General features: G+C 43.8%; 1 protein-coding gene across 2 annotated transcripts; it reads right to left on the bottom strand.

Moving 5' to 3' along the window:
• Window positions 1-45,934: 45,934 nt before the first annotated feature.
• LY86 (lymphocyte antigen 86) lies at window positions 45,935-107,315 on the bottom strand. 2 transcript variants are annotated; one of them, XM_026511434.4, is made up of 5 exons: window positions 107,004-107,315; window positions 72,292-72,378; window positions 70,234-70,362; window positions 50,218-50,270; window positions 45,935-46,329 (listed from the first exon to the last, which is right to left on the bottom strand). In XM_026511434.4, the coding sequence occupies exons 1-5, from the start codon at window positions 107,125-107,127 to the stop codon at window positions 46,246-46,248; spliced, it is 477 nt and encodes a 158-aa protein (XP_026367219.1). In that variant the 5' UTR covers window positions 107,128-107,315; the 3' UTR covers window positions 45,935-46,245. The 2 variants fall into 2 exon arrangements, with proteins under 2 accessions (XP_026367219.1, XP_048081791.1); XM_048225834.2 differs by lacking the exon at window positions 72,292-72,378.
• Window positions 107,316-124,073: the final 16,758 nt, after the last annotated feature.

Genomic DNA, 124,073 nt, shown 5'->3' with positions numbered 1-124,073 from the left:
GAAAAACAATTTTTATAACTATGTACAGTGAAAAAATATATTTATTACTGAAAAAAGGTGAATTTTATAGTATAAAGGTAGAGAACACATCTTCCAACCGTCTCTTCTCTGAACTCCTTCTATTATAATCCTACATTCTTGAAGTGTGTTCTCTTCCTATGTTGACTCCATCCCTGCCTTCCACATACCTCTACCAATGGGGAGGACAGACCAGGGCCCCTGGTGCAACAACCAGAGTGTCCTGTTCAGCAAGGAATGTCTAACCCTCCACAGTCTGAGCCCCTGGAGAGCATGACATCATCACATTGACGGGAGTCAAGAGCAGGCCTGGATTGGAAGGGCCCATTGGCAAGGCAGAGTGTCAGCTAGAAAGTCCTCAGAGGCCTTTCCAGAGCCCCCAGGAGACTGCCTGACGTGAACATGGGGAAGGGGGAGCTGTTATGCGGGCCACCAATGCTGCTCAAGCCAAGGGTTTGTGATAGATGGATGTTTGCTCAGACCGCTGAACTCCTTTCATATCTGGTATGAGAGAGCATCATCCAAACTCAGCATCTGAGCATTACCCTGATGGCTCAATTTCATGCAATCCAGAAGAACTACCATGGAGGCCAGCTGGAGCCTGCTCAGGCAATTCCCTTGCTGGAACTGGGGCCTGAGATAAGGGCCTCAGAGCAACCCCAAAGGCACAAGTCTAAGAGGTCTTCACAGCATTTGCTCGAACCTGTGCACAGGCTGGGGGTTGAAGAACATTTCGAAGGGGGAGATGGAGACTGGCACACACCCAGGTCTCAGTCAGGCTGGAATCCCACCTGAGTGGTACTATCAGCCTGGGCAATTCCAGGCACCAGAGAGGGGCTTGGAAAGTTTGGGGAAGGCTCTCCAAAGCACAGTGCCCCCTGAGGCATGGCACCCAGGCTCAGGACTCTCTAAGGGGCAGTAGTCGATGACCCAGGTGTCAGTTTAAGTTCCCCAAGAAGGAAGGATATCAAGATGAGATTAGATGTGCAAGAAACACACTCAGGGCACATGCTGGTGGGAGAAAGTGGGAAGTATGTAGCCTGGATAATGCCACAAAGATGTCTACGTCCTGCTCCCCAGAACTTGTGAATATGTTACCACATGGGACAAAAAGCACTTTGGAGATGTGATCAAGTTAAGAATCGAGAGATGGGGAGATTATCCTGGATCGTCAGGATGGGCCCGCTGAGATCACAGATTCTATAATATAAGAGGGCGTCAGGGGGGCAGAGTCCTAGAAGGAGTCGTGATGATAGAAGCAGAGGTCTGAGTGATGTGAGGAAGGGGCCAGGAGCCAAGGACTGTGGACCGCCTCTAGAAGCTATGCAAGGCAGGGGATAAATTCTGTCTTAGAGCCTGCGGAATGAATGCAGCCCCGAGGGGCTGTTTCAGACCCCTGATCTCCAGGACTGTAAGATAATGAATTTGTGTTGTTTTGAGCCCATAAGCCGTGGTGATTTGTTGCCACAGCCACAGGAAGCTAAGATGGGGAGGAAGCCACAGGAGGCTGGGAGTTGTCGGGAAGCAGTCTAGCCTTTCCAAGAAGAGAGGGAAGGCTGGAGGGCTGGGAGGAAACAGTTTCAAGGAAGTTTTGGCAGGCCGATGACAGGCCCTTGAGCCCAAGTTGCTTGACAGAGGAGCCCTGACTGCTGTCCCTGCTGTGCTGTCCCTGGCTGGGAGAGGCAGATTTCAGAGGGCTGGGGCTGGCCCGTGGCCCCCATGCTGTGCAATTTATTTATTTCGTGTAGATTTTGGGAATAGTTCCTCGGGAGGGTAGGTCACATGGCCTCTTCTCCAGAGGGGGCACTTAGAGGAGGGGGGCTAGGGGCAGAGGGGCCATGAATCCCATTCATTCTCTTTCTCCTCCACTCTCCTTCTGATTGTCCCCCTCACCGTTATCTCTCATCTTGGCAGATCGTGGTGGCTTACCCGGTGGTGTGACCCAGACCTTATACCTGGAGGGACCTCAACCCCTTTTCAGTGTGGGATTGCTGGGAGTGCCTATTCACAGTTACTATGGGGGAGGGGCTGCCCAGAGCCACCCAAGGGGACCCCTGGGCTCCATACAAATTTTTCCTGCCCCTTGTGTAAAAGGAGCCCTTCCCCTTCCTGCTGGTCAGGGTCACTAGCTACTACCCAGATGGCAGGTCCCTAAAACTTCATAGGGACCTTCTTTACCTCCTATCCTCTCTAGTGCATGTATCTTACCAAGTTCTCCAGTGAACTATCCACCTACTATTTCTTCTGTCCCATCACCATGATATCATTATGTTCTGTAGGATGTTCGGATGGTCCACATATCTTCAGACCACATTATGACAGAAGACAGAAGAATCCATCTAGCCCTGAGGCAAAGTTTTAATGGAATACTGTTTTCCATCCTACATTAATACGAACTGTTTCTAATCCTCTTTCTTGTTTGTAATGGAAAAGAATGCATCTGCCAGGTCAGTGACTGCATGCCATGGACCACGTCCAGCACAGCACCTGCGATCAGGGTTACTATTTGTCTAATTTTTTGTAGATTCTAGTCCTTCCCTAAGATCTAGTCAGTTTCTGCAGGGGCCAGACTGAATTAAATGGAGATGTGATTGGTACTATGACTTTGTATTCTTGAGGACTTTAACGGTGGTACAAATTTCCACCACCTTTTCCAGAATACCATATTGTTTTTGACTTACCACTGTGGCTGGTGGAGGTATTTTCAGATGTGGTGTTATGCAGTGAAAGGTTTTGTCCCAAGGGCCAATGTTGAAGCTGACCCAATTCCTGAATATGCCAATTACAATTGTGCACTTAGGAAACAAGGAAGTGACCACAGGCATGTCAATGGAGTGAGCAGGACCACTGTGAGCTGGACATTAACCAGAACTCCACTTACTATTTGGACTTGTAGGTCCCTATTCTAACGGGGAGGAGGGGGGTGGCATGATGACGCTTCAGTTCTCCAGGTATCAATGTCAACTCAAACCCTGTGTCCAGTAGTCCTTGAACAGTTTGGGTTTTTTCCTTTCCCCAGCGATTGGTCACCTAGTACATGACCTTTGGGGGAGGATTATTGTTATGAGTTGAATTGTGTCCCCCCGAAAGAAGATATGTTGAAACCCCATCCCCATATCTGGGAATGTGAGCTTACTTAAAAATAGGACCTTTGCAGATTTATCCACGTTAGGATGAGTTTAGTTCATTAGGGTGGACCTTAATCCAACATGACTGAAGTCTTTAGAAAACAGGGAAATTTGAACACAGAGAGAGGCACAGAAGACGACACGGGGCGAAGATAGCCATGTGAAGCCAGCATCGGAGTGACACATCTACCAGCCAAGAAACACCAGAGATTGCAACAACCCCCAGCCACGAGGAGGAGGCAAAGAAGGATTGCCTTCCAGGTTTTGGAGGAAGCGTGGCACTGCCAACACCTTGATTTCAGACTTCTGGATTCCAGAACTATGAGAGACTAAATTTCTGTTGAGGTAAGCCACCTACTCTTTACACTTTGTTACGGCAGCCCCAGGAAACTGATCCGACTATCTTCACAGTACAGCTTGCCATGGCATTGCGGGGTTCTGCGTCTTTGGTGAATGGATTCCAAATCCGGAAGTTGGCTCAGATCTAAAAGCTAAGTAATGAGGCAGCCCCACAGCCCCCCACCCCCGCATTTGTACGTTTGTTATTATAGACCTTAAGCAGCACCCTTCTTGGTTGCCTGCTTATTTTGCCCTTTGGACACCACATTGTGCTAACCAGCTCCCCGATGGGCACGCCTCTTTGGCTGCTTCTCTGACCTTACCACTCAGTAAGGTGGTTGTGGTCCCCTGGCTTCTGGTTAAGCACAGACTCCTGGTTGCTAGTGCTTCCAGGCCCTCCCTCATTCTAACCATGGATATTCATAAACCCAGCTCTGCACCCACGCCGCCTGTGCTCAGCCCTGGCCTGCAGAGCAGAGCCACCACTGAGCACATTGGTGATGCTGGTGTCCCTCACGCGCACAGCTCCAATGGCTTTGATGAAAGGTGTGTCATCTATGCCTTCTTTGGAACGTCATCCTCTGGTGGGTCTTTTGCCTCACCTAACACACCCATTCCAACATGCCCACTGCTTCTTCATCCCTCCCTTGGCCACCTGTCAGAAAAGCTTGGGCATTTCTACTCCATCCAGCATTGCCCATCAGTTTCTCCGGCAGAAACTTTGTCCATCCTCTGCGTTCCTTGCCAGGATGTTAAATCCTGACTCTGGAGAAACTTGCCTTTCAGTCAATGAATCCTGTTTTGTCTAGTCTTATACTCTGATCCCTCTGATCAAGCCCCTAGCTCTTGCCAGTAAATTGGCTAATTCTTACAGGAACTTTGGTGCGTAATTTCGTTGTTTCCTTATCAGGCTCAGCATATCCCCAACCAGGTTATGCTGGACTTGACGGTAGTTATCACCTAGGAGGGAAGGGGAGAGGTGGGGAGTACCCGAAGGGCACCGATTACCTGCGAGAGAGAGCAGGAGAAACTCTGGATGAGATGCAGGTGTAACCCTGGTGAAAGGCAGAAGGAAGGAAAGCACCAGTGGTGCAGGTCTAAGAAAGCTCTGGCAGGGCCAGCGGGGAGTCTCAAGATCAAAGTCATTCATTAGAAATAGGGGACTCCACACCGCCCCCAAACAAGGCATCCTCCCCACTTCCGAGTGCAAGCCACTCGGATGCCTTGTTTATTAAATGAGACTGACATTTATTGTACAGGAAACTGTGAGGATGGAGTAAAACAATGCCTGAGATGTACCCCATTTAGGATGGCAAATATGGGCCCCTCCCCTTTCCACGCCCAAGGCAGATGTCACAAATCCTTGCTAGCATTTTTTCCCCAGGGGGCCTGGTTCAGCTCCTGAAACATTCTCAATATGATGTAGCAAGTGGTTGCTGAAACAAAGTCTTGTTCCCAAGCAAGACCTCGGCACTGGCCTGACTCTCTGTCCCTAGAAAACTCTTCATTGGGAGTCCTAAGACGTTTCTAGGGCTTATTAACTGGTAGCTATGTTTAAAGAGTGTATTCTGTAACTTCCAGGTATTCTGTTAGAATACTATTATCCAAACAGTGCACAGCAAAACTCTGGCTCGTTGGGAGGACATTCATTTCCTTGGGTTCTTTGCCAATTTTCGATTTAGGGAAGTTGAGGGTGGAGGCTCCCGTAACCATGGTGAAGAGAGGAGGGAAGACAGCTGGATGTGTGAGTATGCAGAAATAGAGTAGGTGGGGCTTGAGGGGGAGCTTGTGAAGGGCGAACTTCTCTATGGGGTGTGGGTGAAGGCGTGTGCTTCTCCAAGGGCCCCCACGGGGTCACAGGTCTGTGTGAACTGAATGACAGGAAATATCGTATCATGGTGTTCGACTCCAAAGTCTCCTGTACTTAGGAGCAGAGGGAAGAGCGATGATGGGTCTGCTCCTTTCTCTTTCACTCTCCCAACTAATCAGACTTGCCTTGGGCAGCTCTGGGTGGAATGGAAATGGAGTCTCCTTAAAGCAGCTGTGTTGGGTTCTACTGAGACATACACTCACACGCGTGCCTTTAATGGTGTTCACACAAGAGGTGTTGCTACAAGGAGATGGTACATATTTCTGTGGTCAGCAAAGCTCCAGGCCGTGATATGTGCTGATAGCTTACCAGCCAATACGCACGCTCAGTGTCACCATCTTCTCAGTGTCCTATTTAATTTTTTTCTTTTTGACTGAGGTAGGAAATGGGCCACGTTCTCTTCCCTTTTCTTTCCTCTAATTGCTGTCTACATGTATATTTTTTTCTATTGAACTCCTTGGTATCAAGGAAAGAGAATTTTCATATGTTTAAAGCATATATACTTCTGTCTCTAGGCCTGTTGCCCTTGCAAAAGAATCCTACTTTCCTTTGGATAGCCTATGAAAGTCTCTTGTGGGCCCTCATGCATCCCTCTGAGGGAGAATTTGTTATGGATGCCTCGTTAATGTAGACGATAAGAGAGCAAGATGGTTATTTGTTCAACCTTAGGATTTCCATATTTTCCTTATGCTTCTTTTTCCCCCTTGCTCCCTTGTGCATTATCCTTGATTTTTGATGATTATTTCAGATAAGGGTCCTTCTGTATGTAAAGAGGGACTTGTTTTGCATGTGCGTGCAACACATGTGTTTGTGTGTGTGTTGGAAAGGGAAAGGAAGAAAGAAGGGAGAGAAAGGAGAGCAAATATAGGGCAAGGAATATGGCACAATCCCTGCTGGGCTGTTAACTTCTGGTACTGTTATGGATGAAGAAACGTGGGCAGGATTTTCTAAGGCAAAGTTTGTCGGAATAGACTGGTAAGGCTGTTTGGCTATGTGAAGAGTAGAGTTGTCCAATTACAGAGGACTCCGAATGGCAGGATGAAAGGTTTGCATTTAATGGATCGTGAAGAGCAATTGAAGGTTTGCGTGCCAGGGAGAGCCGTGTGCAGCCTGGACCAGAGCAGGAGGAGCCCGGGTGTGGGAGGTGCATGGGTGGCTGTTGGCATTCCGCACTCAGAGGAAGACAGGCTTGTACTGTGGGTGGGGGGACAGCAGGAATGCAGCATTTCAGATAGAGGGGAAGGACACTTGGGAGGTCTGTGCACAGCCCCTGATTGGACCAGGAGTCAAGGAAAAGGAAAGAGACACAGATGGACCCTCTGGAGTCAGGAGGGTGAGGTCTGGAAGGTGGCAGGGCCTTGGGGAAGGAGGAAGGTCATGGGGAAGAAGGTATTTTGTGCGGTTGGGGCTGAGTTTTGTTTTGGACACACAGAGTTGAGAGTGCCTGCAGAATGCCTGGGAGGAAACATTCAGTCTGTCATGGCTAATGGGGTCAGACCTTCAGCAGAGAGATTTAGATCTAACATGCACATACATGGGACATCTGCTTAGAGGGAAGGCGATGATTGTGAGAGGGAATGAGGGCCTTGAGGGATCACGATTAATTACAAAATTTAGATCTCTGAAATCTGTCTTGACATTTTCATTTGCGGTACATAGATCTGTGTCCTAAGCTACAGATTTCATTTTTTGGATATCTCTATCTATCCTATCTATCTATCTATCTATCTATCTATCTATCTATCTATCTATCATCTATCTATCATCTATCATCTATCACCTGTCTACATCTGCTATGAGCTGAATTGTGTCCCCCATCAAATTCATATGTTGGACTCCTAACCCCTACAACCTCTGAATGTGACTGTGTTTAGAGTTGGGGTCCTAAAGACATGCTTAAATTAATGGGAAGCTGTTAGAGTGGGTCCCAATCTAGATTACTTATGTCTTTATGAGAAAGGAAACTTTGGATGCCCAACGAGCCAGCAGGGGCACACTGCACAGAGGGAAGACTGCATGAGGACACAGGAAGAAGGTGGCATCTGCAAACCAAGGAGAGGGGCCTCAGAAGACACCAGCCCTGCCCACACCTTGACCTTGGACTCCCAGTCTCCAGAACTGTAAGGAAATAAGCATTTTTAGGCCGCTCAGTCTGTGGTGTTTGTTACAGTCACCTGAGAAGATGAATGCCATAGCCATATCCATACATATCCATATACAAGTGTGCGTGTATGCACATATGTAGAAAATCTTTTTGCCTACAACAAAACAAAAACCGCCTAGTAGTATAGTTGGAAAGGACACTAAATAGCACAGTCTGGAGGGACTGCAGGGAGGCAAGTGACTTAACGAGGACCCATCATATTAGCACTGATGATTTTCTTTTTCTAAGATTTTATTTATTTATTTATTTATTTATTTATTTATTTATTTATTTAGCTCTCGAACAGGGGAAAGGGGCAGAGGGAGAGGTAGGGAGACTCTCAAGCAGATTCCTCATCAAGCGTGGAGCCCAACATGGGGCTTGATCTCAAGACCCTGAGATCATGACCTGAGCCGAAATCTAGAGTCAGACTGAGCCACCCAGGCGCCCCATCACTGATGATTTTCTGAATACAAAGGAAGTTGAGATGACCCATTGATAGTTTTCACACCCAAGTACTTCCCTAAGGCCTAATGAACAGATTAGAAAGTGTGGTAGACATATCTCCTTATGCAACAATTCACCCCCTGAAGTGCCCTCATGAAATTAGATAAACAGGGAAAGACACGAATTATACCTGCCTAGTGTTCGTGTTAGAAAACTCTGAATGCTTGTACCTGATGTGATGATGAAAAAGCAGTGGTTGCCATCTTCCCTCCTTGTCCTGATGGGGACTGCTGTGGCAAGTGCCCATCCATACTGCCCTGACTTGCACCTCCTGGGGCCATGCCTTGGGGGCCTGTAAGTGTGGAAAGGAAAGATGGGTGCTGCGCTACTGGCCAGGCCTATCTTGACACATGAACGCATGGCGCTGTGCGTGTGCAGACACTGAGCTCAAAAGGGTAACATCTTCATTGTCCCTAGGGGCCTCACGGCTCCTCCTTGTCCTCTGAGCCATCAGAGCTCATCCTAGGTCCTTGGAAAATTCCACCAGTGCTGAGGTTCGTAGGAGGCAAGGCACGGTAAGAGAGGGACTTAGTGCAGTGGCCAGCACACAGGGAGCAGTCAGTGCACATTAGCACTAACCATTTTTGTTATATTCTTGCCACCCCTCTTACTCAGCTGCAAGCTGTACGAGGGAAAGCTAGCCGTCACCCTGGTGTTTGGGTCCCTTACACGATTCAATCATGGTAGGTTTGTCAAATGATGAAGAGTAGAGCCACATGAATTTTCTTCTTAACATCAGAGCTTTACATGTAGTCTTTGTTTTGCACAAGAGTGTGGGACTGTAGAAATGACCAAGCAAGCTGACAACTGTGTGAAGCAATCTCAGTGATCAATGAGGATAATCAACAATCAATAATCAATGAGATTGTTTCATGACCTGCAAAATTTTTGTCCAAACATTAAGGACTCCTTACTGTTGGTTGTAAATGTAAAAGAAAATTTTAAACGTAGCAAAACTAATATTTAGCATACTATAATTAAAAATATTAGAAATATTGGGAAATAATGTTTGATTTCTTTATATGCATTTTTTAAAAAGAGTTTTCAATAGAGAGAAATGGACCAAGCATCTATTTTATGCCTTGTTGAATTATACTCCTTTCTAAATCTGGCTCATCTTCTAACATTCTGTCTTTTACCTTGAATGCTGTGAAATAGCCCCAAGAGTTCCCCAAAGATGGCTTTTTTGGCCAGCATTTTCATTTTTCTTCCCACAATCATTTTCCTTGTTTATTTCAACAGGTTAGCAAATGTCTCAAGCAACAGCAGCGCCATCTTTCCCATCCTTCCCACCCAGCACCCTTCAGGTGTTGCTTCCATAACTCTGCTTACGTCTGCTTAAAATTTACTTCCCACATCACCACTTTCTGTTTCTTTGCTACACTTTCAATTTTGTTGGCTAATTCTCTTTAAGGAGTCCCCATTTCTGTAAAATGTCCATTGGGTTTACCCCTGGGAGATAAGGAGGCCACACAACTGCAGCCTTGCTGTGTGTGCATGAACTGATGCCAGACGCAGAGTGACCAGTCACCGGCAGGCTGTGAAGGGAGTGACATGGTGGGTTCCCCGATCATGACACACATCTGTAATTTATGTAGTGCTCTGTGGACGGAAGCACAAACAGCAGTTTGTACGTGGCACAATTACTCACAGTTACTAAACTGTGGTGACTAAAATTGGAACTGTGCTTTTGGGGGCTGGCGTTAGTTAATTTTGGTTACTACAGGGTAACTGGAATTCGTGCATACGGGAAATATGCAAGGGGGGGGGCTGCCTGCATAGTCCCTATTGTGACCTGTGCCTGATAATATAGGCGTAACTGTCACTGAGTGGTTTTGTTATTCCTGAACATTAATTTACAGAGGCTGTTGTTGAAGGTATCAGGTTGCTCATGTGTGAGTGAGCTTTCCTCCTCCAAGAAATGGCATTCCCAGTTTTCCTCTTTGAATCCATCGCTCCACATGTATTTGAGGGAAATTTGCTTGACGCTTTCTAGAGTGGCTTCCATGCTGTGGTACCCAGATCGTGGTGATCAAGGACAGGAACAAGAGTTGGCGTTCAAGAAGTTGCAGGCTTTCTCAGAGAATTTAATACATTCATGCGTGTTGTGAATCTCTACATAAATCATATTTCCTGTATTCAGAACTGCTATGATTTAAAAGTCATTGGGTTAATAACAACTTTCTAGAAAGTGTCTTGGCTTGCTAGAGTTACTATAGTAACGTTACCCAGATTGGGTGAGTTAAACAACAGAAGTTTATTTTTCAACAGTTCTGGAAGCTCAAAGTCCAAGCTCCAGGTGTCGATGAGGTTGGTTCCTACCGAGGCCTCTGTTCTTGGCTTGAAGATGGTGCCTGCTTCCTGTGTGCTTGCGTGGTTTTCCTTTGTGCACCCACATTTCTTCGTAGGTCCAAATGTCTTATTCTTACAAAGACACGAAGCCTATTGTATTAGAGCCCACACAAACAGCCGCATTTTAACTTAATCAGCTCTGTAAAGGTCCTGTCTCCGAACTGAGCCACATTCTGACGTACTGGGGATTAGGGCTTCAACATATGAATTTCACTGAATGAAATTCAGTCCATAAGAGGATGTAAGGAAATGCTGCACATTAATTATGAGATGAATTCTGAGTTCAGAAATGTGGAAAAGTTGGTAAAAGTGAGTGTTAGAATCAAGGAAATGTGTATACAGTATTTGTCAAATTTATTTGACACTGGCACGGTTGGTTCTTTCATTAATCATCTCATTGAGGTTGTATTCTCTTGATCCCGCTTAATACAAAATGTGAAAATGGGCTGGTAAAGAGACAGTAGGAAACAACTCACGCATTTTTGTATGATACAGAGAAAGGTATCTACTAAAAGGTTTTGTTTTGGATTTCCTGACTGTCTAAATATGTGTACAGAAAATTTACCACAATCATCAGAGATTTAAACTCTTGGCCTCCAAGTGCAAGTTTAAGAGGGTCTCCTTAGTTGCTGTCAATTACAAAATGGTGCTTTCCAAAGGGGGTGAGCCCTTCCTCTTGTGATGTTCCTTATTCTGCAGGGCTCCTTGGTGTTAAATCTCTACTCCATCTCTAAGGATCCTTTGGGTGGCACGTGTGCCTCGTCTCAGCTTTGGATGCCTCTAGCTTCCCATTACAGTTCTAAACCCTGGTGAGGGACGTCTGCAGGACCTCCCCCAACACTCACATATGCTCAGCCTGGAAATAGAGGCCAGTGGAGCTGGGGGCAGAGGCCACGGGATAAATGCTCTTGTCCCTCTTCCCTCAGGTAGATGATTCCGAGATGTCCTGTATAGACTGCTCCAAAACCCCTAGCAAGATCTTTCTCCAGGCATCCATCTTTGGGGTTAACTTAATAACACATCCTTGCATTGACATTTCCTCCTTCCCTCATTCCTGCTCCCTGGACCCTCTTTGCATGTAATTGCATGTAATGCTCTGCTTTCAGGAAAACCCAGGCTAAGGCAGATGGGGTCTTCTATCTAGCCAGAGCCGAGTCCTGGGTCTTTGCTTGGGACCCCAAATAGCAGTGGGATGGGATAGGATGTGGTACAGAGGTGGGGAGAGTGCAGGTGCCCAATGGAAAGGAGTGTTGTTTCCAAAAGCAGGGAGGAAATAAGTTGCAGAGACCAAAAACAGGTAAAAGAGAGAGCGAAAGAGAGAATTATCCACTATCTATATCATGGCCTTGAGCAACAGTAGAAACCAGACTTTCAGAAATACAGTTTAGTAAATGGTTAGTCTGGAAGTTTATTCACAGGAATCCCCTAGTGGTAGTTAACATTCCCTCTATGTTCTCCCCATTAGAAGAGACAAAACAGTCACGTTTCCCAAATTCTTAGTTATCAGAACATATCTATAGAGGAGGTAAGGCTATCATTCTCATTATACAGATGGGAAACCAAGGCAAAATGATTAATTATCTCCCAAAGCCATAAAAGAAGCTGCGGCTGAGTTTGGGATTACGTTTTGGGTTTCCTGCCCATGGAAGTTGAGCCCCACCTTTTACTGGAACCAGCCCCAGGGAAGAAGGTTTGCTGGGTTTCCTGGAAGGCAGAGGTTAGCATTTGCATGCCCTGTGCTGGGGCTTTTGACTGGGCGCAGCCCGGAGAATGTCGCAGTTGGTATGCCTATGGAAAGGGAGGGGAGAGAAAGCATTCTGAGCAAGCCAGCCTTGGGGTTGGGCTGTGTCATCGCCAGCCGTCTGCCCATGACTGGACTTGCCAGTTACTGCAAAGAGTCTCTCTGATTCCATCCATGGACACCCAAGGACAGAACAGAACTCATTTCTCTACAGACTTGAGTCATGCCAACAGGTATTCTTTGAAAGATCACCATTTGTAATTGAAGGCAAAAAAAGTAATAATAATTGCCCCCAATATTTCACTGTTCTTTTCATGTGCTGGTGAAAAAATATGATTTTCAGGAGAAATGATCTCCACTATATTTCTCAGTTGAAATACAGGCAAAGACATGTTTCAACTTTGGTTTTTGTTTTTGTTTTTAATGGTGATTCTCATTTATTTTCAGCTTTGGGGGTGTTTCTTGGGTCTGTATGTTAAGGGAGGGATAAATGAGGGGGACCAAAACATACTTGGCATTTATTAATGGCATTTACATAGGTTACTCTATTTACTCCTTATGACAGACTACGAGACATGTACTATGTATGATTATTCTTTTTACAAAGGAGCACCCTGGAGCTCAGAGAGGTCCCATGACATGAACATCACTGGCCAGGTTAAATGAGAAAACCAGCACCCATGCCTGGCCGTGCCTCGCTCCAAAGCCTGTGCTGTTTTTACGACACACAGCCTAGCTTCCTGCAGACCTCATTCACGGTGCGGACGAGCTGGAGGCATTCTGGAAAGCCCACTGACACAGTAATCCCAAATCCTGGGTTTGTCATGTTTTTTTTCAACTGTAGTTTTTCCTGCTTTTTATTATGGATGTCAGATTTTCCTCCCTGCCTAAAAGTTATCTACACACACACACACACACACACACACACACACACCCTGTATCTGGGTAGGGGGGAGTGGAGATGGGAGACAGCAAAAGTACATGTTAAGTTTGAGTATGTCTTAGTCAGTTAGTGTTTCCAGAACAAAGTGTCACACGCTGGGTGGCTTATAAATAACAGATATTTATCTCTCACAGTTCAGAAGCCCACAGTCAAGACACCAGCAGATTTGATGTCTGGTGAGAGTCCATTTCCTGACCAGGCTTACCCAGCCATCTCCTCGCCGAATCCTCACCTGATGGAAGGAGTGAGGGACTCTCTGGGGTCCCTATTATAAGGGCACTAACCCCATTCAAGAGGGCTACACCCTCATGTCCTATCACCTCCTAGAGGCCCACTTCCTAATGCCAGCCCCTTGGGGGTTAGATTTCACACATGAATTGCGGGGGGACATAGGCACCCCATTTCATTGATTCTAAGATGAGCACTTTCTCATGCGTGAGCCACTCTGAAAGCCCCATGCCTAATGCTCACTGTTGGCCAGGCAGCGTGTGGCCCAGTTCTCATTGCCAGTGTCTGCGCATCAAAGCTCGGACAGCAGGTGTCCAAGGCTTAGAGGAAAATCCCAGACAATCGCGGAGCACTTTTAGAAGAAATATAGCCTTAACCAGAACCTTCCTGAAAGCTCTGGATGCTCATAGGACAACCGTGGGTGGGAAAATGGGGAATTCCAAAGTCCTGCATCAAAGAGTGATTCCAAAGAGGTAGATTCTGTCTGTGGAAAAAGTTTTAGGCGTAACTTAAATCAATTTATTTAGCTTATATTTCCCTTTTTGTGTATGCAGAAGAGTGATCCAAGATTTTAAAAATCCTATGTCCAAAGAGTTCTAGAAGGACTTTTAAAAATTTGTTTAAAATAAAAACTCATAAGTGCTAAGAAAGCCTTGTGACACATAGATATGAGTGTTTTTCCTTTCTGGGTGCTTCATTAAGTGTGTTATGCCAACGAAGTTTCAGATTCCATGGTATACGGTAGTGTTTATATTTTATATTTTAATATCCATCAATCTGTTTCTAATGTATTCATGGAAAAATATGCGAACCATCTTGCCATTAAGCTATTTTTGAAATCTCATGGAAACCTGCCAATATTTTCACTATTTAGCTAAGAAACTCTTTTGCTTTTGGAAGGGGGGACGTTCCAGTATGGTAGGGCTATGTTTCTAGATATATTTTTGGTCAGGTTTTTGTTAATCCTGGCATTTTTCTAAAGCAAAAAAAAAAAAAAAATCATCATAATACATGAAGATGAGAAACACCAAAATGGTTTCATTATACAAAATATGCAATCTGGAGAATACAAAGTCAGTTGTTGGACTGTATAAAAGTCGCTGTGGATTGTATAAAAACATTTCATTTCAGAAGGCTTGCTTATTTGTTCCTGCATTGGCTCCCTATGATTAGGGATATGTGTGCCCTTGAGTTCCCTTGGTGGTGCCCCATGAATTTATTTATTGGTATGTTTAAATCGAAAAATGTGACCTTATCATTGGTGCTGCAGGTGTATTTATTTATATTATCTTGCTTTTAGAAAAACACTATTATATCATAAAATATTTAAACCTTAAATTACTTCCCACAAGCCTCGAGTTTCATGCAGTTCCTATCTGGGCATAAAAAGAAATCAACAGACGCTGGTTTGAAGGGCAGTGGACTTTGGTTCTTGCCACACTTTCAGATAACAAATGCTTCACAGAAAGTAGGTCCAGTCTTTCCCATTTCGCGCTGTTCCTTCCGTCCTGGCGCTGCCGTGCCGTCACGTCTGGGCTGCTAGCACTTTCTAGGGTTGGAGGAAATTGCATTTCCAAGAAAGCAGAATGCAGACATCCCCTGGTTATGTACACCTGCATTAAATGTAGCACTCGCCCCCAGCACCAGCCCCCGATTCGGGATTTGGTGCCCTGTTAGCCTTTTGAAGGAACAATCCTTCTCCCTCTCCGTGTCCCCTGATGCTGAAGCCAAGATCCTCAGTGTCCCCCTGCCTGCTCACCGTGGTGAGGGTCCAGCTTATTCCTTCCACACATGCTCTCCAACGTGGAGTCCCGGAGCCTCTGTGGCTCCAGAGCCGGGGCCAGAATTTGCTCCCACGGTCCCAATATCCTGAGAGGGAGAAGGGTTGCAGCTCTTCTGATCAGGTGGAACCCTGTTTAAAACCTTTGGATGGTGCCCCATCGTCTTTGGGGTAAAATCCAAACTCCTAAAGTGCCTTCTAAAATCCTTCAGCATCTCCTGGACGTCAGGGCACTCTCCATCGTGTCGCCCTGCATTCCTGGCTCTCCACCCCAGTGCTCCCCGACTCTGACTTGTTCCAGTACCCCCCTAGCTTGCCATACTTTCCCTGGCTCCCTGGTCTCTGCACAAGGCCTAGAGTGGGTTTGACTGGTTGTAGGGAGTCTATGCACTGCCGAGAGTCTCCTTGTTTTCATGGGAAAACACATTCCAAACCAACTTGGAAACCAATGTGTGGAACACGGCTGACTGCAAGCGGGGGCTGCACAGGCTTTGTTAGCCAAGCAAGTTACATTAGAAGAGGTGGGCCTGGGGGCTAACCCCCTCCTTCAGTAAGAAGCCCTTTTAGAGCTTTGGAAACTTCCACTTGGAAGGCTGACCCATTTGGTCCCTGCCCTGTGTGGCATGTAAGGGCGCCTGGAATAGAACTGGCTAGAATGGAGTGCTGGGCACTAAGGCATCTCTGATAAAATAGTCCAGGTGCGCAGGGGACTATGGGGCCAGGAGAACCGCGCCCGACGGTGTCACCACAGTGGGAAGGGACACACGTACTTAGCTCACTTGCAAAAGGTACCTGGGGCTACTGCGAGCTCATTCTCAGGGGTTAACAGGTGTGAAATCAGTATTTATCGCAGCGGCTTTTCCTGGTGTGACTTCTATGAGTTCTCGTCTTCTTTCTAACCTCAGCAGGACACCTTCCCTTCCCTAGAGTTCAACTAGGTGCCAGTGTTTGGCTTGGTGTCAAGGTTTCTGATGCCGTATCAGCAAACATTTCTGTTATTCTTATCAAAACCAGCAGGTGACTTTTCTCTGGCCACGGTGAAAGCAGAGGCCTGCTCAGGTAAGCCCTGGGGGGTGGGCCGGGGATGCAGAATCAGAGGGGGCCTTATGGAAGTATTTTCATGCAGGTGGAGAAAGGAAAAAACTTCAGGGCATCGTGGCTGAAGAAAGCAGTGTCTCTAGGCAGACGTGTGTGTGTGTGTGTACACGCGTGCGTGCAAGGACCTTTATAGATTGTTGGATATGGTGAACCTCAGAGCTTGCTAGCATCTGCTGGTAAGCAAGCTGGCTCTACTTCGTGACCATTCCCCAGGCCAGTTATCTGTCCATGGTAACTACTGCACATCAAGGACTTAACCACCATAGCTCAAGCAGGGTCCCCAGGATTTGCATATGTGCCCTCATTTCATCCTGGTAACAGTCCTGGCAGTATTATTATCCCTGTTTAGCACACGAGGAAGTAAGTTGGAGAGCTTGCACTGCTTTTCCAAATCTGGAAGCTGGGTCCCTCTGATACCACGGCCGATGAGCTCTTCTGCCATCCTTTGTCTCTTGGGGGATGATACAGACATGGGCACCGCTTGGCTTCCAAGGATGCAGTAGAGATAGGAGATTATGACCTCATTGCCTGACTTTTTCCTCAACATTCTTCAAAATGTGATCTCAGAAATACAATAAAAAATAGCTGGATGTTGAGATTCAGGGACACAAAACCTATTTTCTGGCTTCTTACTGGCTTCTTTTTGTTGCTACTTCTAAAGTCAGTAAGTCACCCTCCTGCCCTGCTTAAGAACTTTGAAAGGCACCTGTTGCCCTTGGGGTCAGATCTGAAGCCCTTAAGTGGCTTCCCAAGTCCTTGGTTAGGTGAGCATGTGCACTATGGTCTGTACCTTACAAGGGCACAAAAAAGCCATTTCAATTAACCATCTCATCGGAAAACTATCAGACCCGTGTTTGTACAAGAAAGACACCTGGGTGTTACTGGTGGGAAAACCCTCCGTGTGAGTGACTCAGAACTTGGAAACGGCACTCCTACTTTAACAGAATAGTTCTTCAACTTCTGGTTATTTCCTCCAAAATCCCTTCTGCCGGCTCGGCCTGCCTGGAGCTGGAATGTGTCCTGCTGCTTGGCTGGGTCCTCCTCTTCATGCACCTTGCCACCACCCAGGGGGCCGATCTGATAAGGATTGGGGCTTCAGGGCTGCCTGTGTCCCTCTCCGCTTCCTAAAACGCACAGCTGCCTTTTGCTGCTGGGAAAATATTTATTGAAGGTCTGGCTGTAGCTGAGAGAGTTTGACAACTCATAAGGCACAAACATTCTTTATCTGCAGGATGAGGTTAGTTTCTTTTGGGCCTGGTGTTTTGTAAGAAGGAAATCGCTTTCATAAGCATCAGATTAGATCCAGGAAGCATCCACAGGACAATGAAAAGCTTGTAGAGGCCCTGCGTCAGGATTTTTCTCATTGGTCACTACTGCCACCTTCTGGCGGATCTTGTGAACTACATACTATGGACTGTATTACGAAAGTTTCCTTACCCCAGGATTCTTCGTTTTTATAAGCTCCCGTGTGGTGCAAAGGGGAAATAGAAGAATTATTTTTTAAATAAAGTATTTATCAGTATATTTCATATTAGCAAGAATGATAAAGCAGACAGAAGAATGGCATGAAAATAAAAAATATAGTGGACTGTTTGCTTTTGAGGCAATAGGGAAAGGAATCTGTAAGAGCAATTTTTATACCTTCTGACTCAGCATTCATTAGGTTTGACCAAAATAGGTGTTTATACCTTATCTGAGTTTCTAAGACCTCCTGCCCACTCTCTAGATCTGATTTCTTAGCAAACATATGTTAATCTATCAATCATTTTGGAAAATCAGTACAAAATTAGGGTATTAAATGAAAATTGCTACCTACAAAAAAATTATTGCATGTAAGACACGTCTTCAATTATGCAATAACAAACATCAGTCTTTTTAAAGTTCTTATTTTAATGTCAGTGCTCATCACGACAAGTGCACTCGGTAGACCCCATCACCTATTTAACCCATTCCCCACCCACCTCCTCTCTGGTCACCATCAGTTTGTTCTCTATAGTTAAGAATCTGTTTCTTAGTTTGCCTCTCTTTCTGTCTTTCCCCCCTTTGCTCATTTGCTTTGTTTCATTTCACAGATGAGTGAAGTCGTATGGTATTTGTCTTTCTCTGACTTATTTTATTGAGCATTATACCCTCTAGCTCCATCCACGTTATTGCAAGTGGCAAGATTTCATTCTTTTTGATGGCTGAGTAATATTTGATCATATATACTCCATCTTCTTTACCCATTCATCCATCAATGGACATCTGGGCTCTTTCCATATTTTGGCTATTGTGGACATTGCTGCTATAAACATAGGGGTGCATGTATCCCTTTGAATTAGTGTTTTTGTATTCTTTGGGTAAATACTCCGTAATGCGATTGTGGGATTGTAGGGTAGCTCTATTTTTAACTTTTTGAGAAACCTCCATACAGTTTTCCATAGTGGCTGCACCAGTTTGCAATCCCACCAACAGTGCAAGAGGGTTGCTTGTTCTCCACATCCTTGCCAATACCTTTTGTTTCTTATGTTTTTTATTTTAGCTGTTCTGACAGGTGTGAGGTGGTATCTCATTACAGTGTTGATTTTCATTTCCCTGATGATCAGTGATGTTGAGCGTCTTTTCGTGTGGCCGTTGGCCATCTGAATGTCTTTAGAGAAATGTCTGTTCATTTCTTATGCCCATTTTTACATTGGAGTATTTGTTTTTGGGGTGTTGATTTGTATAAGTTCTTTATATATTTGGGAAAATAACCCTTTGTCAGATATGTCATTTGCAAATACCTTCTCCCATTCTGTAGGTTGCCTTTTACTTTTATGGTCTCCTTTGCTGTGCAGAAGCTTTTTATTTTGATATAGTCCCCATAGTTTATTTTTGCTTTCGTTTCCCTTGCCTCAGGGGACCTATCCAGAAAAAAGTTGCTATGGCCCATGTCAGAGAAATTACTGCCTGTGCTCTTCTCTAAGATTTTTATGGTTTCAGGTCTCACATTTAGGTCTTTAATCCATTTCAAATTTATTTTTTTATGTAGTATAAGAAGTGGTCCAGTTTCTTTACTTTGCATGTTGCTATCCAGTTTTCCCAATACCATTTGTTGAAGACACTGCTTTTTTCATTGGATGTTCTTTCCTACTTTGTCAAAAATTAATTTACCATATAATTATGAATTTATTTCTGGATTTTCTATTCTATTCTGGATTTTCTATTTCTATTCCTGTTCTATTGATCTATGTGTCTGTTTTTGTGCTGGTACCATACTGTTTTTATTACTACAGCTTTGTGATATAACTTGAAGTCTGGAACTGTGATGCCTCCAGCTTTGCTTTTCTTTTTCAAGATTGCTTCGGCTCTTCAGGGTCTTTTGTGGTCCCATACAAATTTCAAGATTGTTTGTTCTAGTTCTGTGAAATATGCTGTTGATACTTTGATAGGGATTGCATTAAATGTATAGATTGCTTTGGATAGTATAAACATTTTAACAATATTTGTTCTTTCAATCCATAAGTATGGAATGTCCATTTTTTTTGTGTCATGTTCAATTTCTTTTTTTTTTTTTTTAAGATTTTATTTATTTATTTGATGGAGAGAGAGACAGCCAGCGAGAGAGGGAACACAAGCAGGGGGAGTGGGAGAGGAAGAAGCAGGCTCCCGGTGGAGCAGGGAGCCTGATGCGGGGCTCGATCCCAGGACCCTGGGATCACGTCCTGAGCCGAAGGCAGACGCTCAATGACTGAGCCACCCAGGCGCCCCAACATCTTCAATTTCTTTTGTCAGTGTTTTATAGTTTTCAGAGTATATGTCTTTCACCTCTTTGGTTGGATTTATTCCTAGGTATCTTATTATTTTTGGTGCGATTATAAATGAGATTGTTTTCTTAATTTCTCTTTCTACTTCATTATTGGTGTGTAGAGATGCAACAGATTTCTGTGCATTGATTTTGCATCCTGTGTTTACCGAATTCGTTGAGCAGTTCTAATAGTTTTTTGGTGGAGTCTTTTGGGTTTTCTATATATGATATCATGTCATCTGCAAATAGGAAAAGTTTTACTTCTTCTTTACAGACTTGGATGCCTTTTATTTCTTTTTGTTGTCTGACTGCTGTGCCTAGGACTTCCAGTGATGTGTTGAGTGAAAGTGATGAGAGTGGACATCCTTGTCTTGTTCTTGACCTTGAGGGAAAGGCTCTCAGTTTTTTCCCATTGAGGATGATGTTATCTGTGGGTTTTTCATATATGGCCTTTATTATGTTGAGGTATGCTCCTTCTAAACCTACTTTGTTGATGGTTTTTGTCATGAATGGGCGTCATAATTTGTCAAATGTTTTTTCTGTGTCTACTAAAATGATTGTATGGTTGTTATCCTATCTCTTATTGATGCGATGTATCACATTGATTGATTTGTTAATATTGAACCACCTTTGCAACCCAGGAACGAATCCCACTTGTTTGTGGTGAATGATTTTTTAAAAATATATTGTTGGATTTGGTTTGCTAGTATTTTGTTGAGGATTTTTGCATCTCTGTTCCTCAGAGATACTGGCCTATAGTTCTCTCTCTCTTTCCTTTTTTGTAGTGTGTTTATCTGGTTTTGGTATTAGGGTAATGCTGTCCTCATAGAATGAATTTGGAACTTTTCTTCCTCTTCTATTTTTTGTAATAGTTTGAGAAGAATAGGTATTAATTATTCTTTAAATATTTGGTAGAATTTTCCTGTGAAGCCATCTATTCCTGGACTTTTCTTTGTTGGGAGTTTTTTAAATCACTGATTCAATTTCTTTCCTGTAATCAGTCTGTTCAAGTTTTCTATTTCTTCCTGTTTCAGTTTTGGGAGTTTATGTGTTTCTGGGAATTTATCCATTTTTTCTAGGTTGTCCAATTTGTTGGCGGCTAGTTTTTCACGATATTCTCCTATAACTGTTTGTATTTCTGTGATGTCGGTTATTTCTCCTCTCTTATTTGTGATTTTATTTATTTAGGTACTCTCTCTTATTTTTCTTGTTAAGTCTGGCTAGAGGCTTATCAATTTTATTGACTTTTTTCAAAGGAACAGCTCCTGGTTTCATTGATCTGTCTTATTGTGTTTGTTTGTTTGTTTCTGTATCATTTATTTCTGCTCTATTCTTTATTATTTCCTTCCTTCGGTGGGCTTTAGCTTTTGTTTGTTGTTCTTTTTCTAGCTCCATTAGGTGTAAGGTTAGGTTGTTTGAGATTTTCCTTGCTTCTCGGGGTGGGCCTGTATTGCTGTACACTTCCTTCCTAGAATGCTTTTGGGGCATCCCAAAGGTTTTGAACCATTGTGTTTTCACTTTTATTTATTTCCATGTACTTTTTAATTTCTTCTTTTGTTGTTTGGTTGGCCCATTCATTGCTTCATAGCATGTTACCGAACCTCCATGTATTTGTGGTCTTTCCAGATATTTTCTTGTTGTCAATTTCTAGTTTCATAACATTGTGGTCAGAAAAGATGCATGGTATGATCTTGATCTTTTTAAAATTTATCAAGGCTTATTTTGTGGCCTAAAATGTGATCTATTCTGGAGAATGTTCCATGTGCACTTGAAAAGAATGTATATTCTGCTGTTTTAGGATGGAATGCTCTGAATGTATCTGTTAAATTCATCTGATCCAGTGTGTCATTCAAAACCATCATTTCCTTGTTGATCTTCTCTTTAGAAGATCTGTCCATTGATGTAGGTGGGGTGCTGAAGTCCCCTACCATTATTGTATTATTATTTATTAGTTCCTTTATTTTTGTTATGAACTGTTTTATGTATTGGGGTGCACCCATGTTGGCTGCATAAATATTTGCAATGGTTATATCTTCTTGTTGGATTGTCCCTTCTGTTATTATATAGTGTCTTTGTCTTTTGCTACAGTCTTTGCTTCAAAGTCTATTTTGTCGGTTATAAGTATTGCTATCTGTCTTTCTTTTGACATTCATTTGCATGCTAGATGGTTTTCCGTCCTCTCACTTTCAATCTGCAGGTGATTTTAGGTCTAAAGTGAGACTCTTGTAGGTAGCACGTAGATGGGTCTTGTTTTTTTAATCCATTCTGTCACCCAATGTCTTTTGTATGGAGTGTTTAATCCATTTAATCCAAAGTAATTATCAAAACATATGTATCTATTGCCATTTTATTACATGTTTTGTGGTTGTTTCTGAAGATTTTCTCTGATCCTTTCTTGTCTTTCCTTCTTTCATGGCTTGCTGGGTTTTTAAATGATGTATTTAGAATTCTTCCTCTTTTTTTCTTTGTAAATTTATTAGTGGTTTGTAAATTTGTGGCTACCATTAGGCTTGTATATAAACTCTTCTGCATGTAGCAGTCTATATTAAGTTGATGGTCATTTAAGTTTGAACCCATCTTTACTCCTCTCCTCCCCACATTTATGTATATGGAGTCATATTTTACATTATTTTATTTTGTGAGTTCCTTGACTGATTTTTTTTACAGAATTATTCATTTTTACTGCCTTTGTGTTTCTTACCTTCATACTGTCATTTTTGGTCTTTCTTTTCCACTCAAAAGATCTCCTTTAATATTTTTTTGTAGGGCTGGCTAGTGGTCATGATCTCCTTTAGTTTTTATTTGTCTGGGAAACTCTTTATCTCTCCTTCCATTCTGAATGATAGCCTTGCTGGATAGAGTAATCATGGCTGCAAGTTTTTCCTTTGAATTCAGCCCTTTAAATACATCATACCACTCCTTTCTGGCTTGGAAAGTTGCTGCTGAAAAATCCCCTGATGGCTTATGGTTTTTCCTTTGTATATAACTGCCTTTTTTTTGTCTTGCTGCTTCTAATGTTTTTCCTATATCACTACATTTTGCCATTTCATTTATTTATTTATTTTAATTTTTAAAGATTTTTACTTATTTATTTGACAGAGAGAGAGACAGACAGCCAGCGAGAGAGAGAACACAGCAGGGGGAGTGGGAGAGGAAGAAGCAGGCTCCCAGCGGAGGAGCCTGACATGGGGCTCAATCCCAGAACGCCAGGATCACGCCCTGAGCCCAAGGCAGACGCTTAACGACTGAGCCACCCAGGCGCCCCTACATTTTGCCATTTTAATTACAATATGTCTTGGTGTGGATCTGCTCTTGCTGACTTTATTGGGGTTCTCTGTGCCTCCTGGATCTGGATATCTGTATCCTTCCCCAGATTAGGGAAGTTTTCACCTATTATTTCTTGAAATAAATTCTCTGCCCTCTCTTCTGTCTCTTCTCTTCTGGGCTCCTATAGTACAAATGTTATTACATTTGATGGAGTCACTGAGTTCCCCAAGTCTATTCTCATCTTGCATAGTTCTTTTTTTACTCTTTTCTTCAGTTTGATTCCTTTTCATTACTCTGTCTTCTCGGTCATCAACTCATTCCTCTGCTTCTTCCAGCCTGCTGTTCATTCCATAACCTGTGTTTCTCATTTTGTTTATTGAGCCTTTTATCTCTGTTATGTTATTCCTTGTCTCTGTGTTAATGGTCTTACTGACGTCCTCCACTCTTTTCTCAAATCCACTGAGTATCCTTATGTTCATTGCTATAAAATCTCCATCAGGCACATTACTTACATCTGTTTCACTCAGATTTCTGGCCATGGCCTTGCTCTGTTCTTTCATTTGGGATAAATGCCTCTGTGTTCTCATTTTGTCTAAGTCTCTGTGCCTGTTTCTATGTGTTAGGAAAGTCAGCTATGTCTCCTCTTCTTGAGGGTGATGGCTTTATGAAGAAGAGTTCCTGTAGTACTCTACAATGTACTGTCTCCTGTTCCTCAGGTTGCAAGAACTCACAAAATTCAGGCCCTCTCTCTTTCTAAGCCAGTCACTATTGGGGATTCATTTTCCTGTGTGCTGTCCTGTGTGTTAGTCTGTGTCTGGTCCTCCTGTGTGACTGCAGCTCCCTCCCCACCACGACAGCCATGATGGATTTTAGAGTGCAGCAGCTGGGGCCCTCAGACAATTATACTTCTTGCCATCGGGGATCCAAGAGGCACATTCTCATTGCTGCTTCAGACACCTAGAGCAAAGATTACACTTCTCATCCTCTCTTGAATTTGATGGCCTTGTGTTGAGTTCTGACCAATATGATATATGTGTAAGCTGCATAAACAATGTTCAGAAATGGCTCTCAAAAGAAGAGGACTGTGCACTCCTTCCCTGACCTTTCTCCTCTCTTGCTGGCTGGATTATGATGAGATGACTAGACCTGAACAGCCATTTGGGGCTGCAGAAGCCTTCTGTGGGAGGATGATGAAGCCTCAAAATTAAACAAACCCAAGCCCCATTGATCATGGAAAGCCTAGGTCCATGGGAGAGAAAGACAAACTTCTAACTTGTGTAAAGTACTGTTTGATTTTCTGTCCCTCAAAACAGAACTTAAATGTAACTGAAAAAAAAAAAAAGTCTACATTTTGTATGTAAAGACTGAAGGTTAAAGGAGTAAATATGTCCCATGGGATAAATGATGGCACAAAGAAAATCTTAATCACCCAGGACAGTGACTGGGAGATGCTATTTATCCCATAGCCTGAGGATACTAGCAGATCCCACCTTCCTGTTGCTAAGATGGCATTCCTCTTAGTTAACAAGGGCAAGAGAAGGAAACCACTGATGTTCTGCATGGAGGAGTCTTTGAAAACAGCATGTGAGAAAGCAGCTTAAACCCCCCCACTGTGTGCCAGGTTCACAGAGTTTGCTGAATGAAGGGACCAAGAAGAAAACCAGCTTGATTTTAATTGTCTGTCAAATCCTTTGAAAATTAACTTTTTCTAAACTAATTCCTTTTGAAGCATTCAAAGCTTGAGAACGTAATAAATGTTAACTTTTGTCGGGGTTGTCATTTATTCAACCCAGTACCATTCTTTGACCATGGCATGCAGGCTGTTTTCTGGAAGGATACGACTGTTCTCTCTGATGACTTTCAAAACATGAATTTACCCATCTAAACTTTTTAGCAATGTTACCTGTATAGTTTTTAACCCTTATGTGTATTTTCAACATGTGGTGACTGAAGGTTAGCAACTCCTGTTTACTAAGGCCCTTAGGAGGCACCAGAAAAGGGGTTAGCACATAGGCCTGGAGATACACCAGTCTGAGTCTAGCATTGGCTCTGCCACTGAATCACTGGTGTCACCTTGGGTCTAATTTCTGAGATGGTTCCTCATTTGCGATCGTCCCTGGTTTATGGTATTGCTGTCAGAATTAAATTAGATAATGCATGAAAAATCTTAGAGGCTCAGTATAGGGTGCTGGTCATGTTGTAAGTACACAGTAAGCATTAGCTATTGCTAGCAATTTAATGCCCAGTCCAGTATAGGTTGTCCAGTATAACATCCACTGGTCACATGTACCCATTAAGCACTCAAAAGGAGGCTCTCCCAAATTGAGATGTGCTGTGAGTATAAAATACAAACGAGATTTTGAAGTCTTAGTATGAACACAAGAATGTAAAATATTTTCTGGATAATTTTAGAAGTATCAATTACATGTTGTAATGATAAATTTGGGATATATTGTGTTAATAAAATTTATTATTCAAGGTAATTTCACCTGTTTCTTTTTCCTTTTTTAAAATGCGGCTACTGGAAAATTTAAAATTATACCTATGGCTTGCACATCGGATTTCTTTTGTTTGGTGCAGGTCTAGGTAGGCAGAGGGGTGTGATGGTAAAGTGAACCCCCAAATCCTGGTCCATGTGGTTAGCATCTGGTGGCTAATAGGGGCTCTAACAAAGGTCCGGTGGAGGAAATCTACTTCCTAGGGCATGGTGAATACTTACACTAATCAATTCTATAGATACTGACTGAGGTCAAGGGGTTATCACCTGAGTGAGCAACACTCAGTCACCCTAGTCTAAAGATACGCCCAAGAATCTGGGGGTTCAGACAATGGAAGTTTGGAGAGGTGCAACCCAGGATCTGGGATGGAGTCTAAGATCCAAGGTGAAGCATAGTGTAGACAGAGCACCAAATGGCAAGGAGTGGTCAGGGGCCTGAACCAAGGAAGTAGCAGTTCAGGGGTGGAAAATCCACTTCACAGGGGCATTGTTGGTCTGGACACAATTCAGTTTCACAGATATTGATTAGAACCAGCTGTGTGCCAGACCTTTTATTAGAAACTCGTGAAAGACTATACTTGCTTGCAAGGTGCTTACAGTCTGGTGGGAAAGACAAATGAATAAAAAGATAACTGTAGTATACAGTGGTGAAATACCATGACAAAATACATGGTAGCTCATTGTAGAGAAAACTAATCCATTCTTGTGGGTAAGAGACATTTTTCCAGAAACAGCAACATTTCAACTAAGACTTATGGGGAAGTAGCCAGGAAAGAAGGGGTAAGCACATTCTAGGTACGGGAGCAGCATGGGCAAAGGCTAGGAGGTCAGGAAAGCACTGTGCACTCCAGGAGTTGCAAGTGCTCAGTTGCCTCAGAGTAGTTTGAAAGGTAGGAGTGGCTGGAAGCTGGAGAGAGGAGAAGGGGCCAGATCACAGATTGGATGGCATCGCAGATGAAGGGCTTTGAGGGCACAAGCCTGGGGGCTTTATAGAACTTGAAGCACAGGAGTGATGTGGCCAGATTTGTGCTTTAGAGAGATTTCTCTGACTACATTGTGAGGGTCCTAGTTCTGGATAGGATGAATTAAACACACCCCATCCAGTCTCTCGCCCTTAAATCAGGTATAAAACCTGGACAGAATGCATGGGCAGCTGTTTAAGGACTCTGGAGGTAAAGTAACAAATGGATCAGAGAAGCTCAACAGTTGAAGTACCACTAAGCCAGTGGTGAGTTTACAATTTTTTCTCTTCCAATATTTCCTGGACTCAGCACAGCCTGAAACCTGGAAGGTGGCACGAACGCAAAGAACGATCCAGGAGAAGCTCTCTGGTTCAGACTCAAGGAGTGGATAAGAGATCTCCTACTATTAATAGAAAGTGGGAAAATCCCCATTTTCCCTCCTTTCTCCACTCTCTTTCATTTCAGCCCCTAAACAATCCTTTGGTGGCAGCAGGAACGGTGGCAGCAATGGGGGCCCCAAAACTGTGAGGGAGGGGAAACTTCCTCACTGATTGGTAAAGCTGTGGTCCCAAGAAAATGGACTGAACCCTTATTGTTTTTTAAACCTTCATTCATTGCTTGGTCCCAGGCATGGACTCGGTTGCACCAAATGTGTGTCAGATTGAGAAAACAAGTCCCCACATTTTGTCTGGAGACTGAAAAGACCAGAAAATATTGGGGAAATCATGGAGAGGGAGGAGCTCAGGAAAGCAATCTTATAAAGTTGTTTTTGAACAGCTGGGCTCACCCCTGAGCTGCACATGAATGGATCTGAGCCTAAACAGAATGTCATAGACTTTGAGAACTGGTCCATCAGATAGATCACAGCCCAGGACCCAGAATGCCCACTGGGTGGCACACATGTGGGACACATCTGAATAATGCTGCAAAGGCTTTGACAATGGTACTGATATTTAAACCACATGGGCAGAGAGCTGTTCCAGATTTGCAGCCTGAACCCAACAGAGTCTGCTAAACAAAGCAGTTTCCCTGTCTCAACAAAACCATCAACATTCCGCATAGGTTTGAAATAAGACTTGGAGACTTGTAATATCCAAAACATCCAGGAAATAATCTAAAATTACTTAGCATACAAAGGACCAGGAAAATTTTAACTTGCATGGAAAAATATCCAACACATGCCAAAGCCATGATATTACAGATGTTGGAATTATCTGACAGACTTTAAAGCAGTAATTATAAGAATGCTCCAAGAAGTAACAGTAAACCCTCTTGAAATGAACGAGAGGATTGAAAGTTTCAGCAAAAAATACTAAATGGTGAAAAGAACCAAATGGGAATTGCAAAAGTGAAAAATACAGTAACCAAAATTTTAAAACCTGAGTGGACTTCGTGGAAATGATAGAGAAAAGAACCAATGAACTTGAAGATAGATTGTTAGAAATGATCTAATATGAATAAGATATCATTCTTATTTTGAAGAATTATCTTATTCTGAATAAGCTTCTGACATTCGAAATTGATTTCTCCAGCCTGACAATAGGTTTTGGTAAAGGAACACATGTTATAATATTTTTACCTCTTATTTGACATCTCAAGAACCATGCCGGGGCGGGGAGGGGTTCCATTCATTCCATAGTATAGAGAGGATGCCCTAGCTGTGCAGCTTGCTGCTCTGGGTAGCCAAAAGAGGGAAAATCCACCCCTTTCCATCCTGGGAGATGATGAGAGGAAAAAAAGTGAAAAAGAGGCAGGAGAGGTAGCTGGTTGGAAGTGTGTGGCAATTTTCTCTACTTATGCTGAGGAAGGTTGAGAGCATAAGAGTGTCAGAGGTGTGTTGGAGTTGGCTTGTATCAGCTCTTTGGGGCTAACTGTTAAAATATCAGGAATTTTGCAAGCTGATTGTTAAAATAGTTTGCAGCTTGAAATTGGACATGGTGGGGATATTTGCGCAATGATAACTGGCAAACACTTAGAACTCCTGAAAAGCCTGTTGTTAAATTACCAGCGTAGTACTATAACAGATAGATCTAAGGGAACATGGGGAGAGGGGCGGCCTGCTTTCCTTCTTCGCTATTTGGAACCCTGGAGGACAATGCTATGCAGGGACAATACGAGCAAGGTGTGATCCAGCATGGTGGTATGACATGGTTGGACAGAGAGCAAATCTGATTAACACTCTCAACCTTACCTAGTTTCTCAAATAGCATAAATGCTGGACTGAAAACCATGGGCCCGCTGTGCTAAGGTGAAGATCCCTGCCACAGAGTCCAGTCAAGGAACTCAGATCCAGCTGTCTTTTGACCAGTTAAGAGCTGAAAGAAGGCTGAGTCAGTGGGAGGATTCACAGGAATGGAACTGGCCACAGGGTCATGAAGCACAGATACCATCAGCAGACTGGTGGATCCAGCAGACAAGATCAGACCACCTTGGTGTCAGATTGACCAAGATAAGGCGGGGCTGCGGATAGTTCCTGGGTCCCCAAATCCATTTATTATACCATCATGAAGTCACAGGAGGCTTCCTCCCCCACATACCACGTACCACTGGGAAGAGGTGGGCTTGGAAGTAAGGGGACTGAGATATGATTCCCCCATACATGAGTACCAAAAGGCCTATTTAAGTCACTACATCTAACTAAGATGGGAAATCAGTCTATAATTAATTATCTTTTCTCTGCTACATGATAGTGGGAGCTCAGGAGGAAAACAGAATCCAGTGTAGATCCGAACTAAACAGACCACATTTTTTTCTTCCTAGTTGACTGGCAGTGTAAACCTGCTACCCAGCAACACTTGGAAAATAAATAAATAGCATAGCTTGTGTTTATCCAAATGTATAATTCATGATTTTTTTTTTTTTAAAGCTCAATCATTCTTTGCAAACAGAGGTTTCACTTTGCCCTTATTGGACAGATGGAAAAGAGGCTGGAGCATATTACAGTTGAGGGATTTGAAGACAGAAAGACCACATCTTGGATGCCTCTCCATGATGTGGGCCTTTGCTGTCAGGCTGGTAAGTCCAGAAACTAAATTTTTATCATTTATCCCTGGAATAACCAGGACCAGAGGAAGTGGCTCATTTTAAACTCAGGAGAGGTGAATTGATAAAGAATACCGAGTTTATTTAGTTACCTTGGAAAATGACACTGCCAGTGGGCTGGAAAGCTCAAACATATAGGATGTTAGGGCCAAAAAGTTAGCTGAAATCATTTAGTCCGGGCAACTGAGACCCGGGCAGGTGAAAACGCATACTCAAAGTTAGGCAGTTCGCCCATCGTTCGTGGCTGAGTGGGAACTCAGACGCTGACCCCACTCCCATTTCAAGTAAGGACTCTAGGATTCCACCCTACAACTACCTTTGCAGAAGAGTCTCTGTGAGGAACCGCATCACAGCTGGAAGGCTGCTTAACAGTCCTGCAGTTAAAACAACAGCTTCATTCCACTTGCCAAACGCACGGGAATCTCCCGCGGGCCCATCCTTCAGATACGCAGATGCTGATTCTCTACTTCTTTCCTCTTTTTTTTCTAAACTCCATGAGGAAAGACCCCTGAGTCTTTCCTCAGGCCATACACAGTTAGTTAGGGCAGATTATATTTGAGTGACACGCTAAGCCCAATACGCGGTTTTGATTGGATCAAAATGTGTCCCAAGTTATGTAGTAATAATAATAGCGGGTGGTGGTCTTGTTATTGGGCGTTTGCTCTGTATATGTCACGTATTGGCACTGAGCACTTTACATGTGTTACCTTTTTATGGACAGACTGAAAAACATCTCTAAGGGTCTCCTAGTTTCTACTTCAGAATGTATTTTTTTCCTCCACGTGGGCCTCCATGGGCTGTGCAGGCCTCCATGTTCTGTGTGGAACTTTGTGGCTGATGGGCCACATCAGCGGCCATGCTTCATGTGCCTGCCTCAAAACGCCATCTTTCGTCTCTTACTCCCCGGAGACCCCACACGCCTGTGTCCTGGAGGCCTCTGAGACCCTTGGGAACTCTTGGGGGGCAGACCTGGGCTCTGTCAAGCATATACTTTCTCTGTTACCTGGGCTTGAATCTCCGTGTTGACTTATGTGCAAGGTTGGTGAGCTGCTCGAGAGAGACTTGTGCTGTTTTCCACAAGAAGGGAAGAGTAAAGGCACTGGCTGAAAATTGGAAGCGTTTCAGAGAAATGTAATTTTCCAGAGATACAAACAGAGTACAGAGAAGTGCATGTAAGTGGTTGAGCTTCACGGTCTATACCCGTGTGGTCCCTTCGCAAGAACAAATGGCAGGCGAATCCCCTTGTGTGGCCCTAGACTCAGGGAGGCAGGCTGGTGGTGTGGAAAAGCTATAGCAACGGATACTTGGGGGCGGCCAGCCCTCAAAGAGCTCCTGACAAGCTGACTGAAATGGGAGACAGGAATACAACAAAATAAAAAAGGACATCCTAGATCGGACTCCAAGGCAGAGGACGGCATGCTGGGAACAGCCTGGCCCTTCTGTGCCATCTCGACTGGGCCTGACCGTTTAGGTCAATAAAAAGTTGGGGAGTAGAAGAGCTGATAAATACAAAGAATTGAGCAAAACACCGTACGCGTCATCAAAGCTTCTCTGGTTGGTATTTCCGTTTCATTTTTTAATGATCAGAACTTTAGAAGAGTCCACAAAGACCTTTGTTTTAAATTGGGATTAAATATACATAACATAAAATGTATCCCCTTAACTACCTATTCAATGGCATTAAGTTCCTTCACACTCTCGTGCCGCCATCACCACCGCCCATCTCCGGAACTTCGTCACCTTCCCTGAAACTGAAACTCATTAAACACTAACTCCTCATTTCACTCACCACCAGCTCCTGGCAACGACCGTTCCACTTTCTGTCTCTATGAGTTTGATGACTCTAAGCACTGCGAATGAGTGGAATCATGCAATGCTCATCCTTTTGTGACTGGCTTATTTCACTTCACATATCTTCAGGGTTCATCTGTGTAATAGCCTGTGTCAGGATTCCCTTCTTTCTGAGGTTGAATAACATTCCAGTGTATGCATAGACCACATTTTTTCATCCAGTGATCCATCAGTGGACACTTGGGTTTTTTCTACCTTTCGGCTCTTGTGAATAATGCTGCTGTGAACATGGGTGTACAAATATCCGTTTGAGTCCCTGCTTTCAATTTTTTTTTTCAATGCACATCTAGGAAGGAAATTGCTGGATCATGTGGTAATTCTGTTTTTAATTTTTTGAGGAACTGCTCCAATGTGTACAAATGCTTTTTCACTGAGTCTGCTAGCTCAGACAAACCCATTATCTCTCTGTAACTATGAATGATTCAAGATTAGTAGGGGTTTGCTGTTCCTTCGTAGCACTTGGTTTGAATATTTTGATTTAGCAAGGGGTTTCTTTCTTTCTTTCTTTCTTTCTTTCTTTCTTTCTTTCTTTCTTTTTTTCTAATAGAAAGGGTCTTTCCGAAGTCAGACCCTCCTTTGGGAACCTGGGTGTGTCCCTCATTCTGGTTTGATGAGGAAGACAGAATAAAGGCCCCCAACGATGTCTCTGTCTTAATCCCCAGGACCTGTTGTGTAATACGGTAAAAAGGACTTTGCAGGTGTGATTAAGGACCTTGAGATGTGGAGCTCATCCTGGATTATCCTGGTGGGCCCCATGTAATCCCAAGAGTCCAAGGTGGCTGAGGGAAGCAGGAAAGACTCCAAGGAAGTTGTGACTCTGGACAAAAGACACAGAGACAACATTTTGAAGATGGAGGGAAAGACCGTGAACCAGAGAATGTGGGTGGCTGAAGAGCAAGATGATAGATTCTTCTCTAGAACCTGCAGAAGGAGCACAATTCTGTCTTCACCTTGGTTTGACACCGGGAGGCCTTCTGACACTTCTGACCTCCAGAACTGGAAGATAATACATTTGTGTTGTGCAAACCACTAAGTTTGTGGTGATTCAGCACAGCAGTGGCACAGAGACTAACACAGGTGGGGACTGTACGGTCCCGTGTTCACAGTCCTTCACATAGCTTCAAGAGCTTGGACAAAGGCCCTGGTTGGAGGCTGACACCATGCCCCACTCAGTATGCCTGGTCTCCACATTTTATCAAAAATGTAGTTCTGCTGGGGTGCCTGGGTGGCTCAGTTGGTTAAGCGTCTGCCTTCTGCTCAAGTCATGATTCCAGGGTCCTGGGATCAAGTCCTGCATGGGGCTCCTGCTTCTCCCTCTCCCTCTGCCTGCCACTCCTCCTGCTTGTGTTCTCTCTCCATGTCAAATAAATAAATAAAAATCTTTAAAAAAAATGTAGTTCTGCCAGGAATAGCTCTACTTAAATTACTGACCAGGCACCAGTTTCTTTTCTTTTTTTTTTTTTTTCAGGCACCAGTTTCAATCGTGATAATTGGATAATTGATTTTAACCTCTTTGAACTTCATTTAAGAAGTCTTTCAAAGGGGGATAGTATTAGTTCTCAGGGTAGTGGTGACTTTTAAATCATCTAATTTGTAACAAAGTGTCTAGCACAGTGCTCTTAAAAGCAAGCCCATAATAAGGACTGAAAAAACCATTTCAGGTAAGTCCAAAGTCAACGTGCTCAAGGCCGCTGATTCTCAGTGAAGCGCTTTCCCTTTTTCAATCTTTCTGGGATATTTGAACACATTCGTTTGCCTGCCTTTCAATAACCGGAGACCTTCCTTCTTTCTTTTCTTTCCTTTGGAAAAAGAGAAAGAGAGACAGAGGGAGAATGGGTGGGGGCTGGGGACTCATCTTAGGAATACAAAGTTCAAGAGGCCAGGATCTTCCGTCTCTGCGTTTCTCTGATAAGAGATATTTTCCTGTCCCATTACCAGAGTTTGAACCCGTTCCGGCTTCAGTTAAAGGGACTGCTACCCTTAACAAAGAACAAAGCATCTCGAGAAAAAATTTAAACAATGCCTTTGAACACGTTTTTATTATAATGCTAACGTCTGCCAAAATTTCAGGATCAAAGAAATCTGAAAAGATTTATGCAATAGTGAACCCTTCATGAAAAGTGTTAGATTAATGGGGAGACCATGTCAAATATTAAATATTTATGGCTCCATTCTCTTTTTCTTGTCCACTAAGGAAAATAGACTCAGAATGAATAATTATTTTCAAATTTAAAAAATTTGGGAAAATTATACGTAACATAGCATGCACTTTTAGCCATTTTTAAGTTTTCAGTGGCATTAAGTACATTCAGTTTGCTGTAGAACCATTACCACTGTCCATCTCCAGAATTTTTTCACCAAGCAAACCTTTGTATTTTAAGATACGAGTTGCATCAGTGGATTCAGAGTCCATATTATCTCGCTGTCTGTATGTAGAATTCTTCTAATGTTCTATATAAATATGTAAATATGTGTTTGCACATGAGGGGCTACAAAGGGCTCAAAGGAAGAAGGGAAGGGAAGAGAAAATATGTATCAAGTGACTAATAAGCCCTACATGTTACATGTTCCACACATGTGTGAATCTGTGAAGCAGAAACTTAACCCATTTTATTGAAGGGGAGACCGAAAAAAATTAAGTAGCTCACCCATGGTCACATAACCGGGAAGTAATGTCGCTGGTTCTCAACCCTGATCTGTTTGCAATGGGACCATGCTTTCAAATTTAGACTACCTTAAGCACAAAGGAAAGAAGGAATGGGGTTTGGGTAAGATGCAGACTTTAGGACTGTTAGGTGGCTAGTTATTGAAAGAACCTTCCAAGGGTGCCTGGGTGGCTCAGCTGGTTAAGGACTGATTCTTGATTTCGGCTCAGGTCATGATCTCAGGGTTGTGAGATTGAGCCCCACATCAGGCTCCACGCCGGGGGGTGGAGCCTGCTTAAGAGTCTCTCTTTCCCTCTGCCCCTCCCCACCTCTCTGTCTCTCTCTAAACTTAAATAAATAAATAAATAAATAAATAAATAAATAAATAAATAAATAAAAAAGAACTTTCCGGAAATTGTGGGTTTGGTTTTGTTGGAGATTTTTAAGGACTCGAGATGTAGCTTTCCTCCTGCCTTAGGTTTCCATTGACTGAACATCTCTAGAGGGTCTCTGTGGTTTGTGGTTGCTTAACGTATCCCATTGTTACATGTCATTGTGAAGTGGTAACAATAGGGACAAAGATAGCGAAGGGACAGATTAGTGAGCTAGTAGTGGTGGAATACTATGTCAGAGGGTAGGATGTCTGGGTTGGGCTGCTGCTCCTGGACATTCCTGTTTTGCTCAGAATATCATATCAGAGATGGAGAAGGGGGATGCTGGAAAGGAAACTCGTGGCTTCTTCATGAATACAAGGATAGGTGGACTTTGCTAGAAAGTTCCACCCTCCAAGGATGAACCGGAGACTCGGGCCTCATTTCTAACTGAAATCTGGTGCTGTCTCTGAGGCTGCTTCTCAGGAAGATGTAGGTAGAGTAATATCATGACGTGATATTAGCTAATTTTTGTCGGTCTCTGTACTAGGCACTATACGGTAATCATTTTATTTGTACCAAATGACACAAACACTGTGGTTCTGTCACCATCTCTATTTAACAGGTGAGGGGATGGAGGCCACATGGCCCAGAAGTAGCAGGGGCAGAACTTCAACTGAGGTCCGTCTGTACCTCAAGTCCATGCTCGTCTCCACCATGACACTCTGGTGTCGAAGCTACATACACGTGGGTACTAAACGTGGCTTCACTAATTGCTACCCTGTGCTCTCCCTAGAGTCTCAGTTTGCAATATTATGAATAATGGGAACTCTACTACCTACTGCATGGGATTTCTATGAGGATTAAGTAAAATTACCCACATGGAAATGTCGGCTAAATAATGGGGACACGTTACAGATTGAATTGTATCCTCCCCAATGACGTGTTGAAGTCCTAACCTCCAGGACCTTAGAATAGGACCTTATTTGGAAATAGGATGTTTACAGAGGTAATTAAACTAAAATGAGATCATTAGAGTGGGCCTGAATCCAATATGGTTGGTGTCCTTATAAAAGGGGAAATGCAGATATAGAGACAGACACATACAAAGGCAAGATGATGGAAAGGTGCACAGGGAGAGGACCTTGTGAAGGCAGAGGATTGAAGTGATGCATCTATAAGCCGAAGAACGCCTGGGGCTACCAGAAGCTAGGAGAAGCACAGAATGGCTCTTCCCTAGCACCTTCAGAGGGAGCATGGCCTTGGCAATACTTTGATCTTGGACTTCTGGCCTCCAGGACTGTGAGACAAGACATTACTGTTGTTCTAAGCCGGTTGGTGGAACTTTTGTTACAGCAGGCCTCACAAACTAATACAGTGCACAATCAACATTTTTTTTTCTTCCTTAGGCCATTCATTCCACGAATATTTTAAGCCAAGTAAAGGTGAATGAGTCCTTGTTTCTGCTCTCAGATTGCTTATACCTCAATAGGGCAAACAGAAAGCAAAGAAGTAATTACAGAAGAATGTGGTTAGAATGGTCAAGGTGCTAGAGGAGCCCCTTGAACCCGGCCTGGGCATCAGTGATGGAAAACTTGGAGGGAGTGATATCCCCAGAACGATGAAGTAGTAGCACTTTGGATCAGGCCAAGGCTGTCATGGAACAAGGATGTTAACAACTTTTTTGTTTTTCTAACGGAGCAGGCTCAGTTCCAAGTTGATAGGAAAAATGGCAGGGATAAGCAAGATTAGAGGGAAGCCTAAGTGTTTGTTTCATTTAGCAATTTTGCCTCCAGCATAATTTTCAGCTGGAGTGGCTCCTTATTAAGTTTGGTTATTGGTAGCGGTGAGTGGGTGCTGGAGTGGGGTGGACTGATGATGCGATCAGGGACCATAAATCAATAGGAAGAGACCGATGTCTCTGTGAGGCAGAATATTCCCTTTATTTAGTTCTCTTTCTTCAACATGTGCCATGTCGTGCAACAAGATTCCAAAGCTTGGCTTGGGCCACTGGTAAGGTTGTAGAGGTTGTGGGCTGCGTAAAAGGAGACAGAGGACTGAAAACCAGTGTGTGCCCACTAACCAAGCCATGTATCTGGGCATAGGCCTATGTCTGGCCAACAGACAAGCATTCCTTTGTTTGCACAGAGGTATCATCTTCTTGCCAAGTCATATGACACTAACTCTGGTTTCACCAGAGCGGGCACCTTTTTATAATCATATATAATTTTTTATAATCACATACAACAGATGCTGTCAATCCCAATGGTAGTCCCAAGCATGGCATTTGATCTTGCTACATGACAAGGCATCTGTTCCTTTGAAACAGAGCCTATTCTAAATGCTGGAAAGTTGCCCAAGGAGTCCTTGTTACACAGTTAGAGACTGGATCCACAGCAATTCTGTCTTCTTCTCATTAGTTTAATGACCACCTCTCGGCTATCTTGCTAGTCTGAATCTTTACTAGATGGCTTCTGGCTCATGCCCCTGACGTTGAGACCATATCTGATTTTTGTGGAGTCTAGAGAGGAAGGGACATAATAAACTCTAAGCAGTTGACTAATGTAAGTTATAAATGTTATCTGTGCAGTTAGGACAATGTTCGCTACAAAGTTCATTCTTGTCATACACATAACTGTATACATTGTGAATTTCCCTGACTTTGGAGTTTCTTCTTCTCCAGACCCTGTGACATATTTTCTTGGAGGGTAACGTAAATGGTTGCCATGGGGGTTGAGGGCTGTGCTCCAGGCCAGAATATAAACAGACAATAGGTTTTGATGTTATTGTCAGGAGGATGGTGAAGAAGGAACTCTACTCACAATAGGAACAATGCACCTGTCTGTCTTCCAGCAGAGAGAAAAAACAATGGTATGGGCATTGTACAAAGGTTACAAGTAGGTCCAAATGGAGTTCCAGATGTCAGTGGGGAAACAGCAGGAGCTGGGGTGGAATCACATGGTGAGGAAATGGGATTCCCCGATCCCATGTGGTTCTGGGGAAGGGAAATCCTGCCCACCAGTAAAATTGGAATTTCTCGTGTCCATCTGTGGATTCATATGAAGACACTAGCAAACAACACTTAATTAAACTTCAGTGACTTAGCATTCCACCTGCATATTACAGAACCTCTCCAGACTCTCCTCTTACCTGAGTCTGGTTACCTCTGGGTGCCTCTGGTCAGCTCAAGAGCAGCTCTTTCTTATTCTATTCTTTACCACTCTCCTCTGGCACTATTGTCCAAGCTCTTAAAGCTACTGTGATGTGCTCTGGGGCAGCATGGCACCCGTGCCCAAGCCTGGTTCCCTCTTCCCCACTTTGTGCTGGGTCCTTCCAGGTTTATGAAGCAAGCCATGCTGTGTTCTACCCACTTGCCCATGTGCCATAAGGTCACTGGGCCCTACAAAATGCCATGGGTGTCCTGAATCCCTTAGAAAGCCAGCCTCTGGCTCAGCTTCTCTCTCCTCAAGGCTTTGCCACAAATCCAAGGGGCTGGATGGGGAGATGAGATGCCAGGCCCTCCTTTTGCCTCTGTCTTTACCCTCAGGAGCTTGGCTGCAACATGATGCCAACACCATCACTTCCACCCTGAAAATATCCAGAAGAGATGACATGGTGTCCTTTGGTAAGGCAACAACTGGTTTCTTCCCGAAGTTGTGCTGATTTTTTGAATTACTTTTTTAAAAATGTTTGTTTGTTTCTTTATTTTCTCCTTTCCCAGCCTTGAAAGGCCTCTGGGAATAAGCTCCCCGAGAGCAAAAACAGGTGTGACCCGGCTCTCAGTAAATGATTTTAGTGGCTTCTTTCCAATTCCAACATTCTGGGTGCCCTGAACATAGCTGTGAAATATTGAAATCAAAACACATAAAATATCGGATAACGAAATCCAATTAAAGAATTTAACAAAACAAATAACTGCAGATAGACAGCCCTCAGGAAATGATTGTGATGGAAAAAGAACACCCAATAAATACAAATGAATTGTTTGTTACCTCAGGAGGTAACTGTGGGCAAATCCAATACGGCTGTGAAAAATGGCCAGGGAACAAGGCAGGCGTGATATGCACCATTCTCTTCTCAATGACTCTAGATGTGACATTTGCCACTAGGTTGGTCGAAAGAGTCATTGTGAACAACTACAGATGTAGGCCAGGTTGGCCTTGACACCAGGTGACCAGTAGGGGAGTTTCTTTCACTTCTTTCTTTCTTTCTTTCTTTCTTTCTTTCTTTCTTTCTTTCTTTCTTTCTTTCTTTCTCTTTCTTTCTTTCTTTCTCTTTCTTTCTTTCTTTCTTTCTTTCTTTCTTTCTTTCTTTCTTTCTTTCTTTCTCCTTCCTTCCTTCCTTCTTTCTTCCTTCCTTTCTTTCTTTCATCTTTCTTCCTTTCTTTCACCTTTCTTCCTGAATATATTAACATGGTATAAATTTAAGGTGTACAATATGTTAATTTGATGCATTTATATATTGCAATGTGATCACTATCATAGTGATATTTAGCACCTCTATCACATTATATAATTATCCTTTCTTCTACGTGGTTGGGATAACTAAGCATTAGTAGGAGGAGTTTCTGTGTCAAGCTGTCTTTCAATTACTTCAATTTCATTACCAAAAATGAGGTGAGAAAAGAAAAGAAAAGATGTGCTATGGCCTGAGTGTCTGTGTCTCCCCCAAATTCATGTTGAAACCTGCCCCCAGGGTGATGGTATTTGGAGATGAGCATTTGAGAGGTAACTAGTCTCATGAGAGTGGAGCCCTCATGAATGGGATTATTGCCCCTATAAAAACGACCCCAGAGAGTGCCCTGGCCCCTCCTACCATGTGAGGGCACAGCAAGGAGACAGTTGTCAGTGATCCAGGAAGCATGTTCTCACCAGACACTGAATGTGCTGGCACCTTGATCTTGGAATTCCCAGCCTCCAGAACCGTGAGCAATACATTTCTGTAGTTTCGAAGCTCCTTTTCTATGATATTTGTGTTACAGAGGTCCAAAGGGATGGAAACGGGAGGAGAAGTTACAAAGAACATGATCTTGGCTGTGGTGAACATGGTGGAGCATGAGTATGACTACGTGGGTTCTGGAAAGCAAATGTGGGAAGAAAGCTGCGGGGCACAGAGCCAGGTGGCTTTGGGCTCTGCCTGTCTGGGCCTCCTGTCTCCTGCAGGCACTATGTCTGCCGCAGATTTCCACCTACTAGTCATCACGCTCAAAACAGCCGCTCCCCACTCCCCACCCCCTGCCTCTCCAGTCTCTGGTCCCCTTCTCTCTGAGTTTGTTCAGGTTTCCATGCTGCCTCCTTGTTCAGAGGCACCGCCTCTCTCTCCTTCCTTCGTCTATCCCATCCGCAGGAACCCTGCACAGAACCCTCACGTCCTGGGTCAGTCCCATACTTTTCACCACTGAGGGGGACTCGGACAATGAGTCAAACATGAAAAGGGTGAGGGCACAGTTGGTAAAGAGAATAATTTCTTGCCAGGTGGGAATGGATGGAAAAGAGTTTCTCAGGAGGGTGACAAGGGGACCCTTTGTCAGGGAGATGGGCTCAGGCTGGGATCTGGGTCCACAGTAAGTTTCAATAAATGCTTGCTGATGCATTGATTTTCAGGGGTCACAACTAAGCCTTAATAGAAAAGCCTATGCTCGGGTGAAATTCTCTTTTATTAGATACCTTAATTCATCTAAAATTGAACTCATTGCCTAATGACTGCAGAAATACAGTATGTCTCAGCTCTTAGGAATCAAACACCAGGTTGATAGCCAGAGAACCAGAGCTCAGCCTGCTTCCTTCATGGGCACCAGGTCTCTGATCCCATCCATCCTGCGAGGGCCAGCTCACGGCTCCTTCTACCTCAAAGCCAACACATACATTCTCCCCGTGAAGCCACAGTGTTTCGCTCCTCTCTCCAGTTACCTACCATGGGCTACCCATCATAGAAGATTTTGATACCTTCTTTCTTTCCTTTTCTTAAAATGTAAGCTGATGGTAGATAGGAATGATGTATTATTCATTTTTACATACATACATAAACACATCAGTATTTTACATACTGTGCTTAATACAGTGGTCAGTAGTTGGTGCTGGATAAATATTTACTGATAGAAGAAAAGAAGGAAGGAAGGAAGGAAGGAAGGAAGGAAGGAAGGAAGGAAGGAAGGAAGGAATAGAGAAAGTGAAAAAGCCAGGCTATCTTGGACTATTCATCCAATTTATCCAGATAAGGTTGAAAGTGAATGACCAAGAAATTTTTATTTATTTATTTGTTTGTTTATTTGGTTTTGGTTCTTGCTGAAGAGCAGAGTGGAGTTCTTCCAAATCGTGGAACTCAGTAGTTCACTATATGCCTTAAACATTCATGGTGTTTATATGTTCTTTTCTTTTCTCCTATGCTCTCATCAACAAATTCATTGAACTCCTTTATTAACCCACCTTTGTCTGCAGCCTGTTTGCTGCTTGACTTGACAAATTCTGCAACCCCACAACTAAACCCATAAAGTGCTCCCTATCGTGTGACCTCCAACCAAACAACCAGGGGCAGCATCAAGCAACAAGTGCCGGGGTTTGGAGTCAGACTGACTGGAATCCCAGCCCGCGGAGCTCATAAGCCGAGGGCCAGTTACCTCCCTTCTGTCACACTAGCTTTCTCTTCTATGGCTTGGGTGGCCCCATCATGCACCTGTGGGCTGTGATTGAGACAGGGAGAGCACCTGTGTATATGTCGATGCATGGCACGTAGCAAATGCTTAGATAATTGTTAGCTTCCAAACAACTATATTATTATTGTCATACTGACGTCATTATTCTGACTCCCCAGACATTGTCTTCCTACACCCATGCACTTTAATCAGTTATAGTTTATCTTTATGTGGAAACCTGATCCTATCCTTGAATCATTTCAGTAATAGTCTCTTAGCCCCTTCTCAAATTTTCTTCCACCATCCCTGAATAGAAGAAGAGGAGGGGAAACCACCACCGAAGGGTACAGCCTTCCACGGCATGGATGTTTTCTCTTTCCAGATCTTGCTTGGGTTTCAGGGAATCCGCAAAAATATCAGCTGGGGAGGGGGTGGAGAGAAATCATTGTTTTCAGCTGAAATAACATCAATGCATACATTCTTTTCCGCAGGAGGAAAGGATTTAGTTTTGTCATACATTGGAAAGGAAAGCTGGATGAGGGGATCGAGAGAGGCAAAAATAAAGTTCAGGGCCGGTGCTTGTAAAGGCAGCCGAAGTCTTCAGTTCCAAGTGGAGCCACTGGAGCTGTGTACCCGCTGGAGGGGAAACAGCGCCTTCCCAATTCCCCTAGAACCCCGCTCGCCAGAGAAAATGAGCAGGAAATTAGACAGAGGAACTCGTGTTGCTGACCGAGAAAAATGGAGCTGATTCAAATCTGAAACTGAACCGCTGAGATGATAAACCCCCTGCCTAACAAATCCGGGTTAAAATCAGGATGTGGCCCTTTTCCTTCTCTCACCAGCTATTTTGGGTTATCTTGGCTGAAGGCAGATGTAATTGTTAAATGTGCAGATGTTACATTTAGTTCTTCCGTTATGCATGTGTATCTCTTTGCCTTTTTTTTTTCTTTTACAAGAAACAAGCTTAATTAACGATGACACACATTTTCTTTCCTCGGGACTGTTTGGCCTGGTTAATTTAATGTTTCTGTTTGAGCGGAAACTTGTACCTGAATGTTTCTCTTATATTCTCTTCAGAGTTCAGCGTTTCAGCAAGCAGCTCAGCGAGCATGCCCCTTCTTCTAAGAAAGAAATCAAGGTGCCAAGGGACCCCTTCAGCACTTAAAAAGGAATGCGGGCTTATGGGCGAAGGCAGGGCTCAAAGACCCTTTGCCTCAATAGAGTAGAAGGGACAGGAGAGGCAAATTAGGGAACAGCGTTTTGGCTGCAAGGTGAATACCTACCTCCTATGAACAGAATGGTTTGTGTCCTTCCAAAGTCACATGTTGAAATCTTAACTCCCAGTGTGATGGTATTTGGAGGTGGGGCCTTTGGGAGGTCATTGGGTCATGAGTGTGGAGCCCTCACAGATGCAATTAGTGCCCCTATGACAAAGGTCCCAGAGAGCTACCTTGCACTTCCTCCACGTGCAAGGAGAACACAGCTCCTATAAACCAGGAAGCAGAGTCTCATCACACATTGAACCTGCCAGCAGCCTTGAGCTTGGACTTCCTACCTCCAAAACTGTGACAAATAAATGTCTGTTGTTTATAAAGCACTCAGGCGACGGTATTCCTAGCAGCCCAGAGGGACTAGGCACCACCTTAGCAAAAAAACTCACTTTTATTGAGTTACGGGCTAGGCACTGTTCTAAGTGCTTGCCGTGCATTCTCTCCTTTAATTCGCAGTACTTCCATAAGGTGGGTGTTATTGCTGACACTTGCGGGTGAGCCAGCCAAGGTTAGAGCATTAAGTCACTCACTCCGTTAGCAGGTAGGGGAGAGTTAGAACGGCAGTGCTCGCCTGTCTAACTCCAGACATGCTCCCAACTACCCAGCATCTTTCCTCCTTTTCTCCCTTCCCCCCTTTCCAGCTCCCCCAGTTTCCACTTAGGGACAAAGGTGGCTCCCGTGGGACTAACTCCAATCTAGCACCGGGTGGGGTCGCATGACCTAGCACTCAGAATGATGGCAGGGCTTCCGGAGAGAGCTGTCTCTTTCCCTTTGTACATTGGACAAGTGTGAAACTATTTGCTCTTATAGGAAAGACTGTCCGAGGGTGAAACCAGTATTCACAGAGGCCGGAGGTGCAAGAACCATGGAGAAATAGAGGTGAACACTGATGGCAAGTGTGAACCTCTTCAGCAAACCAAGGCTGACGCCAGAGACACGTGGGGGCTCAGCAGTCACAGGGGCCAACGAGGTCCCTGTACGTGTAAGCAGACTGAGTTGAGTGTCTGTTCCTTATGCCCAAACATTCTAAGCGATGTGACCACACTGCCCAAATGGATCTTCAGCTTTCTGCCTGGGCCCTAGTCTTGGGCACTGGCATTTCCTTCCCACCAAACACACACACACACACACACACACACACACACACACACACACACACTTGACTGTCGAACAACATGGGTTTAAACTGTGAGAGTCCGCTTATATGCTGAGTTTTTTCAACATAGTGCAGCATTCTGAATATATTTTCTCTTCCTTACATTTTCTTAACATTTTTTCTCTAGCTTACTTTATTGTAAGAATTCAATATTTAATACACAGAACATACAAAATATGTGTTAACTGACTATGTGATCGGTAATGCTTCTGGTCAACAGCAGGCTCTTGGTTAAGTTTTTGGAGTCGGAAGTTATACATAGATTTTCAATTGCATTAGGGCTTGGTGAGCCTAATGTCCGTGTTGTTCAAGGGTTAACTGTATTTGTAGATACAGAGAGTTTCCCCTAAAATATAGCGAGGGGCCTGTGGACGCCCAGATGATGGGAGCTGTCCGATTTCCACAAGAGTTTTTTGGGAACATAGCATCATCTTGAATCAAACTGAGTTCTTTTTTGTTTGTCTGTTTGTTTTTTTCAGGGAAGTTTATTGAGGAGAAATGTTTAGAATGTTTTCTAGTGATTTTGAAATAGCAGCAACTCTGCTTATGGGAAAATGAGGCATCACTTCAGTTCTTTGTCAGTGTACGCTCCGCACTTCGCCTGCCAAGCAGGCACATGCCGGGGCGATCAGCCCCAGAGACCTTGCCTCGGGGCTGCCCACCTCCCCCTCAATGCCTCTGGCTTCCTGGGATGGCCGTTCCACACTTCATCTTCGTTCCTGTGTTCTGCCAGAATGTCACGTAGCGATAATGATTCCAGCTTTTCTCCTACCAAGACGGAGCCAGTGAAAAGCTTTCTCAACTTGCAGGAGTGGAACTCATAGTGAAATGTACAAACATCTTGGGGCAGAGAAACGCATTCTTTTCCTCTCATCCCAATCGTTGAGTATGGCTGCTGTGTATTCGCGTGGACTCCGTCATGGCTGGGGCCAGCCCTGTACATGGAAATCCATTTTTAACCCAAACCCATAGGTCTGAACCTCTCTCTCTCTCTCTCTCTCACACACATGCATGCTCACACACACGTACACATATTGTCAATGAATTGTAAGAAGATGACAAAGAACAGGAAGGGGAAAGGGAACAGATGAATGGCAGAAAAATGAAAAGTGAGCTTGTTGCTGATTCCTTGTCCTTGCCTCTGCAAGGCTGTGGCCACTGGCCTGTGCTGTTGGAACACGTGAGTACTCAGAACCTCCCCGCAACTTTCCCTCCGCAAGTGAGAACGCTTACCAGGAAGAGAGCAGGGGAGTGTCTCACTAGAGGGACTGGCAAAGGATCAGAAGTTCAGTTTGCTGTGTGTGTGTCTAACAGGATCGCTCCCATGTGTGTTCAGAGGTCTGTTCCCTCGCCGGGCATAACCACAGTATGTCTTCTTTCTTGAGCATTAATGGGTGTAAGTGAGGACACTGCCATAATTTTGTTTCTCCATAACCCAAAAAAACCTCTGATGCTGGTTTTAAAGTTTTAATTTGCCAGGCGCTTACAGCCTGCTATTCTGGGTAGTTTAATTATGTACAGATGGTAATTAATGGCAATGGACATTTTTAAATGCTGGATTTTTCCCTTTTTAATCTCTAACATAGTGGCACTTTTATGGATATCAAAGACCTGCAAATGATAAAGTCAACCCAGTCACCTGACACCAGTCCCCCAGTAGGAGCAAGAGGGCCAGATGCTGGGCCAGTGGACACTGGGAGGATAGGAGTGGGGAGTGGGGCATGGGCTGGTGTCAGGGCTGTGGAGCCCACCATGCGATTCTGCACATCCTGGAACAGAAAAAGACGAGGCTGCCACAATGGCTTTGAGAGAAGACGGCAGCCTGCTCGTTTACGGAGGATGTTGGAGGTGTTTCTGAATGCAAACAAACGTGCCCACTGATCGACGTGGCTTTTTAATTTTTCAGGGGACCGCAAGCTCAGCACTGTCTGTTTTGCTCCCTGGAGTAGCCTCGGTGCTGAGCATAGGGCCCAGGACCGGAGTGTTCAGCAGGTACTCATCAAGCATTAATGAATGCATTCATGAGAGCCATGGCGTGCTGAGGCCAGGGACCACCATGCTCTGGGGACGGTGATCTAATGAGGCTTGGCCAGGTGGGATTGGGGTGTTGCTCTCTGTAAGGATTTATTGGCTCCTCAGCCCTTGTGGCCAGAGGGCCTAGAGCTTGCTCAGAGAAGGAGGAGGACAAGGGGCACATTCTGCCAGCTAATGCCAGCCAGGGACTCAACCTTCTCAATCTCTTAGAACTACTTATGCTTCGCTAGCACCTGGCACTTTGTCTGGAAGAAATCACGCTGTAACCACGCGACTGAACTAAGAGCCTTTGAACAAACCATGAGGCACGACTGTGGGCCAGCTTTCTTTATTCTGGGTACCCGGGGACGTGCTCCGGAGGAGCTGGGAAGCAGGTGAGTCCAGCCACGCGGAGGACGACGGGCCCATGGGATGGCGTTGTGACCGCCAGAAGGTGCCTTAGAAGCATGCACATGTGTGGAGTCTGAGGACGTCTGGTCCTGGGGCTACATCTGCCCCTGCCCCTCCGGTGAGCCTCTCCGTGGCCGTGGACTGGCTTTTCGTACGGGTTCAGTGTGAGCCGCTGGCGGCTCCCGGCAGACACAGCGCGCGCCAGGTTCGGCTGCTCAGGAGTGAGTGACAGTGGCGTTGGCGCAGGCCACGGTGGAACGGTTCTCATTGTACAGTTGCAGCAGAACCTGGTATTCCCCCTGGAAGGACGCAGGCAGAGCATGAGATGTGCGACCCACAGAGCAGCCCGTTGTTGCACTGGGAGGGGTCGAGCGCCTCCCAGGTGCCAGCACTGTTTAAGACACTGGGGATCAAGTAGAACCAGGCCAACCAGGCGCTTACGGGCTCCCTGGGACAGACAGACGATGTACCCGACGCTTCACTATGGCTCCAGGCATGTGCTGGTGCCGGAGACAGAACGCCGGCGGGAAGAGGAGAGACAGCAGTGCTGGGCCGGGCAGGGCAGGGTGGGGCTGGGTTAGCACTGGTGGGCAGTTTTAAGCAGGTCCCGCTGCAGGGGTGACCTTTGGGCAAAGCCCTGAAGAAGATGGGGGCACCCCCGCTGTGCCGAGGGCTGGCACCCTGTGAGTGAGGAACAGGAAGGACGCCCACGGGGCTGCAGGGAGAGAGAACCAGAGGAGGAGGGAGAGGACATGAGTCAGGGGTGGCCTCCCAGGCCATGGTGAGGATGCTGGCTTCCACCCTGACAGGGACACAGGTCATGAGAGCGTTTTCCCCAGGGGAGTAGTCTGATCACATGTACAGGGTAATAGGACCCTCCTGGCTGCCCACAGAGACTGTAGGGGCAGAGAGTGGAAGTACTTAAGACCAGGTGGGAGACTTCCCTGGCTGGGGCAGACGGCAGAGGTGAGGAGAAGAATCCAGATTGGATTCTGGACAGATTTTGAAAGAAGAGCCAATAATGATTTACCAAGGAAACTCTGTGGGTGGCAGAGAAAGAGAGGGGTTGAGGGTGACGCCAAAGATCCTGACCTGAGCAACTGGAAGGAGAAAGTGTCATTTGCTGAGACAGAGAAAACCTCTCGGGGATCAAAATTCAACTGCACGAAACCAGAATGTTCTCTGAGAAAATGTATTGCCACCTTTTAGGGTTCCTTTCTGGATTTGAGCCTCCACAGGGGACTCTCTTCGTCTGTGGTTAATGGTTGGGCTGAATGTGAAACTGCAGAAAAACCCATGTGTCTGCTCAGCGCCAAAGCCCCGCCCCAGCCCCCAGAGGCCACGTGGAATGACGTGTCCTCAGGCTCACCAGTCTGGAGAGAGATGTTCTGGGCCGTGGGAGGTGCCGCTAAGCAGGGCAAAGGGCCCAAGAGGGTAAGATCTCAAGAGATTCCTGGCACATCTTTGAAGTGCCTGTCACCCAAAGAAGAAAAGGGGTTTAATCTGTATAAGCCAGAGGGAAGGAATAAATCAGACCACGGGATGGAGATTGCATGAGAGGCAGTTTTTGTTAGAGAAGAATAACTTTCTAGCAATTAGCAGAGGTCCAGGAGCAAGCGGGTTCCCCAACAATGAACACCGCGTTCGGCAGAGCCAGGCTGTACTCTGGACGGCGGCTGAGGTGAGAGGGTTGCGCCGAGTGTCCCCTAGGGCGCCGTTCAGCTTGAGGATCTGTGACAGCGCAGGCTCCCGTGAGGCCGGCTGCTCAAATACGAGCTGCTGTGATTTCAGAAGCAATGTAGGAATTTAATCGAAGCAGCGTGAAAGTTAGAGAGTTCATTATGAGTAAAGAGAGGTTCAAATGTGCTTCTGCTCATGTCCCCCTCATCACCACCTTCTTTATGTTTAGTGTCTGCATTCAGGCACACACCCCGCAAAATTATTGAAAAGCAGATGAATTTTTCACTATTGCCTTAGAAGCCTAAGAAAAAAGCATAGTATTTGCAGGAAGGTTTCTAGGTTGTGAATTCCATACTCACATTCCATACATGCCTACATACCTACATACGTATAAGATATGCATGCTCTGGTTTAGGAAGCAAGAGAATTTGGGCAATTAAGCTCATCTGCAGGCAGGTGGAGGGACACACTAGGAGGACAGGAGGGGCAGAGTAGGGACAAGAAACAGAGGGCGGCAGGCTCTCTGCTGTTGAGGAGAACACTGAATTTGTGGGTCAGGAATTTATAGTCGTATCCTTGGCACTTAGATGAGGCTTCACTTACAAGTGTTGCCCGCACATTTTGGAAGCCCAAAGGATCTCTAAATTCTAATTCAGAAAACAGCAGTCATAGAGATGCTGGGCTCCAGGCAGGACTTCAGTCGGGGCCAAGGGACTGGCTGTGTTAAAGAGAAAGTAACACCAAGACACTGAAGATTGACTGCCGAATGGAAAAGTTTCCAGCCAGCAGGGATGAAATTAGCACAGAGCCCATCTCTGGGGGATGTGGTGGGAGGAGGGGATCTGGGGCAGGTCTTTTAAACCAGAAGGCTTCACACTGTCTCTGCCCCATATTAGGAAGCAAAGTCTCTGAGCCTTGCTGGCTGGCTGTCAGCCAAGGAAGCCGGGCTGGCTGCAGCTGGTCCTCAGCCAGCGTGGGAGCTCATGTTGAGATTAAGGCCGGCAGCTGTCTCTGCTGCATACGTGACAGGTTGCACGTGTCCCACTTGGGTTATGTCCCCTGTCAATTTCAGCAGGCTGGGCGCAGTCAGGGCTGGCCAGGTTTCTGTTTCCTAGGCCCAAACCTCAGAGGGGGAAGAGGACCGATGGATGCTTAAACAACCATGCCCACGGTGGGGACACCTGAGCCTGGCTTTGCCCTCGTGTTGGGCAACATTGCTGAGCACCAACACTGGTCGAAGAGTGCAGGTCCTGAACTCACCCAAGCATCCTAAGGGAATGCAATAAAGCTTTTTTTTACATCTCTGCAAGATTTTCTTTCAAAGGGATTCTGTGTCTTTAAGAAGTTCTTTTCCCTTCTATTTCATAGCTCTTCCTAAAGAGCACTGTTTTTGTTTTTTTTTTTTTTAAGTCAATGTTGCAAGATGAAAATCAATTGTTTGCAAATTTTAAGTCAATCTCCAAAGGGAGGGGGAATGGAAGGATTCAGAAGGAAAATAAGGTAGGAAAAAGAATTCAAATAGCAAAGATTTCAAGAAAAAACAACCTGGGAGAATTTTGGTCCCACATCCTAGAAGTGAAGGGAGTTTGCAAGACTCTAATATTTTACTGAAAGGTCTGCAGAGAAGACTCTGGAGAATCCCTGAGGGGGAAGGTGAAGCTGGAAACTTCCCATCTGCAAGAGCAACACTAGAGAATGTTCTAGAGACATGAGAGCTTACACCTTAGGAACCCAGAGAGTGGGACAGAAAGAAAACACACATGAAAAATGCAAGTTTAAAAAATTCTTGATGCAGAAGGAGACCCTTTCCCAGAATCATGCATGGGTTTTTTGGAAAACCGAGAGGATGAGGTTGAAACAAAAAATATAGTTATTACATCTTTGTGTTTCCTTTTATGATGTCCCATAACATTCTCTCGCGAATAGCGTATTGAAAATGTATTGCTTACGTCAGCGCTGTTTGAATTCAGCCATTTAATAAGGTCACATTATTTTGCATAAAAAGGGATTAGTGGAAAACTCTACTCTTAGCTGTGAGCCTCGTCAGTGAATGCTCAGGGTGGGGGCATTTTATTCACCTGGTGGCAGCCATGAGTAATAGTGCAAGACCGGAACCTGGGAGCTTATAAGCCCTCATGGTTGTATGTGTGTTTCTTCTTTTCTCCAAACAGCCAGCCTCACCGACAGCCCACCCCCAACGGCTTTAGCCCATGTGATCCCCGAAGACACAGGCAATCTTGCCGGCCGGGACGTGGGAGCTCTCTGCTCAGAGGATTCCCGAGTGTCCATCAGGACATAAAATGTGACACACCAAAATGGCAAAAATCAATGTCTAAGCATTTGTATGTGCCTACTGTGAGGTAACAGCTTTTTTGAAGAAGCGTGTTCTTAGTGATGGCCAATGGAAAATGTTTAAATTTAATTCCCTCCTCCACCTCCCTCTCCTCTAAGAAACTGCTCAATACAATAATTAAGTAACAGAGCAAAACAGAAAACCAAGACCTTACCTCAGGAATTTCAATTCCAGGATTATTGATGGGGCCAGCAAAATAAATCTGCTCTGAAACATACACAAAACAGGCATAATGTTACTCGATCATATTAAACAAAAATGATTTGCTCATATTTTCTGCACTCGCTGTGCAGTAGGGATCCAGTGATGAAAAAGAAGGTCTCTGTCCACACAGTTGCTCATATTCTAAGTAGAACCCTGACAGCATGTAAATAACTACACAAGGCACTAGCTGGACTGTAGAAAGTGCCAGAAGAAGACATGCTGGCTGTGTGAGAGGCAGATGGTGTGATGGTTAAGAGGCCAGGCTGGAGTCAGGGTGCGTGGGGTTAAGTCCTGAGACTGCCTTTGATAAGTGTTTTATCTTGGATAGTCATGACCTCTTTGGGCTCAGTTCCCCTTTTTAGAATGGGTTTAATAATGACAATAACAGAGTCCACTTTTCTGAGCTCTGAGGAATCAAAGAGTTAATCAATGTAAAGTGCTAATAACAATGTCTGGAAAGCACTCAAAAAATAATTGGCTAAAATAGCAAACTAGGAAACGCCATGTTTGATTGGATGGCTGGCCAAGGAAGGCATCTCTAGAGAGATGATATTTGAGGTAAGCCCTGGGGAGGAGAATGAGGCAACGTTCAGAAGCTCTGATAAAGGAATGGAGAGGGTAGATGGTTGGGTAGTTTTACTGGGCAAGAATGATGAGGAGAGAAAGTCCAGGCTTTTGGGAGTAGATTGGGGACAGCTTATGATAACAGATCACGGAATATAAGGAGGGTAGGGAAGTAAAAGAAGGTAGGGTGGGTTGAGAGTAGAAACAGTGGTAGAGTCAGTTGAATGGGGTTTCCATCGTTGCTGTTAGGGTCCTAGAATGCAGGGAGGTCTAGAAGGACATGGTAAAGCCAGAGGGCAGAAGGCTTGACACTGAGATTTCAGAAGTGGTGCATTTACTGGTGATGACAACACATAGGATTGATGTGGGAGTCAGCGGTTGAGGTGTAATGATGGAAAACATTAGGGGAGGTCAAACTGCTGGGACATTATGGTGGTGGGTGGGCCAGTCATGTCAATATTGAATATTGAAATCTTGCCCAGCTCCTCATATGGTGACTGCCGTCTCTGTGACTCCCAGCCCCGTGCCCTTCACACATGATAAGCATAGTGTTTAAGAGCACAGACTCTGGGTCAGATTGTCTGTGCTGGGCTTGACTTTGGGCTCTTTTGATTATTAGTTGGGCAAGTCACCTGATCTTTCTGCGCCTCCGTCTCCTCATCAGAAAACGAGGCGGGGGTTATAATAATATTCACCTCACAGAGTTGTCATGAGGATCACATGAGTTAATGAAAGTAAAACTCTTTCCACAGCACCTGGTCCATGATGAGCAGTAAATGAGCGTTTGCATTAATACATTCACTCACCAGTCTGCACTAGGGGGCATCTGCCCGATACGGGCCAAGCGTTATGCCAGGTGCTAGACAGAACGGTAGACAAGAATATTATGCGAACCATTTGAAGCATTGGTTGCCCAGAATTGTAATCGTTTGTTTATAGGCTGCTTCCTTCAGTAGTCTGTGCCTTTTTCTTTGCACAGGTCCCAGGACGCTGCAAGGTCGAACACACAGCAGGGCGCAATATCAGGTTGTTACAGAGGTGGTTGAATGAACAGATCCAGAGCCAGAATGTGGGTTTGTCAACCAACTTCATTCTTGCTCCTGCTATTGTGATCCTCTCCCTGCTGGAAATCTCTGGGCCTGGGCCATGCTGACACAAGAGACTGGATTAGGGAGAGAGCCATCAGAACAGTCAATCTGGTGACAAGGGTGGGAGGGATGGTGGAGGACGATGGAGTTGAATAAATGCTTATTGGTTTATTGTTGGCATTAAGTATTGAGCTCCTTTAATGGCACAGTGACTTCCTGCCTCACATAGCTTCTGGTGCCTAACCACTGCTCAATAAATATTTGGAGACCGTCCAAACTCTCTCCATGAAAAGGGGCTTGGGGCCAGGGGCATGGCTGGTGCATGAGCAGCTGCCCACATGGAATGATATCAGGGGTATGGGGGGCATTTAGAAAAGGCATCTCCAGGCAATCTGAACCTTAACTTCTAGCAGGAGACCCATTCTTAGCATAGCCTTTGGCTTCTGTTGGCTCATGTCCCAAACATGTCTATCCTTCCTTCCTATGGTCAATTTCTTGTACCTTGCAAGGATAATGTGCAAACATGGTAGGTGCCAGAGGGACAACATTCCTGTTTCATTGCACTAACTGAACTGATCCATTTATTTATTCTTTTTTGGAAGATTTTTATTTATTTATTTGACAGAGAGAGAGAGACAGGGCACCCAAGCAGGGGGAGAGGCAGGCAGAGGCAGGGGGAGAGGTAGGCAGATGCAGAGGGAGAGGCAGGCTCCCTCTGAGAAAGGAGCCCGATGCGGGACTCATCCCAGGACCCTGGGATCATGACCTAAGCAGAAGGCAGACACTTAACTGAGCCACCCAGGCACCATTGATCCATTTAATTTTGAAAGGAAATACATATTTGGTTGTGGATATAAGCAAAAGTTTAATTGGAAGCTACTTCTCCCTGTGATGTGGTTTTAGAAATAGACATGTTGAAGTGCAATTGGGAAAGATACAATGACTAGCTGTGCAGAAAGTTAACCGTGGGAGAAATGAGTGGTGCATGTGGGCGGTGTATCTAACAAGTGCCGAGAGTTCAGAGGGGGCTGCCTGGGATTCATTTGTAGTACAACCGGAGGGCATACCGTTCACGTTCTAATATGTGAGTGGTGCCCCCTGGAGTTACGCAATGCAGTGGCCCAGCTACCAGTACACCATTCCTTTTTTAGGAAATTCTCTTCCCCAGTGGATATTCTCTGACCCAAGCCAGAGCAATCTGAGCAGGAAGACAAAGAAGAGACCCAGGGCCAACCTATTCTGGCAAGAGATGGTTTGTTTTATTTCAACTCACCAGTATCTAGGGCTGTTCGCTTTCTGCCTGGTGTTGCAGCCTTTGTACCGTGTGCCTTTCAGAAAATCCCTTTGCTTTTGTTGGCAGAAATGGATTTCTGCTGCTCACAACGCAAGGACTGTGAGTGCTATGGGCATGAACCAGTCAAGATCACTCACGCTGGCCATCAAAGTAAGGGACGCAGGAGCAGAGTCCAAGAATGGGGAGTGAGTGTGCCTGTGCGTGTCTGGTCTGGGCGGGTTCCCTTGGACACATTTTACCCCTGCTTTATGCTTCTACGGATTGTCCTAAGGTGGCGTAGTGCAAACGGCTTGACCTTGGAAGCAGACAGAACTGACTTTAGGACCCAGCTCTCCTATTTGCTGGCTGAGTGTCCATCCTACAAATCAATTTCTGCACTTGCAAGAGGGAAACGAGAATGTCTCTCCTGCAGGGCATGGGGGGACCAGAGAACTGTACGTAAACTTGCTGAGAGGACTTGGGTCCCCAGTAAGGCCAGAGCCAGTAGTTATTAGCTGCATTACTATCCACCGGATGGGAAAAAGGGTAATGCCATGAAGACCCACTTGGATGCCAAGGAACACATCAAGTCCAGGTTTTGGAACCTTTTGGCAGAGGCAACAGCTAGTAAGTTCTGTTGGTGCCATTCGTTTTAAAAAACAGATGAGGACAGCTCTTTGAAGAATCACATTAGAATGATATCTAACATTCTATTATGCTCATTTTTTTAGTTTATTTTTATTTTTTTTAATGTTTTTTTATTATATTATGTTAGTCACCATACAGTACATCCCTGGTTTCTAATGCAAAATTCGATGATTCATTAGTTGCATATAACACCCAGTGCACCATGCAATATGTGCCCTCCTTACTACCCATCACCAGCCTATCCCATTCCCCCACCCCCTTCCCCTCTGAAGCCCTCAGTTTGTTTCCCAGAGTCCATAGTCTCTCATGCTTCATTGCCCCTTCTGATTACCCCCCTTTCTTTATCCCTTTCTTCCCCTACCGATCTTCCTAGTTCTTATGTTCCATAGATGAGAGAAACCATATGATAACTGACTTTCTCTGCTTGACTTATTTCACTTAGCATTATCTCCTCCAGTGCCGTCCACGTTGCAGCAAATGTTGAGAACTCGTTCTTTCTGATAGCTGAGTACTATTCCATTGTATATATGGACCACAGCTTCTTAATCCAGTCATCTGTTGAAGGGCATTTTATGCTCCAAGATTTGCAAATTGTGTGTCTCAAATAAAGAGGTTCTGTACTGGGCCGAGAGGTTTTCATTAAATCTCTCTCTCACACTTTACAGTTTCAGTTGGAGCTTTTTGGGGGTCTGTGAAGTTCCCGAGAACGGCTGCAAGTCACTCATGAAACTTTTTTTTTTTTTTAACCTAATGAAACAACACCTAAAATTAAATTCTCGCCCCTTCCGTTCTTAGATCCTCCCCGATTCTGAAATTCCTCTAATTAACATTCTCGCACTCCAGGACTATAAAAAGAGCCCCAGTATATCTGTACCCACTCCTTCCTTTCTTCCATTTGAAATCTTTATCAGTTTTTGGTGTGCTGCGGATTAAAGAAATCCACCTCCCCGGTTCTGAACACATGAAGTCATTTCTGTAAAGTGGCTTTGTTTTTGACCCAGATCTTTGTGTGGTTGGCACATAGTGTCTTTTTCAGAAAGGAAATTGATTTTTAAATTGTGGAAATAAAAGGTCCCAAAGGGTTTTGGATTCGATGGACGTGAGGCTCTGGGCTGTCTCCTGCTCTGCAACCCTTTGTCCTCTGCAAGCAGCGTGAATGCCCCCTGGAAGCACGTCCCGAATGCGTGGGTTCTGTCCAAGGCATTCTCCCTGTTTCCTAGCCCTCCCCAGTGTCTTACTGCAATTGCCTCCAGTCTTCCAAATTTATTACAAAAATGTCATCAATATTTAAGCACCAGGAGGGTGTTCAACACTGTAAAAATACTTAAGAGTTACAATTTATCATAAATAGGCCAATTAGTACATTCAGAACAAAGATTTTAAAAATCATCATTTATTTATTTACTCCAGCTTTGAATCTTTTTCCTACCTGCCAGGCCCAGTTGAGGGCGATCTTTGGGGGAGATGTGCTGAACTAGGAGGACACAGGCTTCAGCCTGCTCTCCAGGGAATGGGGGCACCTCAGGAGCTGGGGAGGCCCCCTTACAAGGGCTCCTGTGGGCAGTGGTCCCACAGCAAAGACGGAGTCGGGAGAGTGTTCCAAGTAGACCAGGAGCCTTGTCTCTAGAGCGAGAGTGAGCGAGCGCATGACTTCATTTTAGTGAGCTCTAAATATAATCTTCACTCCTCTCCCTGCCTCCGGGCATTTCCTTTAAGACACCCAAGTCTGGCAGATGGCTAAGGCCCGGGCACGGCTGCTCATCTTCTCCCTGATTTTAGCTCTGCTTTTTTCAGTCTCTGACCCTGCAGGGTGTAGAAAATGCTTCCTGGGCCCACAGGGCAATGAGCTAGGTGCTGGTTAGGGCTCTCGTTTAAATTCATAATGAGCTTGCCTGGTGGGGACTCAAAGGAGTGTCCCCTTGCCTCCAGGGGATTGTGGCTGTAGACAGACTCCCTGAGGGCCTGAAAGCCTTGAGGTTTCTTCTGGGTTTCCATGGATGGGTTTCAGGCAGTCTGGGCAGGTAGCTCCAGGCTGGGCCCCGGGCCCAGTTTTTATTTTTTTATTATTTATTTATTTATTTGGTGTGTCTGACTTTGTCAGCTTCTCTATCTCCTGGGCCGTTTCGCCTTTTATTCTGCAGAGCCCGTGCCTTCTTTATGTCTTTCCTGAGGGCTGGCCACCAGAGGACTTCAGTGTGCCCGTACCACCTCGGAAGCGACCTGAGCGTCTGCGTGCAGTTGCCCAGACTGCCGGCCGAGGGGGTGGGTGGGGGCACAAATCTAGTTCCTGCCCCGTGGGGCCAGGCTCCGCAGCCTGGGGCTGGGTCCCACCTACAGATCCTTCTGCTGTCCTGGCCTCATCTCTTAGCCGGTTTTGAAATAAGGGCAGCCTTGGTAGCATCGGCCATGCATTGAACGTTTGTCCCAGGTCAAGAGCCTGCCACCCCTCCGTACTTTCCCGCTGTGCAGTGGCCCGAGTAGGACAGCTGGAAGTCCGGGGGTGTTATCCTCTGCAAGCCCTCAACCCAGGAGGACTGGAATCTGGGGATAAATTCCATAACCTCCCGACCTTCAGAGGGATAATTCTGACATGCACACTGCAGTTCCCCAGGATCCCAGTGGGGCAGAGCCCTGGTTCCCTTCCCAGTAATCAGTTGCCCATTTATCCCTTCCTGGCTTTTCCTCCTGCCCCGAAACCCTCGAGTTCCTCGCTCATGCCTGCTTTCTGGCATTGCTTCCTAATAACTCCCCACCCCCAAGTCCTTGTCTCTGGCTTTGCGGGGGAGCCCCAAACTACCAACACTTCCTGGCAGAAGGTGAACCTTTTCCCAATTTGTACCAAGGCCCCGTATGAGCCAGTGACCGTCTTAGAAAGTTGGCTGCCGATATATTTGGGCCTGACTGTGATGATGGAGTCACCCAGTCTAGAAGCTAAATCTGAGCACCCTCGAAGCTACTCTCTGACTTCTGCAAGAAGAATGAATGTCCTGGATTGTCCTTGAGAAGGCTCAGAACCTCACACTTTGAAGAAGACAAGAGTTGAGAGAGAGGGATGAGGAGGTGAAGACCATGCTGGGTGGGTGGGTGGCTGTGAGGGAGCCAGCAGGAATGGGAAAGGGGGAGCAGAGAAGGAGCGGGAGAGGTGTGCAGCTGGCCTCTCAGATTCTAGGTTCTTCGTTCAGACGCATGGACTCTTACTGTGCCTGAGCATTGGGCCACTGTGGGCCAATGTGGTGCAACCTGTAATAAATGAGGTATATTCTCTAAACTGATTCGAAGCTTTGGGATTCCTGGGCATATCAGATGATCCTTTTTTTGAGAGAATTTTTGCTGTTGCATATGGGAGCTCAGTCATTAAAACATGTTCAATTTTATTTCCAAACCTATCTTGAGATATCCAGCATGTTTTTGGCCCCTCTGGTCAGTTCTGGGCATCCTAGCTGTGGTCCTTTTCAGAATTACAACTGCACTTTGGAGCTCATAAGTATCTGATTAGAGTTTGGATTACTACAGGTGTTAGCTTTGTCTGTACTACTTCGATATCTTTCACGGTTCATTCAAACGGGCTAATGAGATCTTCGTTTTGGCCATTTTACCACTAGAGAAACTTAATGTTATTTACAACTTGAAAGCATTCACTGTGCCCTTGCAATGGATCATTTATAAAACTATGAAATGAGAATCTTCTAAGGGCTTCCTTGCTCACGGGCCCACTCCTTCACCTCTCTGGTGAATCCGAGATGCACCTGTTACCCCTATTCTTTTTTCCCCTAGTTGCATCCTGGCTTCCTCTTAATAATAAACTTTTATAAAGGACTCATTGCTATCTCACCCTCTTTCTCTGTTGGAATGATTCCAACACATGGGTCGTGGAATTGACTTCCAGCCAAATAGCTTTTCTTGTGAGTAGGAAGGATCCATGGCAGGTGGGAGCTTTAGGGGGTCTCAGACAGGGTGAAAATAATGGCCCAACAAGGCAAACCTTTTCTGAGCAATGATGTAATCCCTTAACAGAAAAACTCGTATCTCTGCTCAGGAACACGAGTAACTGTATCGTCTGTGAAGTTCTCCAAACGGTTGACTTCTGCGAAGGCATTTTCATTGAAAACATATAGAGTTTGGGTTTTCCTTGGATTATGCACAATTAGTTGGCCTTTTTACGTGGTACGCGGAGGTCAGATAAGATGGATTGATTTTCCAGTTGGGAGCTGAGCAGGCTACAAATGCCCACCCTTCAAGATGTCTGTGTCCTTATCCCCAGAGCCTATGAGTATGTTACCTTCTGTGACAAAAGGGACTTTGTGGATATAATAATGCTAAAGTTTGAGATGGGGAGATTAACCTGGATTATCTGGGTGAGTTCAGTGAGATTACAAACTGGTTTCAAGCCAACAAATGCTTCTAGAAACTGAAAAAGTCAAGGAAATGGATTCTCCCCTGAGGCTTCTAGAAGGAACACAGTCCTACTGACACTTTGATTTTAGACTTCTGACATCCCAAACTACAAGAGAATAAACTTGTTACAAGTTACTAAATTTGTGGTCGTTTGTTACAACAGCAGTAGGAAACTAACACAGTTGTCTTGGATTAAGAGAGGAGGCTCCAGGTGATCGACCTGAGAAGGGGCCGAGAGTGATGGCTTGTTTGAATTTGGGTCCCCAACAAAGGGCCCTTCAGAACCATGACACCAGCATAACCCAAGATTTCAGGAAAAGAGAAGGTACTTGAGGTTATAGCTTGGGCTGGAGAGTGAAGTTTCAAATATACATTCACATACTTGCATTCAGGATAGACCGTTAAAAAAATTAGAGCAATATAGAAACTACTATGTCAGTGATGTCTAATGATGTTCTGCAAAGATGGAAATGTTCCATATCTGCATCACCAAATATGGGAGCCTCTAGCTAAATGTGGCCAGTGTGACTGATGACCTGAGTTTTTGATTTAATTTAAATGTAAATGATTTAAATAGCCACATGTGACTAGTGGCTATCATACTGGATAGTTTTAGGTCAGCGCTGTCTAATAGAAATATAACGTGAGCCACATACATAATTTAAAATTTTCTAGTAGCCATATTTTACAAAAAGGAAAAAAAAAGCATGTGAAATTAATTCAAGAATATAAATATATTTTAACCCATATCTTAAAATACTATAATTTCAATATGTAACCAATATAAAAAATTAACAAGATATTTAGAAGTCTTTTTTTAACAATTTTTTTTTTTTTTTGCACAAAATCTTCAAAATGTAGTGTGTATTCTACACTTAAAGCACATATCACTCTGGACTGGCCACATTTCTGGTGCCCACTAGCCACATGTGGCTAGTGGCAACTGTACCAAATGGTGCCAATTATTTATTTTTAAAAAAGGTTTATTTATTTATTTTAGAGAAAGAGAGAGAGTGAACGTACATTGCGGGAAGGGCAGAGCCAGAGGGAGAGAGAGAATCCCAAGCAGACTCCTCACTGAGCACTCAGTCTGATGTGGGGCTCAATTCCACAGCCCTGAGATCATGACTTGAGCCGAAATCAAGATTTGGAAGCTTAACTGACGGAGACACCCAAGTACCCCCCAGGCGGTGCCAATTATTAAGTCACTGATGAGGAATTGGTGTCCAGAAGGTGAAATGATTTGTTTCCAAGTTTATTCCTCCTACAAGACCTTTTTGTCTTTGCTGCTCAGTTTCCGTTCAAGAGATACATAACTTCTGGCAATGAGAAGGGAAAGAACATTTAAGTTTTTTTCCCTACCAACTTATTTCTGAATTTCAGTGGATAAATAGTTAATGTAACTCTCAAAATATAACTTGTGAATTGGTGGGCTGATTGGATTTCCAGAAATGGAAATGAAGAAGACAGTGCTGGGGAGAAAGAGGAGAAATTGAATTGATCTCCAGAAACCTGGGGCAGATGCAGGAAAGAGCAATGTGATGGGAAAAAATAGAACAGACATTGCAAAGGGTGGCCTTTCTCAGATTGGGGGTCTCTGGGGTGCATGCACATCAGAGTTCTCAGGATGTTTGTTAAAATGCAAATACCAGCAACCTGTGGGATTAGAGTTTTGAGTGGTCCAGGGAGCTGGGAGTTGGCCTTCTTAACTGGCTTCATAAATGATTATTACATGAAAGTGTGGGAGTTGTCGAGCCAGGGTTTTGAAAATCTACAATAGGCTGAAAATTCGTAAAGGAGCTTGTATTGTCTTAGAAAATTAAAAATGCTTTGATCCTAGGTCATCATCAATCTAAACATGCTGGGTTCAACTAAACTGAAACTGCGACTGATGGCAAAGGACAGTTCCAACATATTATTGGCTCTTACAGATGGGCTTGAATTTGTGGACAGAAAGAAATTTCCTAGGGCTGTAGGATTTCTTAATAGGCAATATGCTTTCCTCCTCCTCCTCCTCCTCCTCCTCCTCCTCCTCCTCCTCCTCCTCCTCTTCTTCTTCTTCTTCTTCTTCTTCTTCTTCTTCTTCTTTGGTCATTGCTGGTACCCTCTCCAGGTTGATTGTTGTTCCTACTTCTATTTTTTGCAGTTTAAGAGTGGGAGTTTTCTGGGGCGCCTGGGTGGCTCAGTCGTTGAGCGTCTGCCTTTTGCTTGGGGCGTGATCCCAGCGTTCTGGGATCGAGCCCCACATCGGGCTCCTCCACTGGGAGCCTGCTTCTCCCTCTCCCACTCCCCCTGCTTCTGTTCCCTCTCTCGCTGGCTGTCTCTATCTCTGTCAAATAAATAAATAAAATCTTAAAAAAAAAAAAAAAGAGTGGGAGTTTTCTGCTAGTGCATCACACACCACTGTTTTTGTTGACTCTCTCCATTAGTCTGCAGCAGTGGCGGCGGCCCAGCAAATCCACAGCTGCTTGAAGGATGCAGACAAAGAATAAAACATGAAAAGAAGAAGGGCTGAAGGCTGAGGAGACGATGCTTCAAATGTCCAATGTCAGGAGAAATGCAAATGGCGCTCTCTCCCCGGAGGCACAAAGAGGCCACGGAGACTGTGCTGTGTGGGCCACCAGAGGGTATGCAGCTTGGACTGGAGTCATGTTCCTGCTACCTCCGAGGAAAAAGGTCTTCAACTTCCAAGCCTCGAAAGCTCCCCTGCCCCTGCAGACCTTGTTAAAATGCAGACTTCCACGCTGAGATGGATGACTTCAGGGGCCCAGAGCCCTTGCTTGAGAAATCCCTAATCAGCTGCATGAAGTAGCTTCCATTTATCATGCACTGAGCGCTTACTCTGTGTCAGACTGTTCGAAGGGCTTTGCATGTATTACCCCATCTTGTCCTTCTAACACTCCCACGAGATCACCCGTATTTTCCTTATTGTACACAGGAAGAAAGTGATGCTTTTTAGAAAGATCGAGTAATTTGCTTGAAGTCACGTAAACACAGGTGGCAGTGAGGGTCCAACTCTGTGCAGGGTTAGCTTCAAACCCTGTGCTTGTCCCCAACCAGGCTAGTGGTTCTCAAAGTGTGGTCCCTGGATCAGCATCATCAGCCTTACCCGGGCACTTGTAAGAAATGCAAATTTTAAGCCTCTCCAGAAGTACTGAATTGAAAATTGGGGGTGGGACCAACAATCTGTGGTTGACAAATCCTCCAGGTGCTGTGATGTATGTGCAAGTTTGAGAAGCCTCCTGCTTTCCCAGGCAGCGCTGCAGTGGGATGAGGCAGGCCCCAGAAAATTCTTGGAGAATAATACAGGGGCTGGTAGCGTTCTCCTACAGCAATGGAATGACAGTGGGGTTGGTAATGGCAGAAGAAACTGCAGTTCCCAGGTGGCAGAGGACCATCACCCCCCTCATGGGTCTGTGGATTCATCCAAGGGAAGTGGGACCAAGACACACGAGTTCCCATCTAAGCCCCTTTGTTATCTGGGGAAAGAGGACGAGAAGCTGGGATCTGGACAGATTGAGAAGGAAGTTACAGGGACAGCAGAGCAGAAAGCCTGAAGCAAAGGAATTTGCAGAAGCAGGTGGCCTAAAATGGCCCAGAAATCCAAGGTAAGCAGACAGGTGGGACAGAGGTGACAATCCAGAGAAGGCATATTTTAAAGTTGAGGCCTCAGATCAAGCCGCTTGTTCCCCTTCTCTTAGAGCAGTAATCAATGACCGTATTCCTGGGGCTTGCATTCGTTAGTGTGTGTGCAGTGAATGCGGAACAGTTGAAAAGTGAGACTCACAGTGGGGGTGCCTGGCTGTGGGCGTGCTTTATAGAGATTGTCAGGACCGTCGGTGTAGATTAATGGTGGAAACTCTTGCCTGGAAGGTGTTTTTGCCCTATCTTCTATGACAGCAGTGCAAGGCATAGGCATTTTGCAGAAAGCATCTGTGGGAATTTTTCCAAATCTAGGCAATTTCCAAATTTCCTCCATTTCACAGACCCGCGAAAGGGAGCATATAGAAACAGAGAGAGCGAGGGCAATAGAAATCTAGCTGATGAGATCGGAACTGCTCACCTAGATAGAACTGTTCAGACCAAATTCTGAATCGTTACAGACAGTGAGGTTGAGATGTTTCTGCAATTAATATTAATGATGCTCAGAGGATGGCCAGGTGCAGTCGTTCAGCATAAACCAGGACAGCTGACAGACACCAGAGCTAACAAAACGGCGGGAGGACAGGTAGCCAACATGAGCATGCCCTATGCTTCTGCCTTTGTCTTATTTGTATATAAAATCAATGAATATTATAGCAGAATCCCTTAGCTGCTGTCAGAGATAATATCTGCCTTGTGGGAAATGTCATGTCAGACTTTATATACAGTTCTCAGGGGATCTACTGTGCTGTATATTAAAATTCATCTAATTACAAAGCATTCCCCACTTTGGACAAACACTTAAAGTAGGAATGTTCAGATTTACATAGAAGATAAACCAGGGAGCAATTATTTCCTTGACTAAAGGGTTCTCCAGCTTGTAAAAGGTGTCACTGTAATATTTATTTTAATTACAAGCTTTCCAGATGCAGTTAAAATTAAGTCTGCGGCTAATTTGTTTCTGTAACTCACATATTGCATGAAGTGTATCAATATCCATTGTATGTATCTCCTAACAGATTTTGCTCTTCCTGGAAGGTGGTTCGTCTACCCCGAGTGAGACAGGTGCACCCTGCACTAGCAGTCTTCACAGAGACTGTTGATTTCTGCACCTCTCTGGGATTCTGACATGCATATGACATCAAGTCCTCCCATGGCTTCAGCCATGTCATTCATGGCTGCTAGGGTCTCAGAGAAAAGCCCTTGACCTATGGGTCTCCTACTTTAAAATCATATATACCTAGCATACACACACACACACACACACACACACACACACAGGAGATGTACTTATTTAACTCTTTCAAGCCTTTATTTTAATTTCAGTTGGTTTTGGCAAGAGGTTGGATGCAGCTAATATTCACATGTTAATTCACAAAGCAATAAACAAATCATTATTGAAAGCCAATTATTATTTAGTGCTGTGAAACCAATGCTCTTTGCCTGGGTTGAACTCCTAGAAGTTTGGCCAGAATCAAGTCTGACAGTTGATGTGTCTTTGCCAGTAGGAGTGAAAATCCTGTGTTCATTCTATTTACTTTGGGGTCTTAATCTAGGTTTTTGCCCAAATCTCCAGGTTTGTTACAGTTGAGAATCTTCTTTCTACATAGCCCTACACGCTATATTCTGGACAGCCAAAACATGGGCCGCTCTGTAATTTGATTACCCTCCCCCCACTTTCTATTTGGGTGGAATATGTCCAGTTGGGGCATCTTCTACCTTCCCAGATTGATACTTCAGTTTCATGTTCGACAGTAAGTCCCACAATCCGTTTTATGCTCTATTTTTCATCTTCCTGAGACAGGATATTCTAGGAAAGTCGCTGAACAAAGTGAACCCTAATTTGTCGAGAATGGATATCAAAATATGTTGGCCATGTGATAAATCAGAAGTCCATGAAAGGGAGTTCGGTGAACTCAACTCATTTCCAAGCTAGAGCTGTGGGGTCTTGTTCGTGGTGGAGGTTAGTGCCAACAAATCCAAGTTTTGGAAGAAGTTTCTACGTCAGACGATTGTGGGGTAGTCTTGTTGGGGCCATGGAGACAAAACACACCTCTGTGGTTAAATGTCACATTTCCAAGAAGGAAGTGGACATTTCCACTTCCACTCATTCTGGAAGGAAGTCAAGTGGGGAGCATAAAACGAGAACTTCAGAGGCTGATCTTAGACCAAGATAAGACAACAAAATAGAACAGAAAGACACAAGAAGAGACTTCTTCATCTACTCCTCAGGAAATCCTGGGATCCTGCGTGGTGGTAGAGTGTTAGTCTGGCTGCCCCCAGCTTCGGGTGAGCTGGTTTGAGTCAGGATCCTCACTAGGCTTGTCTCTGTGGGAGACCCTAGCCTGGGTGTGCACAGCAGCTGTGGGTCCCTCAAGCTGTTCCACCCGCTGCCTCGAGGTCCCTCAGGTGGGGACCGAGGCAGACAGACATGGCATTGACATGTTTATTGTTTTCTAATGCGCCAGGCATGTGACATATCTTTTCTTTTTTAAGTATTCACTATTACCTGAAAAAGAATGATGGTTGTTCCCATTTTATAGATGAAACAACTGAGAACCAGAGAGATCAAATGATCCTGCAGAAAGAAGGGCCTTCTGTCCCCAGCCTATAAATGGCAGCTATCGGAGGGGAGGAGACCGTCAGTCCTGCTCTCTGGTGCTTTCAAACAAGGCTCTTTTCCCCCTGCCATCAGCCTCTCCCATCAGTCTTTATGTTAAGTCCCCTTTCTTTGTCCCAAATCTGATTTGTTGGCACTGGCAAAACATAGTTTAAAGCAAAGTTGTTAACATTTTCCAAAGTAACCTAATCTGAATTTATGCTGAACCTTAGATGAGTGACCACCGTAGTGAAAGACAGAGAGTACCCTATGCTCAGTAATTCTGGCTAAGAGCCCTGGATTCTCATTTTCCTTATAGCAGTGATTCTCAAGCCTTAACATGCAACAGAACCATCCAGAGCAGGGTTGACAAGCTATGGTCTGTGGGCCAAATACCCCTAAGGCTTCTTTTTCAGTGGACATGAGCTAAGAATGGTTTTTACATTTTTAAATGGATAAAAAAATCAAAAGCAGAATAATATTTAACAACACAGGAAAATTACATGAAATTTACATTTCAGTGTCTGCAAATAAAGTTTTATTGGCACACAGCCATGTCCATTCATTTCCATATTGCCTGTAGCTACTTTTGTGCTGCAGAGACCATATGAACATATGGCCTGCAAAGCCTAAAATATTTACTTCCTTACCCTTTGCAGGAAAAGTTGGCTGACCTGTGACCCAAAGGCTTGTTAAAAAACAGAGTACTAAGCCCCGACCCTAGAGTTTCTAATTTAGTAAGTCTGGGTGGCAACCAAAAATGTGCATTTCTGATAATTCCCTAGATGATGCTGATGTTGTTGGTCTAGGGAACACACTTGGGAACCACCACCTTACATAATGGCTGCTTAGGCCCAAAATGATTATTTCATTTCTGTAATTTTGTTGTGCCTTTTAAAATCCTTGTTTCCACTTCTAGTGGAGGGCTGAAATGAGTCATACTTCTCCAGCAGTATCTTCTTGATGTTCAAAGAGAATATGTAACAGATAGGTTTAGAGCAAGCTCCTGGAGCTCAGCTTCCTGAAGAGAAACTCAGTTCTACCACTTGCTGGCTTTGTGACCTTGGGTAACTTTCTTAACCCCTTTGGGACTCAGTTTCCTCATTGTTAACATGAGGATAATAATAGTTTCTATCCTTCCCAAGGCTGGTGCAATAAATTGGCTAATATACATAGCAGTCCTGCAAAGGTCCCTGGCATTCATGAAGTGTTGTGATAATGCTAGTTGTTATCGAGCCATCCCTACCTGGGACTAAGGTAGCACTCCTCCACCTCGGCAGATCATCAGAATCACCTGGTTTGGGCCATACCTCTCAAGATGCTGATTTAACTGGTCTGGGGTGTGGGGTGTTGGGATCTTCATTGTAAAGGGAAATCATAATGGAGCACTGCCCAATAAAAATACAATGACAGCCACATGTATAGGTTTATGTGTTTTTAGTAGCCATGTTTAAGAAGGTGAAATTAATTTTAATAATACATCAACAATAATGTTTTTTATTATTGGTGAATAATTAATAAATGGTATAGTAATCATATATTTAATTTAACATAATATGTCTCAATTATTATGATTTCAACATGTAACCAATATAAGAATGATTGAGATCTTTCACACTCTTTGTTTTCATATTGAGTCTTTGAAATCAAGTCTGAACTTTACATTTATAGCCTATCTCAATTTAGACTGGCTACATTTCCATGGCTGGATAGCCACATGTGGCCACCACAAAGAACAGTGTGGGTCTAACTAATGTACAACCAAGATCGAGATCCAATGGGGTAAGAGCACAGTTGGCCATTGTGGGCCCACCCAAAGCTATGGAGCTTCTAGTGACATTCTCTCCTTAGAGGTAGTCATCAGGTGTGGCCATTAGAACATTCGATTTAATCCCAGTTTAGTCCTAAAAACTGATGTCAGTTTGAAAGCATCAGGATCGAGCCAAGCAAATGAATATACAAGACCAGATGTCACCAGAGGCGAGAAACGCAGTAAGGGAGCGTTAACGGAGAACAAAGTAAAACAGTGACCTGTTTTGGTTCCTTCTCAATGAACCCACAACTGGGTAAAGGGAAATGTGAGTATCCCAGAAAAAAATCCGGAATGGATATTGAAAGATCCCTTGACATTCTATGCCACACGTTGACTCAGAACTTTCTAACTCCAAATATCATTGAATCTTATGTAGGTTACGATTCTTTTTGGAAAGAGGAAGAGGAAGAAGAGAATTCATCCTATCTATTCTTTCCTACGTGCTCACTAACACTGAAAAGAATAACCCTGTAAATTTATTATGAAAGCAAAAGAGATTTCTAGAAAGATGAGAACGAAGATCTGTAGTTCCACCACTTAAAGATAACCACGATTAGCACCTAAGTGTATAATATTTCAGAGCTCGATGGTGCATACGCTTAGCTACATTTTACTAAAAACAGTATCCAATAGTGAGTACTCTTTTACACAAGCTTCTTTGTCACTTCCCAAAATTTTTGAGTGTATTTTCAAGTAATTTAATAATTTCCTGCAACATCATTTGAAAACTCAGCACATTGAACCTGTGTTTGGCTGAGCAATGATCTGCTTAATCAATCCCCTATAACCGGGCAGATAGGCTATTGCCCTCAAAGTGCTAATCACACCATAAAAGCTAATGCCAAAAGAACATCGCTTGGTCTTCCAGTCCAATGAGCTTTTGCCTTAGAGCTAGCTGGGGAAGATGCAGAAGGAAAGGATGCAACATTTTATCCACACAGTCTCACTAAGCCTGACCCATTTTGTGGTTTACCTGACTTGGAGAACAGCCAGCAGGATGCAGGGTGCAGAGGAATGCAAAGTAATGCCTTGGAAATGATATCAAACAAATGATATCAAACACCCTCGTGTGCCACCTGCAGTAGACATCAAGTTTTCTCACTGCTCTGCTAAGAAGGACCTGCAAACCCCAGAGGGACTCTGTTTCCTGCTTAATATGTCAACAGCAGCTTGTGCTTGGGTTTGAATTGGCTTCAGCTCTCCACTTTTCCCCCTCCGGTCTTAGAATTAATCACTTCTTTCAATAGAATCATTCCTGCAATAGGTTTGTGGGTGGGTTAAAGAAAAACGTAATAACCCAAGAAGCCTCTAAATTTAAGATGTTAGTTTTTCTGGCTTATCTAATTTACATAATTATTTGTTCATGCAGCATTTGTATATCAGTTTTGTGATTGTTTTATACGATATGGAATTTCCTGGCAATTCTCCGAGTGCGGGCTTCTCAGGCTGCCTGTGCAGGCTTTAGCCGTGCAGCAATAAAGCAAATAAATGACTATAAGGCTGTCCGGCATTCAGATAAGGCAAGCACCAGCCTTCTGAGCTGCTGAACTGAATTGGACATCTCAGTTTGGGGGAACAATATCTCTTCTGCTTTATTAATTCTATTAAAACAATTCATAGGGAAAAAAACAGGTTTTTATTAAACTTGGAGGACCAAGATAATTCACTGTTTGCTAGGATCTGATGCACTTGTATCTTTGTGGTATGTATAAGCATCATTAGATAGTTGCTTTTAAGGTGAGCTGGTATATTGCATTCAATCCATCATATAAAAATTCAATAAAACAAGTATTTATTGCATCTTTATTCTGTGCCAGGCTCTCATTGCCAAGTCTCCAGAGACAGAGGGGAGCAAGAAATATTCCTGCCTTCAGTGAGTTCACAGTTTAAGGACGGAGAAACACACACACACACACACACACACACACACACACACACACACACACTATAGGATATGATTCTAGCTGAGATAAGTAGGAATGTGATACTCCAGGAACACCCAGAGGGAGTGATTCATTTGGCTGAGTCTAGCATGCTTCTCCAGCCCCGTCAGATCTGCGTTTGAGAAGACTACCCTGCCAGCAGTAAGGAGGCAGGAAAATCAGGTAGGGCCCCATTTCCATCATTCAGGAGGGAGCAAGAGAGACTTGATTCAGGGAATAGAAGGAAGTAGGTATGAAGGTTGGCACTGTATTCTTTCTTATCAAGCTCAGAGTGCTTCCAAGCATACCTGTTTCCACATTTGGATTCAAGAACACTTATTGTGGGTAAAAATTGGAAAGATAAGAATAAGGCGATAAAACCGTAGACACTGACTATAGAAGAGGTTAACTAGGGACCAACTCATGAAGAGCTCACCATGTTGAGGAACGATATGAATGCACTCAATCAATCAAAAATATTTCTAGTAAGTTCAGAGAGGAAAACTAAGTCACCAGTCTATAGAAGGTTAGCTAGGAAGAAAAACGTGTCCCTATTTGAAACAAAGTCAGATCACTGGCCAGAAAGAGTTCTTAAATGATGACTTGAAGTAAACTCCTGGCCAAAAGGCACAGTTACTTGTTTCTACTTTGGTTGATTCATTCCTTAGCCACTAAGATTATGGGTCCCGGGGCCAGCTCACCTGGGTTCGAGCTGTGGCTCCCTCACTAGCACTATGACTTGATGGTAGAGTGTTAATAATACTAACTTGTAAGGTTGGGGTAGAAAGTAAACGACTGACTGGATGTGAAGCTCTTAGAAGAATGCCTGGCACGGATGCTTACTGATGCGGCCTCTTTCTGTCTGCATGCGTGCTGGAGAGCTCAGTACTGAGTACTCCCCATGCAACAGGCACATGTGAGGTCCTGGGCAAGAAGACCAAGAAGTTCATCATCTACGGAGGATAAGTGGGAATAAATGATTGTGCCAATATGGTCATGCAGCTCACAGTTTGGGGAACGGAGGCGAGGATGAGGCCTCAGTTTCAGGGGGGCCTGCACTTTTTAAAAAAAATTTCCTGTTTTCTATTCCTGCACAAACTTCCTCTGTCTGTACCCCTTAGCTATGGGAGGGGAATCCCAATTTCTTCTAGATCCTTTGTTTAGAAAGCATAATTGGGTAATTTCGCTCTAGCTTCCTTGAAAGAGGAAATAAATAAGTGGATGTTTCTGGTGTGTAGGGTTAAGGGTCTGCTCCCCCTTGGCCACTGGGACAAGGAAGGATGCCCTGGGAGGGAGGAGGAGAGTGACTTCTGGGAGGACAGTCAGAGATCAGACTCACGTTTTAGTTAAATAAACAGAGGCATCTCAGGGCCTTGGTGAAAATGCTCAAGGAGGACAAGGCGCAGAACGAGGTGAGGACTGGCTGGAATGGGGTTCTTGTGCTCTTTGGGGTATATACAGCAGGAGGGGAGACAGTTAGTGAATTGAAGAAAGAGCAGTCCTGGTTTTATGCTGTGTACTTTGAGTCTAGTGACCTAATGCCCCCATCAGTCAACAACTCAACTGGGCAAGACCACACTAAAACAGTGACATTTAGAAAATTTCATATATTTTTTTTCTTTTTCTCAGAGTCCGTTGCCATATAGAGGAGACCCTGTCCCTAAAGAGATCGCTGAAGAGAAACCTGGAGATACTTTGCATTTCAGTGGATTTGGGGAAGCTGTTGATTCTTTCTGATGCCAGACCTTTTTTTTTTTTTTTTAACAAGGTACCACCATGAACAGTAATATTTTTCAGTTTATAAAGTGTCTCACATGCATGTTTCGTTTGATTTTCATACTCAGTATATGAGGTAGGTCCTGTGAAATGGGCTTCATGGTTATTTTTATATGACACATGCTGATAAGCAAGATTAAACTTGTCCAAAGGTGAGGGGCGGAACCGGGGCTGCAGCCTCAGCTGGAAGCCATCGTTCGTCCCTCTCTGGACCTCAGTGAGCAGTCAGCAAGACAAACAGCTCACCCCCTTTCCTTCTTCCACAGAAAGAGAACTTGGGAAAATCCTCTTCACAGATGGGATAGGAGAAATTCAAAATGGATGATCCTTTATTGAAGAGAGCTATGTCAAGAAACAGCTCTTTGATGTCCTCTCCTAAAGGGAAAGAGAAGATCAGCTTTACTACTACTGTGGGTTTTGCTGTGTATCAAAGCATTCAACATTTATAGAAGCATGAGCCAAAGGGCCTTCTATTTCCAGAAGCCTGCCCTGTATGGGAACAGTTTCCTTCCCTCCCTTCCTTCCTTCCTTCCTTCCTTCCATCCATCCATCCATCCATCCATCCATCCATCCTTGCTTCCTCTTTTTTTTTCTTTAAACAGCACGTAGGCAATGCTGCAGGGGATAATGGCAGCAGCCCTAGGTATGAATGTGGGCCTTTATGAACTTGATCTGTTCAGAACAGGGCAGACACTCTGCTGTGCTCCCCTGCCCTGATGCTCTGGTCCCTCAAGGTGATGGCTGCAGGTCCGGCCTCGACAACTTCTCAGCCGCATAGTATTACGTGCCTCCCCTGAGAGTGGTGGGGTGGGTCACCTCCCACAGTTGCTAGGTAGCTAGTGTATCATATTACACAGGAAGCTTTAGGGTGCTCTGCCTTTTTCTCCATTCCTTTTTTTTTATGTTCCCCCTACTCCTCTTTTCATTCCTCTTTTATTATTCAGCTGTTGCTATAGAATCCAGATATTGGGCAAGGTTCTGGAAATACAAAGATGCACAAGAGTTCTTGGTCCCCAGCAATGTTCCCTCCATTTCTTTGGAATGATTCCACACACTAAGTTTATTGAATCCTTCTGTTCTGGTTTTGATAAAACTGCATTAGGAGGTCCCTAAAAAGTTAAAAATTGAGCTACCCTGTGATTCAGCCATTGCAATACTGGGTATTTACCCCAAAGATACAGACGTAGTGAAGAGAAGGGCCATATGTACCCCAATGTTCATAGCAGCATTGTCCACAATAGCTAAATCATGGAAGGAGCCAAGGTGCCCTTCAACAGATGACTGGACTAAGAAGATGTGGTCCATATATACAATGGAATATTACTCAGCCATCAAAAAGAACAATTACCCAACATTTGCTGCGACATGGACGGGACTAGAGGAGATAATGCTAAGCGAAATAAGTCAAGCAGAGAAAGACAATTATCATATGATTTCACTCATCTATGGAACATAAGAAGTAGGAAGATCAGTAGGAGAAGAAAGGGAAGAAGAAGGGGGGGTAATCAGAAGGGGGAATGAAGCATGAGAGATTATGGACTCTGGGAAACAAACTGAGGGCTTCAGAGGGGAGGGGGATGGGGGGATGGGATAGACTGGTGACGGATAGTAAGGAGGGCACGTGTTGCATGGTGCACTGGGTGTTATATGCAAGTAATGAATCATGGAACTTTACATCAAAAACCAGGGATGTACTGTATGGTGACTAACATAATATAATAAAAAATTATTATTAAAAAAAAAGAAGGGAGATACTCTAGCAGCTCCCGCAATATGATGACTAACTGTAAAGGCGTGGCCAAATAGAAATAAACAATCAGACAGCATCCTAGCTCATTGATTAGGGTGGAGGGAGAAGATATTACATATCTTTGCCTTTGTCAAAGGTTTAAGAACTTGCGTCAGCTATTTGGGAAAGGAAATAAATCAAATGATAAGCCATACTGCTTGTGGTAGACTAGTTTGTTGCTGAGATAACAACACAAAAGCTCTCTCCCACATAGACATCAATATTTAGGCTTGATGTGTTATCATTTTTTTTGTGGTTGTTGGATATACCAATTCCGGGTACTGAGACCACCCAAATGAATGCTTTGAGTCTTTGCAGTGCAAGAACACAGCATTCAGTCGGAGTTCCACTGTACGGATGTTACCCAGAGAGAGAAGTAAAAATTCGGATGGCAATAGAGTTGATTCCGCAGGGTGATGGGGACAGTGGCTTAAGCCAGCTACAAAGTAATTGAGGTGTGCGGACCAGGAAGAGATTGTGCAATGTTTTATTTTATGTCAATACTCTTTACTTACTCAGAATGATTCCAAATCTAATGTTGAGATTTGACTTTAAATGTTTAGAACACCGGTCAACAGAAAAGCCAAAGTCTTGTAATGGATCTGCCGAGAAGAACACAACAGATGAGGTGTGAGTACATTGTGTGCTCTGCAAACTTCCATTAAAAATTCACACCAATGCTATCATTGTTGTCTACATGAATCACTAAAATTGATTCAAAAACATATTGCCCAGCACTTTTCTTGCATAAATTCATGATGACATCAATAATCCTTCCAAGCCTCTCCAAAGTCAATGTTGGTCAATGCCATGTTCTGATGGTACGCTCTCAATCAGAAATGAGCACAGGGTCTTGATGGGTGTGTTACACACTTACTTAACATTTTTATCATTGCTTGAATTCTTATAGTTCCTGAACTTTTGGCTTTAAAATTGCTCCTTGATTATTTGAAACATTTCACAAAGCACTTATTACATTAAAAGAGGGAAATACAAGCAGATTTTCAAAGTTATGCCCTGCATTTATAATTTTGTCCCATCCCATCTCAGTCAATGTAATATTTTTTTCCCAAACATTCCATTATATGCAAGGTATTGTGCGAGATATGATAGGGACTGCAAAGATCATGTTTTTTACGCATACCTTCTGCTCATTCAGAAAGCTCCAGAGGCTCATCTATGCCTCAGAATAAAGTCAGGAAATGTCCTACTGGCCCAACCTTCCATACTCCACATTCTGAATCCATCCTCCATTTTTTTTTTTAAAGATTTTATTTATTTATTCGACAGAGATAGAGACAGCCAGTGAGAGAGGGAACACAAGCAGGGGGAGTGGGAGAGGAAGAAGCAGGCTCACAGCGGAGGAGCCTGATGTGGGGCTCGATCCCATAACGCCGGGATCACGCCCTGAGCCGAAGGCAGACGCTTTAACCGCTGTGCCACCCAGGCGCCCCCCATCCTCCATTTTTTGAGGTCAGGTAATCACCCAACAAAGTCCCATCACGGTTACCTGCTCGCGCGCTTTCTCTAATGGGTAAGGGTCTTACCCTTTTGGCTGTGGTCTAAGTGAGGTCTTACTCATTCCTATCTTTTTTTATGAGGGTTTCCCTGGTCATTTCCCAAATATTTTTGACTTCTCTGAATTCTTAAAACAGTTTTGTCTGAAATACTTTTTCAAAGCGTACGGACATGTATACTTTGTACTCTGATCTTGGGCTCATCCTACAACACTTACTGACGCTCCTGAAAGACAGGAGCTGGGTTTTTGTTTTGTTTGTTTTGGTTTGATTTCTATTTCCTGTTCCTTTATGTTCCCCACTGGTCCTGAGAGAGAACTGCTTTTAACTGAGTTGTCCTACGAGCTGTGCCCTTATAAGGTTTTCTGTTTCATCCTTCAGACTCCTAAGTGCATAATGCAGAGCCCCTCAGTCAGACACATGGAAAGCACCCCATAAGTGTAGGTAATGAGTGGATGAACCACGTGTCCCTCAGCTCCAAGTTCAGCCTTCCGAAGTCCTCTGTGTAAAGCTGGGGCTCTCCATAATCGCATTTATCCTTTGTCATCTTTAAAAAAAATTTTTTTAAATTATGTTATGTTAGTCACCATACCATACATCATTAGTTTTTGATGTAGTGATCCATGATTCATTGTTTGCATATAACACCCAGTGCTCATTGCAATGCATGCCTTCCTTAATACCCATCACGGGCTAACCTATCCCCCCCTCCCCTCTGAAACTCTCAGTTTGTTTCCCGGAGTCCAGAGTCTCTCATGGTTTGTCTCCCCCTCTGACTTCCCCCCCTTCCTTCTCCTAATGCCCTCCCTATTCCTTATGTTCCCCATATAAGTGAAACTATATAATTGTCTTTCTCTGCTTGACTTACTTCACTTAGCATAATCCCCTCCAGTTCCATCCATGTTGATGCAAATGTTGGGTAATCACCCTTGCTGATGACTGAGTAATATTCCATTGTATGTATGGACCACATCTTTATCCAGTCGTCTGTTGAAGAGCATCTCGGCTCCTTCCACGATTTAGCTATTGTGGACAATGCTGCTATGAACATTGGGGTGCATGTGGCCCTTCTCTTCACTACGTCTGTATCTTTGGGGTAAATACCCAGTAGTACAATGGCTGGGTCATAGGGCAGCTCTACCTTTAGCTCTTTGAGGCACCTCCATAACTGTTGCCTGCACAGGTGTCGGAGGGAGACTGAGGCGGAGCAGGCGAAGGAAACTGCTCCTCCTTCCGTACTTGCTGGTCCTTGCGAGTGTCACCTGGAGATGGCCTGTCACCCTGGCAGTGGCAATTGGTCCCAGGGTCCAGCTCTCTTCTGCACCTTCCCAGAATCAGTGGAGGCTCAGCTGCGTGGGCTCCTAAGCTTCTGTTACGACAGTTTCTGCTGCAGACACCGTCTCCCCGTCCCCAGCAGTCTGTGCCTCAGCTCCACAGGGCCCTTCTTTGAAGCCTCCAGGTTCTGATAACTCCAGCCCCTGCCCTCTGTTCTCCCAACCCTCAGGGTGGTCGCTGCTTCCTCCCTGTCCAGTGAGAATAACTGACATGGTCTGTATTTTCCCCAGGGGAACCAGACTCTTTTGACAAATGACAATCTTGAGAGATGGCTGTGATTTTCCTCTCTTCACAGATGGAAAAATATAGACTCAGAGAGGTTACATTAACTTATCCGGGTGCCAGAACTCTAAGATGGTAGAGTCAAGATTCGAACCCAGACTTACGCAACAAGCAAAAAATTACAGCCCAGGATTGTGCGCAAGTATTCATGAAGTAGAGCCTCAAAGCTGTATGTTAATGATTTAATTTGTAAGATGTCCTGGAATATTTTGTGTGCGGGCATATGGCATGTGATAATTCTGTTTCATAATTGGTTTTAATTTCAGCTTAGCTATGAGCTCACATTTGTCAATGGTGCTGTTCCAGACAGTTTTATCATCCACACTGCTGACCTAGAAGATATGTAATTGTGGTATCTGCGTGGAATGATTACTAGGCTATTTTGCCTGCACATCTAATCTAAGGTGCAGTTTTGTTTGATCAAACCCTCTTGGATCTGGCCGTTCATTGTCCTGGGGAAAGGCCGTTTTCTCTTATGCTCATTTTCCTTCTTCATAAGCACCTTTGTGCCATCCCAGGCTTCTCTCGGCTTGGGAAATGGGAGCAGGAGGTATGGAGATGATTGTCCCTGCTACATATTTGGCACTCAGTATTGAAAAAGAGAGGCCAACTGATGGACATTCAGGAAAGTGCGTCCTCAGAACTGTGAATCTATTCAAACTTCTGCCTAAGTAGAGATAAGAGAGGCTATGTATGTGTCCCTTAGCTGGCTAACAGTTACAGAATTGCACTGCATGTTTATTGATATTTTAAAAGTATAGATAGAGAGAATAAACTAAGGGCAGGAGAAGGAAGTAAAACATTTCCTTGGTACTGGAAAAATACTGTTAGGAAAATAATCTTAATAGGGAACAAAGTCCCAGAGAAAGCAGTCGGTTGCTTCTCTCCAAGGATGTGTGTGTATATAAAAACATTAAGGCACATTGCTTCAAAAATGCTTAAGGGTTTGGTGATCTTTCCTAGCAGTGATTTTTATTCTATAATTGAGATCACATTTTATATTTGAGACTGATTATGTAGTTTGCAGTTGTCTTGTGGGAAGTGACATCCGTTCCTCCTGTGCCCCAGTCCCATCCTCACCGACGCATGTCCTTCCCTGCGTTAATATGAATTTTCACTCGGGCTCCATATTGCATTGTATTTTCCTTATACCTTTGCCATTCCTCTACGAGATGCTGTGTAAGGCAGCTCCCAGCCTCAGGGCTTAACACACTGCCTGGAGATTACGCCGAGTTCCAAGTGATTGTTTGTTGAATGAATGATAAAATTTATATATGTAATAAACTTGTAGAGAACTTTAAGGCAGGTTTTCTCAACCTTGGCATTACTGACATTTTGGATCAGATAATCCTTTTTTGTGGAGGTTGTGGGATGCTAGCAGCATCTTTGGCCTCTACCCCACAAACACCAGCAGGCTCCACCACCCCCCCAATCCAGTTGTGACAACCAAAGATGTCTCCAGACATTGCCAAATGCCCCCCTGAAGGACAAACCCGCCTCTGGTGGAGAAAGCCACTGCTTTCAAGAATTGCTTTCTCAATTACTAGACAAGTACCTCAGACTTATGTACCAAAATAAAAGATGGTGGGTTGCATTTTTTAAGTAGTCTTTTTCATGTAATACGAGAACTGCTGGGGGGGAGGGGGAGGGGGGGACTCCCTTGGACACCTGCCTCAAGTAATTTTTAATACATATAAATTGGATTATCTGAACTTAGATCTTCCGAAGGAATGAAATTGGGAAGTTAATGAGAGTTGGTGTTCCCGGGCTGTGAGGGCAGAGATAAATGTTTCCTCTAAACGCTTCATTGTAGAACAGCAAATGAGCCGAGGAAAGCTTCATCGTGCAAGATACAATCTTTTCATTTTAAATATTTTTTCCTTAGCCTCTGTGTGATGCCCCCCTTCTGTCTGGTCTGTCGGCATCCATGGCTTCTGACCAAGGGAGGATTTTTTTTTTAAGATTATTTATTTATTTATTTGACAGAGATAGAGACAGCCAGCGAGAGAGGGAACACAAGCAGGGGGAGTGGGAGACAAAGAAGCAGGCTCTCAGAGGTGGAGCCCGATATGGGGCTCGATCCCATAACGCCGGGATCACGCCCTGACCTGAAGGCAGATGCTTAACAACTGAGCCACCCAGGCACCCCTGATCAAGGGAGGATTGTGGTTGCAGTGAGTGAGCCCAGCATGCTCCCAAACTGTCCCCACTGTCCCTTGCCTCTGGGACACGTGTGTGGAAGGCAGGCTCCTCTGAACAGCTGGGAGCAAATCGTGCTAGGGGTGAGGAAGAGGCTCCGGAAGAGCAGCCAGCTGTGTCTGCTTTGTATGTTAAGGGCAGTGACAGCCCAATGCATCCTGGGCTATTTTCCTGCTCATTCATAGGGTAGAAGAGATTTGGATAAACAGGTGGGTTAAGTGTGTGCAGGGTCTTAACAAATCTCAGCTCCAGAACAATTTTTGTGCCTTAGGCTCTGTGCTCTCCTGGTCTGGACTAGAGCTGGGCAGTTGTCCAGCAGAGGACAAGCTTGTCTTGGTAGTTTCTAGCCAGTTCCGGGCCTCAACTGGAACCAGGGACTAGAATACCAAACCCAACAGCACAGGCTCTGGATATGCAATTACTCACTGGACGGTGGTGGGGACATAAGCTTGATGGGTCTGGGGGGGCTGGGGGGGGCGATGCCGTCTGCTGGGTTCCCTGCCCGTGTGTTCTCCAGTGTGGGTTGCTAAGTCCTGGAGTCTATGGGCATCACTTGGCAGGCACCCCACAGCCTATTTGCTGGCTGGTTTGAGGGTTACAAGATGGGCCAACTCTCATGCTATTATTTTTCGTATCTCATGGGTCTGCTTGAGGGTTTTCTTTAACCTTATATTTGGAATAATTATATTCTCACAGAAAGTTCAAAAAGATACAGAGAGATTTCACTTACCCTTCACTCTGCTTTCCCCCACTGTTACATCTTACATATAATACAGTACATTATCAAAACCAGGACATTGATGTTGGTCCAATGAACAGATATTATTCAGACTGTACCAGGTTTTATAGATACATGGATGTGTGTGCGTGTGCACGTGTGTGTGCACGTATGCATATGCACACAGGTGCGCGTGCATGCCTTTACAGTTGATTGCTTAGGTTTTACAAACTCTTGCCACCCTGAAACAGAGCTGACACTCCTCAAGCCTCACTTCCACTAGCCCTCCCACGTCTCCGCCAAATCCTTCCCTAGGCTTGTCCATATTCTTCCTGCTGCAGGAAGGCAATGTCTCTCTCTCTTTCTCTACCCTTCTTCTTCTCTCTCCCTTGTGTGACTGCAGTGTGTGTGTGTGTGTGTGTGTGTGTGTGTGTGTGTGTGTGAGCTGACAAGTCTGAAATCTGCAGGGCAGGCCAGCATGTTAGAAACTCAGCCGCATTTCTTGCAACTGAACTGTTTCTTCTGGAAACTTCAGTATTTTCTCTGAAGGTTGATTGGAGGAGTCCCATCCATATAATGGAGGATAACCAGCTTTAATCAAAGTTTATTGATTGTGAATGTCAATCACATCCATGTAATACCTTCAGAGCAACAGCTTGACCAAACAGATGGCCCCAGAGCCTAGCCAAGTTGATGCATAGAATTCATCATCACAGAATGCCTTTTGTGTTGTATTGCTGGAACCCTCAATAGCCCTTCCAATTGTGTGTTCACATTCCTTCTTGCTTTTATATGGTCCATAGTTAACTTGGGAATCAAATGTCTCTGAGTGGTTCCATATGTTTCTGGGATGGATATACTGAGCCCTCTACCAGTGGCAGGCACTGTGCTGAGTGCTTGGGATATAGAGATTTGAAGAAGCCATCTGAGTTTTCAGGAGTATACGAATAGGGATGTCCTGGCCCATGGAATTACAAAGAGTGAGCCAGTAACTGTGCTTGGGAGTCATTGATGATTGTAGAGGGAGAGAATGATATGATCTGATCTGTACTTTCCTTACTTGCAATAATTTCTCTCCCTTCTATCCAAACCCTGACCTCTTTGGGAAATGTTACCTCATTCCATCAGCTTCTTTCTCTTTATTCCTGTGAATTTATGATCTATGCTGGTTATTTGGCATGTAACATGGGCTACATTGTGTAGTTACTCAGTGCTTTCTATGATAATGCCTTGCCTCCTTAACCAGTGTCAGATCCTCAAGGCCAGGACCTCACTATTATATGTTATTATAGCATATTCTATTCTCTTATAGTTGGATTACTCCTCCCCTTCCCATCATATTTAACACGTACCTCCATTGGCAGGTGCTATCTCAGTGTTTGCTGGATAAATGGCTCTAGCTTTTAATCTCTACTTTCTTTTTTTTTTTTTAAAGATTTTATTTATTTATTTGACAGAGAGAGAGACAGCCAGCGAGAGAGGGAACACAAGCAGGGGGAGTGGGAGAGGAAGAAGCAGGCTCCCAGTGGAAGAGCCTGACGTCGGGCTCAATCCCGGAACTTCGGGATCATGCCCTGAGCCGAAGGCAGACGCTTAACGACTGCGCCACCCAGGCGCCCCTATTCTCTACTTTCTGAAAACATGTTTATCTCTATCTGCAGTGTAAAAATTAATTTGGCCAATTTCCAGGAAATGTCTTGGGAGAGCTTTAGACCTCACATCGGAAAACTTTGATTGCCTTTTCTTTTGGCCTTCTGCACCTTCACAATGCAGCTCAATCAACCCCTTCCCAGGATTCCAACTGGGGTTCCCTCCCCTGTTCTCTCCCTGGTCTCTCATAGCACCCTGTGTGTGGCTCTATCATTGTGGGTGCGGTAATGATTACTAGTTCGCATCCTAGTAGACCGCGCCCGGGTACAAGCTGTGAGTGGTCAGGACCTGAACCGTGTTTACGCATCGCAGATAACCAGCATCTAATGTAATGGTCACACTGCAGCATGTCAGATGGTCGGATACATAGACGGAAAGGAGAGAAATCAGATAGTTCGATGATAGCAGAAGGATAGTTGAGCTTTCACTTCCAGCTTTGGGGAGAGCCAGCCGTTACTGGGGAGGTCTGAGTTGTGAGGCCAGCGATATCAATGTCTTCCCCCACACTGGGAAGGCTTTCTTGGAAGATGCTATTGTGATCATAATGGGAATTTTGCTGTAGCACTAAGGATGGAGTTTCTGAGTGTGGTCGAAAATCAAGGCCCAGGCCAAACAGTAGCAGATATTCCTCTGTCATCTTTTGGAATTCTTTTCCCAAAAAACCCCAAAACAATGAACAGAACTTGTTCTTGACTTCTTCCCTTAGGTTGGATGATTACCAATTCTGCAAGTTTGTATTCTGTTTGCTATACAGGCCTACTCGAACGTGGATCTGGAAGTTTGCTTTCTTGCATGGCCGTATTTTGATTGGGGCGTTTTAATTTGCTTGCGTGATTCATAGGACAAATTCAAGGGTCACTGTGGATCCTAAAGAAAGGATGGTGTGTCAGGCTCCGTGTGTAAGTGAGATGTCTTTGCTGGAAATTCATTACCATGGCAACATAAAATTAATTTTCCTCCTTCCTGTCCTTGATGCCACTGTGGTGCGTTCCTTCTGCCCCTTCCCTCAGGTTCCTTCTCTGCCTTTGATGATCAAGAAGTGACTTACAACGTGGTAAATGTATTCTAGCTCTGTTGCTCTGTTATTTCCTCATCTCCTCTAGTTTCTGCCTTTCAAATCTTGTTACTGTAGGACAGCACAGGGAGGCCCCCCGACGGGACAGTATTTCAAACAACAGCAGCTCCACCCTGTTCCACTGTCTTTGGTGGCATTTCCTTGGGAATTGACCCACACGCTAAAGTCAGGTCTATGACTTTGTTCTCATTTTATCTTGGGTGTGCAGATAGCGGGTTCAAACTGCTTACGCGGGGTTCTTGATATCAAACACAACAGAAGTGGAGGAACACCGTCACCTTGGAATGCCACCTGTTTGTAATAGAAGAGGCCAAGAACTACAGCACTCTGTAGCTGCCTGGTAACATTGATGAATGCGTTCTTGTGTCGTGTCTAACTGGGAAACACACGGAATCCATGGGAATTCATTATTGACAAAAAAAAGGGGGTGTGAACCGGAGCTGCCCCCTCGACGTCTGAATCGCATTCCCCCGGGACGGCCTGAGGTTGGCCTATTAGGTTAGGAGGAAACGGTGTTTGAGCCATCACAGAAATGTTAGAGACCGCAAAGAGATAAATGGTAATGAAGACGAGCTTCGATCCCAAAGACCTGGACAATGTCTCACAAAAAATAACGACCCATGTGAGGCTGCTCTGCGTGAACTTTCGCATCTTAGGAGAAGATCGGCAATGAACTCTCAATGCTCAGATTTATCCTGTGTTATCCGTGGTGCCACGTGGTGCCGAATCTTAACATGAGGACGAGAGGAACTTGAACTTGTCTCCTCGCTGGCGGAGAGTGCGTCGTAGTGGCTCGAGGATGGGAATTCCTACTTAGCCTCTTGTCCATTCTCCTGCATACCTGACACACGGCCGGAGGAGCGCCTGACCTTGGGAGCACAAAGCAAATCAGAAAATGCTTCTGCTCTCATCTGGATGATAACACTTCCAGCATCTAATTATAATACTACCAGACCAAACACACTCAATATAAGATACACGTAGACTCTAAATCTCTTATTTTACAGTCAATGTATAGTCAACATTTTGTGGTCTTCTGTGTGCAAGGCACGTCTCCCATGGACACGCTCCATGCTACCTGACCCAATTCCTCCCTCTGCATTTAAAACTCGGTCTTAATGGTAGTGTGGCCATTCATTCTTTCGATAGTGTTTATTAACTGTTTAATATGTGCTGGGCACTGCTAGCTGCCGTGGGACCCGGGTGGGACAGGAACATTTTGACCAGGCCAGTCTAACCAGATACTGTTGATTGACTAGTGATCAAATTCTCAGGGTTTCCCCGAATCTGGAAGCATCTAAGGAACTTGCCTGTTCTGTTGGGTATGGATAATTATTTAACTTTCTGTTATGAATCTGGAGTCAACCCATATGGGATAGAAAACTGGAGATAAGTTAGATTTTCTGTTTCTTTTGTTTTTAGTGGAAACTTAGACCTCAGAGCATGTGTCTCTACTATACTTCAAGGGTGGGAATTTGCATTTCACTAGCAGACAAACCTCTTCCCCGGGAAGGAGCCCATGGAAGGCTTTACTTTCCTTGGCTTAGGAATGTCAGGAGCCGTGACAGTGTTTGGTGACACCGAGACACAACCAGGATACACCTGTCATATTTCAGTTCTTCATTTCCTGCAAATCTGTCTGTTTTCTGACAGGGGACAAGAGCCAGGCCTTGATGTACAGGTGGTTAACCTGATTGTGTGTGGCTAGGAAGATGAACTCTGGGACTGTTCTTTAAATGCTGGGCACTCTGAAAAGGAGTTCTCTCCTGCTTCTGGAAGTCATGAACTAGGTATGGTTTAAAAGAAAAAGCTAAGGCATTTGTCCTTGGCATCTGGTGTTATGGAATGTGAAACATGAGTGAGTAGGGGCCAGTAAACTGGCTGAGAGGTAACATCTGACATCAGCCCTGTCTTTGCTCATTTATAGAACTGGATTTGAAGCCAAAGGACCAGGTGATTTTAAGATATATACGAATCACTGACTCTGTCCCCTGTCTTGTGGGTGACCAGGACATCGGGTATTAATATCCCCATTTTGTGATTGAAGAGGCTTAGATCTAGGGCAGTGAAATGACTGATTCCAGTCTCCAGACTCCGCCTGCTGTGGCTTTGCCCTCACACTGCCGTAGGCGAGAGACAAACAGCGAGGGAGGTCAACTGACTAAGAGAAGAAAACAGAGCTTTGGACAGAGGCAAAATGAGTTCAAATGCATGCAGGAAGACCCTCTTCCTCTTATGTCTCATGTTGGTCACAAGGAGGGACAGGGCAAGGCAGACCCAGCTCCCCAGTTTTGCTAGGCTTGCTGGCTAGGCTCACACGCAAGGACTGTTTGCTGGGCTTGCTGGCTAGGCTCACACGCAAGGACTGTTTGCTGGGATTGCTGGCTAGGCTCACACACAAGGACTGTTTGCTGGGATTGCCTAGGTTACTTACTCTGCAAAACGGCAGCCATTTCTCAACCTAAAGGGTGCTGGTAAAGCACAGATGAAAAAGCAGGGGTGTTAGAAGATTTTTAGAGGACTTAAGAAAAATAATTCATGAAGCATCTAGGCCAGTGGCAGCCACATGGTAGATATTCAATCATTGGGCAAAGAAAGGATGGATTCTGTTAGAGGGGTAATGTTGACTATACGTCTTGTGACCATACAAAATGAAACCAGCTTCTTTTTAAAAATGTCTTTTTCACGTTAAGAGCACTCAAGGATTGAAATACTTTAGTCAAGTTCAACGGATATTTCTGAAATAATACCAGGATATCAGCTAGGGCCTCTCAGCCCTTGAGATATAAATAGGATCGCGGTGAACACGATCAATGGTTGGGGATGTTCTTCGACACTGGGTCTCAAACTTGGCCGCACATTGGAATCCACTGGGGAGCTCTGTAAAAATACTGAAGCCTGGGTCCTGTCCTAAACATTCTGCCTGGGCGTCATGATTCTTGTGTATTCTTCAGGTGATTCTATTGCCCAGCCTTGTTTGAAGAGCACGGTCATGAGCCGCACCAAGTGATGTGCTCATTCCGTAAGCTTAGCGTCACATGTAGGCTTCCAGATCTGCCATGTACCACTGCAGGCTGCAAGTGTAACCTCTGCACGGACTTCCTGCGAAATGGCCTCACAAACTCTTTCACAAATACTACAGACTTTATGAAGATTGTGGGGAAAGGGGCTCACCGTATTCCTGGCTCCCTCCCTCCCTCCTTGCTTCATCTCTCTACCTCCTTTCTCTGGAGAAACAACAAAATATTTCCCATTGTCTCGGTGCGGAGGGCTTGGAAGCACCCCAAGCACCCCAGGGCCTCAGCAGCTACCCCAGTGACTTGTAAAGGAATTCTTTCAAGAAAGGCAGGGCTCTGCTTAGTTACAATTCTTGGAACAGCCCCTAAGAGATTTTTTTTTTGTTTTATTTCAGGAACATCAACTCAATGCCCAACACGAACCCAGGCATGGAAAGGTTTGAGATGGGGGCTCAGGGATCAAGAGGATATGGACTTTGAGGGCTGTTGGGGGAATAGGGAGCATGAGGTGGAGAGCACGTGAGGGGGAGTGGGAAGTGTGGGCTGGGAGAAGCCCGGCCATCAGGACAGGCTCACTCAGACCTCTGCGCTGAGATGGGAGCAATCACTTGAGGGTAGGGTTCCAAGGGATCCCTGAAATTAAAAAACAAAAACCATCTTGTGATTGTAAATAAAAGACATTCTGGTCTTATTAAGGAAATAATTAAGAGACCAGCTGTGTCTTCTGTGGCCCAATTGGCTTTACTTTCCTCTACCGTCTGTGTCCATAAAGGTGACCAAAGTCCATGGCTGGTCTCAGAAGCTTTGGGTGTCATTCTTGGCACAATAAGCCCTGTTGTGTGTGTCAATGTCTCTCCATTAACTTCCATGACCTTTGGGGATGGAATGTCAACTTGTCCACCAACTTTGTACTGAGCATTCTTTTTTCTTCTCAGAAGACTGCCTGTGTTCTGGGACACAGGCGCAAATAGAGGCTACACAGAAAGAACAACTTTTCCTTTTCAGAAGAGAGGTAGGGTTTAAGCTATAAACTCTCCAGACAAGATCATAAGAATTGCATGGAGCACTGGGTGTTATATGCAAACAATGAATCATGGATCACTGCATCAGAAACTAATGATGTGCTTTATGGTGACTAACATAATAAAAAATTAAAAAAAAAGAATAAAAAAAAGAATTTGAGAATGAAAAAAAAAAAAAACCATACAGTCCCTTTCCTATTTCTGAATTCTCTACTCCGACAACATCTTTTTTGTCTGATTGTGCTATGTAATAGGCACGGGATCGTTGTTTGTTGAGTGAATAAAGGAATGTTGATTAACAATCAGACAGGGGTAAGTAAGGGATTGAATGATTTTGGAAATGGTGCACCTACCTGCTCCTTTACTGCCTCATATGTTTGGTGAACACATCTCCCTTTTAATAAGTCTCAATTTCAATTCGTCCTCTCCTAATACAAGGGGACATAAAGATCGTGTTTCCCCCATAGTTCTCAGCACTCTGACTGGGGTGTAGATGTGCCTCCGGTGAGACTGTGTTTGGGATGCATATTTGAAGTCAGAGCAGCCAGTAGAACCTGCTAGCAATTGGACTTTTCCTATTTTTGGTGGCTGCCCAGAAAATGGAGAAGGGATGCTATTTCAACAGGGGAGACAAGAAACCTAATACCACTGTTTATTGATCCGATCACACACATGTTTGGATCTCCTGCCATGAGCTGAACGCTGTGCGAGGTGTGGGGGTACAAAGACAAGTCAGTTTTAGGCATAACCCCTGACTTTTTGGAACAGAGAGTGTAGATGGAGAAGGAAGGTGAGCAGACAATCTCCCCACAGTGTAGTTACAAGGCACAGTGAAGAACAAGGAAGGTGTGTGCAGTCCAGCATGGGGGTGGTCACGGATGGCCACGAAGTGGAGATGGTGCCAGAGCTCAGACTTGCCAGCCTCAGAGTCTGCAGGGGTGTGGTCATCAGTCGTCACTCTTGTAGCTCTGACCACAAGCAGGTGCTGTTTGAAGCACGATATATGTATTAGCTCGAATCCTTGCAAAAGCCTTAAGAGGCTTGTTATCTCTATGTTAGAGACTAGAGAACTGAAGCAAAGAGGGTTAAGGAACGTGTCCAGGGTCATACATCTGGAAGGGGCTGGAGTATGAACCCAGGCAGATTGTCCATAGGCACTCTTTTCCAAGAAACTTGGGGCAGAGCGAACAACATATGCAGACTCTGAAGTCCCAAAAAGCACATAATTTCTGGGAACTTCACATTTGCCAACAAAGCCCTTTGTGTAATCAAGCCCATTCTGCATTTGTGGCATTTACCTTGAATATTATAAATGCAACTAGTTCAGGGGCGCCAGGGTGGTTCAGCTGGTTAAGCATCCAACTCTTGGTTCCGGCTCAGGTCATGATCCCGGGATTGTGGGATCGAGGCCAAAGTCAGGGGTCCTCGCTCTGCGAGGAGTCTGCTTATCCCTGTTCCTCTGCTTCTCTCCCTCCCCCCCACTCTCTCTTTCCCTCTCTCAAATAAATAAATAAATAAATAAATAAATAAATAAATTCTTCAAAAAAAAATAATAAATGCAGCCAGTTCAAGTTCTTCAAAGACTTGTGGTCAGAAGTGGGTGGTGTTTGTTTGAACATACGCAGACCTTAAAGATCCTAGAGTCACCTCTGGACGGATCCTGGAAAGTCCAGAAGACTTAATTTTTTTGCTTCTATTGTTTAGAATGGTACTGGAAAGATCGATTTCTGCCTTCTTCCTATCTATTTCCCAGGAAGCAGCCAACCTTCATGACGCGGATGTTTCTGTGGCTGTTGGGGTTAAGAAGAGCCCTGCCATCAATCACTGGCCTGCCTCTTGCCGGTGAGCTCGGAGTTCTCACACTTTCTCTGGCTTTGCTGAACATCTGCCCATCATGTGGAATTGCATGACTGTACCACTGATGTCCAGCTTGACACAAAACCAGCTTACCCTTTGCAGCCCTCAAGTACCACTCCCCCACACATGCACACATGCCCCAAAACAAAAACCCCAGCCTGTCTCACTTTGGCCTCCTAGGCAAACCATTTAGCGGACTCTTTCTAGAAGTACTAGGAAGAGCTACTTCTTTTTTATTTTTATTTTTTTTTATTTATTTATTTTTTAAATGATTTTTTATTATATTATGTTAGTCACCATACAGTACATCCCCGGTTTCCGATGTAAGGCTCGATGATTCATTAGTTGTGTATAACACCCAGTGCACCATGCAATACGTGCCCTCCTTACTACCCATCACCGGTCTATCCCATTCCCCCACCCCCCTCCCCTCTGAAGTCCTCAGTTTGTTTCTCATAGTCCATAGTCTCTCATGTTTCATTCCCCCTTCTGATTACCCCCCCTTTCTTTATCCCTTTCTTCCCCTACCGATCATCCTAGTTCTTATGTTCCATAGATGAGAGAAATCATATGATAGTTGTCTTTCTCTACTTGACTTATTTCACTTAGCATTATCTCCTCCAGTGCTGTCCATGTTGTAGCAAATGTTGAGAACTCGTTCTTTCTGATAGCTGAGTAATATTCCATTGTATATATGGACCACAACTTCTTAATCCAGTCATCTGTTGAAGGGCATCTCGGCTCCTTCCACAATTTAGCTATTGTGGACATTGCTGCTATGAACATTGGGGTGCATATGGCCCTTCTCTTCACTACGTCTGTATCTTTGGGGTAAATACCCAGTAGTGCAATGGCTGGATCATAGGGTAGCTCAATTTTTAACTTTTTAAGGGACCTCCACACTGTTTTCCAGAGTGGCTGTACCAACTTGCATTCCCACCAACAATGTAGGAGGGATCCCCTTTCTCCACATCCTCTCCAACAATTGTTGTTTCTTGCCTTGTCTATTTTTGCCATTCTAACTGGTGTAAGGTGGTATCTCAGTGTGGTTTTGATTTGAATTTCCTTGATGGCTAATGATTTTGAACATTTTTTCATGTGTCTGTTAGCCATTTGTATGTCTTCATTGGAAAAGTGTCTGTTCATATCTTCTGCCCATTTTTTGATTTGTTTATTTGTTTCTCGTGTATTGAGTTTGAGAAGTTCTTTGTAGATCTTGGATACCAGTCCTTTATCTGTAGTGTCATTTGCAAATATATTCTCCCATTCCGTGGGCTGCCTCTTAGTTTTTCTGACTGTTTCCTTGGATGTGCAGAAACTTTTAATCTTGATGAAGTCCCATAAATTCATTTTATCTTTTGTTTCTCTTGCCTTTGGGGATGTGTCATGAAAAAGGTTGCTTTGGCCGATGTCGTAGAGGTTGTTGCCTATGTTCTCCTCTAGAATTTTGATGGATTCCTGTCTCACATCGAGGTCTTTCATCCATTTGGAGTTTATTTTTGTGTATGGTGTGAGATAGTGGTCAAGTTTCATTCTCTTGCATGTAGCTGTCCAATTTTCCCAGCACCATTTATTGAAGAGACTGTCTTTTTCCCACCGGATGTTTTTTCCTGCTTTATCAAATATTAGTTGCCCAAAGAGCCGAGGGTCCATTTCTGGGCTCTCTATTCTGTTCCATTGGTCTATGTGTCTGTTTTTGTGCCAGTACCATGCTGTCTTTGTGATCACAGCTTTGTAGTACAGCTCGAAATCTGGCATTGTGATGCCCCCAGCTTTGTTTTTCCTTTTCAACAGTTCCTTGGAGATTCGGGGCCTTTTCTGTTTCCATACAAATTTAAGGACTGTTTGTTCCAGTTCTTTGAAAAATGTCCTTGGTATTTTGATCGGGATAGCATTGAAAGTGTAGATTGCTCTGGGTAGCATGGACATTTTAACTATGTTAATTCTTCCGATCCATGAGCATGGAATATCTTTCCATCTTTTTATGAGGAAGAGCTACTTCTACTTACATCAGAATTTAAGTCAAGGTGACAGCTAGCCCTCACCCCACCTCAGTGAGTTCTCTTTCCTCACCTGTATAAGGAGACACTCGGCACCAGTTTAAGCTTCACACTTCCTCCTGGTCCTGGTCTCTCGGATGCCCTAGAGGCAGGGAGCCATGGAGCCTGCACTGTGGGGCTCAGGGCTGCCCTGTCGACAGAACCCCTGAAAGCAAGATGTGGGGCCTTGGGCTCAAGAAGTCCCGGCCTTTCTTTTTTTAACTTTTTATTTTGCAATAATGATTGATTTACAAGAAGTTGCATACAAGAGGGATGCCTGGGTGGCACAATCGTTAAGCATCTGCCTTCGGCTCAGCGTTCTGAGATCGAGCCCCACATCAGGCTCCTCCGCTAGGAGCCTGCTTCTTCCTCTCCCACTCCCCCTGCTTGTGTTCCCTCTCTCGCTGGCTGTCTCTCTCTGTCAAATAAATAAAATCTTTAAAAAAAAATAAAAGAAGTTGCATAAAAGAGTACGGAGAGGTCCTGGGTATCCTTGACCTGCCTCCCCTCATCTGACATCTTACACAGCTGGATCTCAGAGCCAAGGCATCAGCTCTGGTACCATCTACAGATCCCTTTCACATGTAACCAGTTTTTACATGCATGCATGTGTATGTGCGTGCACACACGTGCATGTGTGGTTCTATGTAATTGTATCACATGTAAACACCACCACAATCAGGAAAGAGATACAAAGGATCCTCCTCGTGCTCCCTTTGATAATTATCTCCTTCCCTACCCCTAGCAACCACTACTCTGTTCCCCATCAATATAACTTTGTCATCTTAAGAACGTTACGTAAACGGATCCATCAGCACGTAACCTTTTGAGGATAGGGTTTTTTTTCATTCGGCATAATGTTCTTGAGATCATTTAGGTTGGGGTGTGTATCAACAGCTCATTTGTGTTTCTTGCTGAGCTGTATTCTGCAGTATGGATATATCATGGTCTGTTTAACCGCTCACCTGCTGAAGGACGTTTGGCCAGTTTGGGGCTATTACAAATAAAGCTGTTGTGATCGTTCACATACAGGTTTTATATAGACATAGTTTTTTCATTTCTCTGGGGTAAATACCCACGACTGGGATGGCTGTGTAATATGCTAAATGTATACTGAGTTTTCTGAGAAACAGCCCCACTGTTTTCCAGAGTGGCTATACATTTTACATTCTCTCCAGCGATGTAGGCAGGTCCTCTTAAAGAAAAATTCTTGCTAGAGAAGCTTGTTCCCTGGAGAAAAATCAGAGGAGGAGCTTGTAGTGCAGGGTGGGGTCTACAACTCTACACCTGCTCAGCCTTGGAGATTGTGGTGAGACTCCCTCCGGGACATAAGAAGAACATTCCCATGAATGATTCAAATACTAGGAGCCATGAAGTGCACAGGCAGCCACGGTTAATTATTGTTAATGTCCATATGGGGTGGGTAGGCTTGGATGACTGGGCAAGGAGCTTCCTTCCTTAGCCACCAGCCTTCCTTCCCGATGCTGCACTCAGGGCCCCTGAGGCAATTTTGGCCACACTCCATCATAAGGAGGCCCTCAGAACAAGTGTTAATTCTTGAGATTTGTTTCCCTAATGCTTTCTGGTGTGAGATCAACTTGATATATTTTTCATTCCTCACCAGAGGAAAAAAATCAATTTACACTTTTCCTAGGAAGCAAGCCTATTGACAAAGCTGACGTGTTGTCTCAGGCTCTCAGGCTGCCATGACAAAGTACCACAGATCGGGGGGCTTCAACAACAGACATTTATTTCTCACAGCTCTGGAAGTTGGATGTTCAAGGTGCTGGTGGATGCAGTTTGTGGTGAGGACCCTCTTCCTGGTGTAGAGATGGCCACCTTCTCAATGTTTGTTCACGTGGCAGAGAGAGAGGGAGCTTGCTCTGGTCTCTTCCTCATATAAGGACACTAGTCCTAGCATGGAGCCCCCTCACATGACCTCATCCAACACTAATCACGTTCTAATTCCATTGTGGTTTAGGGCTTCAACATATGAATTTGGGGGGGGATACAGATATTTGGTCTATACCATGTGTCAAGACCGTCCTCTTTCACTGTCAGCAGGTTGGCAAAGGGGCTATTCAGTGACACTATCTACAGATGTGACCACCTTGATTTAGAATGAAGAGGGGGCACCCTCACAGAGAGGCATTTGAAGGAAGAGGAAGTGTTCAGGGAGAATCACCAGCTCCCTCTTCATTAGAGAATAAGAGGCACAGTATCTCCAGGGCATGAAATCAGTGCTTCCTAAAGATACCACGGAGACTTCCTGAGACGGGGAAGTGGGTACCAGAGTTTCTAACAGAGGGTCTTGTACTGAGATCAGGGAAGCAGAATTCCTTGTTCCCCAAACCAGTTCACCATTTCTTCCTGTATCTCCCACATTGTGAGGCGGAGACAGAATAGGGCTTCTGGATGTCCCAGCTCTGTCATAGAGCTCTCCCTGATGGGGAGGAGGCGGATGTTTCTACGGGAAACTTCTCGTTAGCACTTTGTGGCTTGTCAGACATAGACCTCCCTGGGAATAAGACCCCATGACATGACTAATACAGGATTACAAGCACTTACAGATCGATGCCAGGGGAGAAAAGAACCAGCTGACTTTGGCTTGGTGTCCCTCTGCCAGCAAAATAAACTGCTAAGCAAAGAAAGGGCTCATTTCTCTGCTTCCCAAATCAACACAATCCTACTACTTCCCCCCTGGTTAGAGGATTAAAAATACGTTTGCTAAAAGTAACAACAACAACAAAAAAGAATTATATTGGAAGATAGCAAACTGACAGGAAAAATAAGATGGGAAGCCTGACTTCAGATTAATAAATGAGAATACTGCACCTGCTGAATGCCCACAGTCTTCCTGCCCCCCCCAACTCCCACACTGAGGTTAAATGTAGCAAATGTTGATCACCCGGAACTTTCAAGCTGACCCCTGATTGAACTCTTCACCTTTCTCTTTCACATCATTGCTGTAACCATTTGGATATTGTTCAGCCTTTTCTTTCCATCTGTTCATGTGTTTTCAGAACATAACATTTAAAAACTGTTATTGTGTGGAAACATTACAAGACAAGGCTGGTGAACCTAGACCAATTCCAAATACCTTCACCCAGGCATAAACTTGGGAGAAGTGGAAAGAAAAGTCCTGGGCTGGGAAACCTTTTCTGATACAAAGAGATATAAATAAGAGGTGCTGCCAACAGCTTGTAATTATAAAAAATTGGAAGCAACCAAAATATTAATCAAAAGGAGAATGGATACAATTGTAGTCGATACAAGTAATTATATACTCTGCAGCTGTGAAAATGAATTAACCAAAGCTACGCATGCTAGCTATCGCCTGGAATAATGTCATACAATGGTCCCCAAAGAAATTGTTCAGGCAACTCTCTTATTAATTCCAATAATTTTTAGATTAGGTTTTTCTGCATGGCCAGTCCTATTGTATGCATATAATAACATTTTTGTTCCCTTCTTTTAAGTCCTTAAATATTTTATTTTATTTATTTATTTTTGTCTTACTGGGCTGGCTGGGGCCTTCAGTGCAGTGTTGGATAGAAGTGGGGATGGTGGGCATGATTATCTCCTTCTTGGTTTTAAAGGAAATGCTTCCAGTATTTCACCATTAAATCTGATGTTCCCTGTGTGTCTATATTTTAGGTATGTTTTAGATCCATATTTTAGGTGTAAAAATCAGCTGATTTTTACTTTTTTTTTTATTTATTTTTTTAAGTAGGCTCCATGCTCAGCATGGAGCTTAAACTCACAACCCTGAGATCAAGACCTGCGCTGAGATCAAGAGTCAGACGCTTAACTGACTGAGCCACCCAGGTGTCCCCAGAGAGCTGATTTTTAAAGTTCAATCTAGTATTCTTTTTTGAAAAATCAGTTTACCTCGGTCGATTCATATATATTAGAATCTCTGATACATTTGTAATTATTTCTCATTTATAGTTGGGTTTTCTTTCCTTAGTGCCCTGATCTTTATATGCTCCTTTGTCCTCTTCTTTCCAACATTCTTTTGGATCGATTCAAGTGTTTGTTTGTTTATTTTCTTTTTACTAATTTGAAAGTAATATACTATATTGCTAGTTTTTTGAACAGTTACCCTTGAACGTCTAACATGAAAATTTTACTTAATAAAGCTTAAAATGAAACATTTCCTTTTTTTCTTGTTGCTTTTTCTCTTGGTATTTATTTATTTGTTTATTTATTTATTATTGTGGTAAAAAAAACACATGGTATTAGATTTATCATCTTAATCATTTTTAAGCATACAGTTCAGTAGTGTTGACTATAGTCACACTGTTGTATAACCAGACAACAATAGAACTTCTTCATTTTGCAAAAGTAAACATGATTTTAACCCTCTCCCTGAACAATACAAGGACAAGGTCATCAGAATGCCTTATGTCCCATCACCAGCTCGCTCCTTCATGTGCTATTATTATCCTGTAGCTTGTGCTGAATTATTGCTTTGTGGTAGGCACTCTCTAATACCTCTCCCAGTGGTCCCTGCTCCTAATTCACACCCTTATGTAAAGCATTCCCCTGAGACCCAGTGACTCGCTTCTAAGAGCATGGCAAATGTGTTGGGATGTTGCTTCTGAAATTAGAATAAAATAATCTGCCTTTCTTGCCCTCTCATACTCTCTTGCTTAGAGCTTTGCTCTGCGGGAGCGTGACGCCATGTTGTGAGTGGCCCTGTAGAAAGGCTCTTGTGGCAAAGAACTGATGCTTCTGGCCAACAGCCACTGAGGACCTGAATCCTGCTAACAGCCATGTGAGCGAGCTTGGAGCGACCTTCTGGGGCCTGACTCTAGCCGGTACTCACAGGAATTTGGGAGCAGATCTTCTCTCAGTCGAGCCTCAAGATGGTTGCAGCCCAGAGGAACCCCTTGATCAGCCTTTCAAAAGACCCCATGTCAGGGACACCTCACTAAGCCACACCTGAACTCCTACAGAGAGCACCTGTGAGATGGTAATGTCTGTGGTTTGAAGCTGCGGGGTTTTAGAGTAATTTGTTATGCAACAGTGGAAGGCAAATACACTCCCTTTTCAAAGTGGACATTATTATCATCTTTACATTCATTGCTTGTTTGAATTTGCTAATTCTTTTTTGCTATTCCATCTTGCATGTCCAAACTTACTTCTGAGAGACCATTTTATTTCTTTCTGAAGTATCCCTTGGAAAGTTCCTTTACTGAGAATCTTTTGCAGACAAACTCCAGATTTTGTTTGGTTAAAAAAAAAAAAAAAGTCTGTAATTTAATTTCTAGGCTTGGGGTTTCCTAGATCATGAAGATAATATACATTTGGACCCCAAACCTGTGGACCCTCTGGTCTGCAGCTACTGATTCTCAGGGAAAACTTATTTCTCCAGAGGCCAGGTAAGTTAGATAAGTTTCCTTGTCTTCCGCTTTTGCTGTATTATTATTTTTTTCTCATTCACTTTTTAAAATTGTGGCTATAACTTGTTGAAGCACCAAGCTTCATGGAGGGGTCACTTTCCTATCTTGCACAGCACACGACTATGCTGCCAGACTCCCACACAGCCACTGAGGCCTGACTTCTGGTGAGACAGACAACTTTTCTGAGGGTGGACAAGCCTTCAGCGCTGTTTTTCCTCGCCTTTGGACCTTCTCTTTGTTTTGGTTCCTGGAGACTTCCTATCTTTTCTTACAAGATCAGCTATGCATTCAAAAATCAGGACACTTGATACCTGCTAGCCAGCCTGTGCTTTGTTCAACCACTGGTTCAAATAAACCAAGAGCCATTGGCGATTTTTCTTCAGGTCTTTTTTTTTTTTTTTTTTTTTTTCTCTTTCAAATGAACACACTCACATAAGAACTGCTCTTTAATTCAGTTAAAACCAAAGCCAAGTGTGAGGCAGAAAAGCTATTGTTCATCCTGGAAAAATTATCTTCCTGCCCACTCTCCACACTACTTAGATCCCAAACAGCTCAGTGTAGGTCAGGCTAGAAATTAGAGTCTCTGGTGGGGGGAGCTGAGGCTCCAGTACTTCCCTTTTGGAATAGCTCAGGATTCAGACCCAAGCCAGCTGACTCCAAAGGAGTGGGGGCCGAAGGATTTGGGCATCTAGGCATCTGCCTGATGGCTGAAGTTGGCTGTACTTAGCAAGCTTTTCTACATATGGAGAAAAGACCAGAAGGAGCAGGAAGCTGGCATCAAGCTTTAGGACTTTAGGGGCCCAAGTCACCTACCATATTTTAATCAGGTGTCCCCTGTCCCAGTTATTTGTTTACTGACTGTTGTTAGAGTACTTATGAGGTTCAGACCACAGAACAAGGCAGCTCTAGCCTAAACGTGCTCTTGCTTTCACTGCTTTATAAAACCATGTCATTTCTATGTAAGATCTGCAATCAGAGTACATTTATGGAGCCACTGGTCCTCTCCCTATTTAAGTGAGGCCCCATAGGTCTTCTGTATATACAAGGGCGCTTGTTTTATAGAATCTTGGGCAAGGAAGGATGTGGACAAATTGCCTTAAGAGAAGGGCTGCATAGGAAAAGGCTCTTTTGCACTTTGGGGATATAGGTATAAAAGAGAGGTCTGATCTTGCTGTACATGATGTCTTTGACCTGAAATTGTGTGAGTTCACCCATCATGGCTTTTATGCTGTGAGAGGAAGCAAAGCTGACCTGGGAGATCCCATTGGGTTCAGCTGCCATGAAGCTTTGTGGCTATGGTGAGGACACATTGCCTCTCTGGCTCAAGTTGTTCTGAAAGAGGATGCAGGTGGACTGAAGCCCTGAGCTTCTATCTGGCCAAGATATTTGGCCTCATTCTGCAAGAGGTCCCCAGTCTACGCTGAGCCTGTGGACAAGGAGTGGCAGAATGCTGACCCTTCTCTATGTGCCTGCAACTACCAGGCTTGTGGAGAAAGAGATGGTCATGTGACACCCATAATCACAACAAGGCAGACTGTCTGATCCTTGGCCTCACAGAGCAGTAGAGCTGCTCCGGGAACCTCACCTTGGGCGTCCCTCTCCTCCACTTGTAGCTGGCCAGCCACTGTGAACTATGATTAGGTACCCTGGCCTCAGACCTGTAAACAGATGCAAGGAAATGCTAATGTGGCCTGTCATGCTCATCCCTGACTGAGAAGGGGGGGGGGGGACACCACTGGGAACTTGCTCTCTGCTGACTGGGAAAACGCAATTAGCAATACCAGACAGTTGCAGGGAAGAGACAGAAAGACAACGCCTGTTGTTTTGAGCTCTCGAAGACCTCGTCTCTCATGACTCTGTCTTTGAGAATTACTTAGCAAGCACGTCTGGGAGCTGCAGCCCTAACAATGGCAGGAAGGAAGTCGGGTCACATCCCAAGCCCTAGATAAGCACGTAGCCTCATTCTTAGTTCTTTGGGGGTTCAGAGTGTTTCCACCCCTATGGATAGACCAGAGAGAAAAATGCACTTTTCTCTACCTTTGAAAGTAGGTAAGAATAAGGACCAAGAGTTGTGACTGAGCCAGAAAAAAATGAAAGAGGACTGATGAGCTCAAGAGGTCTCATATAAAATTTAGATAGAAAGCAGGATGACATGGGGCACCTGGGTGGCACAGCGGTTAAGCGTCTGCCTTTGGCTCAGGGCGTGATCCCGGTGTTATGGGATCGAGCCCCACATCAGGCTCCTCCGCTATGAGCCTGCTTCTTCCTCTCCCACTCCCCCTGCTTGTGTTCCCTCTCTCGCTGGCTGTCTCTATCTCTGTCGAATAAATAAATAAATAAATCTTAAAAAAAAAAAAAAAAGAAAGCAGGATGACAGCCAAATCAGCAACGGCAGTCACACAGAGGATACAAGGAGAGCGACAATTCAGTGCTGTCTTCAAAGCTGATGACTCAGCCAAAAGTCAGATGAGTTTCAACTGTGCAGACAAAATCCATCATTTCCTCTAAATAACCCCTCTAATTGTACATCTGACATTACCACGGTGGTGTAAGTTTCCTGCAATGCTGACAGACCAGGTTAATGTATCATAATGCTAGGACGGTGAGTAACATCCCAATGATCCTGGGAAACACACATCTTTTGAAGAAAAAGCACCAGGATACAGGGAACTTTGTGCAAGAAAGGGGCTGAAGGTCTTCCGGTTGTAATAGGTCAAGTTTAAGTAAAGAGAGCTTGCTGACCAGCCATTGATCCCACAATCAATGGATTGGTAACTTGGAACCTGTGCTCTTGGCTAGTCTGAGGTGATAATCTTTGGTCTGGGGCACCCTAGACACCTAGGAAAATACTGAACTGAGGATGACTATAACCCCAGGAAGATGTAAGAATACAGGTAAGAGTGAATATCACCGTAACAATGTTAAAGACATAAATGCAAACCCATGTTACCAATATTTTGCAAGATACTATCGTTTAACAAAAAAGGGTAGTAAATGGAATAATCACTGTGATCATCTGTGTCTGCTTTGCCTGCTTTTACAGATTTTAAAGCATTTAAGGAAATCTGCTGTTTTAGGTTAAATGCTCAAGACAATTCTATTAATAAATGTGTGACCAATGTATGTATGTCTGCAATAAAATTAATTCATTTAATTTACAAAATTTTGACTAAATTGTGTAAGTAGTATTTACTTGCTTAAGAGGATTTTATAATATGGTACAGGAAGATTAAATTGAGCACTAAAATTAATATGGAGGACCCTTGATCCCAGCTGTGGGACAAGATTCTAATGTCTAACAGGCAGAGGGAACGCTGAACATTCTGTTCGGGATTTCTCCCTGGGGCTGGTGCAGTTCCCACCTGACCATAAAGGGAGATGTCAGGCTTCAAATAAGGGAGCCCATTGGCAGCACTTCTTCCACTGTAAATTGTGCTTGAAAGCAGCATTTTCTGGGCTGAGGATCTTATCTTTCTCCTGCTAGCTCTTGGGTTGGTTACCACTCACTTCTGTCCTGAAGGCAAAGAGGCATGGACGGAAGTGGTACAGAATTTCAAGAAGGGACACACAATGGTGCCTTCTTGGATCCCACAAGGAGGCTGGCGGATGTGACTGCACCATTGCCCACTGTGCATGAATCATCCATTGGCTGCACCCAGATGGATAGTCAAAGTTGCTTCTGGTGGACCCCAGGGTACCTCTTCCGATGTGCACTTGGCTTCCCTAGGGTTCCAGAACAGAGCTCCTGGATCAGGGGCCTGGGACATCACTTTATAAGGCATTCCAGAAAAGACCCAACATCGACTCACACAGCACACAGTTCCTGCGCGGGTCACCCTTTTCTTTCCATTTAAATGCCAGCCCTGTTGTTTGGGTTTTGGAGGGGAGCATCTGTCTCCCCCCCCCCCCCCAATATGTGTGACCAGCTCTGCTCCCATGTTGTGCTTTCCAGCTCGCTCTTACCAGCGTAGCAGGGGCTCTTGCCAGCTGGGTGCTCCTTCATCCCCAGGAGCCTGGTGCCTGCTGGCCTCTGCCAGGTTCTGCTGCACAGCTTGGGGCTTGAAAGGGGATTTTTCACCTTCAGCCTAATAGCCTAGAGAAAACAAGCTGCTTTGGTCCCCGACGCTCCCCCTTCTGCAGTCCCGAGTCTGAAGCCTGACCCCGGACCTCACACTGGGGCGGCTTCTGGAATATATTGCCTGTGTTGTAGTTTGCACAAAAATAGCTGCAGAGCTGGACGACAGTCTTCCCCATTTCTACCTCTTCAATATTCTACTCCAAAACATGAGCAAAGCTGCTTCTCATGATTTTGCTTGAGGATGGAAAGCAGTGAACAGCACCCAGGAAGACATTTCCTGCCTGCACAGAAGAGCCTCTTAGACTCACAGGTTCTTGGCTTTCCCCCTGTCTTTAGGTCCCTATTCACTAAGGGACTCAGCACCTCTTTTAAAAAGTGCTTGGGAGAATTCACACCTCCTTGGAGGTCTGGCTGAAAGGACCTCACAGAAGCGGGGAGGAGCTCAGAGGCTTGGTAGCAGAAGCACACCTGCAAGATTTGTTCACTTTCAACTTTTTCCTCTTCCCATCTTAAAAAAAACTCTGCATCTCAATGTTGACACTTGAGATGCATATATTTATATTTATTTAATATAATATTTATATTTATATATAGATTTATGTATAAATATATATTCATATATATTTAAAATATATTTTTATATATTTATATTAAATTTAATAAATATATATTTTAACATTCATTTAAATATATATTTATTTATATATTTATATATTTAATAAATTTATATATTTATATATTTAATATTTAATATATTTTTATATATTTGATATATATTTATTTATATATTTATATATTTATTTATATTTACATCTATATACTTATATATTTATATATTTAGTATATGTATTTATATATTTATTTATGCATATTTATATATTTAATATATATTTATATATTTATATATATTTAATAAATATTTATTTATATATATTTAATAGATATTTATTTATATGTATTTGATAAATTTATATATATTTAATAAATATATATTTTAAAAAAATAGTAGTAATTATACATATTACTATTATTTTTAATATCAACTTTCTGCCTTTTAGTTCGAGCAAAAAGAGCTCGCTATGCTCCTGGCAGCTGTTTAATCCTGTGTACCCATTTGTCCCTTCGAAATGGCATCGTTGTCTCCCTGCCTATTTGTTTACTTTTCTCTAATTGTATAGTATTTATATCCCCATTAATCCAGGAAAATCAACGAAGAGAGAAGTTGCTTTCTGCGTGCAATATTTCAAAGTACTGTTAAATGATTAATTGGCGGGTGATATTTTCCATTATTATTACTATTATTTTTCGTAGTGTTGCTTGTTTTATGTTGTTTCATGCTTCATTTATTTCAGAATTACTAGGCTTTGAGGAAAGCAGTTTCTTCCCCCTCCCTTTCCTTCCAAGGCAGTTTTAAAATAACTTTTCTACCAACATTTTATCAACCTGCTTTTGCAGTTTACCCTTTATTTTGGAGGAGTTGTTGCCAGCATTGCTTTGCATTTTTAAGGTCTGATTAATTGTCCTGTTTGACTATCTTGATGGATTACTCAGATGCACGTGACCTGATTTTGACTTTGTAATTAAAGATCTTTTTGGAGGTCAGATAAAGGGCCTGCCCTGCGGCAAACTTCAGCACACATGCAAAACCTATTCAGGCGGATATGGACAAGGCTGACTGCCTTCCGGAGAGAAGAGCAGGTGTTAAGTGTGAAGCATGGTGACCAGATGCCATGGTCCCCTGACCCTGGAACCTCCCAGGTGGCTGACCCTGGTCCCTTAGGAACCACCAGCAGCCCTCAACTTACTGCTGGAGATAGGGCTCCCCTCTCCTCCCCACTCACCCACTTCTCCACACTGAAATTTGCTGTCAGATGTGGGGGAAATAGGGTGTCCCTATAAAATACGTAAGCCACCTCACAGGGGGGCTCTGTCTGAAAAACATGCTGTTCTCACTGGTAAGACAATCACCTTTCGTTTGCTTTAAAAAAAAATATTGGGGCGCCTGGGTGGCACAGCGGTTAAGCGTCTGCCTTCGGCTCAGGGCGTGATCCCGGTGTTACGGGATCCAGCTCCACATCAGGCTCCTCTGCTATGAGCCTGCTTCTTCCTCTCCCACTCCCCCTGCTTGTGTTCCCTCTCTCGCTGGCTGTCTCTATCTCTGTCGAATAAATAAATAAAATCTTTAAAAAAAAAAATTGGTAGATGTCATTCCCAAACACCTTGGAATGAAAGTGAACTTGGTACACAGGGCTGAAAAATCTAGATGTGGGAGCTCCTTCTCTTCTACGGCTGTGACAGGGCCCTGCCGGACACTCGGGAAGAGCCAAACTGGCCCAGCTCTGAATGCGTGCAAAGAAGGGAGGCTGGGGTGGGAGAAGATGGAAAAATCCTTGAATCAGAAGGCAAATCTCTCTCCTCCTCTTCCTCCTTCACTCCCTCCTCCCTTCCTCCCTCTTTCTGCTTCTTCTGCTAGTGTAAGGTTTTCACTGCCTCACCCGAAGGCTTAGTTTTTGAGCTGTCTCTTCTCCCTATTCCTACCCTATGTTTCTGGGATCAGATGGCATGGGTTGCCTCGTATTGGAATTCCATAATGTAGCTTTAAGTCACTGGGCATGGAGTCAGACATTTAGGGCTGCATCATGGCTCAGGTGTGTTACCTGATAAGATAGTTAATGTGTATGTGTCTCAGTTCCCATATCTGAAACATGGAGATAAATATTCTACCCACCTCACGGGACTGTTTGTAAGGATCAGATGAGACCTTATAAACGGAGGGACATTATAAATTATAAAATGTTAGGCAGCAGCAGGAGATTATTATGGAAATGATGATATTCTCAAGGTATCTTACAAGTTCCTGCACTCATGGTGGTTTTGGCATCAAGATGACTTGGCCACACATCCTCTCTACAGCTAGAATCATCCAGAAGACACAGACCACAGACCTGGAGGCTCTGATTTGATGAAGAGCTTGAGAGATTCTATCTTACCCTTCACCAGGGAGCAGGAACCTTTTGCTATAAAGGGCCAGATGGTTAATATTTCAGGATCTGTGACCATACAATCACTGTCACACTACTTATGGGAGAAGCCATAAACAATACAGAAACAAATGAGTGTGGCCATGTTCCAATAAAACTTTATGGACACAGAAATTGGCATTTTATGTAATTTTCACATGTCACAAATATTATTCTTCTTTTGAATCTTGTAGCCATCTACATGTGTAAAAACCATTCTTAGCTCATGGGCCATATAAAACCAGGCAGCATGTGGGATTTGGCCTATGGGCTTCATTTGCCAATGCCTGTTCCTAGACTACTCCCAGGGGCCACTGAAATGGCCAGGTTGACTGTATCAGAGATATCAAAAGGAGGACATGAAGTCATTTAGGCATGTGTCATAGGCTTTTTACTTTTTATGACCCACTTCTCTGCTTGGCTGACGTCAAAGCATGTGAAAACATATCAAAGTATGTTAAATGACAATACTGAGGTTCACACTCAAGGCTCTTGTCAGAAAACACAGCCTAGATCTCTGCTTGCCAATCCTTACCAAAAAACCCAAAACGGCAAACAACAATGGCAACAGCACAATTTATGGCTGTTTGGCTGGACCACATGTGGTTCGTCCAGTCCTATAGGCAGGCTAACCTTCCCTTGAGCAATCCAGACCAGCTCCATTCATGGAAGCTTCTACTGTGGCCCTTTGCAAAACTGATCCTGAGTTGAATTTTGGTGATGAATCCTTGCTCCTTGTTTCCATGAGAAACAACGGATGGGAGTCACATCGCTCCAGGGAGAAATTCCTCTCAGAGCTCATCCCAGTATCAAGAAGGGCTAGACATCTTATAAACTGGTTTTATTTTGCAAGCAATATAATTTCCTTGTTTGATATGGCTTTAAGGAAGCTCATAATCAAATATACCTCTATTGACTAGAAAATATTTTTCAGGTCATCAGCAGCAAAGATTTATGTACTAAGTATGTACTAAGCACTTTTCATATAGTTTTCACTTAATCCTCACATAGCCCTGAGAGGTAGGTAAAATTATTATCCCTATTGTAGTGGGTTGAATAATGGCTCCCCAATGTCCTAATCCCCAGAACCTGCCGATGTCACCTTATATAGCAAAAGGAAATTTGCTGATGGGATTAAGTTAAGGATCTTGAGATGGGGAGATTCCTAATCTCAGTGTCCCCATCAGAGGGAGGCAGAAGGAGATTTGGCATAGAAGGAAGTAATATCGGGGCACCTGGGTGGCACAGTGGTTAAGCGTCTGCCTTCGGCTCAGGGCATGATCCTGGCGTTATGAGATCGAGCCCCACATCAGGCTCCTCTGCTGGGAGCCTGCTTCTTCCTCTGCCACTCCCCCTGCTTGTGTTCCCTCTCTCGCTGGCTGTCTCTATCTCTGTCAAATAAATAAATAAAATCTTTAAAAAAAAAAAAGAAGAAAGCAATATGATAACAGGATGTTGAAGCAAGATGCTATCCAGTTGGCTTTGAAGATGGAGGAAGGGGCCATGAACCAAGGAATGCAGTTGCAGAAGCTGGAAAAGGCCAGGAAAGAGATTCTTCTCTAGAGTTTCCAAGAGAGTGTGGTTCTTCACTAACTGAAGTTGACTTTGGATTTCTGACCTCCAAAAGAATACACGTGTGTCATTCTAAGCCACCAAGTGGTAACCATTAGTGCATCCATAGGAAATTCATATGCCCACTTTACAATCAAGGACAGGAGACAGAGAATATTGCCCAAGAGCTGGAATGAGGGTTGCTGCCCTCAGGCCCCCAGATCTTATTTCTCACACTGCCTCATCTGTTGTACGTGGCCTGATTGCTCCTGGATTTATTATCCACCCTCTCTCTTCCCTCTGCTTTCCCACTACCTCCTTCATCCTCCAATCCTGTGGACTTCTGTAATCCACCCCATGAGCTGGTGTGATAGAGGCAGCATATAAATAAATACATTGGTGGACATTTGTGGCATATGAATGGGGTAAGATCTCTGGGCTTTTGCTAGTCCTGTGAATTGTCTTATGATTTAACAAAAGAAAGGCCCCAGGCTGCTTTTGTTCCCCCTTCTGTCCCTCTTTACCGTAGCACTAACAGATGGACAGAGCAGGACTTCTGCTTTTTCAGAAAATTATGCCCAGCAACTGCTTGTGAGTTTCTTTCTTTCTCCCCAAGGATTTTTGTATTATTTAGAACAGTGTCTGGCCTAAAAATCTCCCCCTCCCACTAAACTTATAAAACAAAACAAGAAGGAAAAAATGAAGCACTAAACCCAGAAAACAGTAGACCCTTTATTTTTGTCAGGTGATGCCCCCACATCTGTGTACATGTTGGGATTCTAGAAGCCCCTGACATGCACTAAGGAGATTGGAGCACCAGGGTTGGATAGAGGGTCTCAACACATGGCCTTTGTGCCATGTTATCAATGTGAAAGCCTTGGGAACAGGGGTGGGGGGACGGCCCTGCTGTGAACCCAGCAGCTACAGGGAGGACATCTGGGGAGGGGTATGCGACCACTCAGTACCTGATGGCTCAAGGGCTCTCAGGAGATGAGGCAAGACCCTTCTTTGGAGAAGCTCCAGGGTACTGCTTTCTTTTCTGCTGACAACAGAGTATACCAAAGATTCCTTCTGATGTTGAGGCTATCGCTATGATGCCAGTTTGGCCTGTCATATTTCTTTTCTGGATTATTATTATTTTTTAAAGATTTTACTTATTTATTTGACAGAGAGCAAGAGAGAGCGAGCGCACACGTGTGTGAGCACAAGCATCGGGGAGGGGCAGAAGGAGAGGGAGAAGCAAGCTCCCTGATGAGCAGAGAGACTGAGGGGAGGCTCCATCCCAGGACCCTGGGATCATGACCTGAGCGGAAGGCAGAGGCTTAAGTGACTGAGCCACCCAGGCACCCCCTGGATTATTGATTCTACAGACTACAAACCCTGGGTGTGGCCTCAGATAGCTGTCAGTCTAATATTCATGTTTCCACCCATTCCCTGAGGGAATCTTTCCAAATGCAATCTCCTCATTGGCAAAGATATGCAACCCAAACTTGTCTTTTATTGTATTAGTCAGGGTTCTCCAGAGAAACAGAACCAGTGGAAATATATATTAGAAAAAAAATATATATATATATATAATTAAAAGAAGATTTATCATAACATATTGGCTCGCACGATTACAGAGGCTGAGAAGCCCCATGATCTGCCATTTGCAAACTAGAGACCCAGGAAGGCTGGTCTGAAGATCAGAGAAAGCCAGAAAGTGAAGAGTGCTCCAAGCAGGAGGTCCAGGTCCCAACTTACAGTGAGGCTGAGACAGTGAATCCTATCTAGCTCCAGCTTTTTGTTCTATTCACGCCCTCAACAGACTGAACCGTGACCACCCACACGGGGGAGGGTGATCTGCTTTTACTCAGGTCACTGATTTCAATCCTAATCTCTACAAACACCCCCATGGTTGTACCCAGAAAGTGTTTGACCAGCTATCTGGGCACCCTGTGGCCCAATCAAGGTGACACATGAAATTCACCATCACACCTGGGCTTCCCCATATTTCCTACCTTATCTCTCATCGCTTCCTTGAGTTCCAGCTCTTCTGCAGCCCCCTGAACGCTATGCCTGGTCACGTCTCCCTGCTGTCAACATGCCATTCTCTGTGCCACGTTATTCTTCCCACTCCCCACCTCTATCCCCCTGCTTTCTGACAAAACTCCAGACAGCAGGAGATTAAAACACAGGCTCCAGAGTCAACTGGGCCTGGGATCAAGTCAATTCAATTCCACAGATATTTACTTTATGCTTCTCTGTGCCCCCAGGATGTAGTTCTGCCACTATTATCTGTGTGACCTTGGAAGAGTTACCTGGCATCTCTAACTCTCATTTAGATACCCATAAAATAATAATGCATGGGAAGAACTTAGCATGGCGCCAGGCACATATAAAGCTTCCACGGACATAAGGTGTTATAATTACCATTTTTATCATTCTTTGAGGTTGAGGTCAAGCTTGATGACTCTTCTCCTGGCAGGTTTAGACCCCCAAGCTCACCCTTTCCAGCCACCATGAGCCCTGGTGCATGGTATGTGCCTCTATTCCGGCCCTTCCCACAGAGCATTTACCCTGTTGTTTAATTGTCTGATCCTCCCACTACTCTTTGATGAGAACTGTGTCTCCTCCATCCCTTTTCTCTGAGTGCCCAGAGCAGGGCTTGTGCTGACATTTATTGACTCCACGGAGCCGCTACCTGGAGGGAGGAGTTATCCCCAGAGGCGGGTGATATGCTTTTGTTCTTCTCCTGATGCATCCGCTTCTCTTGCCTTTCTTGGCAGCAACTTGAAAGGCTGTGCCAGGCTTGGCTGCAGGCTGCAGGCTGGTCTGGAGGAGGGACCAGCCATGGCAACCTTTTATGGGAGAATGAATTGGAAAAACAAATCCTGAGCAGTCCATTCATCTCAACTCTTGCTTCTCATCCTGCACCTACAATGCATAGGCGCCAGCAGAAAGCATCCCATCCCCATGGGAAGAGCAAGAGTAATGAGATCAATACCTACAGCATCTAGCCATTCATTTTCCTTTACATTAGAAAAAAAAAGTTTTTGTACATTTCAATGCTCAGTGTTCCTTCTTTTTAGAAGAGTAAAATCGAGTTGGGCAAGCGGCCCTGGAGACCAGCCTGACCACCCCAGCCTCTCCAAGGCAACCCCCTGGGTGGCAGCTGCAGGATCAGCCGTCTGCTCAAGGGCGACATCTCCACTGCTCCCCAGCTGATCGCGAGGCCAATTTAATACTGAAAGAGCATCACTTTCCCAACGCCTTCAGTCCAAACTGCCTTTTGCTTCCTGTCTACCTCCAAAGTGTCGTATTTCACACTGGCATGCTTTTCCATGAGCCTGTCCCTCTAATCTTCACTCAAGATATGATCCCGATGCTGAGCTCACTTTTTCGCACTCAGTCCCCCTTTGTGGACTCAAGTGTGACCCCCCCCCCAATTAATATGTTAAAGTCCTAACCTTTAGTACCTTAGAATATGATTGCATTTGCAGATGGGGTCTTTAAAGAGGTGATTAAGGTTAAATGAAATCCTATGGGTGAGCCCTAATCCAATAGGACTGGTGTTCTTATAAGAAGCGGATATCAGGACACAGCCAGGCACAGAGGACAGACCGTGTGAGGACACAGGGAGAAGACAGCTATCTAAAGCCAACGAGAGAGGCCTCAGGAGAAACCAACCTGCCGACACCTTGATCTTGGACTTCCAGCCTCCAAAACTGTGAGAAAATAAATATCTGTTGTTTAAGACCGCAGTCCGTGGTACTCTGCTCTAATAGCCCTTGCAGACTAATATATACCCTGAAGTGTTGGTTCAGACACCTACGACACCTGTTCCCTGCATTCTATTCATTAGCCGGCACCGTTTGTTGGTAAAGACGTTGGCCCCATTGGGGTCATAACCATGGCTCATGCTCTTTGATTATGTCTGGCCCTAGAAAAAACCCTGGCATTGACGGCCACAAAGTAAGTGCTGAGTTAATGAGCAATGCTGCCCTAGGAGTGTCACAGGAAGGACAGGAATCTTCTCTTTTGAGATACGTGAACTTTTCACTCAATTTGCAGACTCAATAACCTGGAAAGGTAGTCCAGGTGTACAGTTTGCAGTGGTGGTGACTAATGGAACCATCTTTTCTTAATTTTGAGTGAATGAGGTTTCATGATTTCCTAGACTCCTCGGTCATTTTGGTTTTTTCCTGGCTCTGCAGTATCAGTGAATTGCTCTGTTTAGACTCAATGTGTTTTCTTGTCCTCTTTGTGGCTCTCTTCAGGCTCTTTCCCACTCCCCACCCTCCACCCCTCCTTCTCCCAAGGGCTCTCTATGGCCTTGCAGACCCACTGCAAGTGGAGAAAGTATTTGGGTCTTAGTCCTCTCACCCCTTCCCCACCCCAACACAACGCTCCAGCAACCCCCGTTTTGGGGCCTTCCTTTCCCCATACACACAAAGGCGCATGTTTTGAAAGACCTTACCACAACTCTGGTAGAGCACTTCCAGGTTCCCATCCCGGCAGGCCGTGTGCGTGGGCCAGGCTTTGCTGCAGCTGCTGGGAGATATCAGAGTCCAGACGAGGAGGGCCGCTGTGAAACCCTTCATGGCCAGGTCCTGCGTGTGACCAACAGGAAAATAGTGGCCCCAAACAAAGGGCCTTCCGGGGCTCTTCCTCTCCCCTGCTACAGGGGTGAATGTTCAGTTTCACTTCTCCTATTTTATGCTCCTGAGGAACCACTGTGAGAAGAAAAAGGCAGTTAGCAGAGGCATTTGAATACTGTTCCCCCAGGACCTTTGACATTTGAATCAGCAGGGGGAGGATGACCTGTGTGTAGGGTAGGCTCGATGTTGACTCTGCTTTCACAGGGAGGAGCCAGCAAGGGATGCATGACCTTATGCAATGGGCCCCCTCCAAACAGCCTCCGAAGAGGCCCTCCCCCGCACCCAGGTGGAGTAGCGAACTCAGGAAAGCAAAAACCCCAGGCTCCCAGGTGGTTTTCATCTGCAGCCCCCGTGTCTCTGTAGGCTCCCGATGTGGGCTGTGGACCAGGGACCTGGCTGGGGCCAGCACGCAGCAGCTGCATTTTGAGGGCTGCAGTCACATTTGGGATCTGGAATGAGGCTTTTGCCCTGTTGGCATTTTCTCTCATCTGGCTGCAGCCCCACCAACAGGATTAGGGTTTCAGCAGTGAATTGTGCAGCTGTGAGAACAGAGCTTGCTCTGGGAGCCGCAAATGCGGCCTCTGGAGAAGAGGTGGAGGGAATGTCCCTGAGAGGTGAGCTGTGTTCTATTTCTGGCTTGGCTTGGTGGAAGGGGTGGGGAAGGATGGGGGAAGTGAGAGCCTCCCTTTAAGATGGTGTGTGTGGTGGGGGTTAATTATTTTGCTCATTGGCGGGATTACTAACGTCACATCCCACTTTCTTTTCAAAGCTAAGATTCTGTCCCCCTATTCCACTACCTTTGTCGTCCTGCATTAGGACAGCAAAAGCCCTGGCTCCCCACCCCACTCCACCTTAGCTTGAGAGAACCAGAGTCAGGGCCATGGCCAGCAGATTGGAGGAGAACAGAGTATGCTGTTTCCCCGGGGAGGAAAAGCATTTCTCTGAGCTCACTGGGTAAATTGACTGTTTCTGCTGATAGAAAACTTTAGTTACCTCAGAACTTTTTTTTTGAAGTGGAACTTAATTACCACTGAAAATGAATGCACTAACTTATTTGATGAATACTTAGGATTTCTTGGGAGACATCAGAGTGGTCATTTGGGGAAGGGGCAGGTCTGTGTTGATTTACTATTTTATTTTATTTTATTTTTTTAGGTACTCATCTACAAATAAGTTAGTGATGTTGGCTTTCAAGTAATTCAACTTCAACTAGGAGCTTGTTAGAAATGCAAAGTCTCAGGCTATATGCAAGACCAACTGAATCAGAAACTCTGGGATGGGGCCCAGCATTGTTTTGTTTTTTTTAATTCTTTATTTTAATTCAATTTAGTGAACATATAGTGTATTATTAGTTTCAGGGGTAGAGTTTAGTGATTCATCCATTGCATATAACACCCAGTGCCCATCACATCACATGTCCTTAATGCCCATCACCCAGATACCCCATCCTCTCGCCCCCTCCACCTCCAGCAACCCTCAGTTTGTTTCCTAGAGTTAAAAGTCTCTTATGGTTTGCCTCCCTCTCTGTTTTCATCTTATTTTATTTTTCCTTCCCTTCCCCTATGTTCATCTGTTTTGTTTCTTAGACTCCACGTATGAGTGAAACCGGTGTGAGGTGGTATCTCATTGTGGTTTTGATTTGCATTTCCCTGATCTGGCACTGTGTTTTAATAAGCCCACTGGTAGTTCTAGGACAAGAACATGGAGGTTGTTCCTAGGAACTTTGGTTTCTCCAGAAGGTGTTGAGAGAGCTCTGAACAGTGAATGAGTAGAAGAATTGAGGCTAAACCATTATACCCCTACAGAGCATGGCATGACCAACACACCAGTGGAAGGACCCAAGAGGACAGAGCAGGGAGAGGTATCCTGGCAGAGAGCTATGAGTGGCTGCCAACAGGGAAGCCATGTCGTCTGAGGACCAGGCTATAGAGCTGTGAATCAAAGTGGTAAAAAGAAGCATAATTCATGAATTGCACTGGCATTTGGATATAGTCAAAATGGACTACTGCAAGGCTCTGGTGGGTTGGAGCAAGGAAGGTCAGGGTTCAGGGCATCAACATCAGCTGGGGGGCTTGTTAAGATTGCCGGGCCCTAAACCCAGAGTTTCTAGGTTGTGGATTCAGGAAGTCTGGGGTGGGGCCTGGGAGCCTGCATTTCTTTTTTTTTTTTTTTAAAGATTTTATTTATTTATTTGACAGAGATAGAGACAGCCAGCGAGAGAGGGAACACAAGCAGGGGGAGTGGGAGAGGAAGAAGCAGGCTCATAGTGGAGGAGCCTGATGTGGGGCTCGATCCCATAACGCCGGGATCACACCCTGAGCCGAAGGCAGACGCTTTAACCTCTGTGCCACCCAGGCGCCCCAGGGAGCCTGCATTTCTAATAAGTTCCCAGGCGATGCCAGTGCTTCTGATCTGGGTCTGAGAACGCTGCTAATCCAGATGATAAGATTTAGTCTGTTGCAGAGTATACAGTTTCGCGTTGTTTTTAAACCATCTTAGTTCTTATCAAAATATTCTTGTGCTAAATGGCAGACAACATTTTGTATAAAACACAGTGCACCATCTAGAAGCATAGAGCTGCTTTCTCTGTGGAGCTCTGCTTACTGAGAACCAGGATTTGCCTGAAATCATCAGCGATGGCTCGCCGAGTTCAAGCAGCCCAAAATGTCTTGAGGAGTTCTGTAACCAGAAGGTTTATAAAGACGAAGAAAGGGCTCATCAACAAAGTCCGGTTTCCTAACTATAAAACAGAACGAGAACCTGTTTATGATAGTTACATAAAATCTGGTTTTATATGTGTAAATGGTAATTGAAGATACTGTCAGGCTCTCATATCGACTTCCAGCAGGTCATCAACTGAAGCTAAAGAAGCTAGACTTTTTTTTTGATAATCCTCTGCTTCTTTGTTTCAGGCTGCTTTCTGTCATAGAGGTTTGCTTAGGGATGGCGCCTTTCTTTTCTCGCAGGGTAAAATGTTATTGTCTGGGAACACTGAACACTTTCAACTCTTGATGCTTAAGCAGGGACCTGAAGAATAACAGTTGAGACGCTGGGGACACAGGAAAAGAGCTCCCTTGGGAAAGTGATTCCATCTTGGGGTGGGTTCTGCACTTCCACAGGCCAATATTGTCTACATTGCACGTGGCAGCAGACGGCAGATCGCGCCCACCGTCCTTTACCATTGAGCGCTGGTGATGCGGTGCTGCCTCCAATGGCAAATGCGTCTCCATCACCTCTTGTAGTCAACTATGGCTGCTCTCCTTCGGTGACTCTCAGATACTCATTCTATTAGGCAACAATTCTCCACTGTATTGCGCTGCCACTCTGCTCCTCTCCGCTGTGGCCTGTGTCTGTGTTTCTGTCACACTACAGCGGAATGAGTCAGGTTTGATCTCCTCTTGCTTTTGTCTTCCAGATGGAGAGCAGACTAAAAATGGCTTCCCTAGTGTGTGGAAGTCAGGAAGCCCTCTCCCTGTGGAACACCACTTCGCAGCCTCCTGGGCTGCCTGCTGAGGGCTTATCCTTTCACTGTTTTCACGCCCACCATGACATGGGCTACATGGAAGTCAGAGAACTAGTGCCAGCCAACTGAGCTTTTGGTAGCCTTTCCACAATCTCCCAGACTTCTGGAAGATTCATTCCAAGGAAAGTGTGAGATTCCCATGAAACCTCTTGGATTTTTCTTAACATACATTATGTGTATGACAGAAAAGTATAGAAACAGCCTGCTTTCTACAGAAAACCAGGGAAAAGTTATTTATCTGTCTACTTGCTTCAGATTCATTCACTCATTTATTCAACAAATATTTCTTAACCTCTCCAGCATGCCTGATATTGTTCCAAGCACTGAGAATGTGGCAAACAAAGTCCCTATGATCACTGAGCTTGCTTTCTAGCGGAAGGAGACTACATAGTACTATTGCTTAGTAAAAGAGACTTCGTGGGACACCTGGGTGCCTTAATCCGTTAAGCATCTGCCTTCAGCTCAGGTCATGATTCCAGGGTCCTGGGATTGAGCCCCACATTGGTATCCCTGTTCAGTGGGGCGTCTGCTTCTCCCTCTGCCTGCTGCTCTCCCTGCTCATGCTCTCTTTCTCTGACAAATAAATACATGAAATCTTAAAAAAAAAAAAAAAAAAAAAGGAGACGTTGCTTCTTGAAAAATTGCTTGGGTTTCACATAGAAAACTGGATTGAATTTTCTGAAATATTTTCAGCAGACTATTCCATATCTATACTAAGTCTTGGTTTGTTTGTTTGTTTATTTATTTATTTCTAGTTTGCCCCAGACAAATGAGGCAGCTTATCAGGGCTTTCCAATAACTGTTTGTTTCAACAGACAAACTGTAGCAGTTCTCTCTAAAATATTGCCCCTGCCCCCACCAGTTTCTTTATTATTGCCCCATGTATTATCATCATTAATATTTAATTATTCTGGGGACATAATATGAAAAGCACTTGGTTCTTAAATGGGTCTGTAAGTTCTATGACAAAGTGCAAACAGAAATGATTTTTGCTTGTCTGAGGAACATGGACCCTGGGTCCAGGAAGAGGTGGGGTCTCCAGATCACTCTGATCAATTTCCAATAATGAAAAGGCAACAAATAGTAGTGTCTGCTTAAGGCCAAAGAAATTGGTCTGAGATCCACAGAGAGCAGGTCTAGTCTGAAATGACTGATGCACATTGCTCCCAAATTCTCTACAGCATGGGATAAATGAACAGCTTGTAGTTAACACTGTCCTCGAATTGAGAACGCTCTCAAGATTTCACTCTATTAAGATGGAGATGATTTTAATAAGCCAAAGGGAAAGCATTGAAGAGGAAACCAGAAGTGTGGTGAAGAATGGAGAGAGTTCTTTTACCTAGTATGGAGAAAAGTCTTGATTTCCTGCTGTAACTTGAGCCCTAGGCTCAGGTTTTAATATGTACCTCCAACTGTGGCTGGTTCTGGAACTTTCTGCTGATCATTATGGGATTTGCACTCATCGCATTTAGGCCAAATTCTTTGAGAGCACACTTTGCTGGACTGGCAGGTGGTACTTGGAATAAAATACTGTGCCTGTGTTTCCATCAGATCCCTGGAGATTTTCTTGACTTCTCTTTTCTGGCACGGGCTGCTGGGCCCACCTAGAATTCTTCTGGAGAAGTTATTATGGAGAGCTTTATATTCCCTGAAATAGTAAGCTTCCTCAACAGTAACTTCGACATATAAATAATAATCTTTAAGATAACCTGTGTTTTTGGGGCACCTGTGTGGAGCAGTTGTTAAGCGTCTGCCTTCAGCTCAGGGCGTGATCCCAGCGTTCTGGGATTGAGCCCCACATCAGGCTCCTCTGCTGGGAGCCTGCTTCTTCCTCTCCCACTCCCCCTGCCTGTGTTCCCTCTCTCGCTGGCTGTCTCTATCTCTGTCAAATAAATAAATAAAATCTTTAAAAAAAAAAAAAGAAAAAAGATAACCTGTGTTTTTTTTTTTTTTTCTCCTCTGGAATATATAAAAATAGCCAAATGCACTGGACCACTACTATGTGCCAGGTACTCTTCTAAGCACTTGAATAGATATTCCCTGTTATTTATTTAATTCTTATAACAGCTTTATGAGGTAGCTGTAGCTCCATGATCCCCCATCCACAACTTGGAAATCCCAAAATCTTGAAAAAGGAAAGATTTTTTTAAAAAACTCTTTTGGTTAAAAAAAAAAAATCAAATCTAACTGAGAGTTCATAGTCTCGTCAGTTCTTAATTTAAAGTTTTAATTTATCCTACCTGGGTTACACTGCAGAAATGTAATATGATTGATCAGTGGGAGATGGGTGCAGGCACCAGACCCCACTGAAAGCGTTACAAAACATAAATCCTATTACCTTTCTAAAAGCAAGAAATTCTGAATGTTAAAATACGTCTGTACACAAAAATTTTAGTTAAGGGATTCTGGACTCATTCTATGATGATCCTTGTTCTCCAGAGAAGAAACCGAGGCATAGTTAGTAATTAGTTCAAAATCACACACATGGTAGGACCGAGGTGAAAGCCAGACAGTTAGGATCCAGAACCCAAGTTCCGGACCCTTGAGAAAATGCCTCTTAACTATTGTGCCTTTATGCTCACTTATCGTCACCTCTAGGGATATCAAAGTGAATGACCCCCCACTTCTTGGAAACTGCTTGCAGACTTTGCTCTTCAGCCAATGCGAGGCCCTATTCCACATGGCCAGTGACTAAGTGGATGGACCTATGTGGGACATAAATATCTTCTCATTAGAAGAATATCTTCCCATTAGAAATGTGACGTGACAATAGAAAGAGGACCTTCAAAGTCCAGAAGAGAGAGGCCATGGAAGGTGGCCAGTGAAATGGCGAGCCCCTGAAGGAGTCTAATGAATGGCGCCTTTCCTCTCTCTACTGGACACTGCTGAAACAAAGGGTCAGATGATTTCACGGCAAGCCCCTTAATATTCAGAAATTGAGGTCTTTGCTGTTTCTTTGAAGCCTGGATATGTCAGCTCCAATCGTAAGGTTATTGATGAATAAAGCAGGGGGAAAAAGGCACTTTGTACTTTTCAGGCAAAACAGTGCTTTCCATGGCTATGGCTTCTGCTCACCTGGAATTTAATTGTGTTAAAAACCCATGGCCCCGAGCTGTCACTTTGTGTTCAAAAAGCTGGTCTTTCCTTTGCTCTAGCTTTTGAACCGTAAGATTGGAGACTCCCCATCAGGGAGTCAGAGATGAAGTCACTTAAAAATAGTCTGTCCGTCACCAAGGGCTTTCCATTTGATTGCGTGAGAATCTTTCATCCCATCTGTATCTCTATCCTGACTGCTACGACCCTAGACAGGCTCCTCATGGTCTTTCAGGATCCACCCCAGCCCCCCTTCAAAGCCATGCTCCAGTTGGCACCCAGTTGTCCTGCTGAGATGCAGGTCTGTGAAGAGATTCCCTGCCAAGGTCCTTCGGTGGTGCCCCCTGGACATGTCCATGAAGCCTTGCCTGCTTTGGTCTTCCCTTCTCTAGCTCCTGCTCTCCCTCAGTTCCTATAGCAACCTGGCTCTTTCCTGCCCAGAATCTCCAGCACATGCTCTTACCTTGCACTGGAATTCTCTTGCTTCCTGGTCTTAATGCCTATGCTTCCGGGCTGCCTGGGTAGCTCAGTTGGTTAAGTGGCTGACTCATGATTTCGGCTTAGGTCACGATCTCAGATCTCAGGGTACTGAGATTGAGCTCCGCGTTGGGCTCCGTGCTCAGCGAGGAGCCTGCTTGAGATTCTCTCTCTCCCTTCCCCTTCCCCCTCTAAAAATTAAAGTAATTAATTAATGCCTATGCTTCTTTTAGAGCTCAGCTTAATGCTGGCTTCTCAGAGACAACTGCTCAGCCCCTGGCAAGTCCCCGAAATATCATGTAGCCGGTGGACCTCACCTCTTCACAACACTGCTCATGGATCGTCATTCAATGAAGGTCAGATTCCCTCATAATATATTAGGAAAGCTTTCTTTTTCTTTCCTTCTGTCCCATCCTTTCTTCTCTCTCTCTTTTTCGCCCTGACTATAATATGTCCAGTGCCTCGCACATAATAAGGACTCAGTAAAATATTTTAGACTGAATGGATGAAATACAGAGGAGGAGTACGGCCCAGAAAGCTTGTCTTTTTAGCCTTGGTGACTGGGCTTCTAGACTTCACAAGTAAGGCAAAGCAAGGAGCTCTGTCCCTCCCCTGAGAGTTTATGATTCTCAAGAAGTTAGCAAAGTGTGATGTCATCTTTTTCCAAAAGTGTATCACAATTTCCTTTTTTCTCCTTTTGCTTCTCATTCCTAAAGGAATATATTCTAACTGAAGGACTTTGGGGATATTTAGGATAACTCTCCCTTGTAGGGAGATAGGGCAGGGAAACTAGGGAAGAAGGAAGAATAATCATACATAACCTCAATACCCAAGGATAACCACTACTGATATTTTGTGACATCTTCTTTGAGTCCTGCCCCCCCAAGGTTGTATTGTACAAATCACACCTACTGTTACATACTACACTACATGATCATTTAGAGTTCTCCCAAGACACGACTTTTAATAACTGTATCCTATTCTACTATATGGATTGACCATGATTTATTTAATCAATTTATACTTTAGATGTTTGGACTAGTAATAGCTAAGTAAAAGGAGATAATGCTATAGTGAATTTCCTTATTGTTCTGTTTTTGTGCAGCCATGATTATTTCCCTAAGGTAAATTCCTGAAAGTTAAACGCTTGGTGAAAAGAATTACCAAATTTTGAAGGCTTTTTATACATGCTACCATATTGTTTTCCAGATACACTGAACAATATAACAATCTCATCGGCAGCTAGGCATTATTATTTAAAATTGTTTTTGTCAATTGAGTAGATAAATACTGGTTTCTCCTTGTATTTATATGTTTCATTCAGTTCATACAGTTGAACATTTTTCACATTATTATTGGTCATTTGTATTTCTTCTTTTGTAAATGCCTATACATGACGATTGCCTATTTTTCTACTATGATTTCAAATTTAAACAAAAGAAACTGAAAGTAAGAGACTGCTGAATTTAAACCTTCATGAAAATCCAATCAACAAACGTTTATTGTTACTTTTTTGCCTGGTGCTCTTTATCCTTGGATAAACTATGTTAGGAGATGGTATAGGTGAAAAAGATTCTGCCGTGAGTTTTGTTTGAGACTTAAGTTTACTCAGAGGATGATACAGACTATTAGTAAAATAAACAGTGCTTATAATATAGAAATACAGGAGCACCTGGGTGGCTTAGTTGGTTAAGCATCTGCCTTCAGTTCAAGTCATGATCTCAGGGTCCTGGGATCTGGCCCTGCATCAGGCTCCCTGCTGAACAGGGAGTCTGCTTCTCCCTCTGCCCCTCCCTCCCCTCACTTGTGCTCTCTTTTTCTCTCTCAAATAAATAAAATATTTTTAAAAAAAGAAATACAAATAAAAAGGAGTCTTGATACAAGACATTGTATTAGTTCAGATAGTTTCTTTATATTTGTAGATGATTAACTTAGAAGTCATGTGGGAAAATGGGAATTCTCAGGTACCTAGCTTTGGTTTCTGCTCTTGACAGTGAACACATGATTCCAGGCTGCTGCTCCCACTTGCAATGTGTGGTCTCCTCGGAGAGCCTCTGAATATTGTGTAAGAACAGTGGAAGAGGTGTGACAAATTCCTTATGCTTTGAACAAATAAGAAGTAATAGTGCTCAACAACTGCTCTCTCCTAAGTGCCCCCCGGAAGAGGAACCTATGTAAGGGAGAGGTTGCATGATGTGGGTGGAGTCACACTGATCACCTACATTGTGTCCCCAGCACTGACCACTATGTGACCTTGGCTTGTCACAGACTCTCATTTGCAAAATGCAGCTTTCTAACACCATGCTTCAGGCTTGAAAACTGGATTAAATGAGTCTGGAAAGTGCTTGTTACAATGTTGGCACTAAAAACCTGGTAGTCCTCGTTAGGGAAAAACTCCTTGTAAATTAGGAGTTGGATCATATGTGTGAACAAAAAAAAAAAAATACTTTTGAAAAAAGATGTTAGTGGAGACAACTGTCCATAAAATACTAGTTCCTAATAGTATTGAGTAAGATAAATAGACTTGAACTTTTTGGTGAAAAAGTAGAAACTGTTCTTTTAAAATGAGAATAATTTACTTTCCATTCACTAGTAGAATAAAGCCTGTTAATTTTTGGAAAGAATGACTGAAACAGAACTATACTCATGGTTTCTCCAGGTTCCTTGGTTACGGAGTTTTGTCAAGGAAAACAGATTACACATCGTAATATGAACACTGACATAGCAACATTTGTATATTTACTATATTGCTTCTCTCTGCCTCTAACTTCCACCTCGTGATGGCCCCTTAAGTAGGCAGTCAGATAGTACACGTCTCACTTCTGTGTTGAAGAAAAGAATTTTCCACTCACCCTTGAAACCTGGTTGCCTTGAATTATGTCAAGCCCATAGTTCTTGGTCCTTAGAGTTAGTTGACTGGATAATGATAATAATGTACAACTAATATTTTTGAGGGCTTCCAAGATGGCAGGCACTTTTTGACATGGATTTAAGGTAGTTATCATAAAATATCCATTACGCAGATCAAGAAACTGACGTTTAGAGCAATGAAGTACCTTGTCCAAGATTAACATAACGGTAGAGCCGGCACTCAAATCTAGGGCTAATATCCAAATCCATCTTCTTAACTACAACACTCTGCTGCCTCAGTAAACAGATAAACAAGCTATATAATAAAGGAATAAATTCACAAAGCTTATTGCGGCGGGTTTGGGACTAAAACTGTTTGCATTGCTTGACCTTTCTTGCTTACGTTTCCTGTGCACTGTTCCAGCTGGAGGTGATGAGACACTTATCTACCATAGTAGAAATGATTTTTGTTTTATCTGTTCTTTGACTTTTTGTCTTCTTTTCTGCCTTCTTGTGGATTAAAAGAGTATTTCTCTAGTATTCCATTTTTTCTCCTCTACCGGCTTTTCCGCTGTTCCTTTTTGTTTATGTTGCTGGTGGTTGTTCCAGAAAGTGCCATCCAACAGGCTATCCATTAGCTCCATTAGCACCTGAGATGTGGCTGCACTAACTGAGACGTGCTGATGGTTTAGAATACACACTAACTTCTGAAAAATTAGTATAATAAAAGGATGTAAAATATCTCACTAATGATTTTTATGTTGAACTACATGTTGAAATGGTAGTATTTTGAAGATACTGAGTTAAGTAAAATATCAAAATTAACTTTCTCGATTTATCATATGTTTTTAATGTGGCTTCTTGAAAATTTAAAATTATGTGGCTTGCATTTGTTTTTATTATATTATATTATATATTATATTATATTTTATTATATTTATTATATTATTATATATTATATTATATTATATTTATTATATTATTATATATATTTATTATATTATATATTATATTATATTTATTATATTATATTTCTATTAGATACTGTGCTGCTCTAGGGATTATAGTATGCATCTGTAAGAAACTTGCACTAATGCATTTCCATTCAATCCCTTCCATTCTTTATTCTAGAACGCATATTTATGCGTATGTATAAATATGTATGTTATAAACCTCATCATATATTGTCATTATTTTGTGCTTAAACAAATGTTACGAACTGTGAAGTTCCAGAGATATCACCCTACTTGCAAGCTAATAAATTAACTTGTTATTATTTCGTGGATACTGGCAAAAGACAGGAAACTTCTGGGTCAGAGATATAGGGCCTTATCACTCACAGTATAAGAAGCAGTATGAACATCAGCATATTTGCACTGATTTCTCCTGCCAAGTCTCACATGGGCAGTGTGGTGGGCCCAGATGGATGCGACACAGCCAGAGGGTTTGTGATGCAGCTAAGAGACCCATGGTCAAGGGCCTAACACTTCCTGAGCAAGAGGTAAACATTGCAGAAAACAGAGAACAAGCCAGTCTTCCTGCTACTGGTAAGTGAGCAATTCTCCAGTATTCACTCCCATTGCCGTGATTTACTTACTTGCCTTTTTGATTCGCTACATTAATTACTCCTTATCAGAAGACAGATACGCCTTGCAATCTGGCACGTGCATGGATGCTCATGGCCCATGGCAGACTGCTTCTTCCAACAACAATCAACTGTCCTTGAAAGAAATGAAGAAATGAGAGGAAAAATGATCTTTCACATTTACCCACTAGGGTTAGGGTTAGGGTTAGGGTTAGGGTTAGGGTTAGGGTTAGGGTTTATTTACCATTTACCATATTTACCATATTTACCATTTTTGGTGCTCTTCTTTCTTTTGTGAACATTCTAAATTCCATCTATTATTATTTCCCTTCAAACTAAAGAACTTCTTTCAGTATTTCCTGAAGTGCAGGTCTTCTGATAATGAATTCTCTCAGCTTTTGTTTATCTGAAAATGTCTTTATTTCGTTCACTAATTTTTTTTTTAAGATTGTATTTGTAAGTAATTTCTACACCCAATGTGGGGCTCAAACTCACAACCCCAAGATCAAGAGTTGCATTCTCTGCCAACTGAGCCAGCCAGGTGCCCCTCGTTCTTATTTTCAAAGGATACCTGAACTGTATATAGAATTTTAGGTTGCCGTTACTCTTACAGCACATTAAAGATATCATTTCATTATCCTCTGGTTTACTTGAATCTGATGAGAAATTAAGAACTATTTTTATTGCTGTTCTTTTACTTTGAATGCACTGAAGATTTCCTGTTTATCTTTGATTTTCAGCAATTTGATTTGTTATGGTTTTATCTATGTTTATCTCACTTGGAGTTCTTTGAGCCTTTTGGAGCTGCAAGTTAAGTTACTTAAAATTTGGAAAAATACAGACAATTGGTTCTTTAAATATTTTTCTGTTTTTTTCCCCCCTCTCCTTTCTTTTGGGGACTTTGATTACTTATATGTTAGACTGCTTGGTATTACCACACAAATCACTGAGGCTCTGTTCATTTTTTTCATCTTATTTACCTCGTTTCAGTTGCGAAAGTTTCTATTTGAAATTTAAAATCTAATATTTTTTATTTTCAATAATACATTTATCTGTTCTAAAATTTCCATGTGGGTCCTCTTTATAATTTCCATTTCTCAGCTGGGACTACCTACTTGTTAATCTCATTATGTTAATATTTTCCTTAAAGTCCTTAATCATATTTATAATAGCTTTAAAGTCTTTCTCAGTGAATTCTAATGTATGAGTCATTTCTAGGTGTTTCTACTAATATATACGAGTTGCACTTTCCTGCCTCTTTACAGTGTTTAGTTACTCTCCAATCTATGCTGGGCATTGTGGCTACTATATTATTGAGAGTTTGAATTGCGTTGACCTCCTTCAAATAATATTGAAACTTGTTAACAGAGCTATGTTGAGCAAGGAACTCACTGCAGTTCATCTTGTAAAAATTTGGCTTCAGCTTTTTTAAGGATAGGTTTGGGGGGCTAGGGAGGTTCTATCTCTTATACTTGTCTTTTTCAGGGATTCAGTTGCATTCCAACAGTCTCTCCATTCTGGCTGGTCAAACTCTAATGTCTTCCAGCACAGTGAGAACTCTAGAATCTCTATCAATTCTCAGTCTCTCCTTGGTTTTTCTTTGCCAGGCTTTGTAAAAGTTGCCTTGTATGTGTATAACAGTATTGGGCCAAAGAGTTAAGAGGACCCCGTGAAAATCTAGTTACCTCAGCATCCCCAAATTCTGGGGAGGCTGATTTCTGATTTCTCATACCAATGAAACAGCTGCTCTGTTTTGAGTGCTGCTCTCTTGTGCCACAGTTTAGAAAGTATTCCCCCTCCTCCCCAGCAGAAAACTAGGGTGATGTGATCTTATATTTCCCTTGTTCCAAGTACCATAACCCCATGCAGCCTATTGTCCAATTCCTGAAAATAATTGCTTCATATATTTTATCTAGCTTTACAGTTGTTCGGGGTAGTGGATGAATTTGATACTCATTATTCCATCAATGCAAAAAGCCCCTAGAAACTTAGTTAGATTGGTTTTTTTTTTTTTTTTTTTGGTTTTTTGTTTTTTAATATATCTGAATCTACCTAACTTCCAAGCGGGTGTATTTTCCCCTATACCAGTAGTTCCAGGATGGTAGATTCCATAACTTAGTAAATTTTTAAAACCCAGGGGCCAATATAGGAAAACTCCATAGGTAACATCATACTCAAAGGTGAAAGACTGAAAGCTTTTTACCTAAGATCAGGAACAAGACATGGATTCCCACTTTTCATCACTTCTATTCAACATAGTACCAGAACTTCTAGCTAGAGTAATTAGGTGAAATATTTAAAGTCATTTGAATTAGAAAGGATGGAGTAAAATTATCTGTTCACAGGTGATATTCTTATATGTATTAAACTCTAAAGATTCCACACAAAATACTCCCCAAAATAGTTAGAGCTAATAAATGAATTCAACAAAGTTACAGAATACAAATTAATACACAAATATCAGTTGCATTTCTAGACACTAAGAATGAATGATCTGAAAAGGAAATTTAAAACTAATTACATTTACAACAGTATAAAAAGAATAAAATACTTAGGAATAAATTTGACCAAGGAAATGTAAGACTTGTATGCGAAAAACTCCATAATATTTTCAAAAGAAACTAAAGAAGACATAAATAAATGGAAAGACATCCTATGTTCATGGATTAAAAGACTTAATATTGCTAAGATGTCAATATTATCCGAAGGGAGCTACAGAGTCCATGCAATCCCTATAGAAATCCCAATGACATATTTGGGAGAAATAAAAAACTCATCGTAAAATTCATATGGAATCTTAAGAGACCTAAATAGCCAAGGCAATCTTAAAAAGGAAGAACGAAATTAAAGGACTCATGGTTTCTGATTTTAAAACTTACTTTAAAGCTACATTCATCAAGACAATATGGTACTGGCATAAAGACAGACGTATAGACCAGTGGAATAAGAGAAAGAGTGCAGAAATATTCCTTGCCATACATGGTGAATTTTGACAGGAGTGCCAAGCCCAGTCATAGGGAAATGACAGGGTGTTCACCACATGGTGCTGGAAAAAGTAGATATGCACATGGAAAAGGATGAAGTTGGACCTTTACCTTACATCGTATACAAAATCAAGTCAAAATGGATCAAAGACTTAAGTGTAGGAGCAAAAACCATAAAATTCTTCGAAGAAAACATGAGGGAAAATCTTCATGACATAGGATTTGGCAATGGTTTCTTGGATATAGCACCAAAAGCACAGGTAAGAAAATAAAAATTAGACAAATAGAATCCATCAAAATTTTTTAAAAAGTGCATTAAAGTGCACTAAAAATAGAGTGAAAAGAGAACACACCGAATGGGAGAAAATATTTGCAAATTGTATATCTGATAAGGGATTAATATCTAAAATATATAAAAAAACCTTCTGCAACTCAACAACAAAACAAACAAACCAATTCAAAAAAGGACAAAGGACTTGAATAGGTGTTTCTCCAAACATCTGTGATACGTGAGAAGATGCTCATCATCACAGTCACCAGGAAAATTGAGGTCAAAACTATGGTGAGTTACCACTTCACACACGTTAGGATGACTATTACATACACATCAAATGATACAGGGGGACATAGTAAGTGTTGGTGAAAATGAGGAGCAATTTGAACCCTTGTGCATACTGGTGAGAATGTCATGGTGCAGCTGTTGTGGAAAACAGTTGGGCAGTTCTTCAAAAAGTTAAACATACGATTATCATAGGCTCCAGGGAAGCCACTCCTAGATAAACAGCGAAGTGAATCACAACCAGAGATTCAAATACTTGTACTTTACAGTTTGCAGCTGCATTATTCACAATAGCCAAAGGGAGAAGCAACCCACTTGTCTATTAACAGATGAATAGCTAGATGTACAGGCACATCCATAGAACAGAGTGTGATTCAGCCTTAAGAAGGAAGGAAATTCTTTTTTTTAATAATTTTTTATGTTATGTTAGTCACCATACAGTACATCATTAGTTTTTGATGTCGTGTTCCGTGATTCATTGTTTGCGTATAACACCCAGTGCTCCATACAATATATGCCCTCCTTGATACCCATCCCTGGGCTAGCCCATCCCCTACCCCCCTCCCCTCTGAAACCCTCAGTTTGTTTCCCAGAGTCCATAGTCTCTCGTGGTTCATTCCCCCTTCTGTTTCCCCAAGAAGGAAGGAACTTCTGACACAGGCTACAACATGGATGAACCTAGGAAACATTATTCTAGGTGAAACGAGCCAGACACAAAAGGACAAACTTGTGATTTAACTTATATGAGGCTCCTAATAGGCAAATTCACGGAGACTGAACATAGAACAAAGGTGACCAGGGCCCTGGGGTAGGGAAAATGGGGAGCTACAAGCAGACTGTCTCGTTTGAGAGAATGGTGGTGATGGTTGCACAACATGGAAAATGTACTTAATGCCACTTAATCGTACACTTAAAGATATAAAATGGTTAAAAAAACTAAACTAGTATTGCTAACTTTTTATTTTGTAATAAATGATATTAGGAAAAAAATCCCAAATTATCATCTATTATTGCTACAAATTGCTTTTAAAGAAAGGATTTTTTTAAAAAAAGATTTTATTTACTTATTTGACAGACAGAGAGCCAGCGAGAGAGGGAACACAAGCAGGGGGAGTGGGAGAGGAGGAAGCAGGCTCCCAGCGGAAGAGCCTGATGTGGGGCTCGATCCTAGATCGCCGGGATCACGCGCTACCGAGGCGCCCCTAAAGAAAGGATATTTTAACAGCAAGAAATGAGAAGAAAGACACAGTCTCAGATTAAAACAGAGCTCTTTATAATCCAGACAGTTGGCAACCTCACACTGACTTTATATTATTTTTATTCTTCGTGGGCCTGGAAAAAATGCTTTGCTTTCTGTACCTCCTCATGTCTGTAGGCAGATATATCAGAATCACTGCCCATCACCTCGGAAAGGTTTTTTGAGCTGAACTGATGACACCAGGGTGATTTTATAGTGACCCAGAGCCAAGAGTGAATTCTTTACATTATCCCTGAATTATATACTATTCATTTAATGTTGAAAGGTTTATACGTGATTTTCACAACAGTCTAATCAACTGTGATAGGCAGTGATGGAAGGAATATTCTATAACACTTGGGTCTCTTGCAACGACCCCATAGCACTAGGATGCAATTGAAAAAAACAACATTTTTGTTGTTGTTTTAAAAATGTTGTTTTAAAACAGTGCTCAACTAGTCAGTGCAAGTAGAGTTCGTTACTCTCACTTTTAATATCATTTCCTCCAACCGTAAAGAATATCTACAGGGTCTTCAAAGTCAACTTCCCGTTGTAGAAGCATCAGTTTTGTTTCTCTGGTT

Source organism: Ursus arctos, unplaced genomic scaffold, assembly GCF_023065955.2.
Source record: "Ursus arctos isolate Adak ecotype North America unplaced genomic scaffold, UrsArc2.0 scaffold_31, whole genome shotgun sequence".
In the NCBI taxonomy this organism is placed as follows: domain Eukaryota; kingdom Metazoa; phylum Chordata; class Mammalia; order Carnivora; family Ursidae; genus Ursus; species Ursus arctos.
Note: the sequence above shows the minus strand (reverse complement) of the source record. Positions and strands in the feature narration are given on the sequence as shown.

Coding starts and splice junctions, on each gene's coding strand:
- LY86 (XM_026511434.4), bottom strand. CDS start 107,127: ATGAAGGGTTTCACAGCGGCCCTCCTCGTCTGGACTCTGATATCTCCC. Junction 72,379..107,003: donor AGTGCTCTACCAGAGTTGTG/GTAAGGTCTTTC, acceptor TCTTCTCGGCAG/ATCCATTACAAGACTTTGGC. Junction 50,271..70,233: donor CTGTGGAAGAAGGAAAGGGG/GTGAGCTGTTTG, acceptor TGTATGTTTCAG/AGCAGATTTATTTTGCTGGC.